General features: G+C 43.7%; 2 protein-coding genes across 2 annotated transcripts; both read right to left on the minus strand.

Annotated features, from left to right (window-relative positions):
* Window positions 1-2,461: 2,461 nt before the first annotated feature.
* On the minus strand, window positions 2,462-4,119 carry LOC131663541 (DNA-directed RNA polymerase II subunit RPB7). The gene is made up of 6 exons (XM_058934005.1): window positions 3,940-4,119; window positions 3,607-3,876; window positions 3,485-3,535; window positions 3,339-3,404; window positions 2,935-3,006; window positions 2,462-2,853 (listed from the first exon to the last, which is right to left on the minus strand). Exons 1-6 carry the CDS (start codon window positions 3,949-3,951, stop codon window positions 2,803-2,805), a joined length of 522 nt encoding a protein of 173 aa, XP_058789988.1. The 5' UTR covers window positions 3,952-4,119; the 3' UTR covers window positions 2,462-2,802.
* Window positions 4,120-7,351: 3,232 nt separating this feature from the next.
* LOC131663474 (POU domain, class 2, transcription factor 1-like) lies at window positions 7,352-116,469 on the minus strand. Its single transcript, XM_058933907.1, has 9 exons — window positions 114,850-116,469; window positions 93,999-94,031; window positions 54,487-54,783; window positions 31,878-31,934; window positions 14,646-14,782; window positions 12,724-13,053; window positions 9,895-10,211; window positions 9,521-9,817; window positions 7,352-8,980 (listed from the first exon to the last, which is right to left on the minus strand). The coding sequence occupies exons 1-9, from the start codon at window positions 115,385-115,387 to the stop codon at window positions 8,710-8,712; spliced, it is 2,277 nt and encodes a 758-aa protein (XP_058789890.1). The 5' UTR covers window positions 115,388-116,469; the 3' UTR covers window positions 7,352-8,709.
* Between the last annotated feature and the right edge of the window lie 27,710 nt (window positions 116,470-144,179).

Consider the following 144,179-nt stretch of genomic DNA (forward strand, 5'->3'; position numbering starts at 1 on the left):
TTACATGTAAAAAGGCTTCGTGTCTATAGTGTTAGACGGCATTCCAAATTGAGTTTTGTTTATTAGGTTGCTATAAAACATGTAATAAAAAAGACAATGCTTAAAAAAAAAAGAAAAATAATGATCTTTGTATTTACTTAATCAATTTATTTATAATTATATTATTCAATTAATTCAAAGTTGCACAGTTTTGTAATAGTTCAGAGGTATGTATGATGAGATGAATAAAATGAAAAGTTTTAATGTACTGTTGTATGATTAACAAAATAAAAGCTAATATAAATATTAAACAAATCCAAAACTACAACATACGTAAATTCTCTGAATGATGCGTGTTAACACACATTTAAAATTCACTAAATTTAATTTTATTTATATTATAAATAAGTTGAATTTCTTATATATATACACGTGTAATGCAAATTATAAATAGATTGAAGATCATTTGAAATGCAGAATCCCTCTAACTTTTTCATTAAATTAATTTACTTAAATTATCAAATGTGTAACGTAATTATCTAGCTGTTATCACTCCTATAAGCTAAGCTTGTTATATGTGCACACACACATGTCCATCAATAAAATTAATATCCAAAATGCTGTGTATTTATACACCGATTAGGAATCTAGTTTCTGAGATTGAAAATTGAGAAGGGAGAGTACTAAAGCTAATTTCCATTAATTGACTTGAAGCAATATCTTACAAAGCATTATCTAAATGAAATCATATACACACACGCTAACACACATACACACACACACGCGCGCAGAGCGAAGATTACGGTATAGTACAAGCTATTACGTACGTATTAGTTGTTCGCAAAGTTAACTGCAACAATTTATAAAATATTTTTAGTTTAACAAATTTTATAAATTATTTAAGTTGCAAAGTAATCAAGTGTAATTTATTAATTAATTTTTGTTGGATCGTATCTTATTTTTTGTGTATATTTATTATCTTTAGTCTCATTAAAGTCATTAAAATATAAAATTTTATATTTTAATAATTAACAATAACTTGAATTTTTATACTATTTTAAATAAAAGCCAAGTATTGCTTTGTTGTAGTTAATAATTTATTTACACTTCTTAACCCGAACAAAACCTTTTTCTAAAGGATTACATTTCCTTTAAAACGTTCACTAATGAAAAGCTGTCAAGGTAATGGAATGAAATTCTACAATAATCAAGTTCAGTAATAACAGAAATAGCGATTTTTTAGCACGTAAAAAATAAATTATGATTTATTTATCTGCTTTCAGTTTTTGAGATAATGAGTCATATTATAACTTTACATGCAAAATATAGATGTGTCAGTTTTGAATTCGATTTATTGAAGATCTTATTTATATTTTATTTACCCGACAAGACGCTTGACAATAAATGATTTATAATCGTTGATTTTTTTAATTAGCTGATGTATTGTCTTTCAAATATAATTTTTAACCATAAGTTAATTTATATCAATTATCAAACATTTGAAGAAAGTACTACTTTTGAATTCACTATACATTGCAACACAATTCCACACTATCGAAGAAGCGTCCACTTTTACCTACAACGAATACTACCAGACCTGACAATGATCAATTTTCTTAAAATTTAGTAGGGTGATGATTATATATCTATGGTGATTTTATAAGAAAGGAAACCTTTCTATAAATTATATAAAAATATTAATTGATATAAAAAATATTAAAAATTACGATAAAATTATTTTGCTAATTCGTATTTTGGTAACCATAGAAGTTTTTGATATCAAACTCTTTTTAAACTGTGTACATTTTGATTTAATTTTGAAATATTTTTCAAAAGTTACTAATTCTTGTTTTTAAAAAATCAAGTTCGGTAATGTCAAATTTGTATTTATAAAATGTTTTTTTTCGGCGTATTCCTTAATCTTTTTTCTATATAAAATCTATTAACAGTTTGCTACACGGTAATTGCATGGTAATAAATAACAATAAAAGTAATAATCAGCGGCAGCGGCCGCACGCTATAGCTTATAGTACTACACACTGTACTTCGTACTTTCAATTATATTTGCTTACTACTATTTTACAAGGTTTCTGTTGTTCCATAACAACAACATGTTATATATGTGAACAATAGAGAAAATCGAATGTAAATGGTCTATTGCAATATTGACAATAGGTACTAAGGAACTACGGTGGAATTTAAAAAATTAAAATACGTTCAACATAAACGATTCGAGTTTATGCAAGACTTAAGACTGCACAATTATATTACTAAAAACCAGGATGATTTTTAGTGAGAAGTACGATAGAAAATTTGAGAGAAGATGAAATAGCTGTAATGTTAGATTTGGCATTATAATTGTACCCATCAAGATGTAACTATACCTACACCACTGCAGCTGATTGTAATAATAATTGTAATAATAGCCTGAAATGTGCTAATAATTAATAATGGTTTTACTTACTTTAGTGTTTCAAAGTTCTTTAATAATGCAAAAATAATTTACAGCTTGTGGTATCAAAATTGAAGTAGTTATAAAATATAAAATTTTAATTAGATACTAATTACAAAACAAGTTTACAAGTTAAATAAATTTAATTTATTGATGCATGTAATTATTTTACTCTTACACCAGTAATTATGAAAACAGTATGTAGTTTTACCATTGCATAGTAGATTAGTCCTTTAAGTCATTAATTAAAATAAATATGACCTTTGCGCTTTAGTTTAAAAAACCAAATAACAAAATATCATTTTAAAAATAAATATTTGGACTTATTTTTAATATTAATGTAATCTTCTAATTATACACTCTACATTCATTCAATTACATACTAATCCTAAATAATCGTCCATCAATGTTCCAATAGCGAACTGAAAGTAAAACATTTGGATATGAATTGAAAAATTGTACAAAACACATTTGATTTTTTTGATACTTGTAAAATTACTTACTATTCCGGTTGCATCTACTCTTGTACCAACTATTTTCAATCTTATTTCATCATCTGCTTGAATAACAACATCCTAGAATTTTAAAAAGTATTCAATATCTGTTGAGTATAAGACATGACAAATAAAAATTTAAAAAATACTCAATTTTGTTATCTACATACAAATAAAATTAGTTGCATTATGCAGTATTACAAATTAGAATCAAGCTATATTCAAGTGTATGTTTAGATAAAACATAAATCATAGTGTAAAATTTTGAAAATATTGCAATAGAACGATTATTTAAGTGTCAACTTAATTATGTAAAATTATGGAAAAATTATAAAAAAATACTTGAATATTAATCAATGAGCTTGTTATAAGATTAATAAAAAATCAAAATATCAAATTATAGAAGTGGTTACCTCATCTTTTGACTTATAGCATGGTGGATTCACATTTGGACAAAACTGCATATCAGGAGGAATAGACTGAAACATTTTCCAATAAAAAGTTTATTAATTCTATTTTCAATGATTCTTATATTTTTAAATTTATGAGAATAACTCACGTGGTGTGAAATAAAGCATGACAAAGGACCAATTTCTGCAAACATTCCAACCTAGACATAAAAAATCAGTATGTAGCTTAATTACTTTTCTGTATATATGAAATCTCTGTGAATATGTTTACCTTGTTTACTTGTGTAACAATACCATCTAGCACTTCTCCTTTGAATGGCCTGAAAACAATAGCTTTGTACTTGACTGGATATACAACAAATCCTTGTCCTGGCTGTATAATACCAGCACCTATATTGTCAATTGTCGTAACTGCAACAACGAAGCCATATTTTCCAGTACAGTTCCCTTCTACTTCAGTATACAATTTTTGTTTTACAGTATCCAAAAGTTGAGGTCCAAAATACCTCGGGTGAAGAAGAATTTCATGTTCTAAGGATATCTACAATTGAGAATATAGTTAATTTATGTTATTATATTAACATGCTAAACTATATATACTTACGTGATAAAACATTTTCAAATAATATCAATAGTGAGTAGTAGCGTAAAAAAATCTTGACTTAAAATAACTTGTTTTGTACTAGTAATTAATAATAATAATAAAAAAATTGATGAAGTATTTTATTCACCGGCTAACATCAACTATAAACTTGGAGGTTATAGTACACAACATAAAACGCTATTGATGCTATTACGCTAAAGCATCAAATCTAGGAAAGTTCGCGCGCATTATATGGGTATGTTACCGACTGAGAACGTCAGGAATTTAATTATGTGTCCATCTACCGGACATATACTTAAGCGGTATTACATCATTTTTTTTGAAAATAATGAAATGATATTAAACCTGCCAGAATATTCAGAATTGTCTACTATTAAAATATATAAAACAAGATACATCTGCAATTTTTAATGGTTATAAATTGTGTTAAAAATTATTAAATGAATGAGCTTTCAATCTTATAATTCCTTCACAAAGTTTTTATTCTTTATCTATAATATATATCTATCTTACACTCTACGTATCATAAAATGCAAATAAAAAACTCGATTTATTCATAAATGATGAAAGTGTCGATGAAAGTATAATTTTAATAACAATTTGTATATTTTATTTATATTTACGTTCGGAATTCGATTTTTTTAAATTGAATATAAACAAAACAATATGTTTATTATATTTAAGTGATTGATTTATTATAATTGATCAATATCAATACAAATGCTTACTGAACAAAGCTACCTCAAAATTGATGAAATAAATGAAATTGACTAACTGAATAAACAAATCATAGTATAATGCTCAATAATAAAATTGGATTATGAAAGGTATAATTGAAGTTAATTATATATGATGTATTATTAATACCGCAATTTATTATACAATTACAATGTTACTAATTGTTGTAGTAATGGTATGTAGTAGTAATAATGATAATTATAATTGTCGTAGTAGTGTCTCGTATCTAGATGTTAACATTAATTTTTTTTAGGAATGATATGATTTCGTTTTTACATTACTGATTCCCATCAAGTCTCTTTTGATCTTGAATATTGATTATTTAAAATTTATGTCGTCACTATTTGCAGTATAGAATACGCTGTAATTAAAAACCCGTTTTTCAATTCACGATAAAATGTTTTTCATGATGAATTCTTTGAAATATCACGAAATTTACGAAAAATTTATATTTTTAATAGATTAAAATTACATAAAAGTTGTAATCAAGATTGTGGGTAAAAAATACTAAAGTCTTTCGTTTAAATTTCACATACGGCTTCACTGAAGCTTTTTATATAACTTTTAGGAATCTTTTTATACCGTGCTCTTTCGAAAACTCGATTATTTATAATCACCAGTTTTCTTCTGGTTTATATACCGAAATTTTAACTACATTTTGAATATAAAAGTCACACGTTCGTATTTTATTTTTGTTACATATGATAATCATTCATTCAGCGAACCTTACAGCGTAGTACACATTAATTCTACCAAAAAGTTTTTCTACTCCATTCATTTCTTATCATTTGAAAAACAGTACAAGTTATTTTCTTAATAATCTTCTACAATTGGTATACCATGTTGTGCCCCCCTTTTTTGAGACTTTTCCAAGACATTTAAAAGTTCATGAAACGGTACATCAAATGTTTCATAGTCTAATTATTTATCGGTATATACAGTTAATAGTGACGCCAGGACGGTGGCGTCATTAACACTTTGAAAATCTTAAAACGACTCAACGATTATTCCACTTAAAAAAGACTGTCGCCCTTATGATTGCAAAAGATTCTTGGATGAAATCTCGTGAGTTCTCGTACCTTACATTCAACGGTGAGTCCATACCCCTAATAGATACTACGATTTCACATCGTATTACATTGCACATAGTGTTAACTTTATTAGACAAAACAAGTTAATAAGTGATAAATAAATCAATAAAAATCATAAAAAAGGAAAATGATAAGGAAAACATAAAAAAACTAACGAAATCAACTGAACTCTTTGTATTGTTTTATTTTAAATAATAAAAGTTAAAATGTGACGAAATAATATTAATATAGAAATAATATAATAATAATAAAATTATTACTAAAATAATTAATCTACATCAATCGTGGGATACGCTGTCATGTTGCACAAAGATGGAAAAGGATATTTCGGGCCTATACCAAACGTGATATCATATATAACTTTACATCTTTTTCCAGTCTATCTATATACACCTCTTACTATAATTAGTGATATTATAATTAATTCAATGCATCACAAGATGACCTAAAGCTTCATTATTTTAGTTTACCGTAAGTCATTCAACAATTCGAATGTTTCGAATGATGCTATTTTGTGATGTACATTTATCACTTCATGTGCTGTTAGGAACCTTGTTTATTTCTGGTTTGACGCTTTCTTACAATCACAATCACGGCAAAATCATGGTAATTATACATTTGATTACCTCATTTTCATTAGGCCCGCCTTTTCCATCTCGTTTTTTCACGTACACAAAAGCTTAATACATTTCAGTTTCAATGTACAGGTAAAAACGTAACGCTTTCATAGTTTCCTCAAACTTGTCCTTATCGTAAATTGATTTGGACACTCGACAGTTTTCTTAACATCAAGTAACAGATTCGAAGAGAGATTAACATAATAAAATAAAAATCTCCATCTTTTCTCTCTTCGTTTCGGTCGATTTGATTAGAAAAAGAAATGACGACGCCAACCTATACTCAGTATATATATATACATGTTATTTTTCCCACGATAATATGTATTAATACTACAACTGATGAACGACGGTCTAACTATTTACATTACATTCATTTTCATTTATACGATTATAGATCTGCATACATTTTGCGTGTACAGATATGCGCTTACGCTTGATACGCGAGTCTTTTATGCATAACTGTGTGTGTTCATAATGTTTTTCTGCCTATTATTTAATTGCTATTTATATTCTTTTTTATAAATATACTTCTTTTGTAGTCGGGTGCACGTGACGTGCTTATCCACATGCACGCGTAAGTTATTATCTACGCAGTTATTTATTCATAGCCATTGGTTTTTTTGTTTTATATCTCTTCGTATCAGTGAAGTCATATATATTATGTCTTACAAACTATGTGTATACTGAATCGTACGTGATCGCTTCAGACGCGCGCGTTCCTCCCTGTATTGTACATCTAAAAATTGTGTAGTAAATCAGTTTATTAAGCACGGATTGTCAGTCATCGTGCTGATCTGTACCGTTTAAACTAAAACATGCTATGGTTTTATATGCTAGAAATATTCAGAATTCAGATATGTGGAATGTTATATTAACTCTATATATATATATATATATATATATATATATATATATATATATATATATATATATATATATATATATATATACTTTTTTCATTGATACACACTAGAAAACGTGTAGTAAGATATATCAGATTTTCAAATCTCCGAAATAAAACATTACAGACCCTGCTTGACTTATCACTAAAATTCAAAAAGTCTGATAGCCTTCAATGACTTTGGAACAATATCGTTTATATTTTTAGTAAATCAAACAAAAGAAGTTGGATTTGTTTACAAGATAACAAGAGAAAAGAAAACAAATATTATGAAATATTAGTTGTTATCTTTTCTCGAACATATGTTCTCAATTCATAACACGTAACACGTGGAAAAAAGCAAGGAAGAAAACAGTATGATAAACGCGCCGCCTCGTACGGATAACTCGTTTTCCGCTTATGCGCGTATTTACAATGTATCAGTAATAGTTAATATAATTACAGTCACTGCTTTAGGAACTTTGTACTCGTGGATGACTTCGAGTATAAGGGCAATTTATTGATTACATTCATCGACAAACAGAAAATGCTTTATAGTCAATAGTTCAAAGGATTCAAAAGACATTGTTTTTCGATGTTTTTAATGCTTCTTATTATTATTTTCTGTAACATAATTTCTTTTTATAAAAAACGTCGTGCATTATTCTTTTGCAACACACATAAATAATGCTGAGAATTTGTTACGAACAAACTTATGGCTTCGATGAAAAATGTTCAGGCAAATTTATCAGAAGAAGTAGCGCGCTTTTCCCTGTCGTGATTGTTTATTGTGTAGCAAAACGTCCAGCATGAGCAACAAAAACAAATACTAAAATCAAATTGTCATATCGATTCAAGCATTCGTCCATCAAATATACTAGATCATGCCTGCCATTTCGCTTTCAACCTCGTATAAAACAGCATCCTAATTACAAAATAAACGTAAATGAATTCCCCTAATTATTTACACAAAACAGCCGTCTAACAATTCTGAATACTTGACTGTACTTCCTTTTGTCATCTTTTTTGGTGCTTAACTGCCTGAACCCTTGAGCGTTACTTTACGAAAAAATGCTATACGGTTACACTTGATAGAGGTAATTACTCTATTTACAAGAAATTCAACCAAAGTGATTGGCTTCGACAAAGAAACGTATTAATCGTTGCACCCTATTTTGCGCAACCTGTACAGACTTTTGAAAATTGAAAAAAACGCTGCAAAAGCCAGGCAAAGGCGCTAACGAACGAAACAAACAATAAACGAGATGCTTCCACGAAACTATGATACACGAAGACATTCACGAGATCAGCCATACAGGCACCGACGACAAGTGCGAGATGTTTAAATCGAGTCTCTATCCCCGTAGTGATAGTATTCCGGTAGATTGCACAGTCGCCGTTGGTGCTGTTGCTGTTGTCGGTAGAGAGCATGCTCCTGGTGTCACTCGTGCAACGATGATGATTTGCCGCCATGCGGGTGTCCATAGCTGTTGCTACCCGAGCTAGCGACCAGAGCCAATGGCAGTGGCGAGCCGAGTGGTGTTGAGTGTGGGTGTTGCGGTACCAGCGGCCCCGGAGACGAGTGCGTTGTCAGTGCCAGTGGACTACTAGACATGGTGTTGGCCAGCGAAGCAAATACCGAAGGTGCGGGCGATGCCATTGTCGGGCTGCCCATCGCTGCAGGTGGGTTGATGCGCTTCTCCTTCTGCCGCCTGTAACGGGGATGGCTTATCTTAGTATGATTTGCCCAAAGGGGTGAGTCAGTGAAGCTACTAGGGATGGGAAAGGTTCAATGTCTGCGCGCGCAATATTTTAAAATACATCAATTACTGCGTGCTTGACGTTCAAATGCCAACTTTCAGATGTAAGTATTTGAAAAGTGTATTATGTTTTGCAACGACGTTTCAGAGTTGTTAGAGTGGAATGAAAGGGGTGAGACCGCAAATTTTTGCATAATCGAAAGTCGTAGCTGATTGTAAGCTATTGAAGCAAACGAAACGACTTCGGAAGGGGGAGCCCGAAAGAAGAATCTTCCCACGTGAGAATCCGTTCATTAAATGTTCGAAGAGAAACTGATGTCTTTGCATGATAAGCGGTTTGCGAAAGAGGAGAGGTAGAATGAGAAGAATATAAGCGGCACGTCAAATAGTAGAGTATATAGTAGTAGTAGTGGTTGTAGTAGTAGTTGTAGTAGCAGTGGTAGTAGTAATAGTAGTGGGAATAGTGTGTATAGTTTCTAGAAATGAAATTACCTGTTGCAGAACCAGACCCTCACGACTTCCTTCTCCATGGACAGACTATCGGCGAGAATAGTAATTTCCTCGGAGGTCGGTTTCGGATTCTGCATGAAAGCTTTCTCCAACGCGACTCTTACGCTCGTTTCGATGGACGTGCGTTTCTTTCGTCGCCTGCCTATCGTCTCTGGCGTGGTTAATGGGTTCGACAACGAATTTGGATTGTTCAATGAATTATCCGCGTCTTCGAGCCACTTTTGCAACAATGGCTTCAACTTGCACATATTTTTAAACGACAGATTTAAAGCCTCAAACCTGAAATTGCCGGCCACCATTTACGTAACTAATCGCAAACTTGTGTAACTTATTGACAATTTAATTTAGATACATACCTCGAGATGGTCGTCTGCGAGAAATCATTGCCATAAAGCTTTCCCATGGCAAGGCCAACGTCTCCCTGTGTAAATCCAAGCTTGATCCTGCGCTGTTTGAAAGTCTTGGCGAACTGCTCGAGCTCTTCGAGGTCGGTCGTTTCCTCGGGCGACGGCTCGATCCTCGATGGCTTGACACTCGCGGGCGGGGTGCTCGGCGGTGGTGGGGAACGCTGCTGCTGTGGAACGAGATTGCGACCAACGCTGCTCTGCTGCAGGGCCTGCTGCTTTTGCAGTGCTTGCAGTTGTTGGGCTGCTTGAGCGACCGCTTGCTGCACCTGCGATAAAGAGATGTTACGTTAAATGGTCGCTACTCAAGGACACGATAAAGAAAAACTTCTCACGCGCTCTTTCATTGAAAATCTTGAGGTATTCGGCCAATTATTTCGTTGAATAAGGCGCGCTTAATGTCTTGGAAATTCATAAGTCATAAGGAATGGATTTAATTTTTTGAAAGATATACGGGACGCTTTTCATTAATCACGAGACAGGGACAGGAAGTATGTAAAATGTTTCAAATTTCAAGACGGTTTTCATTCTTATAATAACTCTGCCTGCATACCATTCGGAGTGCGGGTGGCTTGATTGCTGGGGCCAATTTTATGGACATTGACACAAGTCGGTTATACAGAATTATATCGTTTCAAATCAAAACCATCTCGCCATATAAATTTAACGGCACCCGAAACAAGACTTGAAATTGTAGAGCACTATACGCGTCGTTTAGATTGCTGAGATCCCTGAGAGGTTCTTAATGAACAGGTGCTCATAGGCAGGTCGAGGGAAATAAAAAAAGAGAAAAAAAGACGCTCCGAGCCTCGTAATCGATTATCTTCACCCTTTCGAAAAAAAATGCAGATGCATGCGTATGTATATAACCTGGCATCAAACAGAGAAAGAGGAGGGTCGTAAAAATGTGGCAACACCCTTTCGTTCTCTCTCTCTCTCTCTCTCTCTCTCTCTCTCTCTCTCTCTCTCTTACGAGAAAAAAAGGGTTTCAGGTGGGTCGCGTGTCTATATACATATGTACGGGACTCGATATGCTTATTTATGTAGACACCCCACGGAATTGCTTTACATCTCGGTGGCGCGTGGCGCGCGCGTGAATAGCTGAATAGTCGGGCACATGCGCAGGTATTTTCACTACGGCACACTCGCGAAAGGGTTCGCTCCTTCGACGCGCGCATTTTTAATAGAATAGTCGCGTGTCGCTATTCAAATGGGGCGCCTGTCATTCTTGGGGCGGCTTCGCTTGGATCCGTCATGCATAATGTAAAACCTGCGCCTCTATACACGTGCGTCGGCTAATTCCGAGCGAAATTCGCTACCTGCTAATTTTCGATAACCCCTTCTTTTTTCGCTGCGGGACTTTTCGAGAGTATATTGTCAGGTGCATTCTGATGAATATCGCCTCAAGTACTTACGCGATTTTTTTTTTTCATTACTGTGATTAACGGCTAATTCGTTATATGCGTTAATTTAAAAATTTACGCAAATTAAATAAAAGGTAGATATTTGCATTTAAATCTAGTGCCGTTAACTGTTTTTCTTTTAAAGGCAACATATTAATTATGTAAATTGATACAACAAACAGAATTAGCACAATCCTTTAAAATGCCTTTGAAACTCCCGAATGCCAACTAAATGAAAAAGCATTCGACGCTGCACCCTAATTATCATCATAATTCGCGTTGTAAAAGCCAGGACATCATTATATTCATAATCCGGGAAAATTCCTCGAAAGGAAAAAAAGAAAGGGAAATTAACATGTGAATCGAGCGAGCGTCTGGAAAAATCCTTAAGCCGCTCGCCAAACACGCGCCTCTCGCGTCGAATCATAAAAGGGGTTCGTTATTATATTTCTCAGGGTGTGTAACATACGCGTTGCAGTTTTCAGTAAGCATACATATACGTGCACACAAACGACAGGCGCGTGTCCCTCGCAAAAGCGAGCGGCAAACGTGAGCAGAGCATACAGGCCACGTGTTAGCCCTTATAACAAAGACCAAGGCAAGGTGCCTCCAGGCGCGCGCGCGTGCTCTCTCTCTCTCTCTCTCTCTCTCTCTCTCTCTCTCTCGCCCTTAACGAATCACCTTTTCAAAGAGGCTTGCCGCTCTCGCGCGCGCGCAAAGTCGTACTTTTATCCATATAGAACCCCGCGCGCGCGTTTACCTGTACAATTCTTTTAGCTTGGTATAAATCTCTATGCCCGGACAATATCAAACGCGCGCGTTTTTTCCCTCTCGTTTTTGGGAACCAACGACGACCCGAGCGAGCGAGGAAGATCGATAATTGAGGATATTTTGATGAATCGATCGCGCAAGCATACGTTTAACGCGGAGAGAGAGAGAGAGAGAGAGAGAGAGAGAGAAAACATAAACGATGTGGAGGTGAAGAAAAAAATACTGAAAGAACGTGGGGAAAAGAGATTCTTTTGAGTGAGAGCGCCCGCTTGCTTTGAATATTCCGAGGGGAGAGCAGCGTATAATAAAAAGTCACGACGATACGCTAATGAACGTAAATAAGATGCATGACAGATGCACCATTCAATGGCTCTGTTAATATTTTATACACGTCGATAGGGAAATGGGGAATTCTATCTTGGCGAGTGCCCGCATAGACGCGTCGCGTCGCCGACGGGCCGCTCTCTTTTTGTCCGCGATGCCTGCATTCTCGTCCAGCGAGGTTTCGTGAAAAATTGTTGCGTCTTAAGTGAACATCCCCATTCACGCAAAGTGATTTCTCGAGAAACCTCCGAAGACGCGTCGAAAAGAACAGCGAGAAATTTACCTGGTTCTGTAAGAAGAACTGCGCTTGAGCGGGTAATTGTCCAGGATTAGCTTGCTGGAACATGGCGAATTGTTGTAATTGTTGTTGTAAAGACTGTTGCTGCTGCTGAAGCGTCGACGCGAGAGCTTGTATTTCTTGAGGACTAAGTCCGCCGAGGGAGCCGTGCATGAGTAGTTGCTGTCCAACGAGTTGCGCAGCAAGGGCAGCCTGCGAACTGTTCGTGTTGCCGGCGTGTTGGCTACCCGTCAGCTGGCTACTCACCCCCGAACTCGGCGACGAGGCACTGCCGCTTGTTCCGCTGCTGCTGTTACGCTGCGACACGTCCGTCACCTAGAATACGCACAAATTGCAGGGCTTTCTTTTTTTTTCTTTTTTTTTTTTTTTTTCGACCTTTACTACACTAATGATCGCACGACTGTATCTTCTCGTGTGAACTTTTTTTCTTGTGTGTGGCGGATACTCGAGGACATTCAATTCCATAGTTTTTTTTCTATCTATCAAACCATATTTTTGAAAAACTAGCCAAAATAAATACTTGACGTCAACGTAAATTTGTTTTCCGGGTCTTCCTCTTCTCCGTATGGAGTGTGGCTTCGGAACATCTTGTCTAGGCAAGATGCTCCCATTGGGCGCGTTTCTTACAAGGATAAACGTAGTTTAAGCGTGAAGGCATACATATAAATTTCCCGTCGATCGGAAATCAGAATGTTCCACCCTCCCCGCGTTAATACACATTTCGCGCTCACGCGCAAGGAAAGAGAAAAGGAGAGCGAACCTCGACGCACAGACAAAAGCGCCTGTTTACACTCGGCTAGGCCCAGGATATTGGTCACTTCGCTTCCTCCTGCGCTTTTGTGTTTTATAAAAACCGCCCTCCTCGTTATATACTCCGCAAGAAATTTTTCTTCTTTCGTACACTCTCGGCTTTTATTTATTTCTCAAACATTTGATTTACGCATTTCTTATTTGATGCGTATGGCTACCCTTAAGCAATTCCGGTAAAGTTATTTGCGACGAATGCGAAGCCTACCGTAGATCAAAATCCTTCTTGGGCAGATGGTCACTTCCGGGAAATAAATAAGCATCGATTTTTATAAATCTTAGGCATTCTCACGCGAACGTGTGCGTGCACTTCGAAACAAACCTAGGGATACGTCCAAATATTTGTTTTGATTTTTCATTCGCGCGCGCACTCAAGAGGACCAAACGATCAAGATGTTGTCGTCGCTGCTCAACGCGCGAAACATTTGCCTATCCCCGCGATCGTTACTTCTCTCGAAACGGATAAGCAGTCAACTGTCCCCATTAGTATTCGCAAGAAACGCCCCTGCGATCGTTAATTCCAGCCCTCAGCCGTGATTTTCCAAAGGGGAAAGGAAAGAAAAAAACCGGTAAAAAGAAACGAATACCATTTGCATGCGTCGGCGTGGATTTTGCGGCAATCCGGCACGAAATCGTGGGAAGTCCGGTGTGTGTCACGAGAAAGGGGCGCGCGCACGCGAGCGACCAACGAGCTAGCGATAGCGATCTGCGGGCGGCGGCGTGGGCATAGCTTGGAATGTATGTCGTCACCTGTTGGACCGTAATTAGCTAGACGTAATTTCGACCACCTGCCCATCGGTTACCCACTCGACAGCGACCTGAAATTCGGAAGCGTAATGCGCACCACCCCGTGCGCCCGAAACCATACATACAGGAGTTGATTGCCTTTTGCGGAATAGAAATCAAGAGAGTGGCCGACGCTCCAAGTCTACCTGCCTGCTATTCATGCTGCCCTTTCTCTCTCTCTCTCGTCTCGTACTATATGCGTCATCGCGTGCGGGAATTATCAATATTTAGGGTCCGCATGTTGGTTGACATTGTGCAGTGCACACGCGTACGTACACTGGCTTTGCGCGCGCGCGTAGATTATTCATACTTACCAGATTAAGGGCTTCCCTGTCCGAGTCGATCGAGTCGTGATCCAAGTGGGCGTCGTTACCGTCTTGTACATCGCTTGCGATACTTCGGTCATCGCCACTGAGATCGGCACCGTCCACCTCGCCCTGTAAATCGGCATCTGTAACAATTCACATCGTCGCTTATAAGCAAAAACATTGACGGTCTATATTCCGATTAAATATAAGATAAAATGATTATAATAGTTGAATTAATTGGAACTAGAATCTGTAGAAACCGTATCTTCACGCGTCAGTCAACAATTGTTGAAATCGATAAAACTATGTATGAATATCAAGGATTAAATATAGTGGCAACGATAGAAGTGAATGAGTATGGCACGACACGACATCTGTCGAAAAACAAACGAACGCAATAATTAATTTATAACAACCATTCGTTGTATACTTATTTTTCTATTTATCCAAAAATAATTGGAATTACTGTATAAATAGAAAATAACGATCGACGACAGTCCTTCCTTTTCTTACGAAATCTTACTTGACGATAATAAAAAACGAAAAACGGTAATTCAGCTGCACAACTCATCGCACAGATAATCATTATATGTAGTATAAGATATCGGTGTAACTAAATAATTGTTTCGTTTCGATTAGAAGAAAAAGGGATGACCGTACAATCATTGTTATTCTGCGGCCTATATTTTCGATGATGAACTCGATAACTTGTTGGTGTACTAGTTGGCGTGCTGGTGGCGTGAAACCTCATGTCGGCAAAGATCATTCTTGGGTTTTCCAAGAAAACCATCTTTGTGTCACTGCCCACCAGCGACCCGCGCACTTTTTTCACCGTCACATCGATACACTGGCGATTATAGTCCTTCAACTCCACAGTGTAATTTTTGGTTCACTTTCTCGTAATAAAAACTGACTCACACACAAAAAACACGTCGATCGAAATAAAAAAACCGAACAACGAAAAACAAAAAAACAAAAAAGAAATTTAAATACTAATGAATATTGATGCTTCGGCTCATGAATATTAAAAAATGAAGCGGTAAATCTGTGCCGAGAGATGTAAATCGGCAAGTCAACAGCAGTACATCGGTTGCTGATGAGCGAGCCGACAGCGAGCGAGTGACGCAAGCGCTGCATAGCAGAGACGTGAGCGATGGCCCTAAGGGCGAGAACTACCCCCACCATGTGAACTCTAGGGCCAGCTATTGGACGTTCGATAAGCACGCTTCTCATTGGCTCGACTCCGCATCAAGCGCGCGAGTATACAAAAAAAAACCCTTTTGAAACGATCGCGTGCGCTGCTCACGCAATGCGCTCTCCCCCTATATACCTATACAACTTTTTATATACACGTACACGAAAGAGAAAAGAGAGACGCCTCCCTCGCATTATGCGCCAACCCTTCTCGCTTTGATTTTTCAGCGAATTCTTTATTATAATCCCTTTTCGTGAAATTTAACGTGTGCCCAAGCGAAGCACTGTTTTTTTTTATTGCGCCGAACATATACGCAACCGATTTAGATCGGATCGAGCGTTCAAGTCTGCGGGTTTCGAATGTAACGGCTTCCATTACAATGATTATTTCGATACGCACTGGGATTAAAATTTACGGCCGATTTCGTTATTTTTTTTTTTTTTTTTTTTTCATTCCGCACTCGATATACTACTATTTTATCGTCTCGTGCGCATGCAAGCTCTAAATTTGGACTTGCAAGCGACTACGCGGAAGAGAGCTGAAGGAGCAAAGACCATTGCGGCAACACAAATGGTGCTTTGATAATTTGTAACAGTTGGTCTTGCGATATATTCGCTAGTTTAAAATTTATTACGTGAAAATACTTTCCACAGGTTTCAAAAACTATTACAAGTTAATGGCATCTTACTTAGCGAGACGAAAAGGGATTACAGCACGGTACTTTGTTCGCCAAGAGCGCATTTTTCAGTAATTCTTTGTACGATCACGATCGCTCGACTTTGATAAATTTTTATGACGAATCGCGCGCAGTCGTGAGAACCAAATTAAACGCCCGACATCGACAATCCTTGATCATGCGCGAAAAAAAGAACAAGCTCGTAATCGGTCGGATCCCCACATTTTGGGGTGAAGATTTTGCCTTTTAATTTCCAAAAAATCAAGAAAAAAAATACCGACACTGTGGGAAAAGGCGCACGACAGATAGAAACACCGCCTTTTTTGCGTGTATGCGCGGAAGGGTCAGTCGACAGCATAAAAAAAACTCACGTGTTCTCCACGAGCTTTCGCGTTCCCATGCAAGAGACGGTGCGATGCTTTTGGGGTGAAAAAACGCCAAAAAGTGAGCGATACCCTCGCGCGAGCGCACAGGTAGAGGGGGATGAAAAATCCGTAAAAAAGTGAGAATAAAGGTTGCGTACGAGTAGAAAAAAACGCGCTCGATCGAGAGAGCGAGATTTCGGGGCCAAAGTCCCCGATATGCGCGCGATCGGGCCTCTACGTTTTCTTCCCCTCCTACTTCTTCGTCTCTGTGTGTGCACAGTGCCCCACCTTTTTTTCCTTCTATTCGTGCATAATGCGGCCCGCCTGTGTGTATCTGGGATAGAGAAAGATGCAGATTCCCTCGAAATCGTAAAAAAAAACCTGGCCGCGGGGTCAGGTAGTAGAGATGCGTACATCCTCCGAGGATTCGAGCGAGATAATGGGAAAAGACGCTAGGAAAACACGCGAGCACAAAGTATGCGCGCGCGCACGCAGACAAGACCAAGGAATTCACGTACTTTTTTATATAGGTTTCCGGCACCAAATGTGCGCGCTTGTTTGTATTAGAATTGTTTTGCATGTATTGTTCGTTGCTCAAAGAAGAAACCGGACGAGCTTCATCAGTAATTCGAGAACAGCATCGAAGAACAATTTATTTAATCGAACGGAAAAAACAATTCGTTATTTTTCTGAAACTCGTGAGAAGTCGCGAAAGGTGTAAAAAAGGTACAAATTGAATAGAGTTACCGAATAAAAAAAAACTTAAAAAGAAAAAAACAGAGGAGCATAGAAAGGCGCGATCGCGGCGGCATGCGGCACTTTGGGGTTAGCGAGACACATTTTTGAGGTAATTTCTCTCGGTTTCGTTGCTCACGCTCACTTCGCTTACACACACGAACCCTTTCACGTATGGTCACAAGAGCATTGGTGCGTGCTATGTACACGCATACGCCATTTCTCTCTCACCTCTAGTTGAAGACGCGAATGAGGAAAAGAACGTTATAACTTTTTTTTCATCCAGCTGCGCCCTTTCCCTAAAAGAGATGAGACGCGTAACCGTCACTTTTCTACTTTTTTGTACATTTCGCGAGAGAGCGCAGCTCACAGAGGTCGGTGTTGTTACACCTAGTATTGGTGTGTTTTTTTCATCAAAAGGCAGTATAAGCGGAGAGACAAACGCGTGCGAAATTGACAAGGAGGCTTTCGCTTGCTCGCTACAAGTCAACGTATTTTTTCACCTTTTCACCAAACGAGGTAACTGACGTTTTGTAACGTACCGAAAATCAGTGGCAGGTACAGCTCCGAGGAGAATTTACGTTCTTTTGGTAGTGAGCTCTGATTGGTTGCCGATGCCGTAAGACTTTAAGTAAGGGATGTCGATGATGGCGTAATAGTTCAAGACGGATGTGCGTCGCTCTTGTTACAGGAAGGTTTTGTTGGCGGGTGGGGGGAGGGGGAGAAGGGTGCATTTCTCTGTTGCGCAACCATGTATTCGCTGATGGTTCGATGTACGAATAGAAACCATGGAATTTTCCACCCGGACCGCTGCAATCCCACGCGACGATATTGAAATATCAAGCTGAAAAATTTACGACACTCGACAAATTTATCCGTACAGCGTTACTACTCCTCGATGAAATAAATAAATCTTCGAGAGTGTGAACAAAAGATCGTACACGCTGAAAAATTTTCACACCTTCGCCGACGCGAGTTTCCCATGATGCTCCACATTCGCGCGAGAGGTGAAAAAAAAAAAAACAAAAGAAGCGCATGTAGGAAGGAAGAACGCCGGAGAACGATCAGTGAGCAATATAACGTCCGTTTTGCTTCCATGAGAAAGTGAGATATTGCGCAAGATTTGGGGTTGCTGCTCTCTCTGCCCACGCACAATGCCGAACGCGCGCGCGTTCGTGAGTCTATCCATCACCCACGCATTCACGCGCTTTTGCTTGCAGCTGCTGTCCGGGGGTTGAGAGAGAATCCAGGGGGACACTGCTAGTAGCCAAAACGTCAGTGACGTAGGAAGGACGGGACTATGTCGCTTCTTTCTGTCTCTCTTTTTTGGTTTTGCTTTTTTTTCGGAGCAAACGCCAATGGTCAGGTGATGAAAAAATTGCTACTGTAACTGCTCTTAAGTTTCGGACGTGCCCTACACGAAGCCGACGGGAAATACCTGTTGGCGTGTGAATTATCCGATGGCTTTTTTCTTTTTCTCCAGGAGGGAGAACATATCTAAGCCGATGGACGCAGTTCAGTCTAAAGTAAAAAAACGTTAATGATTGCGTTCTCGTGCGTTTTTTGTAAGTCGATGCACAGACTCTTCTTTCAATTTCGATTCAAGGTTTAAAGTTTCTTTCTTGCCGGGAAAACTTTGGTAGTCTCATTGTTGTAATCAATCGTGACCGATAAAAAACAGCCATTGACATGTTTTCGTTACAACGTCACTTCCAACACACAGGATGACACTTTTTTAATGGATCAGTCTCGCAATGAAAGCACGTCAAAGTTTGACGTACGAATCTGATGCTCGGTCGACCTGTTCGCGTGTGTATACGAATGACATATCCCGGTTTCTTACATAAAGAAAAGAAAATTTTTCTCACGAGATTTTCACCATTCTCATAGATTCTCAACGCCACTCACTGACCCATCAAGCAGTTAATTGCATTTTTACAGTAGCCAAGTTTTCTCAAGATCGAAGAAAAAAGAAGATAATAGCTCTCACTGTTACGGTCCTTTCAGAGAGGATTTTTTGCCTCGTTGCTTATGCATTAGAATCGTCGAACAGAGAAAATGAACATTTCCATCTAATCAGGTGTGCCGTCAGCTCCTCGACGCGCCCGACAAAGGTACCGCATGGATTAATAATCATCAAACGCGTCTGAGGCGAGAGTGCGTACTAAAGCGTCTTTTGAAAGGAACCGCGCGGCGGCTATCTCCGCCCCCCACGCGAAAAATTTCCTATGCGCGAGAGATGGTATAATGACGCAAGCGGTAGCTTTTTCTTTGGAGGCGAGAGGTCGAATGAGGAGGGCGTGTTTTTTCTTCGCCTTTCCTTTTCTCTGCCCGAGAGAAGGGAAGATCTACATAAAACGTCGATTTGCGGCGACGAGCTTCGGGAAAATTCAGCTGAGTCACGCGGGACATTCTGATCGCGAGGCGCCGCCGCGATCCTATAAAGGAAAATCGTTGTTTTCACGGCTACTCTGCTTTATTTCACTGGCATACACTCGCTTGCTCTATATTTTTTTTTTCGTTTTTCCTTTCGTGTCTGTTTATTTCGATGTGCGCCGCACGTCTTTTATCTTTGGGTTGTGTTGCGTGCATCAAACCTCGTTTCCTCCCTAGCACTCTTTGTAAAAGTAACGATGTTTGATGAGAGAAGCTGCTCTGCGCTTTGCATTACGCTCGTACACGCTGCCTTCGACAACTTATCTTTCGCGATTATGAATTCTCTTTTGTAATTATAAAGTGCAGTCACGGACTCGTTTTCTTCGTTGTTTTTTGTTGTGCGTCGAACGTTGTCGTGCGGTTAACGACGGGGTGGGGAGAAATTTTTTTTTTTTCAACCGCAAAAGCCTGCAACTAATATCATCTCATTGGAGCAATAAAAAGCCAAATTAAGTCTGGTTTACGACTTTTCCCCGGCATTTTTCGTGCAAAAGTGGCCAAAAAACCGGGTCTTGCGGTCTTTCTCGCAACTCATTCAAGCTATGCCGAGTTAATTCTAGCGTTTTTCTAATTCCACGGCGGCAGAGTGCCGCCTGCAGGTCCCCGCGTGTCATTCGCAAAAATTTCGGCTGCTTTCTACGGCTCCCAAAAATTTCTGCAAATCGATATTCGCCCGCTCGCTGCTTTCTCATTATCCACGTCTGGCTCCGCAACTTCTCGCTATATTCTCCGATGCAACCGATGATGCCCCTTCATTTCCTCCTCTTTCGCCGAACTGTTTATGGCTTTTTGGGTGTGAGACACACTCTCCCTCTCTCTCTCTCTCTTTCTCTCTCTGTGCCATGAGGGCAAATACTAGCTTCTTTCTTTTTCTTTCTTTCTTGAAAGTCATTCGAAGGTAAATGACAAAAGTTGCGTTTTTAATACTTAGCCTTGCAAGACATCACCTTCAGCGCGTTCTTATTGCTTCAAGGTCGAAATTACTTTTTGGATTTTTATGATTTTCGGAGAGGAAATGAGGAATTTTTAGAAATGATCACTGCAACACTCGTCTGCTTCAATTAAAATTTATCGGTATCTAAATTGTTGTACAAGTAGCACAAAAGATAATGTTTCGAGGTATAGTATTGAATTGTCTCATTTTTTTTCATCATAGAACTCACCGCTTCCTCGAGCTCCACCGAATTTCCATAAAAGATTAATGTCGCAGCGGTGCATGCAGGCAGGGAAGGCGATCTGCTTTAGCCGAGGATCGCATTAGGGCATGCAGGATTTTCTCTCTCTTTCTCTCTCGCTTCTGTATATAACGCATCTGCCTCAGTTTTTCTTCCAAGATGCGCGCGCTCTCCGTACATAATGTCTTATACGCAACAAAGCAAACTCAGCAGGCTCTTTACGGGGGAGGTCGCCGCGCTGCTACCACCACTGTCACATACAGACTTACGATTTTATTAGAGCCCTTGCTATTACGTTCTTCGATTATACTTTCTTGTGGACGCGCGCGCGTATGTACGGAAAAAGTCGGGCTCGTAAATTCACACGTGCGCCCGTTTTTCCCGGAGAATTTACGGCGCGGCCAGCGAGATGCTCATCGGGAAAATTTTTCTCTCTTGCGCTTATTATTTTTCTTTTTTTTTTCCTTTCATTCTCATTTTATTCCTCGTTTGAAAGAACTGTTTGCTTATAGATGTTCCTAATTCTTTGTTCCGTGCGGAGCAAACAGTTTTTCCAGATTGTATACTTTGTTGCCGGATAAATCATGTACGCTCGGTAAGTTTTATTGAATGATTGTTACCACTGACATAAATGGCCTATAAAAAGATATCACGCTATATTGGAAAAGATTTGACCGGCAAGATGAGCTGGACAATAGTAATGAAGAAGCGAATCTTGAAACCCGATACACTTGAACAAATCTACATATTTTTCCTAGTACGAGACCAGGCCAGTGACTTTATTGCTGTAGAACAACTTTATGGTTGAGCCAGTGGACTGGATATAGTCATGCACACAAAGCAAGCCAAGATTGTACGAATCTTTTTAAGGACTATCGTCAGAAAAGTCCGAGTTTTACAAGCAGTGAAAAAGACAGCAGATTCCAAGCGGTAAAGTAGCCCACCATCGCAGTCGACTCACTGGCAGCTCGCAACCATCGCTCTGGTAAAAGGGCATCTTTCTCTCTCTCTCTCTCTCTCATCCCCTTTTTGAAAAATTTCAAGCCCCACACGCGACAGTGGCAGATTGCAGAGATCAGGCGCAGGGGGAGGGAGAGAGTCTTTGCGCCTACAGCCAATGGAGCAAGGGTGAGAGAAGGGGTGCAACATAGGGAGTCGTCCAAAACCGTTAGCCAAGTCGCGTGCCGCTATGTATGCTGCCGCCACCGCCGTTGCCGCCGCCGCTGCCGCTGCTGCTGCTACTACTGCCGCTGCTGCACGTGGAAAAGAGAAGGGCGAAGGACGCGTGTTCGCCTGCGCGCATCACCTGTGTGTTTCCAAGCCGAACGCGCGCTCGCGCTCTCTGTCTCGGCCTCTTAAGAGTTTTAAGCCCAAGTGCAATCACCCCTTTCGGGGCACGCTTTCGGCTTCGTCCCTGCGTCCTTTCTGCCGTTTCATTTTTTACCCGCGACGCGTCTATGATTGGCTTATGAGGTGAACCACGCGCGGATTGTTGCATTGCCGCGTGATCGATGGTTTTCTCTATCGAGCAAGTAATCAGGTGGAAAATAGCAATTTTCTTTGTTATCGCGTCGCTGCGATCGCGATCGGCATCATCGACTTGAGCTCGCAGCCAATCGATGATTCTGCGCGAGACGAAAAAAAGCCGATTGTAATCGCGTAACTCTCGCATGGCTATCGATCGTCATTATTCACACTATTATGATGCATATCGCAGCCACAAATTTCATCTAACTTTCAACACCGCGATGAACTGCTCGCTCGGCGGGCGCCGCTCGCCTGGTGGGCGGATATCAATCGACGAAGAAGAGCCGGGTAAGCCGATACCCGACTGCTGCTGGTTTCGGTGAGTGCGTCATTAATACGATGGAAAACGGGGAAAAACACACGTGTAGGCAGATGCTCTCCCACCTTTCGGGAACAGTTATCCTCTCGTTTTTCCGGATTGGAAAATATAGGCAGCCTGCGCTCGCGTGCCCTTGAGAGATACAGACAGATAGACGCTCGCACGCGACCGCGTGTAGACATAGCCGTAAAATCGGATCAATCCTGCAGATGTAGCTTCGGAAGGAAAAAAAAGGAAAAAAAACGGAGTCGACTTTTATATTTATTCACATTTTTTTTCTTTTCTTCGAGTAATGACCGGGTATCGGTATTACAGAGTAGAGTTCCGAAGAAATTACGACAATTTCCCGAGTTCAATTAACAGCAGCGGCTTAATTCAATTATCCGCTCTGCGACTAATCAATTCGAGCCAATTCGTTGCAGAGTATGCCACGATAAAGGTATAAAAAAAAGCTGGCTTGCCAGAGTCAGCACGTATTTGGCTTTTAAGGAAAAAGCTCACGTCCGAAAGGCGCGTTCTCCCCTGCAACGGCAGCTAGCAGCCGTAAGGAAATGAGTCTATGCATATAAAAGAAGCCCGACGTCACAACGAGAGGAAGTGTTCCACCGTGGAACATTCGGTCCATTTGGAATCGCGCATTTTCTCTCTTTTTCACTCACTCTCTCTCTCTCTCTCTCTCTCTCTCTCTCTCTCTCTCTCTCTCTCTCTCTCTCTCTCTCTCTCTCTCTCTCTCTCTCTGGCAGTGATGTATGACATCCTCGAACCTGCATATCGACCGTTTTCTTATACATGCTGCGGAAAAAAATGCGCGCAAAAGCAATTTTCTCCATCAGAGGAGGGTCAGACTTTTCTTTAGACTATGCAGACAAGCCACTGAACATTCAGATTTTTTCGGGAGAATTTCAATATTCATCTCATGTACGTGTGCTTAGTTTTATTGTACGATATGCAAATCAGCACCTGTTTAATATTTCGAACTCCGAAGACGAAGAATTATACGTGACGAAAATTATTATTATCGGTGAAAACATCGGTCAAAGTGAAATATCATAGGACCGCAAATATAATCAAAGTTCCAGTGTAACATAACTTTTCGCTCTTTCGACGAACTTTTCTTATTATTTTTTGTGTAGAGGGTAACCACTAGGTGAAAGAGATTATTTGAATATGATCTAGTTAAGATTCATCGGGCGTACGAAGGAAGGGAGGGCAGTGATTGTCGACTTTTGCGACGGCAGTAGTCGAGTCACGTGGCTTCGGCACGTCATAGACGTCAAACCTTGAAGCAGGCGAGGGCGGAGGGACCGAGAGAGGGGGTGGACGACGTTAGAGGTAAAAATGCCCGGCATGGAAGCCCCCCAGGGGGAGAGCCAGCGAACACAGCAAGAGAACGCTTTACATTCTATTTTCACGCTGTACTGACCCCGATTTATGCGACTTCCTTAACGTATTCGCTTCGCGAGAGATATTGCCTTTTGGCACGTGTTGCCTGCTGCAAAGTCGACGTTCGTTTCTCCGGAGGGGCGCGTCGTGCGAGTGCAACGCGACAGCGAGAAAGACAAAGAATTACGCGGGATATCGGCGGCAAAGCGCGGTCCTAGCCAATGAAATCAATTCAGAAAAAGCTCGCGGAAGCGATGCGCCGAGTTGTCGTTGGCAAAGCGCACAATCGACTGGAAGAGTCTCGCGAAGAATTCGTACGCGCTGGACTGCAGCGTAGATATCGCGCGAGCGTGGGGTGCTTTTCATGCGCGTCACCGGCCCGTTCTCTTTTCACGGGACGCCGAGCATCCCTGTCGTTTTATTTTTTCTCCTCTCGGTCAGGGACCAGCGGAGTCGGTTCCTTTGGTTAAGCGAGCTAAATAACGCTACATTAGCACCCTTCTCCTGCGCGAGAGTTGGTCGGTGGGCCGTCCGAGTGTGAAAATGCCCTCTGGCTTATCAAGCTCCCGCAGAGCTTTTTTTTATTATACAGCCCCTTTTGCGCGGCCCGCTGATGATGCGGGAGCCATCGATGCGCAGTCCGATCTTTCGCCTCAAGTGCCCCCGGAGAGCATAGCTGCTGCCCAACGCACATTTGCCCCTTGCGGTAGAATTTATTATGGAGTAGATATACAGGACCTGCCATACTATGACTCGCTGGTATGACCTAGACTTATTGGCTTTGTCGCTCGTCTGCCGTCGGCCTGTTTTGGCTTGTTTTGGCTGGTTTTCTTTTTCATTGCTTACGCCTTGAGAAATCCAATAGAACAATGAATTGACGTTCAGCAAACAAGCGAGAAAGTTTGTCAAGCGGTTGTTTAATGTGTTGCCGACGAGTGGAGTCGTCCGCATGAGCACTCGATAAACCAGCGCCGTTGCGCGCGCGAACGGGGCAGAAGCCGCGAAGATCCTCGCGAAGAAACAGCGGATGGCGTTCGGGGCACGTGTTACGTTGGCGTTAACGCTCGCAACGACCAAGGGCGATTACCCGCCGACTAGACACGGACTCGAGACAATTATTATTGCTCACGATGATTCCCGCGCGCCTTTTCCTTCATTGTGCCTCGTAGTTATTTTGAATGTGGGAGGGGCTTGTGTGTCTTCTGCGAAATTGCAGATTCTAGGTGTCCGCCCACATCTCGAAAGCAGATCACTCTCACGGTTCTCGTGCGCGAGAAGGCTACTGGTTTCTCTTGACGATTGATGCCTTTTGGCGATCGGCCTCTATTATACACCTTCACGACTGTTTTAGGAATCGATAAAAGCTGCTGCCTGAAATACGCGTGGTGTCTCTCTCTCTCTTGGAAGGGGTGAAACGGAAATCAACGGTTCACACGCGCTCGATAATTATATGCCGATTCGTTGGTTTCTTCTCGGCAAAAAAGGACTTTTAATCGTGCGATTATAGCTCGTTTCCGTCGACCAATCGCACATCGCCATATTGTCGAGCGAAAAACACTTTCTAGACGATATGTCGGCAAGGTGTAGCGTTAGCTTAATGGCACGTCGAGCGTATCGTGTTTCGAGAGAAACGTTCGGTATCTTCGGAGAAAGGAGCGCAAGAGAAGTGTGCGCGCCGCTACTCTCTCCCCCCCTTTTTTCCCTGTTCGTCGCACCTCTTTCTCACTTTCCTTCCCTTCTTCGTCCGTTTTTCACACTTTTTTCTTTCTCTCTGAAAATGTATACGCGCGCGCGTGTGTCGTGTTCGAGCGCTGCAAGGTACACACCTCGTATTTCGCGTAATTTCAACGATGGTTGCGCCGGTAGTAGGGTTCGGGTTCACGAGCGAGGTCACATCGAAGAGCATAAAGAAAACGCTGGCTTTTCGTACTTGGAATTTCAGAATTCAGCGTGACAGAATGTGTAGTGTGCCGTTAAAAATAACAATGTCATGCGGAACTACTGGTGATGTTAATCTCCTTAAAAAGTGTTTCAAATTCATCAAATCTTTTTTGTAAAAGAAACATTGTCACTTTCAAATATTAAGATTACTCCCAAATGTTTCTTCAGCGTAAAGTCCACGCCTTCAATCGCACGTATCAGACGCATATATTTAACTGCACGACGTAGAAGCAGAAATTTACCTTCATATGTTACAATTACATTCACCATCGCAAATGAGAAACTGGCTGCCGTAATCCAAATAAATTCCAAGTTATTCAGAGCAACGTTTGAAAACGCTTTCAGAAGCAAACTCGATAAAGCTCTGATTTTGAATTAGTACTTTACAAGCACATCAAGATGTGTCTATCGACAACTCTAACTACTCTGCATCTCGAAGAATTCAACTCAAAATAAAGCCCGTACCATTCGTATGAATTCCCGAATAGAGCATTTCCTCGTTGTATGCGTCTCTCTCCCTCGTTTTTTTTCTTTTTTTTCGAAGAGGGGTCGAAGAGCCCATCGAGAATCTTGACGATCATCAGCCTGTTGCCGCTCGCTGCCGCGGCCCTTTTCACGATCGTCGAATATAAAAAAGAGAGGGAGAGAGAGAGAGAGAGAGGCCGAGGGTTGTGCTACCCTCGAGAGCTGCCACCCCCGCGTTTTATACAGTCGCGTGGCTGGTAGATAACGGCCTGCTAATTGATTATAATAAGCGTCGGAGGAAGTCACCAGGCGCGTGCAAAGGGGTTGCTGCTGCTGTTTCATGCCTCGTCGACCGCTCAAACGCTCTCGTTTCCGCTTTGCTTTACGCTAAACGACCGCTGCGATTGCTCTCTCATTCTTTTTTCGGTGGGATTCATCAATCATTTTCTTACGAACGACCGCGGCGCTTCATGCTTTTCAACGGCGTTGCCCCGTCGCGCGGTTAAAACACTGTCCTTTTACCGATAAATCTCAATCCGAACTTGTAATTTCTCTGCGAATAATCCAATTTGATAATGCACATCGGCTCATAGCTTACGCAAGTTCAAATTCTCCGTCTGAATGTGGCACAATCACGAATCCATCGGCTTACCCTAATTTACGATATCGACTTTCAACACGGAAATATCTGTCGAGTCATTAGATGTTAAAAACTAATATTCGTGGCGCGGATCTATTAAAGCGAGACGGCGGTGGCGGTGGCGGTGGCGACAAAGAGGTGATTATATGCGTTCGCGCGGAGGCGTCCTGAGGATTTATCGTCTTCATTTGGCATGGTATCGAGGAGTGGGGGGGGGGGGGGGGTCTCGTCCATATTTACGGCGTCGTTACGGGCAATATGGCGCCTATTAAGCGATATACGAGCGCCGCGTCTCCGATCGAATTGATCTGCCTCCTCGCGCCCGCGCGAGCAAGAGCTCAATCAGCTTAATAAATATTGATTATATTTAATTATCGTATGGGGATATAGGCGCCGCGCCGCGCGATCGTAATTGATCGAAGCGTCAGATGCGTTAGCGCGGCGATAGCACGACGAGCGGAATTAGAGGGACGCCATTTCCGGATTAAAGACAATCGGAGCTCAACGAACTTTCATCGGGCCAATCAATAAACTGCAGGCACACACCATGCAGCCATTTGCTTGCGCGGGTGAGATCGACGACCAAAGAGAGAGAGAGAGAGAGAGAGAGAGAGAGAGAGAGAGAGAGAGAGAGCAGCGCGCGCGCGCGTTCGGCAGTGCGTTCCGACGGTCGTTACGTGAGAACGAAAAACATATCTCGCCGGCCGTCTTATTGGTTTAATTGCTAATTGCTATACTGTTTTTTCTTCGCAGCCGGTCCGTTTCGTCGTCTCATTGCTTACTTCTTCTCACCAAACTCGGATACGTACTAATACGGCATCAGGCATCATGACGCAGTGCATTAACATTGATAGGCTTAATCAAGCGTCTTCTCCTCTCTTCCTCGTCTTCCTCTCTCGAAAAGGAAGTGCACTCAGCTTGTCTTTTTGCTCTCCCGGAGTAATAACTTTATCCCTTAACGAGGCGGCACTTTAAGCAGAGAGCGAATTAAGCAGGCCTAATCGCCCGGGAGAGCAGCAGAGGCAGGTGCATAATACGAATCAAATAGCACGAGCGCGAGAGCAAAAAGTATCAGACTCTCTCTTTCCCTCGTCGTGAGAAACTGGCGCGGAAAACATAGCATCTTGGAACTGTTGCAGCGCTGCTTCCATTGCCGGTCGCTGCTGCAGCATCGTGCTCTTTCTCGCTTCGTGCCTTTCGAGGAACGCGTGCAACACTCGGCACCGCTCGTTTTCCGTTTCTGCTTACGCGATTAACGCTCTCGTGTGAACGTTGCGCTTTTCGGCTGAAAACCTCGCGTCCCGCGTGGAAAAGCTTCACGGCGATAATGAGCCAATCGATTGACAGGTTAGATGCATTTTCTGAGACGTTTTTCGCGGAAGCTAATTTGATTATTACATCGCGTGCCAATTAGAATTAACGATAAACATACGAATCGTCGCTGATGAATAAAATTGATTTGGTAATATTTTCTGAGCACGGAAAGGAGAGATCGACCCGGAGAAAAATCCGGAAATCGTCGATAGAAACGTTAAATAAGCCTTAGGGCTTGTGACCCTCAAGTCCGGGCGAGCGGAAAAATTTAAATTTACGCTCCTTCTCTCTCTCTCTCTCTACACACGCACTGGGAATCTATATATATAGACCTCATGCATAACATGCGCGAGCTAGACTTTATACATACGCGCTGAAGGTGTTTGCGGAGAGAGAGAGAGAGTGAACGGTCACGCGCGTCAATGGACTTTTTTCACGATTGAAAGCCAACTCTCCCTTGCCGAAGAACATTTGAATAACAAAGTTGTGGCCGACTGCATTTTTCGACGACGAATACGTTTATTCGACCTCCACTACGCATTATGACGGCTCGCCTTTCTCTCTATTGACCGGCGGCTACTTTGGTTCTGACCTTTTTATTCTTCCAGATACATTAAAATCCCATTTATCTCATATCTCATATTTTCGCTTCGGTTACACACGGCTAACGTCAAGGCACTTACTCGTATCGAGCGCCAAGTAATCTTTTGGTTGTCATTCGATAATCGCTCGGCGAATCAAGAATGCCGATAACTGCTTAACAAGAAGTTCTCACAATACGTAGAGCCGCATGTCTGCATAATATGTAAGAAAGCGTCGTGCCCGCGGGAGGAGCACACCAGTCGAATGTTATTTGTCGCGCTAATGCGTTGCGGAAGTTAATACGTGACGTAAATTACGTTAGTTCCACACGAGCGACGTGCGAGAGAGGGCACGACCGAAGAATCTCGTAGCTGGCCATATTCGAAAAGCAGGTGTCCCGCACGCCGCTCGCATGACTAAACCTCTGTCGTCGTCGCATGCGCGCGCGCGCGCCAATCTCAAAAGGCTCGCGCACCGCAGAATCTAATCGTTGCCAATCGAATCGGATATTTTTCAACGTGAGGATTTCGACACCCGCCAAAATTCTCATTCTCTTGCAAAGTGTCAGGGCTTCTTCATTTTTTTTGTGGTTCGCCGTATCCTCGCGAAACATGTCGACCACCGTGTGCGAGTAATATATATAGGTATACCGGCCAATCGGAAGTGCGTCAAATTACAGAGGAGCGAGCGCTCTGATATTAATGAGGCCTAATCACATGCGCCCTGTCTTTCGCTTCCTCTTCATCGACTATCCCTTTCCTTTCGCCACCTCTCTCTCTCTCTCTCTCCCTTTCTCTCTCTCTCTCTCTCTCTCTCTCTCTCTCAACTTCTCATTTCTCGTCAGCCTCCGAAAGCTTCGCGGAATCGACATTAAAATGAAATTACTAATTGACTCGCTCGGACTTCTTCCGCACAGCTAAAGAGCAACAAGACAAACAACCAGTTTTAATGCTATAAAAGTAAAACACGGGTTGGCAATGACTACTCTCTCTCTCTCTCTCTATTTTTTCTTTTCATTTTGCTTTGTGATCGGAGTTGGTGTTTTCGTAGGCAGATCATTCGTATAACGTAGAGCCACAGTTACGACCGCCGGAACGACGATTTCCAAGGAGCACGGGATTCTTTTTTTTTCTCCTTTTTTTTTGTCTACTGACCGACCTCGTACGTCCTCATTTGCGGGTTTTTGTGGATCAGCATAAAAAAGAAACTTTTCAACGAGTTTATGAAAATTACACTTTACGCTTTCAGTGGAGATACATTTTTGGGTAAAATACAATATTATTCGACGAATATTTATATTTTATGCAACCTACAGCAACTAGTACGTGTGACTTTCAGTGAAACACATTCTGCGAAACATTGCGTACTTATATGGCGACCCTCATAAAAAAGCCCGACAACGCCTGGCAAAGGCATAAACGCCTGGCATTCCTTGTAAACTCTGCAGAAAGTTTTTGACGTTTCCTCTCGTTATTACAGACGCCCGTTACACATTTCTACGCCACCGGATTCGTTTTTTACAGATATCGATTCTATAGGAATTTAAAAATTTTGTTTGTTAAACTTAACATGATACTTTTCTAATTGAACCGAACCACAAACATAAAATAGTATTTATTAGAAAGAAAATAATATTGAACATCTACCGAAGCTAAATTGGAAAATAATTGACCTAAAGTATTTTACATAAAATATAGCAAAAATTAATAAATTTTTGAAAGAATCATATGTTCAAGATTCTATCGATTATTGAAAAATAATCAAATATAGGATTACGTCGTGTAGAATATTCACGTAAATTGAGTGTTTGAAATAAAAATTGGCGTTAAATGAAATCACATAGAATCGGTATCTATATGAATCGAACCTTGTTGTATTACAAGAACAGGCTAAAAAAAGGAGAAATATTACAAAGAGAGGGAATTTAAGCGAAAGTGAAATGAAAAAGAAGTCGCCTCGGGCTCCAATTGAAGGTCGGTACAATTTGCAAATTGTTCATCGATTATCGGTTATTTTACAACTGCTACCACCCGTCACTACATCCTTGCCCTCTGCACTCGGAAGAACAAAAAAAGCACACGTATACAAGCGCTTCTTTTACGACTCTCCATTTCTTGTAAAAACGTGCAGTTTCGGCTCCTGCGCCGCGTCGCCCCGCGGGGCTTTTGCGCGAGCAAATGACAAAATGGACGCGTACGCAGACACAGGCGCCGTGTAATAATTGTGTTTATGGCTTTACTTTACGGATGAAACGGAATTAGCTGCAAGTCTTCGTCGAAAAGTGATGATTTTCAACGCGTGCTTATAAGAATATATACTTTGATATAGACGTGCTTCCAATAAAATTTTTGACACAAGTACTTTGAATCCTTCGCAATTTCTTCTTTTGTTGCTTGGTGTTAACGCACTTTGGGATAATTGAAATGCTGCGAATTGTTTCTTAAGAAATTGAAATTGGGAGTACTTGTGATTTTTATACTCTTACCGTGCATGGATTCTGGCGATGCCGGGTCCTTTTCGATTCGACCGAGGGCATCGCTCGCTGTAACAAACAAATAATTTAGCTCATTAGTGTATTTTTCATAATAGCCATTGTTACAATTCACTGAATGAAAAATCAACGCAATGTCGAAATCAACCTAAAAAAACCGTCGGAAAGATTAATATATCACATCATTATCTTATCTCTCGAAAGAAAGAGAGAAAGGTGTGACGGTCGATCTGAGCGCTTATCAGCGGAAACTATTTCGAAAGCTCGTTGCCAAGACAATCGTTCTTGACCTCTCTGTCTGTCTCTCTCTCTCTCTCTCTCTCTCTCTCTCATCAATCGAGCGGTGACGTCATCGCATAAATTTGCGCTTGCGCACTTATCCAACGGAAAATCACGCTCCGTTATCACTCGCGTCTCACAGCCGATCGCGGGGATCCTGAAGCGGCAATTTTTCAAACGGTGTCCGCACCCTCTTCGGCGCGCTGCTGCCAATATTCAAATAATCTATTTGGTGCCTCGAGCGAAGTAATTCCCGGAGTGAGATGACCAGCATACGTCACCGCTGGGCTTTTTGTGTCGCTGCTACGACACCCTGGGGGGGTCGCCAACCACCGGACTGTATTCAGATAATCCCACCTACTCCCGGCTGGCTCGGGGACATTTCAATACGGGTGGCTTTGTCCAGCTACTCTCCTCTCTGCTGGGCGACGATAAACGAGCGCGCGAGGATATTGCGGCTTTTCGGCTGTATTTTGTCGGCGCAGAATTTTTCACTGAAACACGTGCCGACCGAGCTGCATATACGCCGCTGACGATTCCATTGAAGGATCAGCTCGTTCCATCATCCTAATTGCAGAAATAAGGGCAAACGGCTCATGCGGGCGGTACTTTTCCCTTTCTTCTTGTCTGTTTGTAATTGGGATGGGTGGGTTTTTGGAAAATGCGTAAACTGACATCAGGGAAGGTAATTGAAACCCGCAGTTCAGTGATGTTTTTCGGCTGACACTAGATATATCCATTTTAGTCGAATTTGGTATTATAATGAAGAAAATGATCGTTCGCGTGAGATATGATTAAAACAATAATCGAGATAGCGAGTATAAAAATAAATTTGACACTCTAGAGCAATCGCCCGATCGGCATTATTTCATCGGCGATATCGTTCGAAATCAAATAATATTAATCCCTCGCGACCGTTTCTTTCTTTTTCGGAAAGGTAAAAGGGCCAAGCCATGCGTCTGCGCGCGCTCGCGCGGAATATCCTTCGATGTTAAAAAGTTAGCCTGCACTTACGACGAGCAAATCGAAGGAATCAGTGGCAGCGTCGCGGTTTACGAAGTACAAGCTCATCGCGGGGGGAATTCTCAGGAGCTAAAGTGATTCCTCGACAGCAGCAGCGAGCAGCAGCATGGCCAGGGTGATGAGACGCGGACGGCTGAGGTCGTTTATTATTGAGGCGCGTTCTGATTTCCGAACGTATCGCGTGCTGCTCCGCGCACGTGCGGCCGGCGTATATTCGCTTCGCTATTCATAAAGGTCGCTTCGAGCGTCAGCGCCTTCGAGCATCGCACGATCGCATTGGCCGCAAGTTACTGCGATTTTCATTTCCCATTATTTCCGTTCTCGCGATTCCTCTCCCCGCGCGCTCGTATTCCCTGACAAAGTACAACTGGATCAATTCAATTTGCTTCGGCAACGACGACTCTTGTGGGAGCCATTTGTTAATCGATAAGTTGACGAGGTGTACCTCGTCGAAAATACAGATTATCTCATTATGCATACAAAGAATTGAGTGCATATAAAGGAGAGAAGGGGAGGGGGGAGTTATCCGGCAAATAGGCGCTTAAACGAGTACCGAGCAATGCCGTTGGCTGTGTATTTTTTACAAATAATGCACAAGTAGGTGGGGGGACAGCAGAAGAAAAAGGCCGACGTCCAAGCACGCTGAAGAATTCATAAGCAAGCGCGCCACTGGTGCGTCGGTATGAGAGAACGCTAATAAAAGTGAAAATAATCCAAAAGTCTATATACGAATCATCGAGCTCGCACACGCCAGCCGTAGCGGTAACAGCACGACAGGCTTCTCATAAAAGATTCATCCCTTGGCATTTGAGGCCGCGAAACTGACCACAATGTCGGCGCATTGTGTATACATACTCCACGGCAAATCCTCTCTCCTTCGACGATGGCAATTTCACGCCGGTACACGTGGCACGTCATAATGGACTTGAATTCGCGCGGAGCGAGCCAACGACGAGCGAGACGCTTCTCGCTAATCGCGCGACTCTTTATCTTCCGGAATTGCTGATCAGAAACAATCTCTAACGGCAAACTCGCCAAAAACAAAACAATGAAATGAAAATGACTTTTACGACGTCGAGCGACTCCGCAATAAAGCTCTTCCACGCTCAATATTCTCTGGCACATTTACGATTGCCAGCCTATAAATTACACTTATGTATATGGCATCGAATAGCAGACTCGCGCGCGGTGCTGCTGCTCCATGCACGCAGACGCGCTCCAATTTTTCTTTTTCCCGATCGCGCGGCGCGCACAGTCGACCGCACGGGCCACCATGAATACGAGATGTGGGCTTTGAATCTAGTTTGCCCGGCCTCTGCCCGGTAGCATCAATTTTTTAACCGCTCGCTGTCCATATGCACGCCACGCCGCGGAGAGCTGGATATGGAAAACACGTCGTTCACCGCCGCCGCCGTCGCCGTCGGGAGTGCGAGCCGCGCCATACCTTTTAGAGGTCAATAATCGCGCGTGTCTTTCGGAAAATGAACTCGTTGCGCGGCTGTGACATTACCTTTCAGCCTTTCAATTGTGTGCGGTTTCTATCTTCCTCGATTCTCGTCGGGAGTAAATAATCGCTTTTCGCGACTGCGAAAGGTCGTAAAAGCTGCCCATCCCCCTCTCGAAAAATGGAAAAGAAAATTAAAAGCTCACGGCGTAAATTTTTTCGCTCTCTCTTACTGCGGAGAAAGGTGATAAACAATATCGCGGCGCGCTGGCGCGCGCGAGGAAAAGTTGGCGTCGACGCAGATAAACGCAACGCGCGAGGGAGAACAGAGCTTGCTGCCGCTCTAATTAATTTACTAATTAAAAAAGTTAAATTAATGAGTCTGGCGTCGAAGGGCGAGAAAATGGACGGGGAAAAAAGTTGTATATACAGAGCCGCCGCGAGTTTTTCCAATTACAAACGGCGCCATTAGCGTTTATTTTTGAAACAAGAATATTCCCTGCCGACGCCGCGGGACATAATGAGAGAGGGCGCGATAATGGCGGACTTTATGAAGAAATAGACGAGAGAGAACTGCACGTTGCTTCACCCCCACCGCCGTTGCCTAGCGACGCGCAGACTTGACTCGGAGCAGCGGCCGCGGCGGGGGTTGCACTGCTCGCCGCCAAGGCTCGCCGAGTACGGGGTCTCGTGCGTTGCGTGCAGCTTGCCATCGGGAGGAAAGGGTTGCGCGTAATTCATCGAGACGCGTATACTTGTAACTCTTGATGAGTAAAAATGGACCGACCGCCACTGCGTGTTCGCGCCCTGAGTTATCATCAGCGGTTGCTATCTAACTGCGTATGATATAACGAGTCTTTGTTATCAACTCAAAATGGACACTGAAAAAGAGATGGATGAAATTGCTTTCACTACGTAAACACCTTTTTTTTGTACTTGAGCTTTTTTTATATCCTTGGCGAGAGCGAGAGAGAGAGCGCCGTTTCGCAGCAAGGCAGTTAACTCGGCAGTTTTTCGAGTGATCATACAGATTTCTAAGAATTCATAAACTTTAGCGCAAAGGCGCCATTGTCTGCTTCTCTTTCTTTAATGCAGAAATAATGCGGCTAAATTCTGCGCAACAAGAGCCAGCAATGTTCTTTGCGCCGCTCGCAGTTTCTACGTCTGAGGAATTTCGCAAGCCTTACTCTTTAGCCTCATAATTGATTTATTAAGCGATAAGTAGGGTGTGCAAAAAATAATGTCTTTTTACCTTCCGAGAAGTTTTGAAGCGCCTATAAAACAAAAAAGAATGTTTATTGCCCTCGTTATTGGAGACTGTCTTTATGCGCATTTACACGTTTTTCTGGTTGAGAATGAAAAGAAAGATGGAAGAAAAAAGAGTTTCGCTTCGTAATTGCAAATGCTTTGTTTGAATTGGCAAAGAGAAATCGATTGATCGACGAGTCTTCAAAAAAAGTTGGCAACGGCGCGATCAATAATTTTTTTCTAAGTAACCTGCCTCGGTTATGAATGCAAGTGTAAAGCTCCGAAGAGTTAGGACAAAAGAGAAACCCTGAAACCGATCGATCACATTATCATCAATGGGCTAATCGTCGGCGCATCGCAGTATAATCAATCGGTGAAAAAATTGATGGATCCGAAAATAATTAGCGATGAGCGACGAGAAAGAAAAAGCATTCGGTGCGTGATTCTCGCGATGATCACGCCTCACCCCTCTCCCACTCTCTTTTCACGCAGATGGCCAAAGAGAAGCAGGGTGAGACACCAGAAATTATTCGAAATTGATGAGTTTCCTTCTGCGCGATAATCGAGAAAATCACGAACGCGTGCCATGTATGTAGTAAGCTCGGGGGTGCAACCCCTTTTTTATATTTTATTGGTCCCGCGCTAAATATCCAAAAAAGAGAGAGAGACTTGCGAGCGAGGGATGCTATTGCGTCCTGTTGCGATCATTGTTGTGATTCCGAGTGCACTGGCTGTGTGTGTATGTATCCCTTTTGTCGGGGTCAGTGATGCCGTTGCCATAATTCTCTTTTTTACTCGCCTACGACATGAAGTGTTTGCACGCTCAGGGAATTATGAAGTTGTTCATCTCTTTCCCTTTATCTTAGCTTGGACTGATCAACCGCCGCAATGAAATGCACATTGTTTATACGACAAACACTCTGTAAAAGTTTCCAATTTTCGTATATATTTTTAATGGTCGACATATCGGTCATTACACGGCGCACTTTTATAGCATCATCAATCGTACTAAGTCCTGAGCCTAAGCACGCGCTTTCTGGTGTGAGCAGAGTAATTTTCGAAATGAGCCCCACAGTACGTCTTCCTCGGGAGCATGTGAAACTGCGCACACGCGTATACGGTTGTCTTTTAAGCGACCACCCAGCGACGTCTCGTTAAGTCACCGTGAAACTGTGCAGGCATCTTATACGTGCCACGACAGATGAAATTACCACTGCACTACGTCACGAGAACAATGAAACGGAATTCGCAATGATTATTTCGGCCACTCACGATTTCTCGCTTACTGGTCGACCAGAGCTTTGCTTTTCACGATATTCTCAGATCTATGACTTACGGGTTTAATTAGGCTACGTTAAAAACGACTGGAGACTTATTCACTGCGATAAAATAAATTCATTGGGTATAATTTATTGTATGAAAACGTTTAATCAGGCAACATATCAAAAGAATTCGCCATAGTTAATGGGAGCAGACTTTAGCCAGTTTTCGCGTGATTTCCGCTGATTAAGCAAATTATAATTAGTACCTCGTTTTTTTGCCGCAAGCGGCATACTACATACAGCTCTCGCGTATATCTTTTAGATATGAAATATTCATTGCATGGAGATTTTTGAAAGAGAAAAAAAAAAAAACGAAGGGAAAAACGACAAGTAAATGGCAACGAAGACAGAGACGACGTTGAGTTTCATGCACTGTTAACTTGTCGGAAGAAACGGAGTGGTTCGATGATCCAGATTTACATGTAGAACCGAGACCCAGTGCTCGCGTGTGCGTATCATTGCTATTGCCGGTAATTAGCGGAGTTTATCGGTCAATTATGACTCCCGCCTGCTCCCGATTTCGTTGATTAGAAACAACGAGCTCCACGTAGTTGTTCTCTGTAAGCAAGCACGCATCAATGCTCGCAAGATCGCAGCGATACATCGTTAAAAGGCACGCACCGAGCGATCGCTTGCATGAGATTAGCGCGAACACGGTACTTTTGAAGAATCGTTAGGACGATCGTGTCTGTTGTTTTAGGGGCGCAAGCAGCAATTTCTTTATTATCGCGAGCTGCCACTACACGTCACGGCCATTAGGCTCGTAACTTGGCAATGCAATTGAAATATTTGCATGAGAAAGCAGAAAGAGCGGTACGATCGCCTGCGCGGGCAGCGGACGTCTGGTAACGAGCTCTGAAATCCAATATACAGAGCGAGTGGAAGGCCGTGGGTTTTTCTGATAATTAAGTTATAAGCGAGGGCGCAACTCGCCGATTGCGCGGCACACACCCACGCGAGAGCGGAAAACAATGAGGGGGCCGGGCCATCGCGGCGCTTCTCCGACTGCTCCGTTGCCAATCCGGGCGATACATTATGTCAAACGGGAGTGCTCCTGGCAGCAATAGTAGCCAGCAGCCCGGTCGGACTCGCGAGAGGGCCAGCCTGCCTGCCTGCCGCGCGTCCTCCTCCGGAGCAGGAGCGAAGGGAGCGAAGGGAGCGACGCGGCCAATTATTTATCGGAGCAGACGGGATGACAATCGTTGCGTGCCGTAATCTCTTTATCCGCCGTCGCGTGGGCGATCGCCGGCGGCATCAATTTTTCCCGATAAGCGGCGAGCGTTCTGGCGTCGCGCTCGCGCGGCTACGCGAGCGAGCCCCCTTTTTCCCTGTCGCCGTTCGCTAATTATGTCTGCGAGCGCCGCGTCTACATACATCGGCAAACGAAGGAAGAAGCTGGGCGGTCGTTGGCGCGCGAGGTAGGGGAAGCGAGCTTCGCGGGAGAGGCAGGAGGTAGTGGGAGTAGCACGGCCGCGCGCACCAACTCGATTGCGCGAAATCGAATTAGGACGCGGGCGCGGAGAGTGGTAGTAGTTAGCGGAGCGGCTGCGGCGATGTAATTAATGAAGCTCGGGGGCCGCGCTCTCGCCATCTTGCCACTGACAGCCCGCGCGAGAGCGGCGCCGATATTATTTTCATTTTCAGCTCGCCCGAACAATTCTTAACTCGGTTAATTTTTATTGCCACTCCCCACCCGCCTTCGCGACGACGGCGACGACGACGACGTTGCGGCAAATCAATATTCGCCGTTCGATTAGCAGTCCACCGTGCGGTGGACAGCTAGGCGAGAGAGAGAGAGAGAGAGAGAGAGGCTAAATCAATGTCAACCGAAATTTACCGTCCCGCCGAGTTATGATTTTATTGCCCCAGCCGTGCTGCAATTGCCAGCGACAACTACGAAAGTTTGGATGCAAGGTATGCCAGACTTGCGATCTCGAAGACGGTCTTATTTAAAGGTGCGCGCGCGTACGTTTGGAGGCTGAGAACGAGAATCGAGCGTGCCCGCGCGCGGGTTGTCCACGGTGGTTAACGAGGGCTCCAACTCATAACGCTTAATTAAGCCCTCGGCTTATATTCGCGTTGCGCCTGCGCGCGATCGTGACCGGTCCAGATCTCGCCGCCCGATAGCGATCTGATAAAGGCGCCCTTCCCAGGCAGCGCGAGCGTCTCGGTAATGAACGCTTATACGCTGCCGCCTCCGTGACGACGGAATATCTTTAGCCGTGGCGCTAGGAAGCCAGCTCGCCCTCCTACGTTTCCCCACCGTTCTCGGGCCTCGCTCGCGCGTCCGCGCGCTTCGCCTGGCCTTTTAACGATTGTCGATCATAGCCGCGACGACGACCTTTGTCCGCCGTTCGTTTCGAGTCGGCCCGAGAGCTCGAGACGCCCGTCCACGGGAACTCGTCGCACGAGCGTCTTCCGAGAGTGGCCTCGGATAGAAGCTAAGCGGCGCAGAAGTGAGCTTTAAGCGGTTCCGCGAGAGGGGGTGAATGCTTGATCACGGCAAGCTTCCCGAGCGCTGCCCACTCCGTGGCGCTCGTGTGCGCGCGCGCCCGTGCTGGCTAATCCTCGAAATCGATGAACGCCCGTGCCGCCGCCGATAATGCAAAGCGCAACTGACATTCGACCTATCGACGAATAAGCCGATTAAACTATCGTTATGAGCTTAGGCGAATCCAAGCAAGTGCCCGCACACTCGCACTCTGTCGATACGTTTCATTAAAATTCATGCGAATTAGCATGCGTGCGTCTACTTCTTTTTTAGTTTTCTTTCTTTTTTCGCGTAGACGATGGATTTACCGTTATTCGATTATACTACTAAACTGAAATGTACGGAAAGAGACATTTGCGATTTCAACAAACAACAAATTGGCAAACTCATCTGCATTGCTTGAAGATCTGCAAACCGTGGTGATAAAAATCATCGATAAGAGCCTTTGCAACTGACTTGATCTCATCGTGAATATAAGAGGATGAAAAGGGGAGAGAGGGAGTTGAGAAAAAAAGATGTGCAGATGATCTCGCGAGAGCATTACTACTGTAAACTTTGGGAGTGGGATGAGTTTTAAAATGGCGATGGCTTCTCTCCCCCTTTCACCGCACGCGTACAACCCCAATCGCTTCAATCTGCTTTAATCATTGAAAAGGGGCTTGGTTTGCATTTGAAACTCGCTTGTGTGTTTGGTCGCGTCTCTCTCTCTCTCTCTCTCTCTCTCTCTTGCTCTCTCCTTCTCTTTCCCCGTGTTGGTTTGTTTACTGTGTATGGAGGACTTGCCCGATTCGAATTGAGTTCTCATTGATTCGACCTTTTTCTACGATTAAAGCGAGTATGGGAAACCGAGTGCCTATTATTCGTTCTAAATTATTTGACGAATAGTTAATCTCGGAAGAAAATAATTCTTCGATTAAAATCATAAAGCTGACGAGGACAGTCGATAATTTATTACACGACCGGTTAACATTCTTCGATGCATGATCACGTTGAAAATCGACGCAACCGATCACAGATGTGCATCACAGCCAGACAGAAACGTTCGTATCCCCATCACGGTCGTTTGAAAAATCGATATTTCAAAGTTGCCAATTATAAAACGTAAATTCAGACGGAGAGCACGCCAGTCGGACAGCCAATCGTACAAACCCAAATGCAAAGCTTGCGGCATTTGTGTAGCAGTCGCTCATCCAATCGGCTCTCGAGCTGCATAATGGATAAAGCGCGAGGGATGAATCGCTAGGGTACAGAAATAGTGGAGGGGGAGGGGAGCAATCAGCATTAGCCGTGACATCGTCCATTACGGTGCGGCGCGTAGACTTTAAAACCGACGGGGGGGAAATTCTCGCGTATCTGCATCGGCGTGGGTCGACAAAAGGAGTAGCGTAAACTCGATGCGGGACTCCCTCGCGCGCGATTCGTTCGAGCGCTCTTCTCCTGTCTCCTTCCGACACGCGCGTACCGCCGTTACGATATCGGCCGCGGCCGATTAACGAATTGTGCGCTCGCGGGCCGAGTGCGATTCTGAGTTTCGGCGTTGAACCGGAACCGCGCTTTGTTCTTTCTGTGTTGCTACCAATGCTCGGAGCATCGCGCTGTCGACTTGCGTTTTGTTTTTCTTCCGCCTACGAGCCCCGTGTGTGTGAGAAACGCACGCACTTTCGCGTCGCGCGCGCACACCGTGAGGTTTTTCCCCGTTTATCTCACGCGCAGAGGTAGTTTCACTTTTTTTTTTGTTCTTATAAATCGTACTGTCACCTTCGGTTCACGCAAGATTGCGATCGCACAATAGCTGTTAATAGTTGCTTGTGAATCGGAAGGACGCATAATCAGATATGCGTAGTGTGAATCTGGAATACAACTATCCTTAAATTATAAAATTGTATCGTGTTACTCGTAAGCTTTGGCGAAACTTGAATATTATCTCTTCGATGCTCACATGTACGCACACACTTGTAATATTAACGTGACTGTCGCTATTTATTACAAACACGCATACTCGATTTGCGAACAATAAAATTAATAAAAATAGGCAATTACGCCGATATATATTCGGCGATTCTCGAGCAAAAGAAGTTTTATATAAATTATATGAAAAAAGCAACCATGGCGCATGTATAATTCATAAAGCCACTCGGCGATGTAAACAATGCGACATGTGCTCTGTAAGCGATACAATATTAATTAGAGATCGAGAGATGGTCCACCTCGATTGTAATCGCCATGTAAACACTTACGTATACCGAGCCGAGTATACGGCCTCGAGTCGGCGTGCATTTTCTTCTTGCTCCGAAAGTGACAGATCCCGACCACCATCGAAGCGATTAACTCGTCGCCGGGCGGTACGAGGAAGAAGGAGAGAGACAGAAAGAGAGACGGAGAAAGGAAGCGACGTCGTTTTTTCCTCCCCTCGGCAGCAGCAGCAACACACATGCACGCGCTGAATGAATTGATTAATCGCCGGGGCCACTTTCTGGACAAAAGGTGCGAGGAGCGGCCGACACAATGCGTATTTTCGGACGTTCGCGTGGCCGTGGCGACTCGTGTACTGCTGAGCCGCCGATGGTCAGCCGCTTTGCCCCTTCTCTCTTTCTCGCGGATACTTCTCTCTCTCCGTCTCAGCTGGCAGCACTACACCCCCACTTCTCTCTCACTCTCTCTCTCTCTCTCTCTTTGGCGAGAGAGCGCGGCCGAAGGGTACATACATTATGCGCCCCCGCGCGCGCACGCGTGAATTATAGAGAGCCAGAACCGAGTGGCCTTTTAATTTCCGAGGGAGACCGAGAGCGAGAACTCCCTGTAAAAGTGTCCGTCCAGAGAGTGAAAACTGGACCACACCACTGTACGCTGTCCAGTTGCGAACTACAAGGCAACGGAGAAAAAAAAGGCTAAGAGAGAGAAGGTTTTTCTGTACCTACCGCGCACAATCAACCAACGTTGTTAAGTTGTAAACCTCCACTCTTCGAGGAAACGAGGGAAATCGACACAACAGCCCTTTACGACTCTGAGATTTCTCTTTTTTCTTTTCTTTTTTTTTTTAGCTCTCCTACACAGATGAGCAGGATCGCCATCGTCTGTTACGCTTTTTCATAATACGAGCCGAGAACAGGAGGAACGATCTGCTTATCTCGCTCCGATCGGAATTTATGACATCGCGCGAGAATGTGTTCTCTCTCCTTTTTTTACGTCGTTGTTGTTCTACATCCTGCTGGTAAATAAGGTATTCACGCGCTGCAGGCGATCAATTAATGCGAAGTTGCGGGCGATATCTGCCGCCAATTGCGTCTTGATTAATCAATTGCAGCTACTATTAAGCCACCCGCACGCTGCCAGGCGTCGAGTAAAAAACACGATGATAGAAAAAAAAGCAGCCCTGTTGTTTTGTCCCGCCTCGCCGCTTGATACTAATCGCGCTTAATTAGAGAAAACTCGCGACTGATAAACGAGAGCCGCGACGTTGATGTTTATCAGTCCTGGAAAGCAGTATATGGGCAAAGTTTTCAGACGTAGTGGGCATGCAAGGGTCGAAATTGTATGTGCTGGGGTGTGCGAGAATAGACAAGAGCGGATTGTACAAACAGGGAAAAGTAGACTGCAGCCGGCCTTTTGCTTTTCGTTACAGTCTGCGCGCGTTCGAGTTCTATTGTCAGGCGCATATTATCAAAGATTTAACACGCTGCATGAACATTCTGCTGCGTGACCAATGCTATTTTCTAGTCGGGTAATTCACGTTCGTAAGTGTCCAAACAGTCGCGAAAAATTGTACAATTGCAGTTGAAAGAAAACAAAAGTAAATAAAAAATGCTCGTTACGGCGGGCTTGACAAAAGTACGACAGAGCTGAGCGCGATCGAAATTCCAGGATTAATGGTTCTCTCGGCGCTGGATAAACTTTTCTATTCGCGATAAGTGTGCACGCACGAAAACTTTGGAAAATGATTGACTTCGCTCTTGACCATTGGCACCCTCTGCTACAAGCTGCAAGAGAAAAGAAACGGACCTTGCAGCGACTGCAATGTTAGATCATCAATCACTCTTCTCCTCCGGCGATAATAGAGTGAAAATGTACTTTCCTGAAAAAATCCATTAACTATCTTTCGTCGTGTGACGAGTTGACAATGCGCTCAAACATTTGCAAGCTCGTGGTATCTTATTCAAATATTCGAGAATTTGAATCGGACGCCTTGGTAACGTTTGAATTCTTCGAAAAATAATTGTGGGCAGCTGGCGTGCTCATAAAATTGGTATAATTGGGAATCAGGAAGGGCAGAAATCGTCGGATTTATTTCGTTCCTTTGAAGCCACTCGAACAATCATCGAGCTTTGGCGAGGTGAAAGCATTTTCGGAGGGCCGAAACTCTGAACGCCCCCATTGGTCGACGTCGAACGGCGAGAAAAGTGGTGCAACGTGTCACTTTGGAGAGCACGGCTGCGAGAGTATTTTGACCCCACCCGCGCACATACGCGCGGCTGAGTTTCGCAGAGCCTCACCCCTGGACGCTCTACCCCCCCTGCGTTTGACCAGAGCATTGTCCAGTGAGAATGGCCTATTGTCGAATTGAATCATCGCCGCGCGCGCGCAGCTTTGGAATATTCACGAATGAGAAGGGCGAGATGACCATTGCTGCTGTTGCCGCACCCCTCAAAAGGTCCACTCGAGACTTTTTCTTGAATAATTGTCGGACCAGTGAATTATTGGCCTAATTGTTGTTTCGCTGCCGTTCTTTTGGAGCGACAAATTCACGGGCGGGAAGCTTCGACATTTGCAGCAGCGACGGCACACGTGTCCAGTTCGCGCGCCACCTCCCCTCCATGAGAAATCCGATTACCTTTGGCTATTTGATGATCGAAAAATGAAAAATCCTCGCGCATAACGGCCGTGTGCATGGCACGCGCCACGATTTTGTTCCGTTCACGCTCATTTAAATGGGCTTGGACATCACACTATGTTTTTCTACAGGTATAGCCAGTTTTTGAAACCGAGGGGTGGATGTAGTGCATGCAGTAACGGCATACGTGTTTATTTGGTCGCGTGCGCGCATGCAAATGTCACTTGGCGATGTAGCCTCTCGTTTAAATATGTCCGACCTTTTCGAGGGTCGCGCTGCCATTCACGTACACTTATTGTCAAATATTGTAATCATTAGTAGGGCGTTAATCGTAGGTAATTTGAATATCCTTCAAATACACTTAGTGATTTCATGCAATCCTGGATTTTTGGGTTATTGGATAATGAACAGATTATCACTTGAATCAATTTTTCACATCAATAATTAATTTTTAAAACTGCTATTTTTATCCAACAAGCATGGTTCTGAGCATTATAAAACAAACTTTTTCCGGCAATATTTTATATAGATAAAATAAAATATTGATAAACACAAGCATGATAAACGATGAGCAATCCCGCAATATATACCACCCGTATAGCTTAGCATGTCGAGGCTTAAGTGGCTGTTTGTTTTGAGTTGGTAATAAGACGGATTTTTTACGCGATTGACGTCTCGCACGCGAGCAGTGTGTATATCCAAGGGAGAAAAAATTGACCGGAAGTAAGAGTAACTCTTCAGGTAAGGGCTGGGGGGGGAGGTACGACCTAGTCTTTCTTACCCCAATGGGGTGGCTGCATTGTCGCATTGTAGTAGCGTTCGACAAAGCAGAGGCGGGTACCAAGCGAGAAGGAGAGAGAGAGAGTGAGACGGGGTCAAGCACTCGTCTATCATATCATGACTGCCGCCGGGCAGCCGACTACTTTATACGCGAAGTAAGGGGCTCGCGGCTAGTTTATACGCTTCATCATGATATACTTAAGAGACGAGGGGCCGCACACATGCGTATTTTAACTGCTCTGATTTTATGAAAAACTCGGTCGACGTCGTATCATTTTTCATATTTCTAATCTCTATGCCCTGCTATGTGTACGATGCCGCCCGTCAAAAAGGTCAACCTTGTCTCGCCCTTCTTTTGTCCCCGTGCTCCCTTCATTATGTCGTTTTCATAAACAAGCTTCGCGTATACACACATCTTTACACCAAATCACTTGTCCATTTTACAACCTTTCATCGTTCTGCCATATTTATATCCTCCAAGACAGAGTTATAAAATTATATCGCTTACACACGCGCGCGCGAGAGCACACTAGCACTCGTACGCACCCACGCACGCACACACGACTAAATCTCAAAAAAGTCATCTATTCGACTCAGTTTTTTTTCGAATGTTCAATTAGCGCTCTCAGAAAAATTTTATGATGATATGCTTTTGATTTATCCATTTTGTTATTCTATATGTACCGTTTGAAAATAACTCAGCTCTGCACTGCACATGCTTGTGACTTTTTTTCATCTATATAAATGCTCTGACTTCAATTAAATCGAAAACCTTGCTTTTATGGGTTACTTATGGTTTTGTTCGAATTCAGTAAAAAAACGAAAAGCGATAACTTTCATTTAACTTCGAATTCTGCGAATTAAAATACGTCGAAATTTCGTGATTTTTGCTCAAAATTTGGATCATAGCAGAGCTTTGAAAACGTAGATTCTGCGTAAACGTGTTAATTTTACGTATTAGTTTTATTATAGGAATTTATTTTATTATGATTTTTACTATTATTAATAGATTTATATGCAATGTTGCAGTTTTTGAAGGTCTGGAAGATTCGAAATATAGAGAATAAATACACCAAATATAGTTATCAGCATATTTTGAGCCGTAAAATGTAAATTTGGAAGTTATACAAACATTATCATATTTCCGTTTTTATTAAATTTCGTAAAATAAAAAAAAACGCGTACTTGGTAACTTCTAAAGTTAGAAGTTGTGTATTTTACCTGATCTTTTTTAAATGTATATCCGCCCATATTTCCGGAACGATTCAATCAATTTTAATAGGAATGAATTTAATTGAAAGAGTATGCTTCGTTATCAACTTGATTGAAGCATAACTTTACGAGTAAATACGAAAAATAAATTAAGAGTCAGTATTTTTTTATTTATTTTATTAGATTCTATTTATATCATATATTGATAAAATAAAAAAAAATAAGGCCCTACACGCAGTTTAAAAATTTGGCGAAATCCGTGCCGAAAGGAAGCATTTTTTTTTATAAAATTGACTATATATATTCGAGGTTTCTTACTTTCTAAAGTATTCAATATTTTTAAAGAAGATGAGATTCGTTTTTTAACAATTGTTAATGAGAATAATCGATCATCCTATTTGCTTGGCAGTAAAAAAAACCTTCACAAGCGGAAAACAATGGTTCCCGTCGACTTTTTAGCTTTCAAAACAGTCAAGGTTTTCCCGCTAAAATGTAGCTTTTTGGTATTTCTTTTTTAGACGCCGAAAGGAAAAATATAAGCAGGCCGTAAAAAAACTAACTGCACGTGAGTCGTAAAAAATCGCCGAGGACACGAACTAATGAGTTTGGATTTCTACCTGCAGAGGCGAGGGGATGCGGTCGCGCATGAGTCGATAATTTTATGCGCGAGGGAGGAGAGAAGGAAACGCTAAGACGTTCGTCTGTCAGAAAGCCACGTTTCGTTGCATGCGTGTCAATGGAAGAAAATTTGGCATTGTGCAAAGGAAAAATACACAGGCGGCAGGTTGTGCCTCTCTTAAAGATGCGAAAAATTTACAATTCTGATGCACACGTGCCACGCGTTCGATTATTATTATAGCGGGTTCGTTTGAATGCCTATAGAAGATATATTTGAATAAGAATCTGTCGTGTCGATCATTGCCTTGACTTTTGGTTTGGGCTGTAGCAGCTGAAGGCTTATTTGTCATTTTAAGTGCGCAGTTATTTTCAGATAAATTTCTGGGGTTTTCCGCGAATTTATGACTGCGGAAATAAATCAACCTCTGACTTCGGATTTTTTAAGTGAAATCGACATGCAAAGGGTCGCGACACCGGCTAAAAAACTAACAACAATATAGCCATAATATAAGAATGAGATCTCGGTTGGTGAGCGTTGACATCTATATAGAAGATAAATAAATCGAACAATTGTAATAGCACATATGAGCAAGTAAAATTCTCGAGCATAACAAAGCCGAAAGAATATTATCTACTTTCCACGACGTTTTAGAGAGACATAAAGGGCAACACCATGTATACGCACGCATCCCAGATGCTCGGCGAAAGGAAGTATGTATATCTATAGTAATTTCAGGACGAGGAGGCTCGGCCCTGAAATTAGCAGGCAAAAAGACCGAAAGATGATTTTCCAAAATAACACTCACTCCCTCTCTCTTTCTCACTCTGGGGCTCCCTTACCAAACAATGGCCGAGCAATTTCCCGAACACCAGCTGCCACCGCCACCTTTATCTGATTTATCATCGTGCTCTCGGCGCGCGCTTCTCTCTCTCTCTCTCCCTCTCTCCCTCTCGCTCGCGCGATTAGTTTTTACTAATTTCTTACGGCTTTTCATCAATCTTTGACATATCTCATTACTTCTCGCTCCTTCGATATATATTATTACTTTTACACGAAAATATCTTTCCGATGTGTGTGCTGCGTGTTCGGTTATTAATTGCAGTTTAATAGGCGTCCGAGCCCGCTCGCGCGCTTTCTAATAAATGGCTTTATTTCGTGCTTAGTAACACACGTGCGAGCCACTGCGGATGTATTATATTTTTATATTTGGATTCAATTTTCCAGCCGCTATCCGTAACTAAGCGTCGACGATGTGTGCGAACGCATTACTGATTAGGTATTAAATCAAGCAACGCATGGGAATGGTGAGAAGTTTGTGGAAATTAAATAGTAATGCGCATGGCGGTCAATAAATAAATCGTCGATAATAGCGAGCGATTATTCCGCTTATAAATTCATGCACTTAGGCCAAACGATAATGGAAAAGACAAAATTGAAAAGACTTCTTACTCGGCGGGAGATGTATAAATATACAAGAACGAACGGTGAATTGATCAGTAAAAGAGAGCAGTTAGGTCGTTGGAATGTGCGACAGAATAAGAGCAGATGGGGGTGGCAGGGAGAGAGAAAGAGAGAGCGGGGCTGTTCAATCGGTTATTGATTGGAAATGTAAGCCAGAGTCCAGAACACCAGCGAGAGAGCGAGAGAAGTAGGGACGCACGGTCAGTGCTGGGGAGAGCCGACAGATGGCCACTGGTCAGCCTCTTTTGCTCTTAAATCCTGCCAATGTCTGCTGCTTATTTCCTTTATTATAATTACTATCACGAAAAAGTACTTTCAAAAAGTATTCTCATATTAATTGAGGATTACAGGAAGAATCTACAAATTTCATTCTTAAATCGGCCAATGGCGACACACACTCGCGCGCGAGCGCGCGTCAATGTTTCATGTATACTTGTTTATAGTAAGTGTACGCACGGTGGAACAGGAGGCGAAACATATTATATGAGTAGCTCCCTCGCATTCATCCCTCGGGGCAATCTTTTCAATTTAAAGTCAAGTATCATGCTTTAAATTGCATCACGCTTTACTCCTCTCTCTTTCTCTCTCTCTCTCTCTCTCTCTCTCTCTCTCTCTCTCTCTCTCTCTCTCTCTCTCTCTCTCTCTGCCGTGAGTACTACTACAAGAGCGGCGGTGCTCCCCTCTCTTTAACCAAGACTCAATCACGCTGCTTAACCTCTGACCCCGCGGCGTTCACGCACACGCGATCAAACATTTTTTTCATCGAGAAGCGCCTCTTTATTTCAATAGAGATATTCGCACGTGTTTGACGTGGGTAAAAGGGAATTTAATTTATGAAGATGTCATTAATATCTTTTGTTTTGCGTCATTATAAAAACTAAATATACTACTTATCAATTTTACAAAAAAAAGTCAATTTCAATCAGGACTCGAATTTAAGGTGAAAATGACGAGAGCTCTTATTAAGACATCCTCTCGGACGAAATTTTTTCATCGCATACCTAATTAAAATTAAATCGACTTAATCATACGATATCAATTTCGCGTATAATTTTGTTCCCTCTCGCCGCAAAAAAAGAGAAAAAAAAATGAAACGAGCGAAGCAGCAGCAATAGCAGCCACGCAGGTGCGCGCGCAAAAGCGAGATTTTTCGTGAAACCTGCAGGAGGATGTATAAGCGAACGAAAGGGAAAGGCATTATAAAGCAGCCGAGAAAGAAAGGAGAAGAAGCAAAAGAATTGCCTTGACGCGCGCGGGGAACTCGTCCGGCAAGCTTTTTGGACGCGCGCCGACACACGCGCGTACGAGCGAGCAGCAAAGGGAGCTTGACCTCTTGATACTCTCGCCAAGATGACTTCCGTCATTCGGCTATATGGATTCCGGTTGCGTGCGCCATGCCCGTAACATCATTTGTGAAGTTCGCGCTCGCTCGGTTAATATACTTTTTTTGCGCGAATATAATAAAGCCGATACGATGCAAATTTTAATATATTTGTAATTTTACGAGCGACGTTTATCCGCGGCCAAAGGTACGTTAAATTAATTTACTCGATGGCTTCTAAATCAATAAAGTTTTTTCTCGCCTCTCGAGCTCCGCGAAACTTAGCCTCTTTGTACGTGGCCAGCGCTCTCACGGCATTTCACCAGCGCGCAACAAAACGTTATGTTACAATCTAGCGATCAATCAGCAATTACATTCCGAAACTTATCGCGCGCGATCTCCATCGCCCATTACGTCATTTAATTGAGAGAGACAGAGAGAGAGAGAGAGAGAGAGAGAAACGTATCCTGGCAAGCGTCTAGCTGGAGACTGCATCCCAATGCGTGAAGCCCGCTAATTTAAATGCGCTATCAGCTAAAACTAGACGAGCAAAGAGCGCAAGCGCGAAGGGGGTCGCAATTACAAGTCTTATCGTGCTTTGCATTCCTAGGCAAGATTAAGCCGTATATGATCGCTTCTCGTGGATTAATCCACCATTAATAATCCCTATGGCGTGAGGATGCAGCGATATATCACAGGTTTGCTCGCGCTTTAAACGCTTCGCAGATAAAACACACACGTGTGCGCGTGTGTGTGCGCGTGTGTGTGCGCGTGTGTGTGCGTGTTGGTCTGCATACGCGCGCGTATTTTATAGGCCTTGACCCTCGAAAGAAGAGGCTGGGCTCGGAAGATCGTGTAAGATAAGCGCTCCAGTGCAGCGCATGTATTCTTTTCCCTGGAATATCACGATGTATATACTCTTCTTAGTTTTTTCATTCTGCTTTCTAAAACGAAATTGCGCTGCGGCCAAGAATAGCCTTGGCGAAACGTTTAGAGCGCGTAAAAGATTCGAGCTCGCAGTTCTAATATAACGAGAGTGAGGCGCAATTTTCGCGATATTATAATGAGATCTCCTCCTCCTCTCCGCAGAGGTTCAGGCTGCATAGGTAAACTGCGCCGCTTTCTGATGGCGCGAGATAAAGCGATGTATAACCCGAAGAAGAAGAAGAAGAAGAAGAGGAGGAGGAGGAGGCGGAGGAGGAGAGGAGTAGGAGGAGGACAACGACGACGAGGGCTAGGACGAGGAGGTGAGCATATAACGAAGCTCGAAAAATGAAAAGCCTCTAGCGCGCTAGCACTGGTGGCAGCGGCAACAGCCAGCAGCTCGTGGCTATAATAACGCGTTGGACCGTACATCGCATTATAGCCGCGCGTGTGTTAGTATGTGCGCGTATTACGTTTTATCTATAGAGCGTAAACCGGCGCATATTATCCGCCGCCTGTTACGGGGCGGAGTTTGCTGATGAGTTAGCAACGTATTGACTTTATAATAATCACGTTACGGCGAGCGAGCGCTCGACTCTCGCTGCAACGCGCACGCCTAATTAAAATCCTCCTCCGTACTGCCACTACTACACCACTACTGCCGAGACGTCATTCCGAAGAGCTCTTCTTTTTTATTATGCCCGACTGTCTTCTTTGTTTACAATCCTAAGACACTTTTCGCCAGATATGACGTTTTCAATTTTCTAGATCGACGTGGCGAATTAAGTCGTAATTTGCAATTCTCCTTCGAGAAGATCGCAATCGCTTTATTCGTATATCATTCGATAATCGGAGAGCAGAGGCACTGAATACAAAGTGCGAAGTAGATAATCGTGACTTCGCGTTTTGTCGTGATGAATGCTAATAATCCGCGTGAGCCTAGGATTTGCCGCCGCCATGGACGATCTATAAAACTTTTCCAGATGTAATCTCTTTCCATCAACATTCCGTTAACCGTAACGATCGAGATATTTCATCTATATATACTATTTCGGCGGCATTGATCTCCATTATTAACTGATCAAACATCGAACGCTCGCGGGCCATCAAGAAGAAAAGACTTGTGATTGCTCGTGTTGCCTCGTCCATTGAACGACGATTTTGTAAAGTCCTAACTGTAACCGCAATTAATAAATCATCAGCCGCTGCGAAAACATCGAAAGAGATGAAATATCAGATTACACGCTTATCGCGTGGTTATGTGAAAAAAAAATCATTCTAACTAAATGTAGCCAAAAAAATTTTTTCCTTACCTCGAAGCTAATAAATCTCTTATAGCGAAATTCAGCCAATAAATAAGGAATTGCATCGAGGCGCGCGTTCATAAGCCATAAGTTTTCCTTATTAACGAGCTATGGCTGTTGCGCGCGCGACGACGCTGACCTTCCAATCTCACCTCAATTTGCCTACACACGCTCTCGCGAGCGAACGCCTTTCCTATCTAAAATTATCATCTCAAAAAATATATTCCGCAGCACGCGAGAAAGAGAGAGAGAGAGAGATGCTCTCCACGTAATCCGTTAATTACGCGACCACACTCTCGCGTGTGATAAATTACTCACGAAATTGATACGTCTATACGCCGGAGCGCGGCTATCTTACGAAGTTTTTTTGCTTGACCGTATTGACGAGTTGCTGCGCTCAGTTATTGGGCTTTTACGACGCGATGAAAGGTATTGAATTGTTCTTAATGGCAATGAACATTGCCGAAGACATGCGTATCTATGGAATGGTTCAGCCGATTTCGAATGGGGGTGGTCTCATTTAAAAGGGCGCTAGCGAGTTGGTCCCGTGTTATTATTGACTCGATTGAAGCATAACCTTGAATGAACGACATAAATGAAGCTGAAGTCGGCCTTTTATTTATGTCGATTTATGTCGTTCGCGCATCGCAACGACCGCTTGATAAATTTTAGTCTTTACATTGTCATTGCTTAAAAAATACAATACTGCAAAAGTGATCGCGTACTTTTGAACGACATCATAAATCACTGTCAAATTTCAGAAACCTAGACAATAAAACAATGATCGTTTAATCGTTCAAGCACAAGCTTGAAAAGTGCAAAAAAGACGTAGGTGACAGTTTAAGTAGAAAAGTATGTGTTTCTCGTCATTTGGCAGTTCTCTCTGTAGGTCGTATTTATTTTCCAGCGGAATGGCCACGCGAGCAGCCGGCACACACGTACAACCCCCTGATCGATTTAGCGCCAAATGTCGCCGTGTTTTACACTCGGCAATAATAGTTGAAATCTATGTAGCCAATATTTCACGTCACCCGCTTCTCTCTCTCTCTCTCTCTCTCTCTCTCTCTCTCGCCGCGCTGCGCCTCGCTCAGAGGAAACGCGACCCTTTTTCTCTTTCTCTTTCTATACATATCGCAAGATTTAATATCTACGTAATATTTATGATGGAGTAACGGGGTATCACACTGTTATGTATTTCATTGCATAACGAGACAAAAGCCTTTAATTATTTGAGAAAAATGACTGTGTTTTAGTCGAGCCGTTGATACGGTGGGAGTAATAGTCAATAAAGATCGAATTCTGACGAATCACAGGTGATTGTTCTTATAAAAATTAGGCGTTTTCAATTTTTTCTGCGTATCACGCACGGTTGAGTGAAGGAAATTTGAATGCCGCAGTCATATTAAAGTTTAAAGAGCGCTTGCCTCTCGGTCGGCAGAAGACAAAAACAGAGCAGTCGTCCCTAGGGAGGTCGACTTGCGAGAGTCCCTATCCCGGCTGGGTAGCGTAATTTACACGCGACAGTACCGCGTTACACAGTCGGCCAACTTCGAAGATTGCTTTTTAAGAGACACACATGCACTTTTCTTGCGCCGAGCTTTCTCAGTACATCAATCACGTTAATCATTTTTCTCCTATCATTAATCTTTCGCAACAAAAAACGCCATCGTTTTGTCTTGTTCGAATTTTCGTCCGTTACATCTGATTGTCGCGTAAAACATTTGGCTGCTGGAATTCCAATAAATATCGTTATCGAGTTCGCGCGTGCGTATATTGATCATTGGAATAAAATGCGCGCGAGCGAAAATAGCGTTTGAAATTCTGCGGGATCGGTGAAAAGCGAGTGTAGGCTGCTGGATGTTTGACATGGAAATGTCGGGTGGCAAATGCATTAAACATATATCCAGTTGGTTTGCTATCTCTCTCTCGCTTTCTTTCTCTCTCAGTCAGTCCATCGGGATGCCGGTCAGGGAGCCGATGCATTGTGCGGTGTCCTCGGGGCTGTTTGCTTAAGCAAACGAACGAACGAGAAGAAGAGGGCACACAAATCCTTGGCGTCTGGCGGCGCTCGAGGCTGCTAGCGCTATACTCGATCGATATTCCGCGCGCGCGATGGATATCTAAGGAGAGATTCCCCCACCCTGGGTGTACACGATGATCTTTCAAGCTGATTATAATGCGCCTCTCTCTCTCTCTCTCTTTCTCTCTCTTTGCACGGATGAAAAACGGCAATAAAGCCATTTACATTTCGCTAGCAGGCAGAGAGCTGCTAAAGTGTTTTCCTCTTGCATCCTCTTGCGATGAAGGTCTTTTGTACGGAATAAACATCGTAAAATCATCAACTTACCGGGTGAAAGTCGCATGTGTTTAGCATGGAGAGACGGACTGCGAAGAATATGATCGGGGGTGACGGTGACGTTCGCGGGAGCGACTGCAGGTGGCGACAGGTGTGGGTGTGACGGTAGGGTTGGTATTGCTCCACCTCCCGTTATACCACCGCCCGTCGTCGTCGTACATGCCGTCGTCGTCGTCAGCGGCGGCGTTGTCGTCGTGCATACGCTCAGTGCCGATGGCGAGCTGCGCTGGTGCTTCAAACTCTGCTCCGTTCGCCACGCCACTTCGTTCTCACCTATCCAGACTTTACCTGCAAATGAATGATCGTCAGTTAGATTTGCGCGATCAATGACGATGAGAATGAGCAATTTTTCTATTCCTTTGGTTAATCGTCGTCGCGAACGAGAATGTATGTCGGGCGATTGGTCAGTGCGTCACGCTAAGGCTGAAGGCCAATATTGACTAGGGAAATGAAGGAAGAATTAGAAAGAAGGTTGCCAATGGATACGGGATATAAAACTAACTGTAGGCGCATATAATACACACACACACACACACATATATATGGGGGCTTCGTAGCAGCAATAGCAGCAGCTCTTGGAATAATATTAATGGCACGCACATTCGCATACAGACACGTTTCGCCCCTAGTTAATTAGGCTCCACATCTTTCCCTTCCTCTCTCTCTCTCTCTCTCTCTCTCTCTCACTTCCTCGCCGCTCACAATCGCTCCGAATACATATATATGTTTACCCAAGATGCAATTCGCTTCCACATATATGTATGCTAGGGAGAGAGGATGAAAATGCGCGCGCGTGTATCCAAATATCGGGGGCGGCTTTCCTTACGATAGTTTCCCCATAGTTTCGTATAATTTCCGAGAACAATGCGCGCGCTCGCCTCTCCTCTCTGTTTCCACAGCCAGTGTCTAATTACACGTATAGGGGGAACAAGAGAATGATAATCGTGCGACGTCGATCTCCTTTCTCTTCCAGGGGTGGACGTCTGTTTGCGATGTAACTACACTTTTGGTCGCTTTCAGCCATAATAATCCGTGCTCGTGAAGCTCCACGAATTTCTTCCCGATTGGCAATTGCAGCCGGGCGACGATCAGTATCCATCAAATTCGATATTTCGAAAAGATGCAATTCACCGCGCGATAGGCATAATCAGAACAAAGCGCGGCGCGAAGCAAGTCACGCGGGCAGCAATGAGAGAGACGAAGAGCTTGGTAATAGGGACGGGACATTAGGCTGATGAAAATTTTCCGAGTTAAGCTCACGGAAGATTGTCGTCGATTGAGACTCGTCGGGCGCGCTTGCTCGCTCGGGAGCGCTGCACATCAAAGCTTCGCGCTGGCGTGACCGATTCGAGAAAACCGAGCAAGCGCGCAAATATAGGCTCGCATCAGTGCGCGAGCCGAGCGCCTGCCACGTGACTCACCCGTGTATATATAACGCCGTCAGTATTATTTGCTCGATGAATGATTTGCTCCGCTTTCTCTCGCCATACAGCTCCCTTTCACTGCACTGGACCTTGTTATAATCGCGCTGCCCGACTGGTAGCATCGTCCAGTGCAATTCCAGTTCACTCGGCGGGAGCGAGCTCGGAATTTCCTTGGAAAACGAGCGATTTTTACTCGTGGCACGGAGCGCCGTCGTTTCGCGAGAGCTAATCAAGATGCTCGGCCGATGCCAGCACATCTCCGCAAGGTTAAACAGACTTCTTTAATCTCGCGCTGTTTGCATGGCGTAGGCTTTACGCTCGACAGACTGTCCAACCCCTATGGGTCGCAAGCGACCCTCATCTCGTATACTTTCTTCTCCTTCTTCCTCGACCTCAATGCCGAAATTGAATTATCCTCGACTCGAAACTTTTACTAAGCGGTACTACCCCTTATATCGAGGACTCGCGCCCGGCGATTTACGACTTTCGTATGGGTGTTCGCGTGATTCTTTCGCGAGAATTGCGATCGAATCGCGTGCAACGCTCGATCGATCACTCGAACCGAAGCTGTTGTATCTCACGATTCTACGACTCGCCAGTCATATCATTTAATCCTCTCCAGGTCGCATGGTTCGAGTTTACAGCCTAGCTTTGGAAGCGGAATGAACGACAGCCGAAGGCTATGCAAACAAGCATTTACGACCCATCAATTACGTATTCACGCGAGAGGTCTGTGCAGGATCATCAATATAGCCAGCAAAAGAGAGATAGAAACCATTACCAGGAGAGAAAAAAAAATAGGCCTTTTCTGCCCTTGCGCGCGCTCTCAGGACTTTCGGAAAAATCGAACACTTGTCCCAGCTTTTCTCCGAGGGCACTTCGCATAAATAGGACCATTCGTCTGGCGCGTCGTCGTCGTTCTCTCCCTCCTCATTCGGCTCGGACGACGCCCGGTGCTCGCTCTCTTTGCATTTTCTCTCTCACTTTTACTTTGGCCGGTGGCGCGAACTCCATTCTCGGGTTTATCACTGTCCAGATAACGACGATTTACCTACAGGCCGCGATAAGCGAAGGGAGAGCGGAGGCGAGGAAAGAAAAAAGAGCGGATTACGTTGGCTCTCCCAAGAATGGACGCACCTTGCATTTCACTTTAACGGCTCCCCGGGGAACCTACTGCTGCTCGGCTGGCCCTTCGGCATCTTTTGGCATAATGGACCAGCGGCTACATTACTTATTCGTCTTAGGCGTGCGTTTGTTGCTCGTAGCGGCCTTCTGCGCGCGCTCGCGCGCGCCTCGCCAACGAGAATTAATTATTCTCGCTCTCGCGGTGCTTTCCACGGCCCCCCGATACACCAACGACTGACTCTGTGCCACGTGCCGGGTACCGACTTGCAACTTTATTGGCCGAGATAATGGAATTCGCTATAGCTAGATTGACGTGTCTTTGCGCGAGTGACGTTCTTTGTACTGCCTCGTGTAGAATAACGAATTAGAATCGGTTGGGCATTTGCCAAGGTGAAGAGACTTCGCTAATGACGCGCCGGCTAAATATTGATCGAAGGTACAATCGCGAATCGGCGACGATAAAAAATACAGAAGAGCCTCGGCGCCTCGCGTCTTCCTACGGGCATATCCCATCGGAGAGCACCCAGAGTCAGGCCGTGGGCGCGTTTGCTTTTCGAATGTGTTCTCGTGCACGATCAAAAAGTCGAAGGAAGAGCAAGAGCCGTCGAAGCGTGGCAGAAACGTATTAGCGAGCGCAGCCGAGTATAATCCCGAGCCGCCGCCCCGCGTACTCGAGCGAATTGAAAATTCCAGTCTGCTCTTGAAAAGCCCGCGCGCGCGCGGAGTTCGCGATAGGACAGGCCAGCAACAACAACAAAAAATAGCAGGGTGGCGCTGGATAAAGCGCTCGATATAAGATTAATAGTGGAAGGAGAGGGAAAGAGAGAGAGAGAGAGAGAAAGAGAGAGAGAGGCCGCTGATTCGTCTTTGAAGGCGGACCGACCAAATTGAATCCTGTTTAGGACAGCAGCGAGAGAGAAGAAAGAGAGTCTGCGGCGTCCTCGGGCTATCTAGCCAATAAGTAAATTGGCCGCCACCTAACTCGCTCTCCATATCGCGCCTGCTTGATCTTCCGCCGCGTTACCGCCCAGCTGTCTTTATCTTTTTTCGCTCCTCAAACGCATGGATGGAGCTTGTTGCTTTGGCGACACCACCGTATGTACGTTGGGGAAGGACGGAAAAATACAGTAATCTTCTGGTTTTGCCTTGTTGTATCCAGAACTTGACCGAGGGAAGAAAAGTACCGCAAGGCGAGATCCATTGAGAAAGAGACTCCGCGAGAACCCTCAGAACGAGGCACGGACTCCTTTTGAAAAACGTATGCGAGCGTTTAGCATTATATAATGATACACGCGTACGCGTGTGCAAGCGTCGAAAACTCAGTGGCTGGATTATGAGTTTGATTGATGGGCCTATTTATCTGGTGTGTCCGGAAATAGTGGATGGAGCCGAACATTTGCTTATCGGATATTAGCTGTGAATAGACGAGAAAGAGAGAGAAAGAGAGAAAAGGAAGCCGACGATAAGTCGGCGTGACAGTCGCAACGAGTGAGATGCCAATACGGGCTTATTATGCGCCCGATGTATGGCTTAACGGTATGATGGCTAATAATGTTACGAATGCGATGATGAGTGAACGGTGAACACGTGTACGTATTCGAAGGAATTCAATAGCCAAGGTTTCGAGTGTAGCCATTGCTTCCAAGTTAGACGTGCGGCATTATGATTTCTGCCTGCAATTCCGAGTCGAAAATTAGGCAGTTCCAAACGCGTATTGGATAGGACAGGTCAGACGCGCTACGTCGGCTGCCATAATATTTTAACAAATTCAAACGATCGCTCTCGTCAGGAAGAATGTCGACAGGTAAACCAATCGAAAAGGTTGATCTGACAATAATGGTAATGCGGATCGCATGCAATATAAGTGGAAGTATGCGGGCCACCAGCTGAAAGCAGCGCGTCGCGGCCGCGCCGCAGCTCGGCGCGAGAGAATCAATAAAGCCTTCCTTCGACGGCGCGACGGCGGCAGCGAGCGAAGTGATGGACGCCATTTTCCTCGCGAGAAAAGCACGCGAGCGAACCGCGGGCGAGCTTTCGATTGCGCGTGTGTGCGCGTGTGCGCGAGCGCGCACGTATTTTTGATCGACGAGGTAGGTTGGCGCGCACTCTCGCGGAAGGGTTTTCCCTTAGTCGTCGTCGTCGTCGTCGTCGTCGACGCCGCCGCGGGGGCTTGCGCGCGCGCAGACGCAACGCCGCCCTCTCCCACGTAAACCCCGGCGCATAGCATAACTCGCTCCCCTCGCACCTTCGCCTAGCCAATCTGCATGCCGCGCGCCACGCCATTTTGTAAAAGATCGAGCAGCTTGAATTTAAAGCGGCGGGAGTGAAACCCCTTCGCGAGGAGGGGGATGGCTTCGCCTCTTTAGGGTTGAACGAGCGCGCATGCAAAGTAGTTGACTCTTACGCGATTGGTCGGGGCTGGCGCGTTACGCTCTCTTGGGGCGTCACGGCGGGCACATTTCCCGCTTGGTTTGTTCGACCGATTAGGCAAATTTACGGTAGTCCGCGAGCAGGCGATGTCGATCTGGGTAAAAGAATGATGATACGAGAGTGGCTATCATCGACTTTGTAACAAATATATCCCGCTTACGAAAGGATTATCGCTCGAGTCTAGACGAAATCACTCGGGGTGCCGTCTGTCGAGCTAATTGTGCTCTCTAAAAATAAGCTTGCCGCATAATAAGCGGCCCCGAGCCGGCAGTCAAAGCCAGTTTATTTTTTCATTTGTATCGCTGGCCAGCCGTGGCACTCCGTCGTCTGGAACAATTCAAGTGATATCGACGCGTCGCATCAAGATAAAGCCAGTTGAGAAATTAATAAAAATCTTCGTACGCTCCATGCGACTCGTAATTTTTGCGCTTATCAAAGTTCAACGTGATAACCGCGTATTGGAACACCTAATTAGTTCTTTTCATTCGATCGACAATTATTCCGCTCGCAATCGTTTGTATAAAATTAGCCGAGTATTCGATTCTTTGAAATACATTAATTGCGAGTCAGAACGAGAATCGCCCATAAAAGAAGCATAGGCCATGTTACCGGCACGCGCGACTGTCACGAAGGGTAAAAAAGGCTGCAAGGAGAGTGAGTTTAAAAAAAAAGGGTTCGAATGCGATTTTAAAATTACAATGGCAAGCACACGTCGCAATCTATCCGACCATTCGCTCTGCTGGTCCCGTGTAAGCATCTGCGTCCGTTCTCTTCTTCGGAGCTGCCAAAGAGAAAGCCCACCCTTATTTGTGTCGGTCGCGTGCTTACTTCTATAGACTATATACACATTGCATATGCGCGAGACTCCTTCTTGATATCTGTTTATGATAAATATCTTCTTTTTGAATTTGGCTGATCCCCGAGACTTACATTCAGAAAGGGCCAATGACGCATCGAATTTGCTCTAAATAGGAAAAAATGAAGATAATTTAATGGTATTTAAATCAAGAAATTAATTAATATAAACTTGCTAGCATTTTATCGGCGATTTTAGAAAGCCCATAAATTGAATAAAATGATTCGTACTCATCAATCATCATTTATCAATCGAAACCATTATAATCTTGTTCGCGTCCGAAAATTGCTGTACGATTTCTTGATAGATAACGAAACATATGCTGATGAATTGATTCGAGTGTAGATTGACTTTATAAATAACTTGTGCGTGAGCACAAATTGAAAATTTAAAAATCCGTAAAATCACGGAAAAGCTGCAGTGGCGGAGTCGACAAATGCAGCCGCAGGAGGAAAAATCGGAGCAAAGGGCAAGCACGCGCGTAATTCGTGTGTAACCCCCCCTCCCTTCCCTTTTTCTATTTTCTTCGTCGTCTGTATATGTAGGGTGATCCCTTATTCGAGGACCGCAGAGCTGACGTCGGCACCCTTCCTCCAAACATTTTAAACTTTTAGCTCCCTACCCGCTCCTTTTCCAGGTATGTTCAGCAGCGCGACTTCGCTGCCGCACACACGCTTTTTGGAAATCGGTGCAACAAAAGGGGGGAAGCTCGATCTCTCACTCTCTCTCTCTCTCTCTCTCTCTCTCTTGCTTCTGTGTGTGCCGTTACGCAATTCTTTTTCATTTCTCGCTGTGTGACAGACGAGACGCGGCGCGCGCGGGCCCCCTTTTTCGGAATAATGTTGCTCGCGCGAGCGCGCGACGCGCACGCGCACGCAACCCCTTTGTCATCTGCAGCCAAAAATCAGATTCCGTTTTCCGTCGTACGATGTGAGTGCGCTATCCTATTGCGCGTACTCTCTCTCTCTCTCTGTCTCTCACACGATCTTGTTTTTTCATGCTGACTACTAACTTGTTAGGCATATGTCAATTTTTCTTTTTTCTAAATTGACCCTCCTGTTTTTTTTTTTTTTTTTTTTTTTTTTTTTTTTTTTTTTTTTTTTTTTTTTTTTTTTTTTTAATTGGGTTACTCGAAAAACGCTGAAGAAAATATGTTTGAATATATTTTGATCCCAGGCTGAAGCTGAAAAACTTCAATGTGATTCGTACACTAATTCCCAATAATTAATCATATACCCGAGGAAAAAAAAATTGCAAAGAGATCGCGAGTCGGCGATAGAGCCGCGCGCGCAATAATCGAGCAAGTACATATTTCAATGCAGTCGAAACGAGCCGAAATTAGCATGAGATAACTAACAAGTAGCACTATTACGAATCGCTTTGTAAAGCAAAAAACGGTACGCATGCATCTGCTCTCCATAAAGAATCTTTAATGAGGCGTCGCGCGCAGACAAAGCGTGCCATGGTGCCTCATAGAGAGGGTGTTGCTTTTGCTGTACCCGAGGATTAATCGAGAAAATTAGAGAGCGAGAGCTGATTCCTGGGCGCGCAGGCAATCCATGCGCGCGATACGATCGCGCGTATGCGCGCAAAAAAGCGCCGACGTCGTATCACGCGCATATGCATTTATACATACGCGTACGCGCGATTATTCGCTTATGCGGCTCATCAGCATATCGCCTTCACCGAAATTATCAAAATCATCGCTCGCCGACCGACGACTGTGGGATAGCGCGGCGGCGGCTCATTTTCCGCCGAATCACTCGGCAATCAAAATTAGCATACGCGCACGCACCTAATTAATATCTCGCGCGCGCTCTCGGCCCCCTCTTCGCAAATTTACAAGCTTGTGCATACATTTTTTTCCGTTCCGTCTGCGTATTCGTTTCCTTTCGCGAGCGCGTCGTCTTCTCGAAATTGGCCGTGCGTGTGATGGTGACGGAAGCAGCACACGCTCGCGATGTTAATAATTAACAAGTTGCTCGGGGAGAAAGTTTTTTTTTTTATCGGGCCATTATGCCGCTTTTGTGAAAGGATATATAATGCGATCGTCTGCGTGTGATAATATGTTAAAGCCGCGCGCACAGGAATTGAAATTTGCGAATGGTTACGCATGGGCGTGAAACTTTTGATTTCATTCATGCTGCCTTGTGCGATTCAATGCAGAAAAGTGAAAAGGTGCCTCGGCACTTTATGTTGTTTTATTATTTCTTTTAATTAAAGCCGGCGAATTTAAATTAATCAACTTAATTAGACGATAATTCTTATATTTTCTAATTCGTAACTGATAAATAATAGATTAAACAGAAACACAGAGAGAGAGAGAGAGAGAGAGAGAGAGAGAAAACGTGAAAGGTATGCGCGCTTCCTATGTGTAATCGCATTCGAAAAAATTACCGCGCGTGTGCAAAGTATACACAATGAGCTGTTCGATTTCTCCATTGAATCGGAACGTTAAACTCGCCAGGGCGTAAAAGTTGCGCATACACACGAGAGCGAAAAATTTTTCCGACTAAACTGGGCGCGACGATGACGGTTACGAGTAAACGCGCTTGCGTATCTTCGCGACGCTCATGAAAAAAATGAGAAAGAGAGAGAGAGAGAGAGAGAGAGAGAGAGAGAGAGAGAGAGAGAGGAGACGATAGAGGGGTGAAATCGTCACGACGTGAGGCGCCGTTCCGATTGGTCGACTACCACGCAAGTATAGCTGCCCTTATTGGATATACAAGTCTTGCAATTCGCTGCATTGGCTGCGCGTCGTGAGCTTTTGTTAGTCTTACCTCGCCACCGTGCGGAGGTACTGCGAGGATAGGTATATGAGTTGGCGCGGAGGCACGACGGGCTGCAGATGAGCGACGGCCGTTTGGAAGGTACGCACGCGGTTTCGCTGCATAATTGTCCGTTTCGCAAAATTATCGAGAAGCTTATGCAGCTATTCCATTGCGAGAAAAATCATCCGCTTCCTCCGAAAGAAATACTTTGTTACTGTATTGATGCATACATTTCATCGTAATTCAGATGTAGTCTTACGCATCGTCATTTGTTAAACCTTCTAACGATTAATGTGCGTCTACTTCTGCACGTTCAAATATGCAAAGCGTGCCGATGAAAAATCAATAGACGGCAGCACTCTCCGTCGCAAAAGAAGAAACGGGAATGAACTGTCGCAGTCATTAAAACTTGAGAGCGACAGGCAGCAAAAAAGGAAGGCAAAGCTTGCTCTCTCTCTCTCTCTCTCTCTCTCTTTCTCTCTTCTCGGCAGGCGCGTGCATGCGTAATAGCAAAGAGACGGTACCTGCGCACAGGCTGCTGCTGCATCGGCGGCGGCGGCGGTGGCCGGAAAAAGCGCGAGGGAGAGAGAGAGAGAGAGAGAGAGAGAGAACGGCGGGCGGTCGATGCCGCGCAGCTGCCATGGCAACTGCGGAAGCAGCAGCAGTGCCGAGACGGGAAATCGACTTGGAAAAACTGGTAGCATTGACCGTCTTCCTCGCGGCGCGACGCGGCACGAGCTCTGCATGAAGCCCGCTCGGATCATGCGCGACACGCTTCGCGTGTATGCCACTCGCATTGTTTTTGCCGAGCTTCCAGACCGATGAACCTTCGATTTATTTATTGCCTGCCCGATGCTTGAGAAAACTCACTTGCGCGCCTCATTTTTGTACATTGTATTTCATGCTCTTGCACGATCATGCAAGTGTATGCAAGATGGAGTGCATTGTAGTGTGCCGACGTGCATTACGTTATACACGGCGTTTAGTAACTCATTTACATCGGAACCGCGCCGAGAAAAATTTCCCTTTTTTTACTCTTATCTGGCGCGTATTAATCTCGCAATTTACAAATGAAAATATTCGCGCGCGCGCACACACACACACAGACAGACGAGCTGTGTGCAGCGCAGTATCGCGGATCCGCGCGCGCATAAAAAATAAAGGCGTATTACGGCAATATAACGGATCTTATCAAAAAATTTATGCGACTCGCGCACTTCGAGGTTTCTCCTGCTTGCACATGCTTATATAAAAAAAAATAATAATAATAGTAGGCATGTGCAGCTTGAATTTGTATAGACGTGATTTCACGACTGACCGATGAAATTTTATCGAATAACGGAAAGTTTTTAGAAAAAAAAAGAACTCTTTGATGATTGTCAGTCGCTTCCATTAGTACAAGAACAAAGTTTTAGAGCGGATAGATGTCCATGATCGATAAGTTATTCTTAAGCAAGGGAGATTAGTGTCGTCGCATTTCAAACTGTTGTCACAGATAAAGCTGTAATGCCCGAATGTCAAAGAGGTTTCGATATTATGTAAATATTTGAACGTGTACAGATAAGAAATCGATAAGCGAGCCGACGGAATCAAATGAAAAATAAATCGGATGAGAGCGAAGAACAGAAGAGTGTGATAAATGATAGTAGGCGGACGCGAGAACAATGTCGTGGCGTGAAAGCGAAAATTTGCATCGGCGCACGTTCACACTCTAGAGTGACATCCGTCGGCGGCGAGAGAGCGAGCGGCAATGCACAGCGCGCCACAATCGGACAATCGCGAGAGAGTGCAAAGTCCCCGGAGCTCCTTCCTATATGTGCTCTTGTGACGGCTAATTAGCGTGACGTTCCCTGCGCGTCGTTAAAATCACGCTCGTTAAAAACGAAGGCGAAAAGGAAAAAAAAAACTCGAGCACGCGACACGCTGTAACGTTTTACGACATCTCCCTCTCTCCGCGAGAAAGCTTTTAAAAAAGTTCATGCGTTCGATAAATAAAGATAATCGTGCAGCACATAGTAGATAAAGGAGGTCGCACCTCGATTTTTCAACTCGCCGCTCGTTTATTTTTTCCTTTTTATTATTATTTCAACGCTTGCCTCCAAAGTCAATAGCATTATCGGGTATACGTGAGTAATGCCGAATAAATCAAACGATGAATTATAGGCGCGGAAAGGAGCGGACACTGATAATGCCGCGTGTCCGTGTATACTTGTATGCACGCGCGGCGTGGAATATTTAGTTTCTGCCCTTGTGTCGTAAATTCCTGCGCGGCGTCTTAATCTCGCGCTAAAGTGTCTCCGATGACACGACGTGCATTTTCAATGTCCAATATTTTTTTCCGGCGCGATAGCGCGATGATTGTTTCGAACGATACTCAGCATTGACATCGCAACGTCAAACGTCGGCTTGAGGTTGTCGCCGATCTAGAAAGCGTTACGACACAGCTCGCGCGATCTCATCTTTCAGCACCTGCGCGCATCAAGACCCGAGAGAAGATCCACGGCAACGATTGTCGTTGGCGCGACACCATCTCGCGCGGCTCTTACATATATAGCGCGACGACAGCAGCAGCAGCAGCAGCAGCAGCTTTTGGACGCACAAGTAGATTAGACCTGTAAAACGAGAGTCTATTTGCATTCGACCCACTATATAGCAGCTTATCTCAGTGGCGGTATCGGCACCTTTTCTCACTCTCAGTTTTTCGTCTAATAAGCTCTCCCACGATTTCCTAATGGCTTTATCGGAGCCGGCCGATCGATCCTCACGATCCCCATGAGCTAGTCTTACTGCTGCTACTGCCGCTATCGTTCGTCTTGGATCGTCTTTAGAGAGACTACTTCGCTGCTACCTATACTCTTTTTCTTCTTTTCTTTTTGGCATAGAGACTGCGATTTATGAGCGGTGTCTATTGGCAATTATTCCGACTATGATTATTAAACTGTATGGAAGTTTCGATTCGTGATCTGGATTTAAAAAAAATGATCAACAACTCGATTGGACTACGTTTTTGTATTGCGTACGAGTTGTATGCTCTTTCCGACGACTCGCATTGATCAACCAGCTAGAATTACAGATAAATATCAGTCGAAACTTTCGTCTGGTTTTTACTTGGTTAAACGCAAGGGAGCCGGTTCTAATGTGTTTCCTTGTATCTGATTGATCGGCTTGATGCAAGTTTATGATTGAATAAACCACCACGCGCGGGCTTGATCTATGACATACTTTTTTTTAATTGAAGAGTATCGAGAGTTTGAAAAAAATCGAGTTGATCAATGATTGGAAAATGATGAAACAGATGCATCCATCCCAGATGAGAAGGTATTAAAACAAACAAAAGAGCGGCACAAAAGTCGATGAATCGCGCAATTCGATGCAAGAGCGCGATAAATCATCGTTTTCGCTCTTCTAGTTTTTTTCTCTCTTTCTCTGTGTAATATGTATACGCACGAGCAGCATGTACATATATAGCGCGGCGAATCCCCGCGAGGATAAACCACTGTCACTCGCAGATTACGCTACCCTCCTTTGTTATCTCCTGTTTCTTTCTCTCGCTACGTCGTATCTGTCGCACATTTTCATGCGCGCGCTATGAGAATTTTCGTATATATGTACGTAGCCTACAAACGAGGATTTAAAAAAAAAAATAACCCATAGCGCGGCCCCTTCTTCGCTGCGCACGAGTGGAAAAAACTGTGTGAAAAAGCGTTATTCCAGGGTGAAATTCGAAGCCGCGCAAGCGCGCTTTTTTTAAACCCCCTACAGGTAAATTTCACGATTCTGGAAGAGCAAAAGGGGCGATGGAGAAGCATCCTGCATATTCAGGGGGTTTCGAATGAATAAAAAAAAGAGAGAGAAGGAACTGATTGAAAGGACAGGAGTAATATAATGTAAAAAAGGCTCTATTATTTTCCAGCAGAACAAAAAGGAGAAAAAACGGGTAAAAACGTCTTTAGGTGAGCGAGCGCGCGATTCCACCTATATCCAGCTCTCTTTACAATTTTCCAATTCTCGACCGCATGGGAAGGTTGCGTAAGCCGGTGTATGCGAGGGTTGCTCCGATCTTGGAAAGTGTTTTTTTTTCTTTGCCGCCGAGCAATGCAAGCACACCACTTTCCTTTTCTTCGCGATCGAGCTGCGATTAATGCTCACGTTCTATTTAAAAGGGGTTCTCTCTCTCTCTCTCTCTCTTTTTTCATGCGTTTCTAGGAAAGTAAGTGAAATGAAAAGAGATGTGAAATTATTATTCCTCCTTTCCGGCAAATAAAATGCCCAGTGATTTGGATCCTATTCAATAGAGTTTTTTTTGTATTGTTTGCTGGTCCACCATTTTTTTACGTTGCGTAGGAGGGATTGATAATTCGTGATGGGCTTTGTGCTTTCATATAGAATACGAAGGGAAAAAATGAATTTCGAGTGTTCTCCAGGTTCTCCACTTTTCTTTATGAATCAAATCTCTTCTTTTCTTTACTTTTCATTCATCGGCTACGCGCATCAAAGACATGCATTATGTAACGTCGTACAAGATATTTCAAGTATCTATTCAGTATGCAAAATTCGAAATAGAGCGAGTGTTTGCATTTCTCATCTTACTTAGATGTTTCGTTCAGAATTAGAACAATTGAATCGTGGTCTAAGAATAACGTCTTTGTGTATTTTTATTATCTTGAAAAGTAGGAAAGTAGAAAAAATAATACAGGGCTTATCAAGATGCGGTCCAATTAAATTTGACAAAAAACAAACAATTCCGAATAGTACAAGAGACGGGACACGTAGAAAAAACATTGGTAGAAGTAGACATATCCTTGATACATCCTAATTTGTAGGGAAAAGAGAGAGAGAGAGAGAGAGAGAGAGAGAAGTTCCCTTTAGCTTGGAGTGCCTTGATCCCATGGCAGAGAGGCGCCGAAAGAAAGGAAAATGCGTGCGCTAGGCTGTAGCCATCCTCCAGTAATCCGGGATCCCCATCGACGAAGACGCAACAGAGTCTCTCTCTCTCTCTCTCTCTCTCCCTCTCTCCCATATAAAATATCTCGAGAATCTCGCGTGCGCGCGAGAAGCAAAGAAGAAAAGAGAAGCGCACAGGTCTTATATACATGTCTACACGGGAATTAGGGGTGGTTTATTTTTCTAGAGCGCTGGCGGGGGATGACGAGTGAATGACAGCACAATGAAGCGCCGAGGCTCTGCTTTATGACGATTCAATATGCACCGCTCGCGCAGGTCTCGAGTTTCGTCTTGCTTGCGAGCGAGCGAGGAAAAGTCTTGTTCTATCGGCCAAGACCATGCGTCTCTGCTACTTTGATGCGGGAGAAAGCCGCGCGAGCTCGCTAGTCTCTCGTGGGGATTTACTTTTTTCCAGTCTTTTTCGGGATTTTCCACGGCCGCCGCCGCTGTATATTAGACGTATCGTTCATTGACCTATTTTCCATTTTTGTTTTGGTTTTATTGACTGAACCCGTGGGACCAAGTTATTTTTTTTTCTTTTTTTTCAGTTTTCGAGGGAGAGGGCGAAGATACTTATTCGGAACTTTTTGAATTTCGCACGGCAACAAAGATATGGCTACTTACTTATTAACCAAAATCTTTTCACATCCATGTTCTCGTATTTTCTCACACGATAAATCTTCTTTCAACATAATGCACTGCAGATTTGGGTGTATAAATTTATTTGATAGTTGCTTCCAATTAGCACACTCTAGCAGAGTTACTTTTAAATAAAAATGAATAATGAAAAAAAAACATGGACAGCGATAGATGTTTACACGTTAAAAGCGAATGGAGCCATTGAGACTGTAGCGTGACATACGAATAAATGGAAGAATGTGCGTGATATACACCAACGCGACAGATAAATCTCAATTTTCATGACAAGCGACAATGTGTTTATCTAGCAGCATTGTCCATAGATCTCTTTGAAATCGCAGTAGTCAAAGCGCAATTAACGATCGACTTCCTAATATTCACATCGGACAGCAGCAGCTGATCAATGCCGTTTGGGCGAGTGGCGACGTACGTTTATTAAGCGTCCTCGATTTCGTTCCCATTTGAAGGAGAACGTTTGCACAAACACGTACACACGCGAACTGCTCGCGTGACTCATAACTACAACACTTTCCCGACACGACACACGACTGCTGTGTGTGCAAACCCATCGTTTTTTCGTCACGTATGCCAGATCTGCCGTTCAGACGATCAGTTTTAATGTGGAACATTTTAATCGAGTGTTCAATGTTTGTAAGTTTACTCGAAAGTTCAATTGAGAAAATTAATCGACACGCGCGCGCCATCGTCACGTATATAAGTACGTGTTTGACGACTGTGACAACGGAAATTCGTTAGATTTTCACACTCTTTATCGGGACAAAATGACGGTGGCAACGAGGTCATCAATCATATTTTAACGCGGCCAACATCGCGTTTACCGAAAATTTTCATAATTTCCTCGAACGCATGAAAGCATTATATCGTCCCCTCAATCGGTCGCGCCCTCGGCTACAAAAATCTTTAATCGTTCGCGACCTCATTTCTCTCTCTCTCTCTCTCTCTCTCTCGCTCTCTCTACCCGCCTCCATCCCTCTCTGACTGTTGAGGTGTGACTATACACGAAAATCCATTATACGGGGTGAATCCACAATGAATCGCTGGTATACGCATGCAGCTGCTCTTCTTCTTGCGATCATTACGTCGCCGACTCTCTAACACAACTCGTTGCACACGTACGCGCGTGCGGAGCGTGGCAAAAAAACATACGCGCGTGACGCGTGAAATGGCACTCGAGTGCTCGATCACGACGAAAGAGACGCTCGAAGGAAAATGAATCGACGTGCGGATACGCAAATGGCTGGCCACCATGCGATGACTGTGCCGTTTTTTGTTTGGCATTTTCGAGGCCGCTATTTTTTCTTTCGACGCTTCGGGGAGGCGCGGTTTTTTTGACTGCGGATCGCCGAGCCGTTCGATGGAATAGCGCGTTTGCGTTATTAGGTGGATGATCACGAATGTGCTTGGTAACGCGGTAAACGGCGAATATCGACGGGAGAGAAAGAAAAAAATCTACTGTTATGGCATTTGGCTATTTAGCTAGAGTTACGACAGCTCGGCCGATAAAAATTCAATGAACACTGGTGTATTTGTTTTTTTTTGTCTCGTACCTTCTACGTAAATATGATCATCATTCTGAAAATACGTTGAGAAAATCGTACTAAAAAAGTACTCTTAAGTGTTTACCAAATCACAATAGAGCCAGCAAGCTCGCAATGAAATTATGCATTTGAAGAGTTTAACTTGCTTTGTGTTTGCAGTGCTAAACGACGTGGAGCAGCATCTATCGTCGGGACGAGCGACTGCTGTCCGCCGGTGTAACTGGAGGACAATTTTCTCTCCACACGGGCATCCGTGAAGGCAAGAAAAAAAGAAGAGCGAATGGACGCGGGCCACGATTGGCGAAATCAATTCCCGAGCAATTTGGCAAGGGGCCCTTTTGAAAGAGGCGCCTTTAAAAGCGCGTAAATAAATAGATTCGGAAGACGGGAGCAGTCGGTGAGAGGGTGGCAAGTGCGGCGCTAGAGACAACGCGCTGCCGGAACTTTCCTTTTCTTTTTGCCGCTTGGAAAAGTCAAAGAGTGTGCGGCGGCCGAGCCAAGACGTGCGCTCGATAATCTAATAAAGGTCCGTCCGCCCTCTCTATCTCTCTCTTTTTTGGTCCACGGCCACCCTTTTATTCTGTACCTTTTGTTTTCTCTCGGTATTACTGGTAATTTTAGGATAAATATGAACACGAACTGCTAACTTTTATCGCTTTATTTCGGTGACGATTGTGTGATCCTATTAGAGGACCTTTTCTGCGCGTTGTATTTTATAACGAGACCAGCAGATGGCAATTGTATTTTACGCTGATTAACATTGTACGAAACTCACGACACGAGATGTACGAGAGTAACAGATGTTTCTGTGACTCACCTGTAACACAAAAAATAATGTGAAATTATTAAATAGAGAAAGATAATCTGAATATTAAGACTTAGCGTCAACGAATGGGTTTTAACTATCGCCCGTTACAACACCGCCACATCGTCAAATCGATCGAAGCAGAAGAATAGAGCGACCAATGTGGCCAACATTGGAAAGCAAAGGTTGAATACGTTAAATTATATTCTGATGCAGTGGTTCTATTCTTCGTCGCGCGGACAATACGACGGTGGCAGGACAGAGGCACGAAATTAAATAATATCTGGTATAGATATTAGGCTAAATGGATTCCATGCCGCGAAAGTCGGCCGCTTGACAAAAGCGGAGAAAGAGTGCTGCGGCCGCACGTAGCAGCGCCGAGCGAAAGCGGAAGAATGGAGCGAGAGGTCGGCTCTGAATGGAAGAGGGTTTTTCCAAAGCTCACCCTCGGAGAGCGCTGCCCGCCCTGACCGCGCTCGCTCTCTTTGTCGCGGCCATTCCGCATTTTAAAGGGAAAATTTCGCGAGGGACTTTTACCTCGATTATTCGAGGCATTCGCGGTTATAGCAGCTCAGACGGAAAATAACAGCCACGCTGCTGCTGGCAGGCCGGAAGCCCTCGACAAAATTGAGGCTCTCTCTCTCCTTCTCTCTCTCTCTCTCTTTCTCTCCTCTGTGCACTCTCTCCAAATTTACGTAATCGGTGGCGAGAACCCCACCCACCTTCCCTTCCTCGCCTTCACCACCAAGATTGGACAATCGGAAAATTGCCGCTTGCTCTCTCTCTCTCTCTCTTCCTCTATCTCTCCCGAGCATGCTTTCTTCTTCTTCTTCTTCCTTTTGCTGGCGCGGTCCTCTTTATTCTCTCTGCGCGAATCAAAATCGTTTTAAGCTCTGCCGGCCTCCTCCCTGCCGAGCTAAGTGCTGCCCTTTTACCCTGCACTTTAGCATTTTACTTTTCACTCGCTGCTTCTCTCACTGGTCGGTCGCGTTAAAACGGAATTGAATGTAGAGCCAAGTTCACTTATAAATAATCGTGCGAATGTTCAGGTGAATGTCCTATACATACCAGTTCACTGATAGGATTTTTTTTAATATGACTAAGCATAGGCAACGGAAAATCTCTACAAATACATTTCGTCGCAACAATATCGGATCGAGTCAACGCAAGGCACAATTTTTAATTTATATCGAATCGCAAAGCACACAAACCATAAATAACATCGTGGGTGACCTCGTCCATCCACACACATAAGCACAATACCAAGTTCCTTTTTATTATTCGAAATCCCTCAGCTCGAAACATTCTTTCTCTCACTCACTCCCCCCCCCCCCCCCCCAACAAACAAACAAATCGCTCGTCCCTTCACTCGCCTTCATCGTCCTGGCAATTCCCGAATTTCCAGTGGAATTGTTCGCTTCCCTTGGAGGAGGTCGTACGTGACGACGTTGCCTACTACTTCTCTTTTGGCGAACGTATGCTTGCGAGGAGGGAAACCTGCTCAGGAGAGAAAGAGAGAGAGCGAGAGAGATTTTGGACGACTGGACCTGTTTATTTTACTTATTTTATCACGCGCTACAAGCACACGACGAACACGACACGCGAGTGCCCATCGCGATAAACTTCCGGTAGGCTGCAGCACCGCTCGGTGTATCTTGGCTCTAGTCGTCAATCCCTTTGAAAATTATAAGAATATATATTTCTTTTTTCATTCTGACATATATGATATGACGTTTAACATTTTTGTAAAATTAATGTTTTATAAGCTGACATCAAGAAATTCATGATATCTTTGCACACTTGCTAAAGACAGAAAAAAGAATGAGCGAACTAATTATTCCATCGCGATGCGGCACATGACAGATTTATGGACTATTAGTTGTGCGCTTGGATTAATATCGGTAACGTTGCAACTGGTCGGGTCAGAGAAGAGGAAGCTCACTGCTTGCACCTTCGTGCCGCGCACTCTTGAGTTTTCGCGTGCGAAGCTCTCCGCATCGAGATTAAGGTACTTAAAGCCAGACGAGCCAATCGCTGAGTGCAGTCTCTCTTATAGTCTTTCGTGACTGACCGTCTAAGATATAAAATATCTCCGCTGCTAATTATATCTCAGCCTTTACCACTACTGGCCGCGTTGCTTCCGCTTGAATCTTTCTTTGTTTATCGACGATAAAGGGAAAACTGGATCACGCAATCGACAATGTGGCATCGATCGTGAAAGCTTATTGCAAGAAGAGAGAGAGAGAGAGAGAGAGAGAGAGAGAGAGAGAGAGAGAGAAAAAGTACGAACGTAACAAAGAACCCGAGGCAAGGAAGAGACACCGCGGCCGCTAAAGAGGAAAAGACTCGATAGAAAAGCGCAAGTTTACTGTTACGCAACGACAAAACCCTCCATCCCATTACCACTCATTACGGCGATCGCGTGCACGCGGCAAAGAAAATCCTTGAGGGAGAGAGAGAGAGAAAGAAGGACCGACGAGATTAGGAACCGGTTGCGCGATGGACGCAAGTTGACTTTCGCGGAAAACAGCCACCCCCATAAGGAAAATTCTTTCGTCGCGCGGCTTGCACCGCTATGCAGTAGATTTTTTTTTGCTTCGACCCTGTTTTTAAACCTCGATTGTACCGTACGTCGTGGAAATAGTTTATGGAAAGAGCAGCAGAGAAGTCAACGGCTATCCTTGATCGGTCGACGTGTGTGCGACAAAGAGGAAAAAAGGAGCAGGATGCGCTCTACGCGCACGAATGTGGAATGAAAAGCACCTAAGCTGAATGCCCTCCGAGATAAAAAAAAAGAAGCTACTGGCAATCGGTTGAGATGCCATTCATATAAAGCACTTTGATCAAACTGTATCGTTATTAATTTCTTAATTGTGCAATGACTGATAAGTTTTCTTCTTGTTTCTTATTGTCCGAAAAAAAAATTTCTAAGATTAACGATAGAGTAACTTGATCCAGCAGCGCCGACAAAGTGTTTCCGCACAAGTCGCAATCGCCACATGTCGCACGGCAAAGAAAAGCCGATACAAGGGTGTTGGCTGTGTGGCGCGCGCGAGAGTCGCGAGTAATAAGCCGAAGCACGAGAGCTGTATATTTTTAAGAGCCTCTCTATCGATGCGCGCTTGATTAACGAGAGTTGGAGTATAATACTCGTATGGTATAAGCACGCGTGCGAAGAAGCGTGAGAGGGAGTTTAAAGGCTCTGCGCGCACCGACGTTCACATACACATACGTAGAGAGGCTGATTGATATGTTTGCGGGGCGGTTTAGGTGGAGCCACCATCCACTACTGCCGCGGCTGCTGCTGTTGCCACTGCTCGGCTCGCAGCGGTTATGATTTAAGGCCCATATATTACCAGCCCTTCGCGAGCATCGAGCGAGAGCGCATCACTCGACAGCGCAGTGCCTTATTGAGACGTCGTTGCTTGCTTGCAGCGCATGAGAAAACTAAAGGGTCACTGATGAAAGCCTCTTTTGAGTATGGCCAGAAGGGGATTTCGTCAATTTTGCTTAAAAATGATTTTTAGTGCGGTGATAAAATTCGACGACAATGAAAGATAACGCGTTGGTGGGCATTTCAGAGAAATACGTTACGATATAATTATTTCGAAAGAAAATTGAACGAAATTATTTCGAAGAGACAGAGAAAGAGAAAGAGAGAGAGACAGAGAACTAATTCAATTTATTCCTAAGGAAAAAATGGTAGGTTACGCCCGCAGCAAAAGTTTCCTCATTTGTGGTAACACAGGCTTAATGGACAAAAAAGGCGAGGTCACGCTCATTAAAAAAAAGGAGTGAGAAGCCGAAGCGTGTTTACGATTAGGTTCGCAATAGAGATTGCGGCTTTCGTGATCTGGATTTGTTAAGAGATCCGAACCGGAAGTGCCGGTCACGAAAAAGTATGATTGCCGGAGCGCGTCAACGGGGCGTGTGGCGGGGGTGTAAGCGGCTTCTTTTGCTACGGCAAAAATTGAAAAAAAGAAAAGATAAGCTAACGTTCTCCGCTATATATATATATATATATATATATATATATATATATATATAGAGAGAGAGAGAGAGAGAGAGAGAGAGAGCCAGAGGTAACGGCACGAGGTGAAGCGCAACACACGCGAGCCCTTGTTGTTTCGTTATTTTCAACTTTACTGTCTTCGCGCTCTTCTTATTCTTCTTTTTTCTAGATGCAGCACGCCGAACGAACCCTTTGTTCTTGCTTTAATTGAATCTCTCGGAATCATCATTTGACTAAGTATTTATTATCTCAATCGCTCTGTTAAAGAAAAGGCAAAAAATTGCAAGTGCTTTATAAAATCTTTTACAGACGATTTCTTGTAATTTCTCAATTAAATCAAAAGTGTACAAGGTACGTTGGCAGTGAATTGTTTCAGTAAATGCAACTTGCCGTGAATATAACCTGCATTACTATTTCCTTTACACATGTAAATCACTCGTATGCACAACAGCGTATCACTTACGTTTTCGCACTGCGTAAAACGCGAACGTGAAGTACCAATTCGTGTGTGTGTGTGTGTGTGTGTATGACAAGCTTGTCTAGCGATTGTAAAGTTTTAATGCAGACCGGCATGATTGCAGGGTATATAAAAGCCAAGCAAGTCTCTCTTCTCGCGAGCGCGAAAAGGTATAAAATGTTCTCGCAAGCTAATTGTAAAGGGAGAAAAGAGCAGAAGTACGCGCTCGAGAAGAAGGCGTCGTTATACATTGTTACCCAATGATGTACGCGCAAGATGAAGTTGTAACAATGATAATGCGGCGAGCGCGGCTTCGCCTTTGTCGGAAACCGACAGATAACGAGGCGAGGTTGTTGGGGGAGGGTGGGGAGAGGGGGGGGGCAGAACGGATAAATAGAAAATTGAAAGAGTTCTCTCTCGCTCGCTCTCGTCGAGGTCGTCGTGAAATAAATTGGCGCAAAACGAGAAAAGGCACAGGGAGAAACGGCAGAAGCGCATCGATGTCTCTTTTGTCTGTTTTTGTTATTTGTCGATAGCTTGGATAAAACGTTGGAAAAGCCTCAGTATTTTATAATTCGAAACGAATGAAATATAATGAGATGGAATGAGACGGAGACTTGGAATATGACGGATCGCAATATGCGAACGGGAAACACGAGGAGAAGGCCCCGAAACTAGCCCCGGGTGATCATTAGCTTGGCCTTGGCAGAGCGAAACCCGAGAGTCTAACCCCCGTTATCGCGAGCGCTTTTGCTACCCTAATTGCCGCGCGGCGCGCACATTGTCACATTAACCCAAAGTCATTTCACTCGTTCGCTTCTATACCCTACGGCGGGCTTCTTGATAAATCAAAACACATTCATTTCGAGAGCGTTGACTCGTTGTACATCATCGTACTTTTATACTTAATAGAGCTTCAAAGTATTTATATACGCTTCATTGGTTTGCTTAACACGGCTATTAGATTGGCAATCATTACTGGGATAAAATATATATGTGTAACCGAATAATGATGTCGGTGTCCACTTACAATCACATTCGGTTCATAATTTATGTGACGTTTAAGATGCAAGGAAACAATTTATCGAAAAATAATTAATAGAACAAACGTGGATAGTGTTTCCCCACACGTCCATCTGTTGGCTAGTCTTGTAATATTAATGTATGGACTCATGCACTTATATATAATTATCGAGCGTGCGCTTATGAGCCAACGATTAATCACGATTAAAGTCGATTTTATGGCGCCGAGGTGTCTATGAGCGCGTGAACATCATTTAATGATTTCGTTCCACGAGAACGTACAGAAAAGTTTCGTAGGATTGACCAATAAATTAAAACTAATTGCCCGGGTGCACGTAATTTTCTTATTACACAGCTGGGTAAAAACAAAAAAAATCACGTGAAATAAAAAATCAGCTGAAATTCTAATTCTCGCACCGAAGCTTTACAGATAATTAGGTCGGATTACACATATCTCGCCTCGATTGCGCAGATATTGTTCATTCGCGAATTAGTTAGAAATCAAACGGGAAGAGGCTGCGCCGACGACGATTGGAAAGCCAAGAGGAACGAAAGCAAGTATAGGTTGCGGCCGCGGTCGAAGCCTTTTATTTCATTAAGGATACAAAGATGACGGTCGGAGGATGATTTTGCGGTGTACCGTGGCGCTTCGGCTTCAATTTCTCTCGGCGACGGAGACGACTCTCGCGAGCGAGCAGCAGCGCGGCATAAATCAAAGCTCGAACGCCTCCTCCCCCTTCTCCACCTTCTCTTTTGCTCGCATAAGCGCTCGCGCGCTACAGCTCCCCGCGGGCGTCCGCGATTGACGCTGCATCTTCAATATGACGACGGCTCGCTCGCCTCATCATTTGTTGTGTCCCCGATATGCCGATGCGACTTTTCTCTTTTAGTTGGCTGTCGCCTTATCTCGCGGAGCTTAATCGAGTTTCCGGACAACATTTACGTGTGCATATCTGAAATGGCTCGCATCGATGGCACTCTTTTGCGTCGATTTTTCTTTTCGTACATGCACTGGGTGTATTTGTACCAATGCATCTCTCCGAATGTCGCGTGAACGAGTGGTTGGTCATGCGGCCTCGAGCAAACTACGATTATTGTCGAGTGAAAAATTAGTCAAAATAATCATCGATTTACAACACAACTACAATCCCACGGCAGCGCTCCGTTGAGTAGTAAAGGCTACACTTCAATGGCATCCCCGACTTAATGAGCACCAGATGATATTGGCTAGAAATAGCATAACGAAACACAAAGGCAATACTCGCTGTTAGCCGTAGCCGTTCGACTGGAGCCATAAGCAAATATGCTTATGCGACCGGCTGATATAAATATCTTATCGGAATTGCAAAGCTGCCCCCGCGTCTGACAATGAACCGCGCCAAGGATTCCCATGCAAAACGAACTCGCACAGCAAAAATGGCACTTAGATACAAGCGAGGATGGCTTTTATTTGTTGCGAGCCTCCAGCGGCGAAACGGCTACCGTGATACTTAACTTGCAAGCGCCGCCTGCGATTCGTATGAGAATGGAGAGGCGTAGGCAGACGCAACATTGTCTTCCTCGTTTTGTGCAGTACCTACGGGAACCAGTTGCGAAGCGCTCGCTGCCGCAGAAATGCAAATGAGCGCCGCACGCGTGCAGGCCGCGCCGAGCTGGCGCGCACTTATATGACTAAGGCACATACAATTTCTTAATTATCTTTATGCGCGTTCGTGCGCCACGCGGCGCGATCGTACGCTCATTTGAATGCTATTTAGGATATCGCTCGCGTGCCTCCTCGTGCGCGCCCACTTTGCCAATTGAAATTGAGAAGGGCCAATTGCCGCGGCATTTTCGGATATTCGCGCAGCGTTCCGCGCTGAAACGACGCCATCGGTCGCGAATCTCATCCCTCGTCATAAATACGCAAATCATTTGTCAAACGGAGAAGAACGCCATAGCGCGTATGTCGCTGCCCGTGTACCCCACACGGTGTATTACCCGCCGCTCGCCAAAAAGACCACGCAAATAAAGAAACCGTACGCACACACACACACACACATATGCCTACTATGAAGCTGCTGCTACTGAGGGTACGATATTAGCACATTAGCCAGCGTGACTCCGTTATGAACTGAATAAATATCGTATTATAATTAAAGTTGAGATGAGATACTCGCGACGTATAAATCAATGCGACTCGGTTTATATATCAGAAGGCGGAGGCGGAGGAGGAGGACGGGGAGAAGAAGGAGGGGGAGGCCTGCAGATATAATAGCTCGAGCACGAATCCGTGGGGGGCTCACCTTCCTCGACTATGCTAATGGCACCCTCTCACGAACGCAGTTGCCACTGCGCCACCAACGCGCCGTATCCAGCAGCCAGCCGCCGTGCCGACCAGATAACGAATGATAACGGGTAAACGCTTCGGTTTTCTCGCTGGCGTGTGCTTTCAGCCGCGCGCGCGCGCGCGCACGCGTGGGTCGGCTTCGGTCCGATCGACGTTCTCCCATCGACAAATTGGCAAACGTTTGAATAACAAACCGCTCGTTTGCGCAAGATCGGGCTCGTTGAACGTCATCGATGCTGATTTAGAGCGAGCACTGAAAAAGAAAAGGACCGAGTGCAATTAACGAGATCGCGAGCTCACCTTATTACTGTGGATCGGCCCATCTACTTGTGCGCAGGCCACGGCAGCGAGTTCACGTTTGCAAGAAAAAAAGCAGAAAGAAGGAAAAATGGAAGGCAGGAGCGAACTCGAAACTGCAGATAACTAATTATTTAATCTGGCCTGCGCGCTCTCCGTAATGAGAAATGAGCGCTGGCACAAGAAAATATCGTTTGGGGCCCCGGCAGTGGCTTTTCTAGCGAACGCGGCGGCTTTGGCGTCTCTGATGTTGGCTTATCAATTTGTTGCATTGGCCAGGGCGCCGATAAATAAGGTTGCTTAATATGAGCTGGTCCCCCCTCCCTTCTCATCCGATACTTTATTGATCCATCGATCAGCACGGGTGGTATCTCTCTCTCTCTCTCTCTCTCTCGCGTGCGTGACCGAAAGGCCGCTCGCATGCTCTCCGATTCACCGTGGGACACGTAGGGTAATTTGTAAGCTCGATGAGAGATCATAACTCCCACTTCGAGAAGGAGCATAAGCAAATTCTTCTTTACACGCGGCCGACAATTACTAATCGAGCTCTCGACTACCATTGCTAATTACGTATGCAAGAGCGCGTGTCTGCGTGTAGCATAAAGCCGTCACACGCGAGAGCGAGAAAGAGAGAGAAAGTGGAATCGTCGAATCTCAATTATAAATAAATTAAGCAGATATCTCCACGTACGCAAACCCATCATCCGGCCGTCATTACGCTGTCGCTGCTTGCGTGACAAGGGCGCAGCAAAAACATGAAAAGCCGCGATAAAATTATTACGCGAAAGTAGGCCCTCGCGGAGACGGTCGCGCCGACCCGCCGGCCCGCCAAATCAATTAAAAGAGATAATGGGGCAACAATTGCGGGCGAGAGCGGGCAGTTTGGACAAAGGCCGACGAGTTCATCAGTGAACCTTTGTCAGGAATGTAGAGCTTGAAAAGCGTGGCATCATCAATCAAGCAAAGCTCTCGAAATCGCCGGTAATCAAATTTCGCGCGGGCGCGCGCACACGCGCGTACGGTAGTTTATCCTGCGCTCCACGAGCGAGAGACAAATTAACATCGCGATTAACAAAACCCCAAACAAATTAGATTGAAAACGCCCGGGGGAGAGCGGCGAGGCGGCTCTGATGTGCGCGTGTGATGCCACTTTGATAAATAGACCAAGCAGCGTCCCGTTGTGGCACGGGAGAACGATGAATGACGAGTTGCGAGTCTTATATCACGACGCGAAATTCGAGAACGGCGGCGAGCTGCATTTGCAATGCAAAGACCACGATAGGGAGAGTGAGGGAGAGAGAGAGAGAGAGAGAGAGGAGATCTCTTCTTAGGCTTTTATTGCTCTTAATTCGCGGCTGGAATTCTCTGTTATACTATGGCTTTGTTGGAGAGATAGCATCCGTTCGCGGGAGAGAACTCGCGTCGAGGAATTTATGCACATAGCTACGTGTGAGTATATAAGTCGGCTCTGCCGCGTGTGCGTTATTATTGACATGAAATAATTACTTTAATTGAGCAATTTTGTGAACTACCGCAGCATACACAATTTTTTCATATACAGTTAATTGCATTTCTATCGTGCTCGTACTCTACCCAGGTGCGCTCCGTCATTTGAATGAAAATCGAAAAAAATCTTTGCCTCGCAGATTAACTAAATAAACGAGCGTTTACGCAGTAAATAAATTAAACATCATTGTTAACCATGTTAACAGAACGTGGATGATTGTAGAAAATCTTTGGACTTTTGCACACGTTAATCTCTTCACTTGTATTTCAAAAATGCCGAACGGTGTTAACAATAATTGCAGTCTAGTAAATGGCTATCGGAAACGCATATCAACAAGTTTCGCGAAGCTTTCGAGCGTTGCGAAAAACACGAACCGCGGCGAGAAGGGGGAAACAAACGAACGTGTTGCACGCGCCAATCGAAATAACAGAGATCATTCAATCGTCGCAGATAACAATAACTGGATATTGATCGGCACTTAATAATATCGGGCAACCGAGTGAAACCCAAATGGCTTTGCGGTTTTTTTCGGTATAGCAAGAGATGCGAAGATCAGGGGGTCATTACGAAGGGCCGATGAACCACCGGCAAACGAGCGCATTAGCGATCTATGTGTACGACATCTCAATACACACATGCGCGCTCTTCGATCCAAATTAAGATCGAGGTTTAGTAATGGCGCGGTGCGTAATAGTCTGGCCAAGGAAAGAAAAGGATGTATGTAACGCGGTGTACAGATATTGAGATGCAAGCTGCTCCGATGATGGGAAGACTTGCCGCTGCAACCTTCCCGACCTTTTATGCACGCCTGGCTGGTTTTTTTCTTAATTCTTGCCTCTTTTGTGTGCGAGGCGTCTGCACCCAATTTGGCCGCGCAAAACCCGTATTAAAGGCTCCCCGGCCATTTATCATCATCGTCGGCGTCGTCCTCGTATGTGCGTATCGTGCGCCTCTACGCCACTCACACCAATTTTCTTTTTCATCTCATTATGTCAATTTGCGCGAAACGCACACGTTAGCATTGAAAAAAGAAGAAACGCCGCGGACTTTCTATTGGATAATTGACTAATTGATGTTCATGATTTCCTTTCCACGCCGTAAAGAAAAAAAGGCCTAGGTGGTGGTCGTCAAGTCAAAGAGATGAGATTTACGACACATGCGTGCGACTCGCATGCGCGCGCTTTTAATCATTCAACTTGGCCGCGTGCATATTTACATAAAACGGACGTTGCGGCTAGGCAGCTCGCGAAGAAGAAGCTACACACACGGCAAAGCCACTTTACACCACACGCAGCTTCGAGCACGCGCTCGTTAGATTTTTATGGCGGCGCGCGCTCTCTCTCTCTCTCTCTCTTTCTCCTCGTTGGAGCTCTACGGCTTAATTAATCATTAATCGGCGATACTCTTCTTTTTTTGTCTTAATTGCTCTAATTGGTAGTTTTTACTTTGAAATTGAATTACAGCTGTAAAAGTGGAAGTAGCTTACGTTGTTACATGCCGGTGCGGCGGTAATCTTATTATTTCAAGAGATAAACATGATGGTTTTATTACGTCGCTGTGTTCTAAAAGCGCAGCAGAAAGTTTTTGGCTTTCACCGAGAGCAGGACAAAACCGTCGCATCGGACGAGCAATCCGTCGGAAAGCCTGCTGCAAATTAATTGGCATTGACATTCAGAGAATTGTCGGAGAAACAGAGCGCCGCGGAGAGAGAGAGGGATCGTAAAAGAAAAATAACGAAGTGCCGTCCGCGGCGCGAAAAGAAAGGGGAGACAAGAACGCGCGGGACGCGGGCACAACGACTATCATTAAAATCAAGCTCTCGAGACAAAGTCGGCGAACGCAGCGCGAGCAAGGAGGGAGAGAATGAACGCGAGACGGGCAGCGAGCGACGTCGTCCTCCTCGTTTTGGTCATTATTATATCTTTTTGACGACTGGGACGCTTTTTGGCGTGCGTTCCACGAATTCATTAAAATATCGGTCGCGGCGCTCGACTCAACTCGTCAGCGCATAATGATAGCTTCGCACCGCAGATTTATGTGTATGCGTGTGCGCGTTATGGTCAACGAATAATATACTCGCAGGTGGGCGTTTGTACACGTATATATATGCTCTACAAATATTTTCGTTTCGGCTTCTCACACTCCAGGTATACGTGTGGATGATAATTGTAATCCAGAAGAGGGTTCCAACTGCGGAAGTCCAGTCGCGATTGATGTTCAGCAGCGGCAAATATTCAAATCAAGTCGATTTACTGGCGGCAAAGGAGCTTGGATAACGCGCCCTTTAATTATCTTACTAGTGGAGCCGGAATCTTGGAATATTATTACTTATGAGGTTTCAATTCCAAGCTTGCAGCTTGATTGGGACCGCACAAAATGTATACCTTATAGTTGGCACCTTGTAGTGCCGACAAATTATCATATTATTCGATTGATGAATCTAATGGGTTGGAGATGCCAAGAACCCCATCAATTTCTTCTACGTTTCGAAAAGTAGAGTGAGAAAATTTCCATCGTCTCGACATAACTTACCATTAGTAATAGTAGAGAGATAGGATACAAATTGGCTTACCTGAAAAAAAAAAGAAATAAGACAAATTAATAAGTTTTATCGGTTATAATAAAAATAAATGAGGAAAAAGGATAGACTGAAATTTTCATGGACATCACTGTAAGCAACCGATCGTATACTGAGAAAAATGAACTTATAAAACCTACTACAATTGTAGTAAAAATTTCTATAAAATATTACATAAATAAGACATCCTATGTACTGCATACGTATCATATAGTTGGCTAAACTATATAGTAAAAACCCATAGTATATTCATTGCATATACTCATTGCATAACATATTTGAATATTTATTTCACTACTTAACAAATTTTATCATAATGTGCAATAAATTTTATTATAGTGTAGATATGTTTGGTTATACGATAAAATTAAAAAAGCTACAATAATAGTAAAATTGATCATTTTCTAAAATTATCACCGAGTAATAGCCAAATTTTCTATCGGAAATGGTAAAAAGAGCAACATAACATAGCTTTATTTACTTGTAAAAAAACTAGAGCGCGCGTGTGTCACCATTACAGTGTCGCGGTAGTTATTGTTTTTCGATCGGATATCCTCGAAAACGTGTGTGGCTCATGTCGATGCCTGTCAGTAGAAATTGAATGCAACAAGTTGTTCATCGTGACAGTCATAAGTATAATACATTTTTGTTTAGTAGTATTGAAAAGTGATTGATGGTTTCAACTATATTGCAATAAATGCTTCGATTACACATTAACATTTGTATTTTTCACTGTGCTATGCATGAAAAATTTCTAAATAAGCTTTTATACTTTTCACAATAAATCTTATTTGAAGCCGTATTTGGTCGTTTTGCAGTTGCATTTTTTGAAATGGCGAATAGGGGGAATGGTGAAAAGGTGAATTGTACATTGAATGTTTCCTATGCAACTTAATTGCAAGTATTATAATTGTATTACAAACAATATATCTCTAGCCCTTGGAATTCCATCTAAATCAAAATTATAGTGCTCTGCGAGATACTATAAATGAATTTTATTTCCTTCACGAAGATACACGCACTCTACCTAAACATAATAACCTAAAAGTGGCACAAAATCCAGATGTAATCAATGATGTAGAAGTAAAACCAAATCAAGATGCAATCAATCCTGATTATATTAGTATAGTATGTAGTAAATAGCTATTTTTAATATTTTAACTAATAAATTAAATTTATAAATTCTTAAGGGCTGTTAGATTATATGACAAAAAATCAGAAGGAAATATAATTTTGAAACACTTCAAATTCTCAGATTAACAATGTACCATTGCATAAGGACATTAAAAGTAGACTGTGCAGATCGGTCATTGCTCGAGAAAAAGACATTATTTTGAGAAACGTTTATGAAAGTGAACAAGTGGAAAAGTTTGTATGATTATAAAAAGATATAATAAAATTTTTAATTAAAAAATGATATTAATGAAACCGAATTTTATGTAAAGTCTAGCAAATTTTATAAAAGCGATTCTAATGAAAGTAGTAATGATAATGAGTCAATCACGTATGATACCTCAGACGAAATCGAACATTTTGTAAGTAAAATTTATTTTTCTTATGTTGAATCACTCGATGATATAGTTGTTAAATATAGCGCACGTATTTCAAGTTTAAGAAAAAATTTAAAGAAAATATATAAATGATGTAATTGACTAAACTAAAATATTTTTATTTGATATTTCCAAACTATCTGAAATTGTAAAAGAGCTTAATGGATTTAAATAAAGTAGAAAACATTAATCGATTAATTGACAATTGTTCCAAATGTTCAAATACTACTGATACTGAACAAAAGCGTTTTTCAAAATATAAAAAATTACAAACATATATTGCGACAATGTTCAAATTGGTAAAAGAGTTGCATACAGACAAGTAATCAATATTCAGATGCTTGTTCATGCACCCGCGAATGCTCAGTTTATTTTTTAAGTATTATTCTGAAGAATTTTTTCAAATTATCGGGAATTTTCGATAAAAGTATGGCTTATCTCAGTGATTTAAAACTAAAAGATAAAATTTTTACGAATTTTGTTCAATTTTGGAATATTGGCAGTTTTAGAAAGAACGCACCCAAACGTTCGGAGAGAAAATTTTTTTCTCTAATCATGTACTTTGATGATTATGAAAACAACAACCCCCTCGGTTCACATAAAGGACTATCAAAATCTGGTGTGTCACACACACACACACACACACACACACACACACACACACACACACACACACACACACACACACACACACACGCGCGCGCGCACGCACGCACGCACACACACACACACACACACACACACACACACACACACACACACACACACACGCGGGTTACCTGTAAAGTACCAATCAAAAAATGAAAATATTTTTTTATTTCTATTATTTAATACCCTTGATTACAAAGTTTTTAAAAATTCAATAATTCTTACAAAAGGAATAAAATAACTTAATTTTTAAATGAATTTGAATTGAAATTAAACTATTAAATAAATATAAAAAAATGTACTTCAAACTTGTTGTATTTATAGAAGATAATCTGGAATTACATTTTTTACTCGGTCTTACAACAAGTTTTAATTCGACTATTTGTTGTCACCATTGTTTGACTAAAAAAAAATGAAAAAAATACAGTTTTTCTTGAAAAGCAATGCACTTTCGGAATGCTTGATAATTATGAGATTTACGAAATTTAGATGGATCAACAAAATCTGGAACTGTAAAGGAATGCGTGTTACATAAAATTCATCATTTCTATTCCGGACGAAATATCACCGTTGACGTAATGCACGACATATTTGAAGGTATTTATAAGTACAATTTGGCTTTATTACTTCACGACTTTATTTTAAAAAAAGGTTGATATCATTAGAAGATTTTAGTAGGAAATTTTGTAGACTTGATTTTGGTGTCGGATATAACATAAATAAACCTACTGAAATAATTGAAAAATTCGCGAAATAGTAATAATTGTATCGAGTAGCAAATTACATCCATCAACTTATTAGTACTTAGAAATAATTATTTTCGAATGTCTGTCGCATTTTTCTTTACTTTACCCAAATTTATTTAAACTAAAGCATCATTTTCTGCTACATTATCCACGTTGCATGAAATTATTTGGACCGTTATGGAAATTATGTTGCCTTTGTTTTGAATGTAAAAACCAAGAAGGTAAAGGCGTGGCCAAAAGTACCAGAAGTAAAGTTAATATCAATAAAACGATTGCTATCAAACACCAACTCGATCTAAATTATCAACTCATGACAAAAGAAACTGCTGCTTTAGTGTTCATATAAAAAAACCATATAAAATAATGCTTTATTAAATATTTTATTTATTTATCATAACCTGTCAAACCCATTTCTTATTATTCCGTTTTATACTTTAAAATATCGACTTTTAATGTATAAATAAAGCATTTAATTGAACTTAATTTGAATATAGGTGGCGTCTTCCAATTCGCAAGCGACCAAAGATATGGCCGATCACTATATAAGAGACACGTTTACCAACTCGTATATATGTAAAATAAATACATGCTACATGAATATTTAGTGAGCGATATACGCATTAGGTTGAGTAAATTTAGGTTAGGATGATTAGCGTTGCAATACCTTAATTGATGTCACTCGAAACTTTCAAAATAGGCCTTGCTAATAATCAAATTTTTCGTCGTGACAAACAATTAAAATTTTTATTCGATTTATGAACTAGTAAAAACTGTTATATTCATAACAATATTTATTGGATTGTCTTGTAAATTTTCTTAAGTCAAACAACAAAATTTATTCTATGAATACATAGATTATGTTACTATTTATGATAGCAAGATTTATTATATAGATAGTAGATTTTACTTGTTCAAGATAGCAAACTGTAGCACACGAATAGTAGATTTTACTATTTCAAAGAACAAAATTTCCTGCAAAAGAAGTTTAGCAAAAAATTCTAATATTTGACAGTAATTTTTACTGTAATTGTAGTAAATGTTATAAGTTCATTTCTCTCAGTGTAAGGTCACCAGTCAATACCGCGAAAGGAACAGGGCAGCAGTAGTTGGCACAAAAACTCACTAATGAGACCATTCCCATCCATAATGAGGTTGGCAACAAGAATATTCAGATGAGTCGTCTGTTTTCTTAATTTTTTTCCCCCAGTTGTTATCGTCAAGTTCAGTGGTCCACGGAGAGAGAGAAATTATCGACTTGAAAGTGAGTAATTGCGCGGCCGAGCAGACAAAAAAACAAAGAAGAAAGAAGGCGGGTGTGCTGGAATCAGTTAGTACGGGCATTCGCGGCTTACTATAGTTTTTGTCCCAAATGTAATAAGCGTCGCGGGTGTGACGGGTATAGAACAAAAACGGATGAGAGGGCGGATAGGCTTCTCTCTCTCTCGCTCTGTCTCTCTCGTTTGTGGTGTTCCCACGTGAGTAGTGCGAGTACAGCGAGAGTTTTTGATGGCGCTTCCAGCAAGTCGTAAATAGCCCGTGATCCCCGGCGTAATAAAGGTGTGCGCGTGTGCTTTTGTGTGTATTGAGAGAGAGAGAGAGATGCTCCGGTATAACGACCTTCAAGGCGCGCAAGCGAGCTTATATCCTTTCGCCGGAGTTCGCGATGTGGCTTATGAGCAGCGCGCGCGGCACATCCCGCATCCAGATCTCTGCCACAATCAGCAGGCGATAAAGATGTAAAAGGCTGAAGAGGATACTCGCTCGCGCGTGCAACCGAGACAGAGAGAAATAACATAAAGTGAGATGTTGCGCTTGTCAGCTCAGTTCTTTCTTTGCTATCGATATCTATTCTCTATGACCAAGTTTCTCTTGTTTGACTCTTGTTTTGCAAGACTTCTAGGCTTGCAATTTAATATTCACTTGCAACGTGTGGGATAAGTGTTGAGGACAATTTACGTCGCAGTATGCAAGAACGTATCAAGAAAAAGAAATCCATAAAATAAGGAGCAACTCTCAGTAAATACATCGAAGAAAAAAGATAAAGAGTAATGCACCTGGTTCAGGAGTCGCAAGGGGTCAGTCCCACGCACAATGTTGCGGCCCAACTACCGCGGACCCATAAAGTCGCGTCGTCATTGTTCGACTCCCTCCCTCCCTGCCGCTCTCACAGCAACGCGGCGGCGATCAGCGGGCGTTCGATTCGGTCCCAAGATACAACGATTAACTTACGATGCTTCTTTTTATCGCGCGCACTTCTCGCACATACACACACACAGGCGGACACAGCTCTCTCGAATTATTGGATGCACGGAAATGCTTTCTTCTCTCGCTTGCTATTCATTCTCTCTTTCGATCGAATGTGAATCATAAGTGCGAGCGGGATCCCCGCGCGATCGTCCTCTTTATATGAAGAATGCGAAGCGCGAGTGAATCACAGATGCTTTTTTCTTTAATGGACCCAAATTTTCCTTTGATTTCATCCGAGGATATACAGGACAGGCTGCATTTCGAATTGGTTTCGTTCCGATGAAATGATGTTGTCGGCGAGCGCCCGGCAAGGATTATGATTTAATTATGTCAATGACGTTTGAATTATTCTGGCAGAGGTGGTGCAGAAGACGAACAAGAGGCCGCGGCGTTGATGAAGGTGGCTACTGCAACCCTTTTCCGCGCGGCGTCCGCTAATAGTAGTCAAATTACAATAATGAAGCGTGCGATCGGAGCGAAGTAGCATCCATTAAGACTTAACTTGCATTGCCATGCGGCGGCCCCGAGAAGTCGCGCAACGAAAAAATAAAAACGGAACGACGCGAAATAAAGAAAAGAAATGGAGGCGAGGTTGGGCGAAAGGGTGCATCGTCATCATCATTCGAGGCAGCGAACGCTCCACAAAGACAACGCCGCCAGCAGCGGCGGCGGCGGCGGCGGCGGCGGCGACGGCGGCACTCGTCGAAAAAAAGTGGCTATGCTAAATAATAGGCCTCCGGCCGGATCCGTGGCGAGATCCATTCATGATCTCGCCGCTGCTACTGCGCCGACCGCGAAGGAATCCTGACGTCAGCTGGGAATATGCCTCTTCGTCGTCGCGGAGAAGTAACGATTCGGTTGCTGTACGCCAGATTTTCAAATTAGACGCGCGCCGAAATTGGGTGCTGCCGATCGCCCCAAGCAATATCCGCCGCTTGATTGCGACGCTGCCAAAGCTCGTCGTCGCTCCATTCAATTCGTTATTACTTTGTCGTGTCAAGTGTAATTAATGTCAAGGCCAGGAGGGCATTACGAAAGCCGCAGGCGAGAAATCAATGCTTTTCACGATCGGCAATTCCGCGGCAGCGTCGACGCGCGATGCAGCGCTGCAGAAAGGGCATTATGCATGCGCGAAGCGACAAAGACGCTCACGACAATGAGGCATGCCCGCGGCGAAGGTGGTTGCGCGCGCCACTTCTTCTTCCCGTTGCGTTTTTGCCCCGGCGCACCACCGAGCGAGCGCGCCGAAGAGATCAGAGGAGCGCATTTGCGTAGGAACTCGGCAGAAAATTATCGCAGCGGCGCGCGCGCTCCGAGTGACGAATAAGGGACGCGGGCGGCCGCCGCTGACGCTCGGGATTCCGAGATTCGAGACGCCGCGCCGAAAGGAATTGTTTTTGCCCTGCGGCGGCGGCGGAGCGACTCTGGGACTCGGCGGCGCTGCGCTGCCGTTTTCTTTTTCTTCGGGCCTCGTCCGTTCTCTCGTTCATCGCTAATGACCGAATTATCCGTGGCACCCTCGCTAGCCGATGATCAGCCTCTCGCGATAGCACGCACGGATGAAGTGGTTTTTCGATGCGTCCTAAGCCGGCCTGCAGCAAGCAAATTTTCCTAATGAGCTGTGCCCAGGAATTTGCTCCGTTTCTCTTCTCGGAGACGTGCACAGGACTTGCCACGGCTAACGGACGGCAAATACTGTTGCGCGCACGCGCGGAGAGAGAGAGAGAGAGATCTCGATTCCCGGGAGAAAGAAAAGAATTTATGGCTGCTTCCGAGAACGATGCCAAGCACTATGGGAAATCCTACCGATGACGAGTGCGTTCTCCATGTCTGCCACAGCTTCATATCGTTCCTTGAATGTGCAGCTAAATCTTTTTCTTTTTATTTTATTTTACGTTTTTTTTTGCTAGTACCTCTGCAAACAGTTATCGCGCGAGCATTACTGTCCTTTTCTAGAGCACTATTCAGAAACCGCGCAATGCCGTACGTGGTTCCAGAGACACAATGCAAATTGTTCGAATCACTTTACTTCTGTCGTTATCTTTTTATTTTTGATCATTTCAATATACCAAATGGCAATCAAAGCAACATTATGAGTTACTCGACGAGCGGCTACCGCTAATGTCACAGATAATAATATAACAATTTCACATAATGTTGCGACGAGCGGTTTTTTTTTGAGCGAGATAAAGTTTACTGTCCACCTAGAGGTGAGTTAACGAATGAGACACTGCAATAAGCCGTCGATTGAAGGATGTTCATAAAATTGACCGTAATGTCAATTGATTTTCTTTCTTTTTACTTCAATACGATCGAATTGCCTACGGTCAAGAAAATGGCTCATCTGACAAAATTCCTAAACGTTCAAAAATACACTGCTCGCAGCGCTGTTTACGATCTTATCTGCATTTCTGGCACGCGCTGCAAATGGAAGGGATAATCGTCGAAGGGCCTCTAGAGTACCACTACCGATTGCTCATCGAGACGTCTTGCCGAAAATGCGCGTACAAGCTCACGGTTTCTTCTCTCTCTCTCTCTTTCGCTCTTCCTGCTTCGCGCACGCCTGCATAAACAACGAGACTCCCTTATTCACATTCGTCCTAAGCTCGGCATCGCCACCTGCACGGCACGCTTCCTGCCTAAAACGCTCGGCGCGCGATTAATCGCGCCTCTCCGCTCTGAATGATGATGAGCTCGCGAAAATTAACTGCGGACGTTTGTCCTTTTTCTTCCCCTTCCTTTTTTCTTACTTGCCGAGTGTTGCCGAGTTGCCGAGTGTTGCCGATGTTGCCGAGTTCAATAGTGTGAATCAATGTAAAAGTGCGAACACAAACGTCCAAAGTTACAACCAAAGTTCTAAATTTATTGCGTTTATTTCAAGGGGTTTATTATAAGCGACATTAAAATATTTAATCAATTACGTTTCTGTTTCATCTTGTAATCAATAGAGGACTTTTAAAGTATGTGAAAAATTAATTAATTGAAGAAAATATATGTTACAATAAAGTATAACCTATCGATTTATTGATGATTTATCAGGTGATTTAACAGATGTGAATTATAGATGATTTCGGTTGTCCCTTAGACATATTTCGTCTAAAATTTGACCGCGTTGGTTTACAACAAACATGAGAACTGTTGGAGCATATTAGATACTCAAGTGAAATGATTTCAGCAAAAGCGCCCATAAATACATCAATAGTCGATTACAGACATTTCATTAGCATATCGTCAAACCCTGCTGAAACAGACTAATCTTTGCGCGGAAAGAAAAGGAAGAGATTCAAAACAGCCGCTCGCTCACTGGCAGGTATAGTTGAATGGGTCCGCGTATATATACAGCCGAAAAGAAAGCCAAGCCGATGTTCGGATGAATGAAAGAGCAAAAAGAGGAGGAAGGTAGTGCTCTCGCGGATGCTCTGCGCTTGTCTCGCAGGAGTGCGAGTGAGACAAAGAGAAGCTGGGAGCCGCAGGCGAGGTCAGCTACACCGCCCTCGCTCGCTCGCTCTCTCTCTCTCTCTCTCTCTCTCTCTCTCTCTCTCTCTCTCTCTCTCTCTCTCTCTCTCTCTCTCTCTCTCTCTCTCTCTCTCTCTCTCGCGGTGCCTCTCTCCCACCACCCGAGGCAGGCTGATTACCTGCCGCCGGGGGCGGGACACGCTGTAATGAGCATCGAAGGGGTGCTCAACCTTTCAATACACTCGCGCGCCACGTGCTCGCTTGACTTTTATGGCAGTCCCGGAGAGCGAGCACTTTTATAAGCTCGCGCGCAAGACTTTGTAATTGGTCCTGCTGGCCCCGAGAGAGACGAAGAGCGAGCTTGCGCGCACCTGCCGGCGTTTACGAGCGCGAGCGCGAAACCCCCGGTATACTCGTATGCCGACGCTTCGGTGGCGGGCGCGCTCTTTGCGTGCCTACTCCGGGCTTGTTTAATTAATTGCCGGATCTTGGCGCGAATATCGAGCGTCCGAGCGCTCGCTCGAAAAATTGAATTTTCGGCCGTCGCCTTAATTCACAAATTGCCGTTGTCGGGCCCGATCGTATTTATACGAGGTTCGAGTACGCGTAACGAGGCACTTTCCTTTTACGAATATTGACATTATACGGGCCACTTATTTCTCATGTTAATCGCTTTCTTTGCGGCACTTTCAAGCCCCGCGAAATCACATTTGCCAATGCGCGCTTCATGCGAAATTCGTAATTAATGCGATGCACTTATTATTATCCGGACGGCCGTTCGGAGCGATAACGAGAAAAACTACAAGCGGAAACACAATTTGCCTCGCACGGGAACATCTCTCCAAGGAGACCAGCATCATTAAAACGGCCTTTATTTCTAGCACCACCCCACAAACAGCTATTATAACGCAACAAAACACAGTGTAACAATGCGAGGAATGCCGCAAATCGCTTTGCCGTGGAATATATATCGCGTGCGGATGGCAGCAGCAGCAGCTCACAGGGAATACCAAAGTAGCCCAGATAGCAATGACGGACCGATGTTATTTTAAGTTTTCCGTAGGGGATCGCGCATATATATACATACCCATGCTTTCTACGCCCTAATCGGCTGTCTTGGCGCTTCCTCCTACAGAAGATACAGAAAAAAAAAGAACAAGCGGCTATAGGGGTTGAATTTCCCCACTCACGTTCGTTTTTTGTACACGCACGGATTGAGGGGAGGATGAAAAAAGAAAAAAAAAAGGAAAGTGGAAAAAAACGACGTGGAGATTCGCGAGGCTGACGGATTCATGTAGGTACCTACACCCCCGCACTAGCGAGTCGTCGAGGGTGGATTCAAAACGCTTTACACTCTCTTAACGGACCTGTTGATTCCTCTCTCTCTCTCTATCCTTGTACGCGCATACTGACAGCTCAGCCTGGAGGCCGTGTTTATTTTAAACCTGCACGCGCGCCGGCAGAGATACTTTCGATATTGTCGCCGCTACTGCGTCTCCCGTGGATGTCAAGGATGAGGGAGGGACTTGCTAACATCTTTACAATCTTGCTTTTATCCATTAGCTTTACTTTCAGCCTATGCGCCTTGCCCTTGCACTTTATTGCCAATTACGCCATCACTTTTATTTTACTTTCAAATAATTGTATCAATTGGCATTTGCATTGCGACGAAAATCTCAGTTAAATATGCATGTATTTTTCAAATTACACGTGAAACTTATTTTTTGAAGCATCCGCGTCACCAAGTGATACAACAATAGGATCGCTTCGGAGTCTAATCGTGTCGGCATGACCGTGAGCTTAAAAAAATACTCGACGATATAACTTTTGTATTCGCACGCAGTGTATAAGCGGGCAGGTGAGAGTTTTGCCTTCATCGCTAGCGACACTTTGCCGACAGTATGGAAAAAGCTGGAGGGCCAGGAGAGGAGGAATTCAAACTATACGCAGACAGGACGAGCTCGGCGTGCTCGCTGGTGGATTTCTGTGCGCGGAGCCGCGAGAGATACGATTGATCGTTAACGAAACGCACGCGCACCTGCTGCCGCCGAGTAAAATAGCTGTGATGTGTTTTTCGTTTGTCGTACTCATAGCACTCACCGTATGGTCGATCCGTCATGGGTTCGCATGCATCTGCAACAGAAAAGAATGCACAATTAACGACAGGAAATCGAAGATCTAAGGCAATCAATGCGATTCGACAGCTTCGGCCGGCCAAACTCATTACTTGCATCTACATAATTACAGGTTGCAATCTCTCCCTCAACATTCCGAGAAAGATTCCCGATCGTTCGTCACAATTGTTCCATTCTTTCACGAAAAAAAACCTGATGATTATACACCTTACACCGTTTGTATAATTCGTCTCCGAATTTCTAATAAACTCCTTCTACCTCCGGAGATGCGAGCATGATTCTCCGCAAAATTCGCAAAAAGAAGAAAAAAACCCTACGAAGAGAAAAGGCGCGGCGATGGTGGTCAGCTCGTCACGTTAGAGAGATCGACGAGGCAAGATAAGACTGTATCCCAGAGAGTTGCATCTGGTATTCGAGCTGTCGTCGCGAGAAGGTGCGAACGGTTCGCACCTCCTCGAATGAGGCGCATACACATATAATACATACAGCAAGAGGAAAGAAATCGTCGTTATCCGGCCGATGATCTGCGCGTATTCTAATATTTCTTCCACGAAATCAGCGCTCGCGGGCCGCATCGCTAATGGTGCGTGAGAGAAGGGCTAAAATAAAGGAATCGTTCACGCGATCGACGATAAATATTTAACGAGCGCGCACAATGCAGGGATGCAAAAACAACGATCGTAACGAGTGTTGACCAATGCACCTCTACGTATTTATTTTTTAACCTTTTTTTTTTCTTTGCTCGCTGCTAATTGCTGGATAATTCGTCGCCGTTGCTGTCGATTATTATTCACCGCTGGCAAGCTAGCCTCAGTGGAGATTTAAGTTTGATAACGAGATCAACGGGTTTGTTTTCTTTCGTCTAATCGACGTCGGCAATTAACTTAGCCAGCCAATTACCGCGGTTCGTTTTTTTTCTCGTTTGCGAAAGTATGGGAGGGGGGGGGGGAGGAAAAGGAATATCTGTGGATAAATTTAGACTTGAGCTGCTGCGTGCGACGCAACGGGGATGATACTTCAATTATTCATGTAAGCGCGTGCAGGTGCGCATAGCTCGAAAAGAAAAAGACACTTGGTATTACAGCAATTACCATACTGAATGAGTATCGCGTGAATCCTAATTGGCACGTAAAGAATAGTTCGACTCTTTGCAACTGGTAACACGTTAAAGCACTTTTTCATAACAATGTTATTCGTGGGTAAGGGGGTAACAAGCGTGAAAGCTCAATAAAAATCTATTCGCAACCGACGGAGCGAGCGCCGCGGTGTAATAATGAAGACACAAGCTCCGTCGACGTCCACGAGATAGTGTCAGTGCGAGGTGTACAGTTCATCGACCACCGATGCCTCATTTCATTATTTATACGCGGGCTCGCGTATCAGTGGTCGGTCGACGGCAAAAACAAAAGTATCGCTTCTCTCGCTCTGCGGGACGAATAAATATAAGCTCGGAAGCGGCGGCATATACGGAGAAATCGGGATCGGCGGGCGGTCGTCGCCGCCGAATCGGAGAGACGCAGCGCCGTAATTAACGACAGACAATGCCGCGAGCTGGGCTAATCGATCGTGCAGCGCGAGTGCACTCAATCACCGCGCCGCAGCGCCGGGTTTCAGCATGTGAAAATGCAAACGCGCGTCACCGTTGCTGAGTGAATTATGATGTTTGCCTCTGCGCGACAGTTTTCTTTTTCTTCGACGGCAATTCACGTACACGTATTCACTTCACGTGTGTGTAGAAGAGAAGCAGAGAGAAGTAGTTGGCAATCGGAAAGATTTCACGCGAGACCATGGGAAAAGAAGTATGGGGGCTGATTAAAAAAGAGATCCCATTTGGAGTGTAATTGATATCGATGACTTTCAAAATTGGTGAGCATTGTTTCTTACTTTTATCGTCATCTGAAACTCCCGTACTTAATTAACCTTCTTCGGTGCGTAGCATTTCAATTATTAATACCATTTGTTATTACAATCTCGCGCGTATAAAAATGTCTAATCACTTTGTAAGCTCATTAAAATGATTTACTTGCTTTTATACAAATGCAGCTTCTTAATTATGCTGGAGAATAATCCCGCAACCGTTCCAATCGTAAACTCGCTCATTAAGAAAATTCACATACTCACGTGCGCGTATAATCAAATGATAAAAATCAGCTAAAATTACAAATAGCGAGACACATGAATATCGAAAAATAATTTGTGAAGTATTGGTTATAGCTTACGAAGCAGCGCATCGATGGGCGTTCACCATTCATTAATCCGCTCGCTGCCGCAGTGACTTTTACTTAATAAGCTGCCTCGCGAGCGAGAGCCTGACCAATGGAGTACACGCACGATACATACAAATGTAACGATGCTGTACGCTCGAGTTTCAGGTTAGGTGGTCGATTCGATGATTCGACACAATAACCAATAAGTGCGGAGAATGCTCGTCATTGGTAAAAACGAGTCTCTCATCGGTTCTTTTTTCGTTTTTTTCTCTCCTGTCTTTGGTATCCAACTACACAACGAAAAGTTTGAATAATTTCTTCTCCCGCTCAATTGTTTTTTGTCGAAAGTTTCACGATAGAAAGTAATTTTTTTCTTACATTACGTCAGCAGCCAAGAGCTCCAAGGAGAGCGAGAGAGAGAGAGAGAGAAAACGGAACGTTTGATTACCGTAAAACGAATGGATGCAAACTTTCTATTGAATTGCTAGCTAGGTGCGATTGCCGCTTGCTGTTATTTACGACTAATCAACTTGCCGGAGAAGTTTTACTGTCTCTCTACCGTTATACAAGCAAATTCGAGATACAATAGTTATCCGCGGCGACGGTGGCAGCGCCGCCTAATGAAATGAAAATAAAAACTTACGTAAACGCAGCAGCCACGCGACGACGGCAAGTCAAAGTGGGATGCGCCGCCGCAAAGTAGCCTCGAGCGCGAAAAATCGCCGACAGGAGAAAGCTCGTCAACGCTGACGATCCCCGTTGGCAAGGCGTCGCGCGGGCCAGTATCGGTCGAGCGCGAGATTTTTGCAAGCTGGCTGGACTGCTTCTCCGCGTGAGAGGCTTAGATTACGTCTCGCTTTCGCGTGTGGGATCTTGTGTGTGCCGCGCGACAAGGACGCCGCAAAAGAGATGGGAAGGCCGTCGCGGCTCTAGACAAAGAAGCGAGAAGAAAGGATTGCGTCGAGCCGCTATAACTAATGGCCGAAAGAAAGTACAAAAGCGAGGGAGAGATGAGCTGCCGAGACTGTAAAGTCAACGGTTGCCGCCCAAAACGACCGAAGGAAAAAACAAGAAGGCGTCTTCAAATTGGCCGACGTCACAGCCACGCCAAAAGGACTTTCTCGCGCACGGCTGTCGATTGAGCACACATTTGTGCAATTGTCGTCGTGTTTGTTTAATGACGACGATTATAAAGCCGTCGCGAGAGAGAGAGAGAGAGAGAGAGAGAGAGAGAGAGAGAGAGAGAGAGAGAGAGAGTGATGTGTTTTGCACGGAAAGCAAGCAGATCCTCGCTGCGATTTCCATCGAGTTACAGTCTGTCCGACCGAGCGCGTCGGTATTATCCCCCCATTCGCATGCATTAAGATCATTGTGCAATAAACAGCTGCAGCTTTCTAGGAACGATGAATAGAGAGAACGAAGCAGGACGCGAGAGCGTTGGAATTAGGCGTGAAAACCGTTAAACACAGTTGTCGAAATGCAAAAGCAATATCGCGAAAGAAAAAAACACACCGAAGGTCGTTAATACCGAATTGCCGTTACTTGGGAAATCATTTTCGGGAACGAATCGGCAAAAGTCACTTCGAAAATTGAACTGGAGCTTGTGTATCCATTCGCAGCAGTAGTGGCACAAGCTTATCGCTCTCAGCGGAGTGCAATTGCACGAGACATCAGAAGCGGAACGGTGCAGTTTGCATTACGCCAAGTCGTTGGCTTTTCAACGGAGGTACATAATGCGTAATTGGAGCTAAAGTGACTAGACGCGAATCAGCATGCCTCGCGACGACCATGCAAATTAGCTTTTCGTTCGGTCCGTTCGCAAAACTGCCACTTAGCGTGTTTAGACCAGCAGTCAATTTTATCTGATTGCGTCATTGGCGCGAGGGTGTTAAAACTCGCTCTCGTTATTTCAATTTCGAAACATTGTTTTCGCTTCGTAAACGCTAATAAACGATCGCTTTTCTGTAATATTCACACATCTTTCGCGGAGGGCTAATCAACGAAAGAGCGAAATTAGATCGGACGGCAGCTAAACCGCAACGTCGAACGAAGGAAGACGAACGCCAGGGGGGATACGGAAGAACATTGCAACACCGCGGTGGCGCTAAAGTGGTTGCACGGGCAACGGAATAAATTACGCCTTCTGGAAATAATCATTGCATTCGAGCGAAGTTAAAAAGAGAGCACGTGAAAACGGATGCGGGGCAGAGCAGCAAGAATCACTCGGCTGACTTTTATTCTGTTACGTAAGCTTGGACCGAAGGAAAAGAATATACTTTGTTATACTTTCATCAAATTCAAATTCTTTCGTCGAAGCAGCGAGATCTTTTTAATTGCTTGCGATTACGTGTAGTTATTGTTTTATCTCCTCGAAATAATTTGATTTAGCAAGAAACTCTATTCCGCATAGTCCTCGAGCGTAATTTTTACATAATCAATCGCTTTTCCATACAAAAGCTCTAGTGGGAATTCCAGGAACGAGCTTCAATTCGTTATATACTGAATTGAGAAGCTCGAGCAGAACTCGCATCGTGCGCGGCGTATAATGACTGGGCGCTTTTCCCATTACCGTACAAAAGAGGCCGCGCTCGGCCAAATTGCATGCGTAATGAGAGATTCCGCCTCTGTCTGTCTCTCTCTCTCTGTCTCTCTCCCTCTCTTTCTCTCTTTTGTCCCGACAAATCATTTCTACGAACGACAAACTATCCATCCGGAATTGGAATATCGACTCGTCGCACACACGCACGAAGCTTCCTTTTGGTCCATTGTTCGCGCACAGGACACGCGCCGCTGAATTTTCCACCCTTCCATTTCGCTTCGAATGTCTAACCCCACACAAAGCTCTTTCCCGTAAACATCGAGCTTGCTGTAATATAGTTTAACCCTTTCCCCAGCGCGCGCGCGAGAGAGAACAGTTTTCCCCTTTACTTGCGTGTCGCCGCAGTTGCTGTCCACAGAGATCTGCTTTCAGTGTACTCTGCTCTCGGCTCATTTTTCACTTTTTCCGCTGTATAAGGCGTTCTATTTTCGAGCATGTACGCTGCTTTCTCTCGCTCAAAGTGTAATTTTTATTGTCGGGCTTCACGCCGCTCATCGAGAACGCGCGCGGGCTTCAGAGACGGCAATAAAATATTGAATTGGACGGGAGGGTATGCCCCGCGAGTAATAAATCGCAATAAAAGGCAAGTTCGATGGGCACACTCAATCCCGCTATCGATCTGTAATCGAGCGACGGTTTAGTCATCCGTCGGCAATGTCAATGCTATTAATCAGCGAGGCGCATTATCGCAAACTTCAAAAGCCAGAATCTGCGCGCTCGCGCGCGATATTCAAATCCCACGGGGAGAACCGCTTATTTTCTCGTCGAGGACGTACTTGAATTGAACAGTTTATTACGTGCGGTCGCGGCACAAGGCTACCCGCGTACGTACGTCGAGCAAGCGAAATCGACAGTTCTGCTCACGGTAGCGCCGTATTCTACGATTTTAATTAGCATAATTGGCCGATTATGATCTGCAAGCGCAAGCGAGCGCGAGAGTTCAATAAGTTTAATGGTACGTTGTAAAGCAAACAGAGAGCGAGAGAGAGGGAGAGCGTATTTTTCTGGCGAGATTAACGAGCCGGAAAATCTTACTAATGCTTCCATTACCGGTAGCCTACTGCGGCCTCGATCACCTAATGGACTGTCTCGCCGCTGCCGCGTTGAAAATGACAGGCGTCGAAAAGTGTGTTTGGTGCACCACTGCCCCGCTCCTTATTGTTGCCAGCGATACTCTATTAATGGTAATCGAAACGTGCTGGCCCGATAAACGCACGCGAAAAAAACCACTTTTTTTTTTCCTTTTAATCCGAGCATAACAATTTGCACTACTTTGCTTGGCGACAAAGCGAAAGAGTATTTTGATAGCTTCTTCAACACACCACTCGTTCAAAAAAGGAAAAGACTCATTCAACGCGTCGTTAAACGCGCTTTTTCTTCCCCTCCCTTAATACCGCCGCCGCCGCCGTGCGCTTACATTACACAAAGTTATATGCCCCTTTTTCGCGGAGAGCACAAAGGTCCGCGCTCGCGCTCGGGCTTTTGAACGGAGAGGAAAAAAGCACCGGTAAAGTGCGCACCGGCGCGCTATTATAGTATTAATAACGCGAGCGGCGAATTTACGACGGCAATTATCATTAGCACACACACACACACACACACACACACACACACACAGCTCCCCGTGTGTGCGCAAAAGTTGCGAAAACGAAAAAAAAAGAAAAAAAGAAAACGGATTCTTTCAATCCTATCGTTATGAAAGATCGCGCCGGAAATGATAATAACTCGATATACGTGTAGGTTTTTCGGTGTCGCATATTTGCATGCAGAGGAAACGGAAACACGACAAGGCTTAGAAGCCTCTAATGTTTCTGCTTCTCAGGTCGAATCGCGACAGCGCGCTTACAGTGGATGCATCTCGCCTCATCACGCGAAATCTGCAATTCTTTTCTTGATGGATCGTGTTTTAAAAGCTGAGCCTCGTGGAGGTTTCACGTTTACTCTCTTACATCGTTATACGCGAAGTTGGCCTACCGAGCGTGTATATAATTTCTAAGTGCCTCGTCTAAAAGTAATTAACTTCGTACTTCGTGCGAAATGCATTATTTATGCAAAAGAGCGTGCGCTTGTCAATTTCATATGTGCATTCTATTTATTTTAAATACCGCAGCGCGTTTAGCTGTTTCTAAGAAAGCAGCTACATGCGCGCGTTATAATTGACTTCTATGAAGGAGCAAAATAATGCACTCGACGTGTGGCTTTCGCCGCGTAGTGTGCAACCGCATAATCGAAAATCGGCTTGTCAATTGGCGAAAAAAAAAAATAAAATAAAATAAAAGAGAGCGAGAGCGCATATAAGCGACGTGCAGTACACGCATGCGCAGAGAGTCAGCTAATAGAGAGGAAGTCAAGGGAATCGTGACGCTCACAAATAAGTGTAACGAGGCGTATACAGTTCGGGGAACGTTGCACGTGACATGGTTTTGACCAAGCCTATATTTGTTTAACCCGGAACTGCGGAGCGAATAAACCGCGGTCGCGTCTTCGTGATACACACACACACACACACACACACACACACACACACACACACGCGCGCGCGCGCGAGCGTGCCCGCGCGCACAGGCTTGCAGAAACGTCGGCTAAATTATTATAATCTGCCAACTTACGCACTTTCGCGCGCACGCACCTGAATTTGAAGCGATCGCATTTCCCCGCACAGCCGATCGCGAGGCTTATATGCATATTTCACGAATTTTCGCCGTCGTTCGCCGAATTCCTCGCATTCAAATGAGTCAAATGTTTCGCCTTTCCCAAGCGCGGCATCATTAAATTCTTCGGTGCGAATAATTTTACGGCTACGTGCGTACTTGACAATGTGCTGCAGCATTTCTGCGCGATTGCGTGTTTGTTTTGGTAAAAAGTCGACGTGCAATTCCCCGACTGTATAACGTCGACTCATCAAAATGTTTTAGCATATACGACTAATTAACGCAGCGAACGCGTCAAAGGCGAGCCTGCGGAGGCGCGCGATTTACGTACCAGGAGCACGTCAAATCCAATTTACACTCGAAAAGATATACATATCTCATCGAGAAGGACCTTAGTTCCGCGTCGTGATTTTGTTCCTCGAAAAATTACAGGCGCACCTGATAAACGCGTTCGGCGGCGAGGAGCATATTATAACGTCGCTCTCACACGCAGCCATACGTTGCTGCACGCGATAAAAGTGCAAAGAGCGCGCGCATCGGGAAACGAAGGATGCGCGCGCATGTATATGAGACGGATGGAAGACAGGAGTGAGAGGCATTCCGCAAAGTTTTTATCAAGAGCGCTCATCGAGAGGAGCCCCAATGCGCACATCCGGATTCGAATTACGCCTTCTTTCACGTTCGCGCTTATGTTTATTTATCCAGTTATTAAAATTACATTAAGAAGGCCCCGTAGGGTCTCCCTTGCCACCCCACCTTAATTACACCTGCAGGCCTGCACGACGAATGTAGAGCACAGCAGACAGTGTAACCAGCGTGTGTACGCTTAATTTCTGCTTCCTCCCGTTTTGTTCGATATTTAAAGTACTCGCTTGCGGCTAATTATGTAAAAAGTAACGACGGATCGCGCCCGCGACGTGTACTCGTAATAACAGCTTTCACGATTAATTTAACTCGAGAAGACGGAGGGCCAACGGGGAGGGGGCGCACGCTCCGCTGTTTTTGCACGCAATCGGCATGCAAACCTGGCGCCCGAGCACAATTCTTCCTTTTTCTTTTTCTTTTTTTTTTTTATACAATTTTTATGGGCTTTTAAAAATAGGTTGCGAGCGCGCGCTCTCAGCATCGCACTCTGCCGATTAATGTACAGTTTTAATTGGCTTTGGATCGCGCATATATACGTTCGGCCACGGCTGTACTTAAATTCAAATTATTCACCGCGGAAAGAATAGCACGCAGTTGTAACGCGCGCGCGTGTCACGCGGGATCGCCAGTTGAATTGCGTGGCCGTGCGCATCGCGTCCCTCTCGAAAGCGCGGCGCGCGCTTTTGGAAGTCCTTCGCGATTTCGTTCCGCGCGACGCCCCGCGATCGCGGAAGCGTCTTGCTTTTCGCCGGACTGGATCGGCCCGACGAACGAGATCTCGGCCGCGCGCGGCGGCGGCCAGGCAACGCCACTGCCGCGCGTCATCGGCGGCTTATCGTCGGCGCGAGACGTGGTCCCGCGGGCGAAACGAGAAAGAGGTCACTTTCTCCGTCTCGCGGCATCGACGGCGTTCGAGAGCGAGCCGCCGCATTTGCATAAATCAATCGAACGGCCATGCGCACCCTTGAAGAGAGCATCGAGTGCTGCACGCTCGTTACGTGGATAATTAGCTGTGCGCGCATCGTTAAAAACAAAGCGAACTGACGAGGCGACCGCTAGTGCAAGTCAGACACGCGACGACGCACTGCGCGCATTAGCCATGCCCGCTGCTCATTCTCCGTGCGTATATCGCGTGTACACTTTGCTCTATCTTTATGTGCGCGCGGTGTGGCGCGGGGGATAGGAAGCCTTCCAGATTTTAAGTGCTGATTCGCCGGAGTACAAATTTTCGGTTCGAGCTTGCCCAACCGCGAAGGGAAACTGCTGCCGCGCGCAAAGCGAACCCCGATTATGAGCGATCGGCAACGAGCACGGAACAAGCGGCGGCGCACAAAGCCACCGAAATTCGCAAGCTGTTGCGCGAGCACGCTCGTCTCCGTGCCGTCACTGACGCATAATTCGCGCGTTATTGTTGATCGCGACGCGATTGCCCTTCGCAAAGAGTCCTCTTGAAAAGAAAGCAACGGTCGCGCCAGTTGGCTTTCGTTGTATGTAAATGTTCGCTGGCATCTCGAGGGGGGGAGAGAAAAAAGGTTGTTCACAATATAAGGAGAAAGATGGGGGCACGTTCGCTAAGTAGCCTCCTTTCAGACAGTCATTGCGGTTTGCGAGTGAGAGAGCGAGATGAGAGCGACCGCCAGAGCGTCATGCAGAGAACGACGTTGGCAAGGTCGCCGCCATGCGCGCGCGCATGCCATATGCCTCTATGCAAATCTTCGCACGTTGTACACGTACGCCACGACGGATCTCCGACTCTCTTCGCTGCTCGTTTATCAATCGATCGTCGTTGTCGGCGGCTTTTGCTTTGTTATTAAAGCACGATTAATTATCTCGGACGATATTTCACTGCGCGCATCAAACTGCTCGCGCCAAGATCAATTTAATCATGTAGACGGAGGAGTTTCTCGTGCGGCTCGTTTCTTTTTTTCAAGCCAACGTGTCGAAGCGAGACAAGTACGTATGCAGCGCAGAAACCATATACGTTACGTTTCTATCGACCTTGCGCGACATTTCTAATTCAAATATATCGTGTAAATCTGTACACTTCCTTCAATAAAATAAAATGCGATAGATTCGTCGAGTCATTCCCGCATCCTCGCGCGATCCTGCGAGAGTGAGAATCGATTCTCGAGCACTTCCATTATTTACATTTTCATTGGAACAATGAGGAAGCGAAGATTTTCCCGTGATTCACAATATTCGTGATGCAGACTCTCGTAGCAAAAAGAAAAGTAGAGGCCCTGAGGAGAAAACGAAGGTATGTCATTAGAAATGAACTCGCGAGGGGGGAGTGCGATGATGAGTATAGGCTCGAGGAAACGAATGTGCTATGACACTCTGAGTCTCGCGTCAAGGATGCACACAAACATCGTTCTCACGAGTCCATTCCCTCATTCACTCTTTCTCTCTGTCGTCTTTGTTGGGTGGTAGCTTTTTTTTCCTCCTAACGATGCTTAATGAGTTGGGCTCGCGAATTTAGTTGACGATTTTTTCGTGGCTAATTAGCTTGGAAACGTCAATCGGATTCACTGTCGACGGCACATGGTCAGTGAATGCCGTGAGATGTGTAGGGTTCAGCGCAGTTGAAATCTGGAGGTTTTCAATGCTCTGTTACAGCTAAAACTTGGAGTAGTGCGCGGTTGTGCGATGTGCCAGCCGCGCTTCCGGCATTTTGTCAAATTCCGAGGCAATTTATACTATTGACAAGCCGCCCGTAGCGAGCTCCCTGCAAAAGTGTCGATCGAGGCTAAATATGACTCATTTCCCATTCGACGCTAATGAGTATACGTGATAATGAGTGCGCGCAAAGCCAGCTTTCTTCCTATCCTTTCTTATTTCCCGCGTACATCAGCGGACTGCACGATCCGCGCTCGCGAGTTACAATTATTGCCTAAGACAATCCGGAATCCCGAGGACTTTGTTTTTTTTCTCCTTCGAACTTGACAGAGGTCTGTACAACAATGTCCTTCCCATTCCTGATCGATGATCGCGAAGGATCATCTTCCTGTTGTATGCGCGTAACGAGCTGTACAATGCTTTCCTACGACTGATTCACGCGCGACGACTACGTTCGTGATATTTCGCGCGAGCCGGAAATTCTTTCATGGCATTTCTCACGATAATGTGCGCATGTTTGCACAAGGTGAATAGCACCGACGACGATTCCCGATTCCGATAGATTAGACTTAGATATTTCGACAGGATGACGGATACCTTTTTTCCTAGGATAAACTTGGCGATAAAAATCGAGGCCTGATTACGCGCGTATATGCGAGGGACGCGTGCAAGATGGAAAGAAAAAGAAAAATTGTGTAATATTGACATTCGTAGAGAAACACGGATTCTACATCGAGCGATTCAGGGTCTTATCGTTGGTATAGCTGCGCGCAGGTGATGAAGTGTTTTTACAGTGATTCACATGCACGTTTCTAAGCCTAATCTATTTTGCACGCGCTTGCCATAGTTTTTTTTTTTTTTTTTTTTTTTTCGATGGATTGACTTTTCGAGATATGTGTGTGTGTGTATACGTCTTTACACATTTTCACCGGTGATTCATACAATCGGACAGCGCTGTATTGAAAGAAAAGAAACATTATAAGGCAAGTGAAAATCGCACTCTCGATAATAGCCGGGAGTTTTATAAATACAGTAGGTATATCGTCTGTCCCTCGCTTACGTGATGAATTTCATTTGGCGCGTAGTGCCCGAGCCGCGAGCGCTCGCGGATAGATGGTGAAAATTACCATATTCATTGCATTGTTGCACACAGCGAGCAAGTTAGCGCGCAGCCGTATTTGGAAAGCGCGAGCGCGCACACGCTCGCATGCTAATCCCATATGCACGCGCTGCGAGCAAGAGATGGATTGCCAGCGTTCGAGTTTTATGTATGCGCCGCAACGTCATTATAGTATGGATGCTGCAAGCTGTCCCGGGGATAATTAGACGGGTGTCTCTTGCGGATACTTTTTTCTTTTATTTGCAGATCGCGAGGCAAAGATTACAACTGCGCGAGGGGGAGAGGGATTTCAAATCAATTTTATACGTTACGCGCGAGAGACTGATTTTATTGGCGCGCGCAGATTTCGCAATGCACCCTTTGAATTTTCTCGTCTGCGCCGGTCGTTCGCACTTTATTCAAAACTATTTCAATTAAATTAAATTGAATTAAACGCTTCAAGTTTTTGACTTTCATGAAGATTTATTCTATGGCTCATGAACTGTTTTGTTTCGATTATATGCTGCGAATCGTGTATAAATATATTTAAATGATTGATCGATTGGATGAAATTGGAAATGTTGCAATAAAATATCGCTTGCAGAAGGAGACAACTTTTCATTTGATTTTGCCGGATGCAAATTGTTCGTTCGATTAAAAATCCGCCGGTCTAATCAAGATGACATAACAGACGAGCCGGCAATCCTCATTATGCACAATTCACGTCTATCAAATGGATTCCAGACAATCATAAATCTATTCTTTGTATCGAGTCAAAGAAGTGCCCAACGCACACGTGTAGAAAATAGCCAGGAGAAGTGAGCGACACACGTCGTTAGCGACAGCACAGTCAGCGCACGTTTTATAAGCACGCAGGCGCAAAACGCGCGCCATTCTGGGTTTTATTGTGAGAGGAGCATTTCCTTTCCGATGCGCGAAGGCCAGCAGCCGCGGATTTTTCCCACAGCTAAAGTGAGGCCGAATTGAAAAGGAATATAATCGCGAGTCGCGCGTTGCGCTACGCGCCGTCTTTTTAACGGGAATTAGCCATGCATGTTGTGCCGCGTGCACGAACTTGTCCTAATTGTGCGCTGTTGGCAGTCTTTTATAATTGTATTCGCCGCAAGTGAGACGAAAAAACAGCACAACGCTTGTTAGCTGAATAAATCAACGCGGTCGCGAGGAACTCATTACCTGCAGCTTTGCATCCGAGAGCATATCATAATTGCTCGTTCGTTAATTAGATGAGCGTACGAATGACGCTGTGATGCGCGAAGATCATCGACCGCGAATTCTAAAAGGAGGTGCAAACAGTGACACCCCACTGTGACGAGGTCAGTCGCAGGGCCGAGCCGCACGCTCGAGGAATCGAAAATCTATTGGCGAATCCTTTCTCCTTAACCACACCACTTATCTTGTCTAACTATCCGACATGACGTATCGCGGCTAAACACGCATGCAGACACGCTACGTTATCGCTTTGTTGCAATCGCAATTTTAACTAAATCGGAGAAAGGACTGGGCTCCGAAAACACTCGAGTCTCGCTGATATTAGTCATACGAGCGCATAATAGAAACATACAAGTAGAGTCTTAAATACATGTAAGAAGCAAGTCATTTATAAACAGGTGGATGAAAGGAGAAGAAGAAGCGGACGACCGCGGCACGGTTTATACCTCGATAAGCATCTCTTCCTCCATGTGATGTAGCAGGGGCGTAACACACAAGCCGCCCGACCCCAACCCTTTTTTCCTCCCTTTTCATGAACCTCTGAGGTACACGGCAAAAGTGTGATTTGTCGAGGAGAGAGTGCTTCGTAACTCGAGCGATGCAGATATGTACGAAAAGCGTATGCCCGTGGCCGGAGGAGATTGCATAACGCTCGCGAATAATAGGGCGTAGAGAGCGAGATAGGCGAAAAATCCAAATTGCATTTTGTTTGGCACGCGCAAGCTGCCGCGATGAATTATTTATAAAGGTAGTATAGCTATGCGCGCAAAGGAGAGTTCGTTTATTGATATCGCGGTTATATGCTCTACGCTGAAGGCTTGTGTATGGGCAGCAGCATTATTCGAGTTAACTGTCTCTTTTTTTTTCTTTCCTTTCCATAAATCTCAAGAAATATCATCGATTAAATTTGACGGGAAAAATGTTTATGAATAAAATATTTGTGTCCGTAGTTCGTTTTTATATATATACATGCTTGTACCGAGGGAAACAACTCTTTGATGTATATCGATGTATATATTTATCCATAACTGTCGCACTCTAATTTTTAGGTTGGTGTATATTTATAGGTGATACGTCGCGATTTATGACATTTCAAAAGCAATTATTCATGATGGATTATAGATTGTATTCTTGATGGAAAAATTCAAATAGCAGATATGTGTGTGTTCTGTTTGAAAAATTTACAATATCCCCCTCTTTTATATTATGTATACAATGTATCAACTTATATAAAAGTAACAGTGAGTTGTTTACCCAGTTTTCGAAACAGATAAAATGTATATTCTAGCGTTATCTGTATTTAAGACTGTATGTTTTTTATTGAAATTAATCATATTAACGCTATCATCTCAACCTCCATACATCTATTTTATTTATTTGTACATTTAATAGTTGATGGCATACACGAATGAAAAAAATGTTATATGCATTGAAGACCGTCAGCTTCTATATTTCGTCTTACTGGCCTTTTCAAATTGTACGCCTGTATAGAGTGGATCTCAAATATACGCGGTATCAAATTACATACATTTTTTTAATCCTTATTAAAAAATTATAGATATGTGTAGCGACGTGGGATCACAAAAGCCGCACGAAAAAGTACAATAAAGAAAGAGAAAGTAAAGCAGCACGAGGACCTAAAGAATTGCGACGGCAAAGATCGAAGTACGACAGCATCAGCCGCCAAGGAGTAGCGACTTGTACGTGTGTGCGAGATAAGCGAGTTGAAGAGAGAAAGAGAGAGACAGAGAGAGGAGATTCGCGCCACGTGACCCTCCCCTCAATGCCGTATTGGAAATCCTTTCGTGGCCCGGCCCGACCTATCCCAAGGTGAGATTTATCCGTCGGCTTTACCTGCCTCCAAACACGCGCGCGCATGGACGTGCTATGCTGCTTTCTCATTTCCAATTCTCTGGCGATTTTCTTATCGGCCTTGCCTCCTTTATAACCCCCGCTGCGTCGCCCTATGGTGGATTTTTCTACGCGCGGCCTTGTCAACTTGCAATCCGCGAGGCGGACGGCGCACGTGTCGGATTTATTGGAAATTTCAGTTTCTATTGCAATAATGAGAATAAAAAACTGCCCTGGGAAATATCATTTAGAAATTCCACTTGCGGTTTTTACATTTTAACAAAAAAAGCGACGCCGTAGGAAAAAGACAAGTCATTTATAAAAAACATAGAGAGAGAGAGAGAGAGAGAGAGAGAGAGAGAGAGAGAGAGAGAGAGCCGAAAGAACACGTGGCGCTGTGGATGAAAGCGGTCCTCGGCATCCGTGCAGGTAGGTATGTATACGCGTGAAGAACAGGTGTCGAAAAACTTAACGCGCGTGTATAATCGAAAAGGACTGTAAACATAAGGATGCGTTGTAACGTCATCGCTATGAGGTGTATTAGTAAGAGGATCAAAGGCTGATCTGCATTTCTTTTAATAGTCAGTGTTAGTCATGTATATATCGATCGGCTGACTTTGATATCCGTCTATACGCGATATTAATCTGAAAGCGATATACGTCTGCCTCATGTACGTACTTACGTACGCAAAAAAACAGCGCCTTTTCTATTTTCAATTATTTTAGAGATTCAAAACTAATCACGCTCCAATGTCGTGCTCGACTTATATGTAAAGCGTTAATCTTATCACGCGATCGCTTATATGTTACTATTTAATAATTGCCGTTGTGTGCTAGTGTGAAAAATCAGCTAATGACAATTTAATGCGCCGATAGTGTGCTTAGATGACCACGATATAGCTCCGCAAATTTTTTTTCTTTCGACGTTTCTTTGCGATAAAGCAAAATTTCTTTGCTGTTTCTTAATGTTAACTATACTTAATCTGAGTATATTGAATAAATATTCGATAAAAAGAAGATTGAAACTAAAAAAAATATCCTTATCTATGTCTACGTTTTGTGTATGCATACGTTCAGTATGTTGAAAAATCACAATATATATCGATAACACGCTTATGATTGAATATTATACACTGCTTTGAAGCTGATTGATCATAACTAGCTGCAATATCAGTGATTGAATCGTACCGCGTCAAACAAACTTTCCAAGCAGACGAGCTGACACCGACAAGCGGAAAAAATGCTTCCACTGAACACAAACGAAGGACGGTGAACTACTGGAAAAGGCAGTGAAACGTGTGGCGATGAGTTTGGAAAATCAACGAGAGCCGTTCTTACACACGTAGGATATGCATTATTTGCCGAATGACACACACATCAGCGGCGATAATCGCGATAATGAATCGCAAAGTCTCTCTCGGCGAAATATCAAGGCTCAAGCTCACTTGCTCGCGTGTAATATGGATTATGCATCATCCGGTGTGATGACAACGCGCAATTTCCATCGAAATATTCGCACGACCCTTAGCGCGCCATTGATACGAACGAGTCCACTCTTTTTTTTCAGATTCCTTTCCGGTGATATCGCTTCCGGCGTCTTCGACGACCTTTATCTCTGACCGAGCGAGCGAACCAAGCCTTGGTTTTTTCAGTGACGTGTGCGCGTGTGTACGCGATTACGCCAAGATAAAAGCCGCGTAGGTATACGATATGCAATGTAAAGCTCCCATCCAGTTCTCTCGATTATTTTTTTTTCTTTTTATTTATTCGGACAGGTTGCTCGCGGGAGAGCTGCGCGCGTGATTCACTTTCCTTCAATTTTTTTTCCAGCCGAGGCTATTCAAAGCAGCGATTATTATTCGCAATTGGATTTCTCAGAATTTCAAACGTTAGTGCAAAAATACAGGCCGAACGATTATGAATCAACGGTTGTGCAAACAACGACTTAGTATTTCGATACACCGTTACATCAGAGATGCGTTTCGGGCTGTGTGCTTGTTCGCGTGTTTGAATTTGTTTTCTATCTATTTTTCCTAGGAAGTGAAATAGTTAATGAAGGTGTTATCGAATAATAGCGACCACTATAGCTTAAAATAAAATCTATCGTTACTATTGTTGATTTTAAGCTTCAGTGAAAACGATCAAACTATTTCAGATTAGATTCAGATAATTATTTCAGACAGAAATTTGTATTTATGATTATAATCGATTATAATAAGAGTTGATTATTTAAAGAAAAATATGTAGGCAGAAACGGATTGCATTGTTTGAAGTCAAATATAAAATGGATATTAATAAACTACATGAAGGTCGCAGAAATACGTTTGTATTATTGCTAATAGCTTATTAAGTTTATTAACTTCGGGGCCAAAGTTCACCTTTTTCTTCATAAAGCCTAAATTCATTATAATACGATAACTATGAATTTGAGAACTATTCAAGAATGATGTAGTCGATATACAAGGTGTGATATAAATAAATTGTGAATCAACATCGAAACATTGAAAAAGCACTGTTGTTAACGGAACGCTATCATTGTCATCAGAAAAAATGCGGGAAAGAATCATTTCATAACAAAGCAACGTGAGCAAACTTCAAAACGCATATGACATTTGTAAAATTTATACGTGGAAATATTTTTTTTATCAGGTGAGCTCTTTGAAGAGACACCAATAACCTGCGTAAGCTTAAAAGTTTCACGAAGTTAGAAACAGCCGAATAGATAATTTGGTCGAGATTTTGTAGTGATAAGCAAGTTAAAGATCTTAATTACCATATCACTGCCTAAAAAATGTGCATTAGACACGCGCGATCCAATTTCCTTATTTGATGCTGTTGAACGCTTTGTTATCTAGACGACTTAAGCGTTACGCAGATTTGAATCAAATTGATTGAAAAATGGGTACTTTGTTTCTTTCTTAAATAACATAAATTAGAGATGTAGTTCGATGATTACGTTATCTCATTAACATGGATCTACGTATAGATGTGTTGTTTATTGCGACTGCTAAAAATGATTGTTTATTTTGTTGCGACACATGTCTTAAAATAATCGATTTACAGCTTAGTAATCATAATTCGTTGCATGTTTTATTGAATTGTACTTATATATACGTTCCCTCACATTCCAATAGCATTTATCAATCATAAATTTTTGACATCAGCTAAACGATATCTAATGATTGATTTACTGATTCAGACCAATAATTATTATAAATAATTTCAGAAATTGATGTTAATCTCAGTATAATTAAATTAAATTTATTTGTCTAAGAAATATTCCGCCACGAGATAAATTGCAAATCGAAAGAATGCAACATATAAAAGTATTTTTTTCCAAAAAGTTTATTACTCTCTTATATCCACCACGTCGACGCTTAACAATCAAGCCGCATATAGCCGAGTCCATAGTATAAATCCACACAGAGACCTCATCAAGTAGCCCGCAGCCAATTTACCTAAAAGGCCGCAGAGGTGGAGGAGGGGGGTTGACGCCGTTCGTAAACACCGTGCCACCGCCGCCTCCTTAGGCGCCAGGAGCAAATGTATTCACGATTCTCGCCTCCCGGGATCTCTTTCACTCTCTCTCTCTTTCTCTCTCTCTCGGCACAATTTGCTCTCTCGGCAACTAATAACAGAGCAGACAGCGTTATATACCTCCCCCTATCTCTCTCTCTCTCTCTCTTTCCCTCTCTCTCTCTCTCTCTCTCGCGGTCAGGTGAAAAAGCGAAAGCTCGAACAAACGTTTTTCAACTATGCAAATGTGTGTACATACGCGTGTGTGGCGGACTCGATCACTGCTTACACCTGCGTGCGATCCAACCTAGATTCGTCCATTTGGACATGCACCAGTGACTGTTTTATGGACACTGTTTGGTTTGAATAGCTGACGACTGAGCCTGAAAGCCAGCGTTTCGATGCAGATTTAACTGTCTAGTTCTGTTTCGACGGCGCGAGCGTATTATTTACTTCAGAAATCAGTTTTCTGAATGTTATGCCCAAATATTGTTCAATCGCATTTGATCGCGGTTAAAGGAAACGAAAAGGAAATTTGGGGAGTCACGAGTCACATAAAATAACAAGAAATGTGATAATGATAAACTAACTGTACGAGTTCAATCTGTTGGTATCACTACAATTCTCTCTTTTTGGAATGAATCTTTTTCTAACGATAAAGGATTGGGCACGATTGGACTTTCCGAGATTTACGAGAGTTGAGGGGAAGTCTGCGGTGCGATAAGGTTTGGTTTTCGGATTGATTAAGTCATTCGTTAGATAGTGACGATCGCCATTATCGGATACTCGTATGTGTGCGAGCGCGGCAAAAGAAGAATATATCTATCGAACGCCTCGTGCTAGGTGTCATCGATTGCTTCCAAACATGCACGAAAATAATACAATCATCGCTGATAACTAAAAGCTTTTAATTAAATAAACTATCAAGGGCAAATATTTGTGGCGCACTAAAATTCGATTGGACAGTAATATTGGAAAGTATGATATAGAGACGTTTTTAATCTCCAGAAGACCAATATCAACATTTTATATTTCGTATTGAGAATTTTCTAAATTTTATCTATCAATTATGTAAAAACAGAAAAGCTTATAAAAACAGGCAATCGAAAAAAAAAAAAACTGAGCGATAACCGTTTTCAGTGTCAAGAGGTGATAAAACGCGGATAAAACATTTCCGATACTACGTTTTAACACAAAAGCTGTGGCGACAGCGATGACGAATTAGAAGATTACGTTTCATATTAGTTCATCGATAATGAAAAAAAAAACTATCAGCAAGTGTTAATTAATTAGAGCTTATAGTCGTTGAGTATATCGCTTAGAGACGCATTGTAAATTATCAAAGATCGCGCGAATGATTCTAATAAAAATGTTGGAAAATGACCCTCTCGAACGGTAAGCATATCTTATATACCGTTAATAAGCAAGCAATATTTTCTAATAAATGCCTGTGGACAAATGATAACGTGCGTGCGTATAAATCAATCGTAGCCGATTGAAATGAAACGACGCATTAATCAAATTCTTCTATATGAGTTTTGATATCCGTTTGGAAGAACTATGCGCATACGTCGATGTATATTATTTTTCTTTTGAGATTAGATTAGAAAAACTGGCGTGAACACGCTGTTGAAAGGTGATAAAAATATTGAATATTTTCTTTTCCTCAACAACCCCGAAAGATAGGACACACGCTTCTGAATCCATATCTGGCATGCAAAATCAAAGATATTGAACAGAATCGAATGGTAGGTTTGACGTGCAGAAAGGATCGATGGGTCGGGGGGCGTACGCGAAGAAATACGGTCGGGAGGCGATTAGCGATCGCGCTGTGACAACAGAAACGTCGCGGCAACAATGCGACATGCAACAATGAGGCGCGCGTTCAGAAGGACGCGCGCGCGCGCGCGCCCTCGAGTATTTAGAAGAAAAAGGATACTTGACAGCTGCCGCGCTCGCTCTCTGTCTCCGCGCGGCACGTGTTACTCTTGGACAGCCAGCATATTTGTTACACTCTTTGAAACGTAAACTTGTAATTTTGAAGAAATACGTCCGTCGATCGGTACTTCTCGCCTGTCACGCATTTCCAGCCAGTAATCATTTTCGTGTAAATCAATTCGAAGGCTAAGGCGGGAAGGCGGCGAATATTTTTGATGATTTTCTATGCCGAGATAAAGGGATAGAGGTGTCATATCAAAACAAAGCATTCGTTACTTCCAAATTCCTAATTGAAGTAGCCTTTCAATGGCAAAGTAAAACGGTTCCGCGAATCAAACATTTACCTCTGTTGTCGTTGTTTCTTCTTTATTTCCCCGTATTTCGCCAAAATAAAAGCCGCTGAAGTCGCGGTACCAGCTAAAAGTATCGAAAGATCTGCACAACAGGGCAAGAGTGCAACTCACCATTCTCGTGGCCCCGTAGAGGATGTGCAGGACTGCCACCGGTGGAAACGCCCTCGTCCTCGCTAGCGTCGTCACTGGCATCGCTGGGACTATAGCTTCGGCGGCTAGCCTGCACCTTGGCGATCTTGGCAAGACTAACTCCATTGTTGTTATCGTGGCGCGCGACCTGCAGTCTCTCCTGCACGGTTTTGGCTCTGACGCGAATTCGCGGAGGCGGCGGCGGCGGCGCCGCAGCTGCTGGCGGTTGCTGCTGCATCGAGCTGCCGACGGAGAAGTCGAGCGGCTGATCGATGTCCGCGGACGCGCGGCTCACGCTCGACGGACCCTGCTGCTGTTGCTGCTGCTGCTGTTGCTGCTGCTGCTGATTCGTTTGCACGGCGGGCTGTCGTTGTACCTGCTCGATGCTCGGCCACCAGGGTGCACCCTGCATCGAACGCCAGGCCTCAATGGTGTTGTTGTTGGTGGGGCTCTTCTGCTTCTGAGGGCCTGCCATACTACTCGCGCTCTCGAGGAGGTGCATGCTCTGGGTCTGCGTCATGGGCGCCGGTGCGAACTGCTGCTGCTGCTGCTGTTGCTCGATTCTGTTGTTCTGCTTGTGCCTGCTGCCACTGCTGCTGCTGCTGCTGCTGATTTGCTGCTGAGTGGGTGAGGGCGACAACGAGGACGTGATGTGTTGCACGTGCAATGGCGGCAACGGTGGATGCAGCGGTCGCGGCGGACAATGTCGCGCGGCCTCCGCGACCCAGCGGCGCACCGCCTCGCTGTCGAGGCCCGCCAAGCCTGCGCCCGCCTTCGTCTTGCTGCTGCTGGCGAACTGCTGCTGCGGCTGCGACTGCTGATGGTGGTGGTGGTGGTGGTGGTGATGTTGGTGCTGCTGTTGCTGCTGGTGGTGATGGTGCTGGGCCAACAGCGCCAGGCCCTTGTCGCTCAACGAGCCCGGCAGTGCCAACACACCTGTGCCACCCGCCACCGCGGCGATCTGGCTCACCCCGCCCCCGGCGAAGCTACTCAACGCCGCGAAATCCAACGTGCTTGCGGTGGTACGGTTGAGCTTAGTTCCTCAATTTTTTCGTTTGCTGCTTTTGGCACTCGCGCACGCACCTCCGATAGCCTCGCAATACTTCACTTGTTTTTCCTTCTTTATTTTCGTTTATTTGTTTGTTTGTGGATCATGTATACACGGCACACACTTTACGAGCGCTGATCGACTTCTCCACCGCAATAAACTCCAGTACAAGTCATTGACGACAGGTGCAACGGGCTATCGTTTGGCCTTGTTTTGTTACAACACGGCACAACGGATCAGTGTCACCTCGCGAGGGCATAACTGCACACGCACCACAGTTCTTCCGCCGAAAGAGAGCGGATGATAGATAATCCGACACACCTGTCAAGTCGCCGCCGCGGTAAACATGCTCCGTGTTTCCCCCTTTTGCTCGTACACTGTCAATACACACTGCATGGTATTTTCCTACATAAAAAGGCCGAAGCGAAAGAAGATTTTAAAAACAAAACAATGAAGACGTGCAAGCAAGAATATGTATATGTGTGAATCTCTGGTGCGAGCACTTGGAAACGCGGCGCTCGCACGCAGAACCTTGCTTTCACAGTGGCTACGATGCTGTCGCGTGCATGTGTGCAGCTACACTAGCCTGCCTGTGCCAGCCAGCCGCTAAGCCGGCGCTTGAGACTGCTCTCTCTCTCTCGCTCGCTCGCTCGCTCGCGCAAAGTGTCAGAGAGAGAGAGAGAGAGAGAGAGAGCAACGCGGTGGGGGAGTCGGCGTGCGCTAGCGACAGAGAGGGATATCTCGCCGTATACCGCTGCTGGACTTGCCTTGCTTGCTTTGACGGCTCTCTCTCTCTCTCTCTCTCTCTCTCTCTCTCTCTCTCTCTCTCTCTCTCGCTCTCTCTCTCTCTCTCTCTCTCTCGCTCTCTCTCTCTCTCGCTCTCTCTCTCTTTCTTTGCTCACTGATAGCAGCAGCGGTGGCGGGTTTGGCTGTTGCTGGTGGGGATAAAAGCGCGCGTGCGTCGGTGGGGAACAACGTGGGGCCAATGGTCTCGACCGCCGAGACGACGGTCACGCCCACCCAAGGCCCCGCGAATCGCCAACAAGCCTCCTTGCGAGAGCGACTACGAGCACATTTCACAGCCATACGCTACGGACAATTTGCATGTCCTCTCCGCTCAAGGCTCGACCACTGACCTGCCTTTTTTCGCTTCTCATTTATCGATCTTCGGCCAGCCAAAGTTTCAGACGCTGCGAGTCGACGCGGCAGGTGATAAGGGAGAGCTGATGTCATTGCCGGATTGGGGGATTAATTGGCCTGACGTTCGTGAGTGCTTTTATCACTGACTACCCGCGGAATTGCGAAATATTGCTGTTTATACACTATTGCGAGCCGATGATGATGATTAATCGATCAAATATTTCTCTTTGAGAATTGTTATAAAATCGCTTTTATCTTTGGGTTGCAAATTGGACAAATGTCCTTCCGCGCGTTGACAACTCGTGGACTTTTGTCAAGCGTAGTTGAACTTGCACAACGTTATCACGCGACAACAATTCCTGCTGCAGTTTTCCGTAAATACTTGCAGAATGATGAACGACTTGCTCGCTGCACAAATTCGATCGTATGATTGATATGGTTGACCCTTTTACGAAAAAGGGTTGAATGTGAAAAAGAGAGACAGGCGAGGCAAGCGACTGGCGGAGCGACGATGGCGATAATCAGCGAGAGAAAAGGGGAGAGCGAAAGAGTCGACTCACCGCCACGTGACCGCTGTCGCCGGAGAGAGCAAAATTAGTTGCAGGGAAAAAAGGACGCGCGGCGGAGTCTTTATCGAGCCACCCACATTATACATGGCGCGTGTGTACGTGTGTGCTTGCGTCCCGTTGGAGAGAATTGGTCATTCGATAGCCCTGCGAGTATGCAATATCCATTCTTGAGACTGGCGCTTTTCTTGTCCTCTTATACGTGCGCACATGCTCGCAGACGCCACACACACGCGCGCACACATGTGGCATACGAACACTTACTTGTGTACCTTGGCTGTGGGCTCGCTCCTTCCTTTATGTACGCTTCTTATCCCGCGCGTCTTCCCTCGCAATCTCGTTATTGTAGGTATACACAAATTCGAGATGAAGGGCTTCATTTTCTCATGCTTTTCTTTTGTGGCTTGGGGAACGGCCTTTGTGCTTGAATCAAGAATGCAATGAAATCTGGAACGACGGTGAATGTGCTAATCAGCGCGTGAAGGAAGATATTTGATTGTAAGACGGGAGTTCAATTGAGTTTGTAGGAGGCTGTGCGATTTACATCCCTGTAAGAAATAAAAAAAAAGGAAAGGAATTAGAAGCTCGGAAAGAAATTGTCGATCGAATGGGAGAACCAAGAGCAGCCGTGCAATGTACAGACATCGAGAAAGCCGAGAGAGCAAAGGTATAATATCCGAAACCGCCCTTGAAGAAAAAGCTCGTTCCTCTTGCCGAGTTTAACTCCACCCACCGAGCTGCGAGCTTGAATTCCGATTAGCATACAGTCTTGTGCCGGAGGCATTTGAATTGGAGATGCTTGCAACGCCCTCGCCGCTGGATAACTTTAGAGCAGCGTGGCACGTTATTGGCGGCGACCGCTTGCTTCCCGCACACCCTACCCTCCCTCCTCTCTTCTCGCGCTTTATCGCTCGCGCGTATTTTCCATGCGCGAAAGGGGGCGAGGCTATTTGAATCGACGGCAGGCGCAAGGATAGCCCCCCCAAGAGGGTCGCTACGCTCGCGCCAAGAGCGAAAGGTGTTTTAAAGTGGCTCTTATTGGCCATAGGGTGCCCGGAGAAAAAGCAGCCGCCCCTTTCAAGCTTGCGCGCCGAGCAACGTCTTTTTTCTCACTTTCTGCATGCTGTGTGCCCTCCATCCTCCTTCCTTTCCCTCCAGCGTCTCGGGCTCGCCTCTCCCCACTTTCTCTCTTCCCCTTGACACCCCGGCCAGACGGAGCTCGTTTCCATGCGCCAGGCATTCCAGATATGCTTTCTCTGCTATTCCCCGGCGAAAATTAATCGAAATAACTTTGGGCTTCCGCGAGCGTTGCGATTCGCAGCGCCTCTCGCGTCCTCGCTTTCGGTGGAATATCCAAGTCGCGGTAGCGATGGCCCGTGGGCATTTCACGAAATTGAAAGCGCGTCAATCGTATTTCGAATCAACAATGTGCATTCTTCTCTCTGGCTCGCTCGTAGCACGGCAACCAGCAACGACCCCTAACTCTTTTTCTCCTTCGGCTCTCTCCTCTTTCCTTCTTATCCTTCTCTCCGTCGTCGTCGTCGTCGTCGTCGTCGTCGTCAACTCTTTCCCTCTCGGCGTCGCGGAGCTTCTCTCGAGACTCGGCGCTTGCGCAGAAAAAGCCGGTCCTCGTGCTCTTCTCCCCCCGTACAAGAAGGGCGCCTAGACAAGGGTGGGCGAGAGCAAGCGAGCAAGGGAGGGTAACGGCCCGCGTATTGATTTTAATGACGCCCCCGCACGAAGAAGGAGGCTGCTGCTGCCGCCGACGTTCTCTTGCTCAAGCTATTATGCTAGCATCGGCGCTGCGCACACGAGACGACCAAGGCGCGAACAATATCTATGGCCGCGCGCGCGCGCGCGCTGCTCTGATTGCTCCCGGATGCAATGCCCAAGTATGCGATCGACGCGTATAAAAGATCTCCGTTCGTATATAAATAACGGATGTCGTGCTCATTGCCCCGCGATTAAGCCCCGACTTGGAACGTCGAGTGTATACACGACACAATGAATCTTGGAGCATCCCGCGTGAGCTTTAAAATCTTCGTCGATCAATCATCTCGGCGGCACTTGTCGCTGTCGCAGTTCTCGGGATCAAGTGCACAGCCGACGACCCATTGACGCAACACGCGCGGTCCTCGAAAGAGAACCCTAATCTGAATATATATGTACGTAACCCCTTGGGGCTCGTCCCCGCACAGTTGCGTGGCACGCGAGTGGCCTAAACCCTTTTTTTCAACCGAAGGTATTTGCATGGGGCGCGCCACAGGTGCTCCAACCCTTTTTTCGTTTTGTATTGTAACTGTGCGCCTCTGGCGCTAAGCATATTTAAGCAGTTTAAAATGCTTGTGCGTTTCAAAGTGTGCACCACAGTTGATACCTGCCTGGTATGCTTGGGTGCCACTTGTGGTACGCGTGCGTGTCAACCCTTCGGGTTCGTACTTCACCGCTGAATAATTGTTCCGTGGCTCTTGTGAGTTAATAATGACACTGTGTGCGCACATAGCAAGAAGTTGTATTTGTATTTGAATGATATTCAGTCGATATTATTTTATTTATATGATGTTCATAAACATCTATCGCAACGTGGTATACCCAATTCTAGCACGATTTACAACAAATTTTTCATAACATTGAATCGTAAATTATATGTGTTTTGATTGTTTTTAATATGATAGTTTCAAGATAACTTGACTTGCGCTACGGGCACTGTCGCCGACATTGGTCACTTTGAGTTTTCGTTATACTTAACTAATTGAGTGGAATATTTTCGTAACCGAAGTAGATACAATTTATTATCAAATAATTGAAACTAAACAATTTTTCGAACATATTGGTGCAGATCTAAACTTTGAAAATCTGCGGTGCCTGGTTGAAGACCCGTATTAAATAGACTTTCGCTCGATTCTCATGCGAAAGCCTGCAACGGTCCCAAACTAAAGTCCTCGAGAGACCCAAAACACAGACGACATCGACAAGAGGCTCCTAGTTGAATCTCTCGGTGACGTCTCGAACAATGCCACAAAACAGCAACACCGACTGGTTCCACGAGTACGTGGCCATGAAATGCCTATGGTGTTTGTCAAGTATAATGCCGTTGTAGCGAATCTCGAGTATATTTTGCGCTGTTCGCGATGTACGCTCCCCCACGGCTCTCTCTCTCTCTCTCTCTCTCTCTCTCTCTCTCTCTCTCTCTTTCTCTTGTGCCTTTTGCTAGTGAATGAGAAAGAGAGAGGCTCCCCATTATGCACGAAATTACAGTATTCCAGGGCAAAATAAAAAATCATTTCCCTTTGTTGCGACCGACGTTTCTTTTTTTTTCATGCCGCTACAGCTGCCGAACCGTTTTTTCTTTCTCTCTCAGCTTTTCTTTATATTCGAATTCAAGAATTTTATAAAGCAATCGGGTCATCCCTTATGTACCTACTTAACCTCTTGAACTCGTTCGTGAAATTGTGAGAAACGTTCAATCACCGATAGGGGAGAGAATTTCTTGTCCGAACCTTCGGGATGACTTTTTAACTGCGCCGAAAGTCATCATGTTACTCCGTGGGAGTCCGGTAAAAAACTTGGAAAGTCAAAAAAACAAAAAAAAATCGGAAACAAAAGTTGTTAGCCGTAAAAAATCTGCATGATTTGTGTCAGAACAATGGAGTAAAAAAACAAGATTTACGGGGAATGCGACTGCACGACGAGGGCAAGTGCTTCTCTCGGTGAGCAGGTATAGTCCTCTCTCTCTCTCCGCCCTCCACTTATTACTTTATTGCGCTGTGACAAATGTGTCCCGTACAGCAACGGTCGGGCAATAACCGAATCCACGGAAGAGCCTCTATCTCGTCTCATTCGAGACTGCGCGGGAAGTGCGCCTCTGTGCTCGCGGGCGCCGTTTTGATTTATTTATTTATTTATTTTCTTTTATTGCCTTTTACGATTGTATATAAAGGCCTTCTGTGTGTCATGTGATGTTTTGCCAGTTTTTTTCAAAAATTCAACGAGGATAAAAAAAAATACATTCTGGAATTGAGATGAATACTTCAGGAGTTGTGCGCTGTAAAGTTAAGTTGCTTTACGATTTTAGCCGCCGGGTCAAAGCGACTTTGTCTTTTACTATTAGAAACTTTATAGTGGTCACTCTGTCAACCCGCAACCTGAGCTGAAAAAAGCACAAAGGTAATTGTTTTTCAGCGTTTTATGAAATTGATTTAATTATGAACTTTTCCCATAGACCTAAAAACAACAATACATTAAAATGAGGTTCACGACACACATTATTCGAAAGACAATCGTAATCATGAGATAAGCGTCAGTCTCCATAACAGATTAATTGTATAAATCTGCTGACGAAAGAACGTGTAACCGTAAGACCTAAACACAAATAATAAAAGTGCGGCGCACTCAAATACGTACGGCCATCTTCGCATAAAGACTAAGTCGAAAGCCAAGAGTACGAGCTGGTTCAATCACAACTCATATGGTGCTTTGATCGCTCCTTCTTTTGTACGACAAGGGCAAATGATGCGAGTTTCTCTGGCGCTCAGGCTACTGCGATTCTGATGATACAGTTGCAAGTAATGTAGCTGCAGCGACGCCGCGGAGGTCAAGTGTGCATGTATGTGTGTGACGCGGGGATCACGAGCCTGAATGCGCGTGACGACGGCGACTTGTTAATTCCCGAGGACAGGCTTCACTCGTCGTCATTATCCACGGAGGGAATATCGTGGCTGCTGCTGCTGCAGCCTGCGATTATCAAATGAGCGGCTCCTTTCGTTGTAATTACTGAGGATCAAGGACGCGATCTGTGGAATTTACAGATTCGGAGTAACCTATTTGCTAATTGGTTACTGCCAATTCTCTTCTGTAGGTTCTTTTTATCTTAGAGGGCACTAGTATTTTTTTTCCAATTGGAGAGTATAGCAATAAAAGCCTAATTTGTAAAGGGCTGAGTTAAGAGAGTCAACAATTCGTATGAGAGCGTTTCCAGTTGACTTTGAAGATTTTTTTGCTTGAAGAAATTCAGTCCCATTTGACGCTCGCGTTCGTCGCATTCTTCCCCTTTCTCTGCAACAGTTCCGCCTTGATCTCGCTATATTATGCGTGTTTTAAATTGGTTTCTCTCGGCTCTCGGCACCAACGTTTGTCATTTAAATTTATCTAGAGCTGATGCATCCTGCTCGTAATGTACGACCCACGGGCTTATGTAATAATGCCAATCAAGAAAAATGCACGCAACAATGTGTGCGCTGTATGCGGCTTTTGATATGTGCCTTTATAAGTCCCCATAAAGAGAATCCGCATGAATTAATCGCACGCGGCGTTATGTGATACTTGGAAATGTGCATTATAGGCCAAACGCGCTCTCTTGCCTCCCCTCCCTCCTCTGTGCATTTCAAGGAACAGCTGTTAATTTATAAAGCCTTGTTTCTTTGCACTCAAGTTGCCTCTTTCTGCAATTTTTAATGAATTTTTTCAATCAATCGTGTTACGTAAGCGTGAATTATTTATGTTTTAAATTAAAAAAATGTATTGCAAAACGAATTAAAGAACCGATATTTTTATCTGTCTCGATATGTAGATGTTCCAAATGTATTTGATAAAAAAATTAATTGTCAATATGTAACCTGAACGTTAAGAAAAAAAAATGCTATTTGATCGAGAATAAAAATATAAAATTCACGAAAAAATAAGCAATGAAGCACAAGGATAACTGTAATAGAGTAATGTTAGCCTAGGAATGCGGGTAGTATTTTCATTCTTCAGAATATTCAGCTGGATTAAGGTAATTGGCCGATTGCACTGACATAGAGCGTGGGGGTACAGTATGCACGCTTGGTAGCAAGGAACGTGTCACGCCATGGCCTCATGGAAATGATATCGCGTTCTCGCAACTTGTCGCTCTTTTGAATGCATTATCGTGATAAATGCCGAAAATTCTGTTGTTATTCTGCAAACCTGATTTTTCAAACTGGTATTTTGTTATTAATTATTGCGTAGTTCCTTCACAGTCACGGCACAGCCAACCGTAGTTATTGTTTAATAATGAACATCGAGAAATCGGTATATTCAACTTGATTTTGCTTTAAAGAGGTATGATTTGGAGCGTGCGGTACTTGAAAAAAATTGGCTGAAATATCTCAGTATTTTCCATCGGTCTGTAGCATTATGGAGAATGTAAGAGCGTTATATTCACAGCGCATGCACAATCAAATGTTACGATTCAAATCCCTCTAACGACGTTAGCGCAAAGTGCTTTTTTCCCTCTTTCTCTCGTATATCACTGCGGCGTGCGAAAGTTTTCACCTCATTTCCTTACCGACAAAAGCGTGAACGCGCTTTCATAATCGCGCTTCTCACCGCGCATCTTCGCAGCTGAAATGCATGCACTTGTAAAAAAAAGGAAAAAAAGAAAGAAGAAGAAGGAAAAATATAAAGCGTCGGCTTGCCGCGAAGGTCGCGGCGTTGAATTTCACACACGAGCTGCTGCAGCACGCGCCTCGATTCACTGCGTGCAGCGTGCGCGCAGAGTGCTGCAACGGCAGCGGAGCAGCAGCAGCAGCAGCAGCAGCAGCAGCGGCAGCTCAGCTCGTGAATGCAGCTCCGCGTCTTTTAACGGCAGTTATGCCAGAATTACGACCGGAAGAATTCATTTTCCCTGTGGTGCCGCGAATGCGCTCTAGTATAGACGAGGCGTACACTGTAGCCTCGCCTGCGGGTGCGTGTATCATGCGACTCCATTTTCATTTGGTACACGACACCGATCATTTTCGTCGAGACGTATGCAAAAGTTCTGCCGTTTGTCGACTTGTCCACCGGATTGGGGCGCTACAGCATTATCGTGCTTGTCGTTTCGTCAGAGACGACGTCTTATCGATCCCGAGCATGCAAATTCCCCCCGTACCGTTTAGATTGCGATCTCTAACCGATAACCGATAAGTCCATTGATATTCAAGGCAACTCGTGTATGCTGTGACGTGTCAATCAATTGGAAAGGTTACAAGCACCGACCTTATCTAAAGAAGGCCTTATCCAGATATCTCCCAAGAAAAGACCAATCAATCTCCGCACGGGCATTTTGTCTCTTTTTTTTAACAATAGCGCGCGTGCTTTTAATCGAACTAACGATGCGCGCGCGCGAGAGAGAGAGAGAGAGAGAGAGAGAGAGTAGCCGTACACGCCGGCGACGATCTCTGCCGATGGCCGCGCGGCCGCAGTGTCTTCGGGCAACAGCAGCAAGAAAGAAGAGGGACGCGCGCTCATTATCAGCAGCCGCGGGTAATTAAACGGCGGGGCGTTGCCGAACGCTCGGTCGCAACTTAGTGACGACCGCGCGGCCGGAGCTTTCTTGCTCGTCATGGTAACGACGTTCCTGGAACAAGTGGCCGCGAGCTGCACGTGCATGCATGCATACTCGCCAAGTTTCTTGCGCGCGCATGCATATACGTGTGCGTATATGTACGCGCGGCGCATCGCAGTGGCGATGCCTAGAGTCGCGCTTGCAAGTGTATAATGACGCGAGCGAGCGGCTTCACATCAAAGACCATTCGCGCTAGTTCAGCCACTTAATGTCCCTCTCGGCGCGAGTTTTCACATTAGCGAGGCAAAAGACAACGAGATACCCGAGCTTCCTTCGCCATGCTCCACATCCAACTTGGCGATTCCTCCGGCTTTTATGTCTCTTCGTTAACTCGAACGCCACGAGCTTCGCGAATTTTCGTCGCTGACGACACGCTGTCGCGCGAGCTGCCTTTTTCTGCTGCCCGCGTCTGTGTCTGTGTCGACGTTTGCTGGGTGCGTTACTGGTCAACTCGGCGTGCACTGATCGGCATTCTAACTAAAATAAAGAAGCTTCATTTGTTTTCGTAACGAGGAATACTATTCAAAAAAACGAGATAAAAGTTTCACCTCGAAATCTTGATCGTTCATTTAAAGTAAAGAGAGCAATTCCATCACTAAAAAAAGTAACCGAAAGACAGGCAAGAACGATGATTATTTACGACCAAGCGCATAATAACGTCTTTGTACCGTGAAAAAATAAATCAATAAAGTTCGTCCATGCAAATTATAGAGCTCATAGAGCGGATCGCCCCATATCCGATAAGAGCGAAAAAAAAGTGCTCGTATGTGCCTAAAAGGGAAAAAAAGTCGCAGGGTCGAGTTTTTTTTCTTTTTTTTATGCACCCCTCCGAAGGCGAAATAATCGAGAGCAATAATCAAGGCGACCAAGTATCTTCCCACCGTTTCGTCACGGCTCCTCGATCGCCCATGCAAATATTGATCTTGCCATAGCGTGCGCTTGCGCGCAATCTGCATACCAGCAACATAACAATGTGCCACTGGCAACGAGTGTCTGCGTACGCGACGGAGGGGGACGCGATTTCTTTTTCATTAGTTTTTTTTTATCGTTCAGATAGTGTGGCTGTATCGGGGCAACAGTGGATCGACAGTTGGCCGGGTGGCAATGCAGCGTGTACGTGATTTCCGAAATAGCGGATAATACGTTGAAACAGGCGAGTATCGTTGCGGAACGTAAATGGTACTGTTTTTTTTTATATTTTTGCAATCACTTTTTTCGTTCGTTTTTATTTTAATTTTATATGATTAATGGCCATTGCTGATATTGATAATCAACTTCTTTTTTATCTGCCAAAATTTATTCGAATCCGACATTTTTTGGTGAAATGAAAAGCGAATACCAATGCAAATTTATCGATGAAAATTGGTCATTAACTATGAACTCATATTGTATCTATATAATAATGAAAGAGAGCATTTTGAACGAGCCGACCGGCTATTCAAATCAGCTGTTTTAGCGGAAGGAATGATTTCTCGTAAATTACGGTATACACAGTCTCGCAAGCCGGCATCTCCAATCTCATCCAGCTCCGACTAACTTACCACTTCTCCGACATTAACTGTTTCCGCAATTCGCCGACTTAGCGGCGCTGCGTCTCTGTATAGAAAGGACACACATCCGCAGTAATGAAGTGGTAAATGTATTTGCAAATTAAGATACGGACTCACATCGCGGAAGTAGCGATTCGCGAAGGACCTATGCATGCTAAATGAGCCTCATATTGCGCACGCGCCCGCCGTATTATGCTATGTGTGCAGGATCTGAATACAATGAGCGCTATATGGAATATAATGCACCCGCACACGCGACTCTCTCTCTCTATTTAATGGCAACTGCCGCGCGTCCAAGCTGTTTTTTTCTTTCCTCTTCTGTGTCGCCTGATTAGATGCACCGATTTTTCTCAGGTATTGTTCCCTTCGCTTTTTTCCTTGCTCGCTTCTCTGCTCGTTTTCTTACGAGTAATACTCTAGGTTAATGAATTCACGTGGCGAGCAAGGAAATGACCGGATATGAAATTTTATTTATTTGTTATTAAGTTCTTTTTGGTTCTATGTCACACTATATGTATTGCTGGGCAGTTTTACTGAGCTGCTGAGGAACCCGATTTTTCGAAAGCGATGATCAAAGATTGTGCTTCCGTTATGAAAGTTATATACAATTAGACAATGCACAGCTCGATGTAATGTTGAATGTTTTATCGTATTATATATTATAAAGTTGCGTAATACAATGAAAAAGAAACTTGGAATGTCGAACTGAAAAAGCGCACTTAGAAAATTTCAAAGTTTATATACGTAAGAGTCGTCGCTTGGTGCCAATCGATTCATCTTTCGCAGGGTTATATTCGCACGTCAAAATATTGCTATAAATCATCGTGTGAAGCGCCGACGCGACGAAACGAGAAAAGCCTCGTCCACTGGCCCTTTTTCCTATCTCTCTCTCTCTCTCTTTCTCACTCTATAAGACGAATTATCCTGGAGCTTGGCACACGTATACTATACACACTCTACGAGAAAACTGTCGAAAGCCCGCACACTTCATAAAGACGAATATTAATCTTGGCGGCATGGTTGAAGCAGCGTCGAGTTATACGTACTTTCGGGATAACTAATTTCTTTTTGCGCGGGACTTGCGCATGTTTACAGCAAGCGAATAGTCGAATGGAAATCGACCTCTGCTATTGGCTTCGAATGGAATTTTTAATAATAGCCGAGCAGCGCGTCCTTGAAAGTCAAACAGTTATTCAATATCCTGCCGACATGGTTTGCCGGTTATACAGGTATACGGCGCGTATCGCAGGGCTCCATAGCTGAAAATTACACGCGCGCAAATTGTCGGCGCAGCCCGATTTCTGATATTTCCGAGTTGGAGTGAGACGCGCCCGCGAGCGCGTGCGGCACATACGGCGCGCACATCGAGCGCTCGTTTCCGTCGAAACCCTACAATTATCCCCGCGGTGCTCCGCATGACATCGCCTCGAATCCAAGATAATGGTTCCCTTTTTCACTTCTTTTCCCGAACTGCTACGTTTCCGTTGAGAGAGAGAGAGAGAGAGAGAGAGAGAGAGAGAGAGAGAGAGAAAATCAAAAGCAACACGAGAGCGAAAGGACTGCGCGAGCGCGCTTTGTAAGAAGAGGACTGAAATGAAAGGCAGAAAAATTTCCAATTGCAATTGGAAGGGAGCGTACGCGCGCGAGCTTACTCGTGCACGCGCTACACGTATATATTAGCAGTTAAAAGTGAAATTTGCAATGGGGTAGTCGGTCGATCGTTAGTGCAGCGCGAGAAGAGATATAAATTAAAGGGAGAGAGAGAGAGAGAGAAGGCGATATTAGCAATCGACGGCGCGTCTTTCTTCTTAGTGCGCGCGCGAGGCTACGCGAAATGAGATATTGAACGAGCCATCACTCCCTTTCTCACGCGAATTTGCAAGTTATGCCGTCGTGCGCTCGCGCGCGCCGAGCTCTCGAGCGGAGAAAGAGCGCGCCGTGACCGAATGACCTGGCGCAAATTGAAAATGGTCTCACTATAACAGCGCGCGGGCCCTTTCGGCCGCGGCACACGAGCTCGGCCAAGGAAAAAATTGGCACGCGCGTATATCGCGCTTTTTAACTGCCGCGCGCGTTCGTTTAACATAATGAAGTGTCGATGTTACAGCGCTCATTTGAATGTTCCTTTTTGTTACGAAAATTGCCGAGCTTTATGAAGATTAATTTTTTGACCGATTTCTTCGTTCCTTCGAACGAGCCGCGAATGAATTGTCAGCCTCGTTAAGTGGCGAAAGGCGAGTATCTCTATCGAAATGATGTAGTAATTCGATCAGCGTTATTCCCATTAGTCGAGGCCCGAAATAATGAAGACGAAATCTGACGAAAGCCGAGTTATGACGTTCCATGCGAAAGTTTCAGTCGACAGCAGAGCACAGCCGTCGGGGGAGCAACAACAAAGCAGTCACAAGTGGAATTTCAAGGGTAGAAGCATGAAATTCCAATATCGATTCCCGCTCGAGGACGAATCTTCGCGCGCACGCGAAACTGGGTCTGCTGCTGCTGCTGCTGCTGCTGAGTAGTAGCCGAAATATTTTTTTATTCGTCCCAAGAGGTAATTAGCCACGCTGCATAAGAAGTGGTATTTTAATGAATCGTAAAGCCACCGCCAGCGACTGAGCGGCCGAGCGGTCAGTCAATCTTCGCTCCCTGGAAATTAAACCGCGTTGCCTCTCACTCGCGTAATACCTTTACGTGGGCGTAGCGAAAGACTTCGTTATTTTCCGCGAGGTCCTCCGTACATATAAAACGGGCAACACACTTCGATAAGCCATTGTAAAGCCTTGTACGCTCGCGGGATTATCCTATTAGCCTTGCTAAACCTTCACTTATTATTTTTTACTTGTCTTATCATCACCCGTGAAATTAGTATGAATCCCTTATAGGTTTGTACGCTGACAAGCTTGCTTTCATTGCACAATGTCATATTTTCTTCTTGTCTTTATATCATTATAATTTTTCAGGGGATATGAAAAAGTGATTATGCCGAATTAAAGAAAAATTATTTGTATGAATATATGTAACAACAAATATAACAGACGCAGCACAATAAAGCATATAATGTAGGGTGGTCTATCTATCTCTGGCTCGTCTGGACGGATCTGTAATGGAAAAAATAATTTTAATAGTATTTTTGAACAAAATTGGAAAGAGTATTGATAGCACTGTAATTCCAGTGATTACATTGATGTGACATTACATTATACGTTCATTGGTGTTATTGCTATTGCCCATTTTCTCTGACAGTAATGCTGATTTCGATGGTTCTATTTCTAACAAATACTGTAACATTGTTATCAATACCCTCAGTGTTGTGACTAAAAAAACGACTTTAATGTGTTTGATGAAACCACAGCCAACTTTGTATTGTAATCGCTTACTCATCACTTATAATTAGTAAACTGCTACAGCAGATGTTAATAAGAGATTTAGGCAGCAATGTCTGTAACAAAGTAATAAAAGAATTATATAAATTTGTAATATCGAACATCATTTTTTATACTTTCAAAAATATTCAACTACAAGCTTATAATTCTATTAGCTACATTTAATATGAATTTTTTCACGGTCACCATTATTGTTTAATTTTGAGACATCAAATAATAATTAACCTATCTTTAGACACTTTTAACACAAGAAAATATAGGACGTCGAACTTCGGACATCAGATAAGTATGAAGATGAAAAAACAAATTCATTGTTTACCATAAGCATGCCAAAAGCTTGTGTCTGAAAGAAAAAGATTGTTTACAAGATTTTTTTTTAGTTTTATAATCTTATGTAAAATAATCAATTTATTTTTTCACTTCCATACATGTTTTGTGTATTGTCAGATGTCCAATGGTTTCTGATTGATCGAAATTTATTTCTTATTTTCAGAACTCTTCCATTCTGAAATGTCCACTAATGTAGAAAGTCTCTTATGCACAGGATTGCATTGACAGAAATGCAAATATACCAAGAATATCTGTTTGTATGATGCCGTATGTAAGATTTAATGTTTAGGTCTCGGTCCCGTAAACCCGTACGTGTGTCTACCAGCTCGCGCAAAAGCGTGCAAATCATTAAAAGTGTTGACAATACCAATTACAGAAATAGTAAATGTTCCGAGAAATCTTCTTTATTATGAAAATAGAGGAGATGCGAGACATTGTAACTGTTTCATAGTTGTATTATCAATTATTTTAGCGTAAACAAGCGTATGTGCGTATGTATGGGTGAAGCCCAAGCTTCTGTCTGTGTCAGCATTCATGAGTTGCCTTTGGTAATGTGTGTTAGGTTAGTACCGTCAGCTATATTTATTAATTTTGATTAAAGATTAAAGATTAAATATTATTGTCATCATTATTTTTAATTTTATTGTAACTCCAAAAACTAAGTCCGTTTCAAACGCTGCAGAGGTACACTAGGTACAAATTACGGATTAGTCTTGGTTTCTTATAGTCATGAGAGACATGCAGCCAGCCTCTCCCATCACTTTTGAAAGGATGTGGCAGAATTTTTACATGCATAATAACTGGACCTACATTTTAAAATGAAAATCGAAATACCAATAGTCACGGTAATAAGTAGTTAAAAATTTCATGTATGAAAATTTTCACATATTTGGGTCTTGAAATCACGACCTCTTGGATAGAGGCTCACTGAACCACTGTAGCTGTTTTTATTTTATCCTTTTATTCATTTATCAGACATTTTTTTCGCAGATCATTGATAAGAAAATTCAGACACCAGAAATCAGATAAGTACGAAGGTGAAAAAACAAATTGACTGTTTATCATTAACTTATCAAAGATTTGTACCTGGTCCAAACGAATTATTTATAAGACTATAGATTTTACAAGCTTGATTTACAAGCTAATGAAACAATAAATTTATTTTCCACCTCCGTAAACGTCCGGCGCCTCTTATATAGAAAGTTCTTTATGTAGGAATTGCCTGACACCTTCAAATCGTCTCAGCATTTGCACTCAATAGCTTAAAAGTAATCCCGTTTATAATTTACCATTTAACAGGGCCATAATTCTATTTAACCGCTGTACAATAGACAATGTACTTATAGGTTCGTCAAAAAAATATACGCACACATCTAGCAAACGATTTCCCGACATTACTGATGCTCATCCATTTGTACTCTTTATTTTGGAGATGAGCATGCTTTCCCAATTGCCTATCCATGAAAGAAGTTCGGCTATTTATTCGTCAGATTTGGGAAAGCGTGCTCACCCTCGTAAAAAAGGTAGAAAATTAGTTCCCGCTAATGTCGTCATTCAAGCGCCATTAAAAAAAGGTCCCATTCAGTTCTCAATTTTTCACAGAGAAACTCAAAATATGTCTGCCAGACGCGTCATGAATCCGGTACGTCGAGTCATAAAAAACGGGTCGGCGGACCATTATCCGATAGCCAAGCGTCTGCGCTGACTGTGGATGGATCTGACCTTGCTAATCGGACCCATATCGAGGAACTAAAGAGAAGGGAGTTTTTTCAGGACCGTTTTGTTCTCTTAAGATTGACAAAGTTGAGTTACTTTTTTCCGGAAAATCGTCGAGTTAACTTCGTTCTCCCTTGAGTCAGGTCTTGCGTCATTGTGCTATTGCATGCGTGTTACCCTATTTTCTGTCTCTACTTTGCGTGCAAGTATGTGTATGTGGGGGGAGAGGGTGGATAGGTGTGTGTGTGGGTGAGTGGTAAGAACAAGTAGTTAAGGACAGGATTGACCGCTGCCTTAGCTGAGGATAAACTATGCCTTCTATAGAGTGACTCCAACCTAGACGGCTACGGCCAACCACTCACTCAGAGGCGACGTAGTAAGGGGCCACTATCGTATCTGAGATATTGGAGCCATGACACGCCTTTTACGTTCGGAGCTTCATTTTCTATTATTATTTGAACAATCACACACCCACCCATGTATTTTATAACTTATTGTTGTGTTATGAATCTCTTTTGCATTCATGATTTTAATTGGCTAATATTTTTGGTTTATAAATTAAGAAATTACATGCATGGTAAACGAGGAGCGCTTAAAAACTTTAAAATTAAAAAATCAATGCCCAAATTAATAATGTTAAGAGCCTCGATAAATTAATTATATGGAAATTATATACATATGTGATATGTTATTTGATGTAGTAAAAAATGTGATAAGCATAATGATGGTGGTAAGTTAACATCCATTTCGTATGACTGCAGTACCAGTTTCATTATGCTAAATGAAACCTGTTGTAAGTGTGGATTGATGATAGTAAGCTTTAAAATAAGTAGATGAATTCACGTTAATTAATAAGAATACTCCAAAGTAGACGCATGCGTGAGAATGATTTCTTTATATGTATAAGGTATATATTCCCCTAGTCGGAAAACTTAAAAATCGTAAAAATTGTACGACATCGAAATTTCCTATGCAAGTTTATCTTGAGTACAAAGAGATGTGAAAATGCATCTGACATCGATATCGATCTTTTGAATTTGACAAAAGCTAAATCAAAGTTAATTTTATGTGTTGATCTGATGAATTCACACATTCAATCACTACAAACTGCTAAAGAGAAAAGTTATAATTTGAATTCAGCTTTTGAAGACTCAGGCTTAATAAAAAAGATCAGTTTACTTCGTGATTTGGTTACAGCTTAACTTGATAAATATAACACTGTTGAAGAGTATGCTAAAAATGCTATAAATGTTGCACATAATTTGAATTAATTCTCAATTTCAAAATCCGTGATACATGAATAGGTACGTTAATGTTAGCCACCCGAATAATACAACTCAATTGCCAGAGTAACATAACGTCTTGAAAATGCTATCAAAACTTTTAAAAAATGTTTGTTCAATAAAAATCATTATACCCTGAAACATCTAAATGTTCATGAATCTGTTTTAAATTTTATTTTTGGCACTGCGAGCCAAAAATCGCTCAACATAACGTAATAAAAAAGATGTTTCGTTCAAGCACGTTAGATTGGATTTCTCCGGGGCGTTATGCGCTAACTTTTTATGCTGCCTTGAAAGCTTTTAACATCAAAATATCACTCAATTCGTGCCCATAATTACGATTTACACCATCGATAATCGCCAAAATTAGCAATAATGTATTGTTTACATTGATAATTGTCTAAATTTCTTGGCTTAACAAAACTTTACTGTAAAATTATACATAGTAAATAAATTTTCTCGTTTGTATATTAAAGATCATAATAAGCAAATGATTGTCAACAATTTTCAGCATACAATTGCCTTAATTTGAGGAATTTTAGTTTTTTTTTAATTTAGTATCTGTTATTGTAATGCACGTTATAGTCGATGCAAATATAAATTACTTATTCGTAATATTGAATAATAATAAGAAAGAACTACATAAGAATGGAAGTGCCAACTCAAGGATCGCTGATGTCTTATTCGACCATCAAGAATTTTATTATAACCAAATCTTTTGATGGCCTTCGACAGACACTGAAAATATTATTTAATTGGTTTATCGAATTAAACTACATAAATACAACAATTTCTTTTTATTTGTGAAAGTTAAAATGTCTACATTTAGTCTATTTGAGAAGAAAAGTTATTCACTGAATGGTTGTTATCTTGTTTATTCAATGTTGTCTTAAATAATTATTAGTCTGGTAATGTCAGAATGTTTTGTTGATACAAATATTTAATCTATTTGAAATTCATGTATGAAACTTTTGACTTACCTAATATAACAAATTTTTGCAATTATTCAAATTCGCTTATTGCAGTATTATGTTTTAAAAATGTTGAAAAGTTTAATTTATTGAACAGTTGCTACACTTGGTTATTGAACTTTATTTCAAAATGTTACTACAATTTGGCATTAAATTTATATAATTTATTTTACATATTATTTTTGAAAATTATCTTAAATTATCGTTGACACTGTGAGATTTATTAATATAAAGAGCATTTAGTTGTAATTCGTTACCCATCCTCTGACTTTTTTTATTACTAAATATTATTCTTATATTTTTTTTCTTAAGTATCCCCTTTAAAATTAAATGATTTCATTCAATTACTTCAGTCTATTATGTTCAAATATTTGTATATCTTTAACCATAGTTCAATTAATTTGTTATATATCATATTGAAAACCAATCAATGTTATTTACGACGCACAGCGCTATTTTCGATTTCGATAATCTAAATGGAAATGTCACTTACGTATTGCAAATAATAAATAACGCCGTCGTATATATTAAAATGATGATACGCTTCGTTAACGTTAACGAACAGGTCCCCGGTAAGGAACTGACGGCTCTCGTTAGACGCCAAGTTGTAAGAGTTTCCGCAGTCAAATTCATAAATGGAGAGTAATTACTTTTGAAAAAACACAAGCTCTCTAACGGCAATTATTGCAACCGATTGCCGATGTCAATGAAAACCACTATTCTCGCTCAGCACAGATGTATATGTGTATAGGAATTTTCTTGTCGGCACTGCGAGCCATGCCAAATAATGCAACGAAAATTCATTACGATTTGTCTACGAGCTCGCGGGTACGCGAGGTTCGAGGATAACATTTGAAAAAGCGTAGTAGCGCAGGACAGCACAAGGCTCGCTGCCTCAGCTTTATACTATCCCGTGCTACATATATATTCCTCGGCCGTATTCGGGTTTCGCCTGTAGCTGGCAATCTCAGTAAATACAGTGCCGCACGAGACCGATGCTGTACTACTCTGTCTGCAAACCTATATGATTCATTCTCGGCTGTATTGAACTCAATACAGCCCCAACGGCACTAGCGACCTCTAGTCTCCCGTGCTGCATCGACCACTGTTACAGTCGGATGCCGCTTAGGCTAAAATTAGTTATTTAAACACCATAGCCGAGATAAGAGTGGTGAACACGGTCGCTGTAAACACCTTCCTTGATTGTCTTCTCACTTGATTCGGTTTAATGCGCGGTCCTCGCTGCTTCGTCGGTGGACAGTTGTTCACGGTTGTATTAAACATATAAACTCTTATGCAAAATAGCATGGCATGAATCATCGTGTATCAATTCTGACGCTATGTTATTGTACACAACAATCTGTCTGCGTAATAAAACCGTTTCTTGTACCTACTCGAATGCGAGTAACGATTCTGAATAATAGAAAATAGAAAAGAACGGAGGAGATAAACTACTGAGATATTCATTAAGGTGCCAAGATATGCAGCGCTCCTTTGAAAAATGTATTCCTTCGTAATTAATTAACGGGCAAGTGATTATGGAGTTTTAAGTCCTGCATCCAAAGCAAGGCTACATATACCGTAAACGCTTACTTATTTATGCGACAATAAAACGGTTTCACTTTTCCGCGTAACAAGGGATCATAATTTTCACATTTTTATAAGAGTATCCACGAGCTGTCCAAGTTACACGCGGCATATGAATATTTAAAAGCGAGCTTGGAAGAATATCCCATTGAAATCTAAAACGTTACTATTTGCTAATTAAATTTGCTGCCATAATACAGTTAATTATAAACGGTTGCAGATCATTAATAAATTCTTTAAAAAGTTTTCTATTCGTTACTGTATCAATGTGAAACGCACTTTTACATCGTGACAATTATGGATAATACGCACTTCATTGAGCATTTGTTGTTACGACGCTGAACAATGTGAGCGCGAGCATACTTTTTGTAACTCTGTAGTGTTCCGCTTTGCGTAAGTACTTACAAGAAATAATATACGATACATCGTTAGTATATGCAGTAATAATACCAACTCCGTTTCGACGATGTCATCGTGGAGTTGCGAGAGAGGATTCGCGCGACAAGTGCCACGGGAGTCTAATTAGCTCTAATTGAATGCAAACACCACTGAAGACCACTGCGGACGATCCTGTCTTTTGCAAAGAAAAAAGTATATGCCCTTGCAGACGAATAACAATTTTTTTAATCATCCTGCTACTTGGGATGTGATGTGACAGAAAAAATACCTTGTACTAAACCTCTACGTGTTTTTATTTTAAAACAATTTGTTTTTAATCATCTTTAATCTCTTTTGATACGATTGTAGGGCTACAATGCTTTTTCGTCGGGTGTTTTTGATGACGAGTATTGTTACGAGTACTTCATTTGTAACAAGTTTCTCCAATACAATGAATTTGCTCAGATGCTCTTCCATGGAGTTCGATTGATTTTCAAATACCAAGTGCGAGTAAATTTGCGTCGTTTCTATAAATGTATTCCAGATGTTGTTACAGATGTACTTTTCAACAAACGCACAATGAACTTTTTATGTTGAAAACAATATGATGAGCACGCATTTACTCCAGTTTAAAATGATCGTTACATACACAATTAAGATTTAGCATTTATCACGTTCGAAAAATTTTCATCTCCAAAGTAAAATTAAAGTTATCAAATAATTGTCAATTAACAAAAAATCATAAAACGCACACGCAGTCTCATTGACGTTCTCCCAGCGCGTCGACGCAATAATAAAAGTCTCTTTGTCATCGCCGTCTAAGTTGATTAGCTTTCGCATCAAAGTCGCATCGCGACACGAGGTCAAGCATACGACGATCACTTATGCACGCGCGACGCCACCTTTTCCGGCAATAAAATTGAGCTTTGTGCAGACACAGGTGGGCGCGTGGATGCAATACGTGTACGTTTTGACGATCGCGCGGGCGAGATAAGATTGGCGCAGTGAAATCGTAAAGCCCGGCAGCAAAGAGCGCGCAGCGGCCATTGTTCGAGTTCGTGTGAAAATAGCCGCGATCGATGATTTATTATACGGCAGGCGTGGAATCATAAATAAATTAGAAATCTCGCGTGATGGGCGTAAACGTTTTTCGTTGCGCGGCGTACGTAAAGATGCGCTATAAAGATTCGGCCGACTCGCGCTTACAATTGCAAAAAGCGAAGCACACAGCGCGGCACGCGCGCTCGAAAGTCCTTATTATTGCGAATCGGTAAATTTATGTATCTGATGACTTCATGAATTCCAGAGGCCGATAAACGATGTGGCATGTCTAAATACAACTAATTAGGGCCGCGTGCGCGCGCGCGCGCGCTTCTGCTTTTAGTGGCGGCTACAATAATTGCACGTTTTCCAAAATCATCGACTAATCAATAACTATGTAGGCTTAACGGTACGTTTCTCTCGTTGTACTTATAAAGTCAGCGCGGCGACTCCGGCAAAACTTTCGTGCGCGCACGTAGAGGAGAGCAGCTCAATTCGCAGCCGGCACGATTATAAAAGGCAACAATGGTAATAGCGCGCGCGCGCACGCTCACGCAAGTATATTTCACCGGGAAATATTTGACGGCGCATGCAAATAGCGCAGCTCCGAACGTCTCTCCGCGTCAATTTTAACGATATTGCACTGCCATCTGCTCGTGTGTGCGTGACGCGCGAGTGCGCTGCACGCAAAAACCGAGCTTTCGCGCTCGCGCGCCAAGCGCGAATTTCCCGGAACGATTGCACGCGATTCGCGCCTAATTATTTAAATAATCGCGCGCCGAGAGTCGTACGCTGTACACTCGGAGGCAGATGAGCGATGCACGCGAGGCAAAAAAGAAATGGAGAGCAAGCCGGCGGCATCTTACGCTCTTCCTCCGTTAGCGTCGCGCGCCTGCGCGCTTTGGCGCATCCGCGGAAGTGACGATGACGGCGAGTGTCGTTAAACTTCGTATCGCTGCGCGCGCGCGTTGCTTAATTGTCTTTATAAGGACCTGCGGATTAACGATGCTAACGAGTCTTTTGTTTATCAATTAATGTCTCGATAGTTCTTTTTCGTTTTTGTCACTTTGTTTCGCGCACGAATTGCCGAAGATTGTGTTCGTTGCTCGAAGGACGACTGAAGATTTTATTTAGAATACATTCTTGTATCGTTTGCAATTCAATACATTTTATGTATTACTGCGCCGTACTTAGTTGTAAGCTAGACAATAGATCATAAAAGAAGGACTATACTATTCCGAATCTGATATACACAATTTGAAGACCTTCTTATCATTCCGATGTATATTATAACTTGAAATAGCTCAATATATAAATTATTTGAAAAATCTCGAAGGTTTTGAAAACGTAGCTTGTGTTTATTTTGAGATTCAAACGATTTTCCTTACTTTCGAAAAACATCCAAAACCAATAGTCTTTTATGCGACACCATTGAGTGAAGGGATCTAGAAGTTACTCCCTTGAACGAGAGGCATAACGTATCTGGCAAGCAACGGGTGAAGCTGTAAGCTAGCGGTAAACAAGGAAGGGAGCGATCGAAAACATAGGTAAGTTTCTCGAATCTCGGTGTGGATATTCGCGCGGTCGGCAGGGGCAGCTTCCGCGGATTTGCAGGCGCGACGAGGACTCGAGGCGGGCAAAGGAGCGCGCGAACGAGCGTTTTTCCCAGTTTTCGCCGCGAGCGGGCAACCGCGGAGAGCCTTGTTCGCGCTTCACACTTCTGCCTCTATAATTAGACGCGCATCGCGCGCCCACTCCTCCATTATTCATCGTCATCGCGAGCGCGCGCTCCTTTCAATCGACATGTACGCCTCTAATGCATCAGCTTCTAAATCGGCTTTTTCCGCCTGCCTATTGCTTTCCCTTTGCCGGGCATTCGCTGTTCGGCTTAATGATTTCGCGCGAGAAATGCCTCATAGTAATAATCCCTTTCAACTCACCGTTCGGTCGAGGCATTAACATTTATCGCATCTACTTGAGAAAGAATCGCGCGGCTGTATGATCGTAATGATCAGTTGTGCCAGGTCGACTAATTACGCTAATCTTTTCTGGTTAATGTTCAGATAAAAGTTTGATGGCCGCGCGTAGAGAAGGAGTAACGCTCCAGCTCGGTGCGTGTGCGCGTGCAGGCAAAAACCGACTGCGAATCGGGATAATTGTAACCACTCCCAATTAGCTCTTGAAGAGCCTGCAGCTGCGTGGAAAAAAGTATCGCGTATCTCTATAAACGCACTCGCCTTTAGTATGCGCGCTAAATGACCTATAAAATTAGAACGTGCTTTCAACAGGTACTTTGCCCCGCAGCAGTAGCGGCAGCAACGGCGCGTTCATGCGCCTCAAAAGAAACAAACAGAAGGCTTTCGTCACTTTTCCTTCGTGGCAAGAGAAAAAGAGCGTCGAGTCGACGCTTTCCAATGCACATCACGCCTTGGCATTAGGAGACTTTCCATGAGGCATTTGCATCCAGAACACCCTGGCCGCATGTCGATTCGTCACATTCGACTTCATAAAGGCATGCATTTGGCTCAATCGCCACATTTAAGCTTCAGCTGGCGTATATGACAAGCGCGATGAAATCGGAATTCCCACAGACGCATTGTGCGGTGCTGCTGCTATATGCTGATCCCGCGCGCCCAGCCGATAGCCAAATAAAATGCCATTTCCAAGTTTCGAGCGACGTCAAGCACGTCGCAGTCTTCCTCTCTTGTCCTTTGTTCCCCTTTCGATTTATTATCGACCTCGCCTGCCTTTTCACACGCTCGACCTTGCGCAGCATTGCGATCTAATAATATCGATGGGACATAGAAATAGTAAGTGTCTCGTAAACTATTAGCCCTGTACCGAGACTCCGATATTTTCGATGTATCGATTCCTTTTGCATCATTAACTGTCGTCACTTTTGAAAGTACAATTACTTTTAATCTAATTCGTCAAATCGATTCCTTGTGGGCGAGTCTCTTGCCTACAGCTTTCGTACAGCTGTGTTGCAAGGTCCCTTCTATTAAACATGATATTGAAAGAAATGTCTACATCGGGATTCGGTTTTCGGCTTTCATCGTGAGCAGACGTGTATACTATCGCTCCGTGTCTGTCAACAAACCGCGCAAATTTTCGCCGCGCGCGAAGTTACTTTGGGCCCTGCCCATCTCATTGTTCTTCACACGGGTGCAATACTTTTATTGCACTCTAGTTAGAAAGAATATCAACAACAAACAAGATGGTTTTTCTAACCAAAAGCCAATCTTCACAGAATACTAGTGCCAAAGTTTTTACATACAAAGTCAGTTCAGATTCAAGTCCAAGTTATGCAGCAGCCACACAAAGTAGTGATTTCCCAGTGAGAGAACAAGGATTGATAATGGAGTGTTCGAACGAATTAACGCTAACAGATTACACGTGTGCAATTGGTGATATTGTCAAACCAGAAAATATAATTTACGCGACTAGAATTTCCAAGAATCGTGTGTGTTTGTATTTATCAAGCAAAACATTAGTCGATGAGCTCACAGACAAGTATACTTCGCTAAAAGTTAAAGATATCGAAATTCCCATCAGACCTTTAGCCTCGAAACAAAAACGATTGATTTTCTCAAATGTTGCGCCTCCGATCCCTCATCACCTTATTGAAGATATCATGGACACTCTTGGTGTGAAGAGATTCGCTCCAATTACTACTTTAAAAGCTTCCATAGCCAAAGACGGTTACAATCATGTGTTAAGTTCCCGGAGACAAACCTACATCGACCCCAATGACGTTTCAAAACTGCCAGAAGTAATTAAAATAGATCTTGGAGATCTCTCCTACTATATTTACCCGAGCACTGATACACTTAAGTGCTTCATATGCAACATCGAAGGCCATATAGCTAAACACTGTCCGAGCTCTAGTGATGTAAACAAAGACGCTAACTTGAGTGATAATACCAACACTTCCAACGACGTCGAACCTGTACAAATGACTGCACCTACTGGGATAGACATTCAAGAAGAATCTGTTATAACGCCTCCCAAACTACCTGAAAGTACTCTTCCGTCGAAGAATAAACAAAATAACCTGTTTGCTATGCCAGCTTTGCCTAAAAAAAGACATCTGTCTTTAAGCAATAGCAGTACTTCGTCACAATCAAATTCTCCGGTAAATCTCTCAACAACTGACAACAAACTTGATTCCACAAATAAAAATAAGGATGGCCACTTTATGGCAATAAAAACAATTCTAAAGTCTGCTTCAGAAGTACTTGAGAAAGGAAAGGATATTTACCCGTTGTATTTTGACGATTTTGCAAACTTTTTAGTGACATCCCACGGTTGCTTTAATATCCCCGAGGAAGCAAAGAAATACACTGAAAAAACTGATGGATTGCTGCTAATGATAAAAGCTGCTCATGATAATATTGACGATCGAAATTTAAAATCGAGAATGAACAGAATTATTAAAAAACTCGAAAAAAACAATTCATCTATTGAGCTCCAAGTTAGTGGTGAATCTAGTGCCGATGAAACATAGGTGTGAAAAAGTAGTATAACATTCAAAAGAATAAAAAAAAAAATGGATCCTGATCTAAAAGACATTAACCTTAAAATAGTTTTCTGGAATACCAGAAGTTTTGTAAAAAGAAGAGCTGACATTGAACTTATCCTGAAGGATGTTGACATTCTTATATGTGTGGAGTCCTGGCTAACAAAGAAGCATATAATTCGCCATCCTAATTTTGTTGTCATTAGAAGAGACAGAAGAACGGAAAGAGGAGGAGGCATCATTTTCCTCGTTCGAAAAAATCTAGCATTTTATGAAATTGGCAACCTCACTTCGCCAGCTGAATCAGTGGAAATATGTGGAGTTTGTATAAATAATGTAAGTCCACCCGTCGACATCATAGCATGTTACAGATCCCCGAGCCTCACATTAACTCAGTCACAGTGGTACACATTGCTCGATAATGTAAACAGTCGCTCGCACTGTCTGTTAGTCGGCGATTTTAATGCGCACAATACAGCTTGGAACTGTAACGATACCGATGATAATGGCGAATATTTTTTCAATTCAATAGATTTGCATGATTTACACATTCACAATTTTGATACATATACCTATGAAGATATACATCACAATTACAGTTCTAACCTTGATCTAATTTTAACCTCTTCTAGTTTGAATGCCAATACCTCAGTCACTGTTTATGATGAGCTTTGGGGATCTGATCATTACCCGATTTTCATTGATGTTAGTACGAAAAAACATTGCTATGAAAAAAAGTCGTTTAAAATAAAAAGCGTCCGAACTGATTGGTTAAAATTTCAAAATCATCTGGAAGAAAATCACGAATTATTTTTCACAACAGAGTACAACTGCAAATCGGCTAATGAAAAATATAAATTTTTTACTTATTTAGTAACTCAAGCTATGGAAATAAGTACGCCAAGAACTAAAAATTTTGTAAAAAAAAAACACGTGAATAGTAACCCGCTCCCTTGGTGGGATAACGAATGTGCCTTACTAAAGAGATTGCGTCGCGCTTCGTACAAAAAGTGGAAATTCTCAAAAAGCCTCGCAGATCTTATAACTTATAAGAAACAATGCGCTCTCTTTCGCAAAACTACCAAAAAGAAAAAAAAGGAATGCTTCGTGAAATTTGCGGAAAGTCTAAATGCACATTCGAACATGAGCTATGTAATGCAAAAATGTAAAGTTTTAAAAAATAGTTGGACAAAACCGTGTAATCAAAACTCATCGAGTAACTTACAACATTCAGAAAAAATAGACACAGCGCTGAAAAAATTGTGCTCGCTACCAACAAAAATTTCCGATTCATCGTGGATACCAGAATGCCAGCCTAATCTTTTTTTCGATTCGCCTTTCGATTTTGTCGAATTCAACACAGCTCTCGATACAAAAAATACTAAATCAGCCCCCGGTATGGATGGTATCGACTTTGAAATACTACAGAAATTGCCAATTAAACTGAATCTAATTTTATTAGATATATTTAATGAAATTTATCTCACTAATGACTTTCCACCAACTTGGAAGCAATCATACATACACTTTATACCCAAAGCAGACAACAACGGCGTGAGACCCATCTCTCTAACCTCTTGTATGTGCAAACTATTTGAAACTCTTATAAAAAATAGACTTTCTTGGTGGATTGAATTCAACAATCTCCTTCCAAATAGTCAAAATGGCTTCCGCAAAAGCAAATCCTGCGCTGATAATCTTACCACGTTAACACTGAAAATCGAAGAGGCATTTATAGAAAAAAAACATCTCCTTGCGGCTTTTCTTGATGTACAAGGGGCTTTTGATAGCATTAATATTGATATTCTTCTTACTAAACTTGTCGATATAGGATGTTCAAGAAATGTAGTTTTATTTATTAAATTTATAACTTATGGAAGACTTATTTATGCGGATTTCCTTGGGGATGATCATCGAGAAACCTACAAAGGGGTGCCACAAGGAGGTGTTTTGAGTCCGTTGTTGTATATCATATATGTAGCATGCATCCTCTCAAACATTCAAAAAAGTATTATTGTATCACAGTTTGCCGACGACATCGCAGTATACATAAAATGCGGCTCGATTAAAAGAGGAAAACGGATTCTAACTAATTGCATTAAAAAAATAAAAAGCAACTTGGAAAATATTGATTTAGATCTCACGTCTTACAAAACTAAGTTCGTCCACTTCAACAACAAAAATATTCCCCCGGGTTCGCTCGAAATTCAGCTCGACAATTGTTCTATCAAATCAGTAGAAGCGGCTCGTTTTCTCGGAGTTATATTTGATTACAAATTGTCATTTTCTCAACACGTCAACGCAGTCACAACAAAATGTTCTAAATCGCTCAATATAATTCGTTTTTTGAGAGGTACGTGGTGGGGTGCTCACCCCGAAACGCTTATTCTTCTTTACAAAAGCTATGTAAGATCCATAATGGAGTATGGTTCTTTTATCTACTTTCCCAAAC

This window comes from Phymastichus coffea, unplaced genomic scaffold (assembly GCF_024137745.1).
Source record: "Phymastichus coffea isolate CEN01 unplaced genomic scaffold, Cenicafe_Pcof_1.1 PCOF00036, whole genome shotgun sequence".
Lineage (NCBI taxonomy): Eukaryota > Metazoa > Arthropoda > Insecta > Hymenoptera > Eulophidae > Phymastichus > Phymastichus coffea.

Bases quoted from the DNA above. Each gene is read 5' to 3' on its own strand.
- LOC131663541 (XM_058934005.1), bottom strand. The intron at 3,405-3,484 runs GTGAGTTATTCT...AAAATGTTTCAG, and splicing joins CATGCTTTATTTCACACCAC to TCTATTCCTCCTGATATGCA. The intron at 3,007-3,338 runs GTAACCACTTCT...TTAAAATTCTAG, and splicing joins GCTATAAGTCAAAAGATGAG to GATGTTGTTATTCAAGCAGA.
- LOC131663474 (XM_058933907.1), bottom strand. From the start codon at position 115,387: ATGACGCAGACCCAGAGCATGCACCTCCTCGAGAGCGCGAGTAGTATG. The intron at 14,783-31,877 runs GTAAGAGTATAA...GAATTGTTACAG, and splicing joins ATCGCCAGAATCCATGCACG to ATGCCGATTTACAGGGCGAG. The intron at 8,981-9,520 runs GTAATTTCATTT...TCCCCGTTACAG, and splicing joins AGGGTCTGGTTCTGCAACAG to GCGGCAGAAGGAGAAGCGCA.